This window comes from Nuphar pumila, chromosome 14 (assembly GCF_984573655.1).
Source record: "Nuphar pumila chromosome 14, dmNupPumi1.hap1.1, whole genome shotgun sequence".
NCBI classification, from domain to species: domain Eukaryota; kingdom Viridiplantae; phylum Streptophyta; class Magnoliopsida; order Nymphaeales; family Nymphaeaceae; genus Nuphar; species Nuphar pumila.
Window position 1 is genome coordinate 83,412,958 of NC_143262.1, and position 131,007 is coordinate 83,543,964.

A 131,007-nucleotide genomic window follows, 5' to 3' on the forward strand; every position below is an offset into this window, starting at 1 on the left:
CCAAGCCGAGGTCGTCGTTGAGTACCGACGGACTTGCGATGGAATTCGTCGTTCGTTATTCCGTCGCCATTAGCGACGAAACTGATGACAGATTTATTCTGTTGCCAGTTAGCGTCGAAAAATTCGCGACGTAAGCTATCTGTCGCTAAGCCGGTTAGCGACGGAATAGCGACAGAATGAGGTCGTCGCTAATCCACTGCTTTGTTGTAGTGTATGAACTGGATCAATGATCGATACGACCCTTTTCAGGACTGGTTTGGAGCCATTTTTAACCGGTTTCTTTTAGTTTTTCACCAGTTTTGAGATGTAGAGACCCTGTTTTCATGAATCTATGAAAATATAGAGATTTTCTCATTCGGTTATAGAGTTTTATGAGCTTTTGTTCATATTTTGCATAGGTTTATTTAGTTCAGAACTGATTTAGACCCTTGGATGACCGGTTTGGAGCCATTTTAGACCGGTTTGGGGTATTTTCAGACTGGTTCTAACTTGAGGACCCCGGGTTTTACTCATATGAGGTTGCTTTTCATGTTTTATAAGTGTTCATTGTTAAAAAAACATGACTTGTGCATAATAATTCATGTGTTTTATATTGGTTAAGTTATGCATAATATTTTTAAGCATAAATTATGACTAAATTCATGACATTTCATCATCAAAATTAATTTGTGCATATAAATTAAAGCATGAACTTAAATTTTAATGATATAATATATATTTTGTCATGAATATACATGCATTAACATTTGTGCATAGGCATGCTCCATAATACGAATATGTTTTTGGTAAAAGATCTTGATTGACTTATTCATGCAATCACCAAAGTGATTTGAGTTGTGTTGATTGAGGATTCTTTGAACTGTAGTAAGATTCGTTATTATGATTGTGTGTGACTTTATGAAATAATGATTGTTCTCAAATGTAGGTTGTTGTGTTTCAAATTCATATAGGGTGTTATAGTATATGTGTATTTCAGCCCATGAAGCATGTTCGTACCCAAAGGTACAATGTTGAATTGCCTCTAGTTACATGATCTGCTAGTTTTACCAACTAAAGTCAATTCCTTATGAATTGAAGAGACAGAGCAACTATGAGTATTATCGTTTCCACCAAAGTAGAACGATAATGGCTCAACTATAAGGGCCTTACATTTTACCTTTTCATTACAAGTCTCATCTGAGCAATAATAAAGTTTTATTTTTCGTTCCTTGTTATATCAGGTTATTTCCTTATCGACAGTTCTAGTAACATTCTCCTTTTAGACGAATCTAATTTTTCAGATTGAAAAGAAATAATGTTGTTCACTCTAGGTTATATAAATCTTGACTTGGCCGTTAGAACTAACGAACCTTCCGCTCTTACAGAGTAGAGCACTGCCGAACAGAAGGCTGCCTCTGAGAAGTGAGAGTATTCAAATAGACTTAGCCTATTGCTTTTGCAATCTCGAGTGGCTAAGAATATTCTAGACGTCATTCCTCACTGCAGGATAGTGAAAGAATTTTTGGGAGCCATTGAGGTTCAATTTGTCAGTTCTAATAAGGCAAGGTCTAGTACGCTCATGTCCAAATTGATATCTATGAAATATATTGGCGATAGTCACATGAGAAATATTTTATCTCAGTTGAATGACATGAAGTTCACCATTTTCAATTATTTCTTGGTCCATTTGATTTTGACCTCATTGCCTACTAAATATGGACCCTTCAAAATCTTCTACAACACACATAATGATGAGTGATCTTTTAATGGTCTTTTATCCAAGTTTCTTGAAGAGGATGAGATACTGAAGGGTAAGAGAGTGTTGAATGCAAATATGGCCTCTCATAAGGAAAAACAGAGGCCGGGGTCAAAGAAAAGTTCATTCAAAAGGAAAAACAACAAGAAGGCCTCTAGGGAGAGTTCTAACTCTCAGACAAAAGCCAAATCCCAAGCAGGAGACTTTTCTATAAAGTGTTTCTTCTGCAAAAAGAATAGGCATAAAAAGGTAGATTGCTTGAAGCATAAGAAATTGCTCAAAATAAAGGTAATAAGTCATTTATTTCTCATGAATGCAATTTAATTTATATTTTATTATATAGTTGGTGGACTGATTTTGGTGTCACTATAGACATTGACAACTCTTTGCAGGTATTTTTTAATAGAAAGGAACCAACAAAGCATGAAAGAAGCATCTTCTCAAGAAATAAGATGTGTTTGCATGTCAAGAACGTTCGGACCTGCGGAGTAGTGTCAGAATCAAGATTTATTTTGGATTTGATGGATACATTTTATGTTTCATCCTATAGTCAGAACTTGATTTCAATTTCAAAACTTAATAAGTTTGGTTTTAGTTTTAAATTTAAAAACTTCAAGCTTGTTATTATAAAAAAATTTATTAATGTAGATTCTAAATATGTGTATGATGGTTTATATCGGTTAAAAACTGAATTCTAAATTTAGAAATCTCATTCTATTGAGAACTCATTGATTGGCAATAAACATGGTATAAGGGAAGATCAATCCTACTGGTTTTGGCATCAAAGGTTAAGACATATCCTGAAAGAGAGAGTCCAAAGACTTGTGAAAGAAGGAATCCTTGGATCCCTTGATTTCATAGATATAGAGTCGTGTGTTGACTGCATAAAGGCTAAGCAGTCTAAGATGTATAAGAAAGATGTCAAACACAGCAATAGAAAGTTAGAGATAATGCATACATATGTTTGTGATCATTTTTTTACCATATTATATAGGTGAAAAGTATTTTATCACCTTTATAGATAATTACTCACGATATATGTATCTCTACTTATTATTTGAAAAATCAAAAGTCTTTCAAGTTTTTAAGGACTTCAAGAAAGAAAGAAGTAGAGAAACAAACTGGTAAAGTTATTAAGGTTGTTAGGTCTGGTAGAGGTGGTGAATATTATGGTTGTTTCACTGAGATAAGACAAAAGAAAGGGTCCTTAGCGTGATTTTTAAAAGAGGAAGGCATTGTATCTCAGTATATCATGCCTGATAGTGCTTACCAAAATGGTATAGCTGAAAGAAGAAATTGTATGCTTAAAGAAATGATTCGAGTGATGTTGAATCACTCAAACTTTCCCTTGACCTTGTGGGGTGAAGCTCTTAGAACAACAATGCATATTTTGAATAAGGTTTCGATGAAGGATGTTCAGAAGACTCCTTATGAGTTATAGAACGGTAAAAAATCTTTTTTGTCATATATGTGCATATGAGGATTTTCAGCTGAAATTAAATTGAAAGCCTTTGATTCTAGGACGACTAGTGGATTTTTTATTGGTTATACAAAAAGGTCAAAGGGCTTTAGGTTTTATTATATATTTCATACATCATAGATAGTGAAAACAGATAAAGCGAGATTTTTGAAAAATGGTTCTATTGGGATAGATGTATCTCAAAATATTGATTTTGAGAAAATGCAGGATTCAGGTTCCATACATGCAAAAGAGAAAGACCTAGTTTTTTCTGTCATTGTTCCTTTGGATAATTTCAGGAAAAGTTTGATCAATGAACATCAATACCAAATAGAGTCAGTTGTTGATGAGGATATACAACAACAACAAGATACAAAAGTTTATTTTGAACCACCTGTAGCACCTGTATAGAGGTCTACGATGACCAAGAAATTTGTTATCCATTCAGACTATGTGATGTATTTACAAGAGTCCAATAATTTCATAGATATTGATGATGATCCATTCACCTTTGCAAAAGCTATTGAAAGTGAAAGACCAACACATTGAATCAATGTCATGAAAGAAGAGTTTGATTCTATGACAAAGAATCAAGTGTGGAATCTTGTACCTCGACCTGATGGAGTTAGGCTTGTTGGTTGTAGGTGAGTCTATAAAACCAAAACAGACTCTAAAGTTCAAGTGGAGAGGTACAAGGCTAGGCTTGTTGCAAAAGGTTTCACATAGATAGAAGGCATTGATTATAATGAGACTTTTTCTCATATCTCAACTAAGAAATTATTAAGGATAATCATGACCCTCATAACTCATTTTGATTTAGAGCTACATCAAATGGATATGAAAACTGTCTTTCTGAATGAGGATCTGAAAAATGCGGTATACATACAACAACCTCCTGGTTTCAGTGTAGATGACTTAAATAATTTAGTTTGCAAATTAAAGAAGTCAATTTATAGACTTAAACATGCCTCTCGTCAGTGGTATAAAAAGTTCAATCAGGTAATTATGAACTTTGGATTCACTGAAAACATTGTTGATCAACGGATTTACATTAAGACTAGTGGGAGTAAGTTCATAATTTTGGTTTTATATGTTGGCGATATTCTTCTTGCAACTAATGATTTGAGTCTATTACATGAGACAAAAGATTTTCTTTTCTCTCATTTTGATATGAAGGACATGTGTGAGGCCACATATGTCCTTCGAATCGAAATTCGTCGTGACAGAACTAAGGGTGTTCTTGGTCTCTCTCAAAAATCCTATATCTTTAAGGTTTTTAAAAGATGTGGGATGGAGAATTGTTCTTTTAGTTCAGCACCCATAGTGAAAGGAAATAAATTGAGCTTAAAGGATTATCCTCAAGATGATAATGAAAAGGCTCATATGGCAATTGTCTCATATACTTCAGCAGTTGGGAGTTTGTAGTATGCGCAGACCTACACACAACCTGATATAGCATTTGTTGTAATAATGCTTGGTAGATATCAGTCAAATCCAAGCATTGCGCACTGAAAGACAACGAAGAAGGTCATGCGCTATTTACAATGAACGAAGAATTACGTGTTGACCTACAGAAAAGTTGGCATCCTAGAGGTTATTGGATACTCTGATATGGACTTAGAAGGATGTCTTGACAGTAAAAAATATACTACTAGATACATCTTCCTATTAGCAGATGGTGTCGTCTCATGGAGAAGTGGAAAGCAGTCTACAACTGTTGCTCATACCATAGACGCGAAATTTATTACTCTATACGAAACTTCGTCTCAGGCCATTTAAATAAGAAACTTCATTATGGGTTTTGGTATTGTAGACTCTATTGAGAGACCACTAAAGATCTTTTGTAATAATGAAGCAGTCGTGTCTTTTTTAAATAACAACAAAAGCTCAACTTCGTGTCGACACATGGACTTAAAATATTTCATTGTTAAAGAAAGGACTGAAAATCATCTGATATGTATTGATAAAATTGGTATGAAGGAAATGAATGTAGATCCCCTTACTAAAGGGGTAGCACCGAGATTGTATTCCCAACATGTAAAGGGGATGGTCTTTTTTATTTCTTCTAATATATGACAATACATTATATGTGATCACATTTGTGAAAATGAATTGATTCTCTATGATTTTGTATATTTTTTATTTTACATAAAGGATCTCTCATATGATTAGAGAGAATAGTAGAATAACAATATTAATAAGATTGTGTATTATTGATTTTGCATAAAGTATCTCTCGTTCAGTTAGAGAGAATAACAGAATAACAATATTAAAGGACCAATAGAATGGGTTAGAGACCAACCTATTCATAAAGTTAATCTTAACATGCTAAAACACTAATAATGAATTATATTGTAGTACGTGAAAATATGATATTTCATAAAGAGGTGTTTATCTCCATGACTCATATGATTCATTCTTATGATACAGTATAGCATGTGAACCCACATGAAGAATTAAATATCGATAATGTTATAAACCTTGATTTAGTGCACTTTTAGTATCAATGAGTCAAGTAGAAGAATGCTGGATATTTTGGGTATGAGTCCAACCCATAAGGTAACTCGGTTTGACACAGTTAATGGATTATTCAGAGGAAAGTTAGTGGATAGTTAGTGGGGTGGGAGTTACGTGAATGTGGAGAGACCGCATTCATGTAACCACCCCTTATATCTAATTATATAAAGGGGTTTTGGGCTGTAGTATGATGAGCGACATCAGCCAAATGCCCCCATTGCCTATATTAAGGAAATTCTCCATTGGGTTTAGGATCCTGCTCACCATCGACCTAAGGCCTAGGCTCATCGTGGGTGTCGATAGGCGTATATCACTTCATGGCGTTTACAAGTACGCATTTATATTTGGGCTCTGTATTTTGCAAATAAGCCAACATAGTCCGCAGCAGTGGATCTGTATCTGGCTTGAATTTAAATCTAGCAGTCATATACTCCCAAACCATGATTGTTGTATATGCCTTGGTCGAGACAGATGGGTCATGTGTCTAGGGGACACGACATGACACATGAACACAACATGTGACATGCTATAACACATATTAATATAAATTTATTATAACAATTTAATTTTTATATTTTTATTATTAATAGATACATTTTTATATGTTACACCTATTGAAATTACAGTTTTATATTAAAAATAAAATATAAGTAGCTCTGTGTCCTACTTTTCATAAGAATCATGAAATCACGTCTTGAAAGAACTAGCTGAACAAACCAAATATTCACCTGTAACAGTTTTTTTTTAAAGGCAAGCTGGGGTTAGGCAGACCCCTACCAGTTATACAACTATACCATTGGGTTTTGAACCTGCAACGTCCCAATACAAGGTGACGTGCACTAGCTGCTCCTGCTAGAAACAGTTTAACTATCTCAACAAGGTTAACTCATCGTGTGAGACATCCTAGAGGTTTTATGAGTCTCCAAAGACTTGGAACTCGCCGGTCAACGTATCGGATTTGTGTCGGATAATATGGTTGACCTAACATGGATGACATTGTAACTAAGGCCGTCAACGTATCGGATTTGTGTCGGATACCTGACCCAATCCGAATTTTGTCCCAAGTTAACTTTTTTCTCATTGAAATTCTCATAAGAGAGAGAGAGAGAGAGAGAGAGAGAGAGAGAGAGAGAGACGCTGTAACATGAGAAATAGAGTGTGAACTAAGCATTTTCTATGATTCTTTTGCAAATCAAGTCGGACCCTGAAGAGTGAGAACTGGATATATATATATATATATATATATATATATATATATATATATAGAGAGAGAGAGAGAGAGAGAGAGAGAGAGAGAGACGCTGTAACATGAGAAATAGAGTGTGAACTAAGCATTTTCTATGATTCTTTTGCAAATCAAGTCGGACCCTGAAGAGTGAGAACTGGAGGACAAGTTCAATTATGTGGAGCCCACCACTTTCATTGACACAAGATATCTAGATAATACCAAGTATTTGGTGTCAAGTGGCTTGGCTTCAAGCAGAGAATGATAACCATTAGCATCAACAGCTTCTTTCATTTATAATGAAAGAATTGACAATGTGGGCAAGAGGTTCTGATCCATTATTAGTGGAGATAGTTACAGAAGAGGAGCAATGATACGAACAGGAGCATAGTGGACGTCACCTTGTGTTTGGATAGTATATGGTTGTATAACTCACAGGAGTCTGCCTAACCCCAGCTCTTTAGGTCTAAAAAAAAAAAAGAGGAGCAATGATTGAAGCCTAGCTCTCATAATTGAGCTGCAATTGGGTGAGGCTAAACAACAGATTAAACCGCACTCAGTCTCAACCCATTTTGCCTCTGGTTGGTGCGGTGGTCAAGCACTTTTGGAAAAAATGAACAAGTCAGTGTCACATCCAGAGCAGATCAGGTCATAATGAATATAACGGATTCATTGTTATATTTAACTTACACGTCCCATCTCACTTGATTGGGATGTGTATGTGTTCCGTCTCACGCTTTCCAAGTGAAATGCACAGTTTCCAAGTAAAGATGTGTGGTCAATATCACCTGATCTGAACGATGGGCCAAGCTTTCCATTATCATGAAAAAGATGACAGATGACAAAGCACAACCATACATATACGATGTCCAGCGTTTGACAAACAAAGAACCACAATAGCAAAATGTTGTCAAAATCTGTTTTGGACCTGAATTAATTCAAAGAATCAGTCAATTCACACTCGATTCGAATGAAGCTGAATCGATCAATTTTATTTTGTTAAATTAAAAATAATACAAATAAAAACATAAATATATTAAAGAAAAGAGTTTATTCAATTCGAATCTAGTCGATTCTACCCAATTGATGCAAATCCGGAACAGGATTTGCAGGGGAAAAGCTACCAAACTATGGCTACTGCTATTAATTAACTATGAAAAACTGGCAAAGATGGGAAATAACTAGAAATTGCAAGAAATTTAACAAAAAAACTAAATTAAAGGAAAATAACCGATTCCAAATCTCCAACATAAACTGCTTAACCCAATGGATCGCTCATTTATATATAGATGAGGATTACCTACCTAATCCTAATTAAGCTAAACTATTTAATTAGACAATCTAATCAAGATAGTTTCCTAAATGCACTTAACTTTCTAACTGAATATAGATCATTCATGCAAATCCAATATCCAAATACAAGCGAAAATCCAAAAAAAATATCTAAATGAGAATAGAGTCCAAATGGATCTCATGACCCGGGTCACATGTTTCGCTCCTGCATCACCAATTCAAGGTGAATTGGGCTGAAATGGCTGAGTTCAATTCACAATGATTTTCACAACATTGCACGATAGCACTTCACACTTGGTCATAGTCTCTCTCTCTCTCTCGGTTTTGTCCAGTGTGGTCTTCAAAGGGTTTTCAATGGAGGAAGGTACAGTGAACTCAAATCTGATTTGGACATAATAGACTCATTAGTGTACATCATCTTTGGCGTGTGACATGCACTAAGTTGTCATCTATATTAATGATGGAGGACGAAAGAGATGTTCATACTAATCTGCGGATTGAATAAAAGGAAAGGTGCACTCCTTGACAATGAAATGGAGATAGATTGTCAATACCCAAGGATAATTGGGTACTCAACCTGAGAAAGGCCAGGTTTGGGCTGCCTTGTGCAGGCCGGATCAGATAAGTGTCAGATCCGGCTCCGGATTAACTTAGCACATGGATCAGGTTTCATGTAGGAGTAAAACTTCAATTCAGTGGAGCTCGACCTGGCCCAGTGCATTTGCTAGTCAGGTTTAATGGGCTCAGCATGACCCACTTGAAACCCGACCCGATAAGATATAGGCTCGGCCTAAACCCAACAATAGATGGATCGAGCAGTCAATGGGCCTGAGTCCGGGTCAGGCAGTAACCTAACGGGTGCAGGCTGACCCAACATCCACCCCTCCCAATCCCATCCTTTTGCCCTTCATTTCAAAATGGGTCTCACATTTCTGAATTTTCTGGGTTGTCTAAAACTGACAAGCAACGATCTACAGTTACCATATCAGAAAATTTAGAAGCATCATTGACATTAACCTGAGGTCTCTATTGAACAGTTTCCATGAAAGGTGTGGCTTTACCAGGAAATTCAGAAACATGAGACCCATTTTCCGAATTAAGGATAAAAAATTGGGCTATATATGGAATTCTCTTTTTATTTTTTAATGCCTTGTTTGGTGGGATTTGAAATTAACTCCCACGCATTCCCTTTTGCAATAGGTGCGGGCTGGATGATGTAGTTGAATGATTGTATAGGGATCTTGAGCTTTAGATCAATGTCCCAAAACTTATTTTGGGAAAATCTCAGCAAGGAAAATCTGGCAAAAAATTGAATTTTTCCTGTTTATTTCGGGAAGTGTCAAAAAAGTATCAGCATATGTAAAAACAAAAATAATAAGTAAATAAATAAAGTAATTAATATCATGATAAAAACACAGTATTTAAAAATAGGTGATATCTTAACACTATCACTTTTTTCAGGGAATTATAGCCTTTGAAAAATATCATGATAAAAATGGCGTTGTTTTTAAATTCTTCACCGATATTTGTTAAATAGGTTTTACATGGTTGATGTGTTTTGGACATTGGCAGGGTTTACCTCGCCTGCCATGGTTCCCACTCTAAACAGGCACTCAGCAATTAAGTTAATAGCCAGCTGGCCCTTGTAGTGCTCGTACTATGCTGGATCTGGATCTAGTTTGGGAGTGTCCAAAACAAACAAATTCACAAGACCTGGCTTCATTATGTGAAACTTTTGGGTAAATTTGCATTTACCCAAAAGGTTTGGATATGGTTGGGACCAGATTCAGGCATAGTTAACTATTTGCTTCAAAATCATATATATGTACATATTCAATGAAGACATAATTCACATCCAATCAATCTTTTATATGGATATCAATTCTAGACTCTGATTTAGGTCAAGGGTCAGCCAGACCGAGAGCGGATCCTGTCAAACGCTGGGTGAGATTAGCAATCCCACCCAGCATTTACAACCACAAACCCCACCCATCCAGTCTTGTTCTGAATTTGGATATTGCTTTTCAGTTCAGATCCTATTGGCTTCTGAATGACTTGTTGCCTAATCCTTCTTTTTTTTTGCATAGGATTATCAAGAGAAAACCACCTCGCTCACCAAGTTCATTGGCATAAAACCCCAAATCCTCTTGGACCATCAAGGAGCACACTCAGCTTCAGCCTTGCGGCAAAGGACTCACACCCATGGGTTTTGAATTTGTGATGCCTTGTTAACTTGGTGACATTCACAAGTCGCCCCTACAGATGAGCTGAAAGGCCATCCAATCTATTCCAATATACCCTTGCTCACGGCCTTGATGCTAACATGTAACAAAAAAATGGCAAGACTTTGAACATGACCTGGTTCATGAAAAATCAAGCACAAACATGTCATGGAAATTCTGCATGGTTTGAAAATCTGCATTATTAACATCCAGATGCTTTTGTGATGCCAAATTTTGAAGACATCTTTTTCTCATGTTTTGCAATTGTTTTCTCCTTTTTTAGCATTCACATAACCATGATTCTCTCATGCCTCAAGGAAAACAAATATTTCAAATTCTCAGCTATAAAGTTCCTCGATTCATAAGATCTAAAGAACAAAATCAAAACCAACACACAGCGTGTGCACAGAGAGAGAGAGAGAGAGAGAGTTTATCAAGTCCATATGTTTATCAAATAGTTGTTCAACACCAAACAGTAACAATGCATGACATGATGCCCAATGCATATAGTTGGCTTTGCACTCAGAATTATGAATTGCAATGACGATCTCAGAAGCACAGGGAAAGTTCATGGGCCCACAATAGGAAAGAACAACACCCAGCTGACAGAAATTTATACTGAAGAATAAACGCTGGAAGGATGGAACACCAATTTTCTAAGGAAGACTGTTAAGATAGGAAACATTGTTATATCATAGAAGAATCAAAATCAATATGGCGAAAAAAAAAAAGAATTTCCTTCCAAAAAAGCTATTGAAAATTCTACCTTGATATGTGATAATGATTACACCTTCCAACTGAGAGCAAGAGAGAAGCAGAGGATGGCTGCTTTATGCTTTTCAAATAATAGAGACTCCTATCAGCCCCATCAGCCCCCATAATTTACATGAAAGAATACATTGGGAAATGGTGACAAGCATGCATCTCAGAAGAAAGCCTGCTGATAATCAAATTATATTATTTGACAGTATGTCGCCTCTCCATTTTGTGTCCCCAGGGAAAGAAAAGCAGAAGCTGTGAAAAAACAGTCTCAGTGGAGCATTTGTTGGAGTTGAAGCACTTGTTGCCGCTGCTCAGGTGACAAAGAACTCAGTTGCTCTGGTGTAAGGTTCATTACTTGCTGCAATAGCGCTGATTCAACCTCAGGAGGAAGTTGCAACTGCTATAGAAAAAATGAAAAGAAAAAGGCCTGTCAGACCAAATCAGAAAAAGGCCAAGGGAAAACAAACACCCCCCACACCCCAACCACGACCGACCAACCATTGGCTGGCCTCCAGTCCCTGTGAGTTTTGAACTCGTGACGTCCCGTCAACTTGGTGATGTTCACAAGTCACCCCTACCAGATGACTGAAGCCTTGTGGGCAATTTGAACAAAGAGTTGACCATATCAACTTTCAATCTATTTGCTCTTCTCAGTTTGATGACATGCAAAAGTGGCAGCATAGGGGCAAATCAACTCCTCATAAAGATTTAACACAAGCATAAACATAGCACATGCAGAAGTTTGAAACCAAATGAGAAACTAAACTACAGATGCAAAAATTACCGGCTGGCTGTAAACTGGACTCTCCTACAACACACACACACACACACACACACACTGAAGTCCATGTTGGGTTTCCGCATCCATGTCTAAATAGCTTAAAGAAACAGCCCAATAATTACAACAAATTCAAAACACCAGCAGAAGCCAGAGTTACAAGCTGAAGATATAATGGTAAAGCATTTCAGGATATACAAAATCAGAGCTTAATAAGAATGCATAAGCAACAGTTCTTGTACATAAACATTAGTGCACAACACGAAGTTGTCAATGTTCAAGATGACTCTTTCCGTTACCTGTGGAACCTGCTGCTCAGCATTTGGCATTACATTAGCATTAGATATTTGGTTTGTTGGCATAGAACTGGTTCCAATGACTGAAGCAGGTGCAGGAGAAATCCCAGAAACAGCACTGCTACCCATCACACCAGAAGACCCATCATCAAGCTTAGACAGCTTTGAAGGGCGTGCCAGTACTTCAGATGTATCTGCAGTAAAGCCCGTATGATCCACCAAACCTGAACGGAAATTTGAATGCATCACATTGATGATTGGAACCGATCCCCCTGCATCTCTGAAGCCAGTTGCTTGCCCACTGATCACTGTGGCACTGGACGGCCCAGCCTGTAGATCAAAAGACATCAAGATAAACAATTATTCTTAAGATATACTAATACTAAATTCCACGCTAGGACTGGTGTCCCTCTTAGCTATAAGTTGCAGTCTAAAATATTTGTAAGCAACATAGTTGGAAGAGTATTGTAATATCTCATGAAGTTTTGCCTAATTTAAAATTTAATAAATGTTATCCTTATTAAATAAATATATATTTTATTATTAAATTGATTAATATATAATATATATGTGGTTAATGAGATATGGATCCTAATATTGGATCTTGGACCCTTTGGGTCGAGATCCAAGATCCATATGAGGTAGGATGGATCCAGATATGGATCTTGGACCCTTTGAGTCAAGATCCAATATCCAATTGTAGTGGAACAGATAAGTTTTTAAAAAAAAAGTTTATAACCAGATATTATATATAATAATACATATAGATATTTGAGAGTTCTAGTATAGAAAGGCTTCTATTTCCATGAAGAAATAGAAGCCTTTCTATTTCTAGAACACATGGGACATCCCTCGTAGAGGAGTCCCATGTGCTTTATAAAAGCATGGTAGTAGCCCTCTCTCTATGCTGATTTTAAGAGAGAGAGAGAGAGAGGAAGAGAGAGAGGGCTGTAACACAGAAAAAAAAAGAGAGAGAAACAGGGAGAGAGAGGCTGCAACAACGAGTGCTTCTTCCTCCTTTTCTTCACGAAATAGTTAAGGTACAGGATTCTCTCCATTTTTTCAATAGATGAGAATAGAAGCATGGATCAAATCCAACATGGGTTTATGGAAATACAGATTCAAAATCCAAACCTGTAGATCGTGTGGAAAAGAGGCCAAGCAAATCGAAATTTCTATATTGGTTCTCGGTTAATCCATGCATATTTTATTTTCTTTCGATTGAATAACCTGTACAGATCTATGTGACGTGATCTAAGTACTCGGTATGGTGAATTCAGACCTGTTAACCTGTGCAGAATTTGTTTTTGAGAAAGGATTATGTTTAGATAATGTTGATGGCGAGTTCAGATGTTGGTTAACCTGCCGCGTTTGTTTTTTTGATGTATTATATGTATCGGTTCTATTGAAGTATGCGGGTGTGAAAATCTCTACAAAAAGAGATTGTGTGTAACACCACAATACAAGAAATACAAAGAGTGCACAAAGGCACAAAGGAGAACACTCACAAGTGCACAAAGGCACGGATACACATGCACAACAGCATGAAACAAAATGAACTTCAATTCATAAGTTCCCAAGAGGGGCTTTACAATATTGCATATGCACTCACAAAAAAGAATATCTTTACAAGGGCCACTAAGGCCTATTTATAATGCAAAAAGAAGCCACATTTTGTGACTGTTGGGTGCATCCCTTTCACAACAGTCAAAAAGAAAAAAAAGTGTAAAAAGCAAAAGTAAATAAAAAAGAAAAAGTAAAAATGTTAGCTCATTAGGGTGGCTGACACCTATTGAGTAAAAAGACTGAAATACCCCTGATGGGTATTTCAGTTTACAGTTAAAAGAGACATAATATTTTAACACTCCCCCTCAAACTTAGGGTGTCACGACCGAAAGTTTGCCAAGAAGGAAGTTAAATCTTGGATAACACAACGCCTTAGTGAAGAAGTCTGTCAGTTGATATTCTGATGTAACATAAGGAAGGTCAATGGTTTTTCTTAAATATTCTTCACGAACATAGTGGCAGTCCATCTCGATATGCTTCGTGCGCTCATGAAATGTGTGATTTTTGGCAATGTAGATTGCATTTTTATTATCACAACATAATTTTGTGGGCCCTTGAACTTGAATATTCATATCTTCCAACAAGTTGCGAATCCAAACAATCTCCATGGTAGTAGATGTCATGGCTCTATACTCAGCTTCGGTGAATGAAAGCGATACTTTTTGTTGCTTCTTGCATCTCCAAGAGATTAATGATTCACCTAAAAAAATACATAAACCAGTGGTGGAGTGACGGTTATTTGTGTCACCTCCCCAATCAGAGTCAGTATAAGCAATTAAACTTAATTCAGACGTAGACGATAGAAATACTCTCTTGTTTACTGTACCCTTTATGTATCTGATGATGCGAAGGATGGCGCTCATATGGACTGTAGTAGGTGCATGTTGAAATTGACTAGCAATATGTACTGCATGAGAAATATCAGGCCTGGTAATGCTGAGATACGTTAGGGATCCAACCAGTTGCCGGTATGGTGTGGGATCTTTTAAGAGAATCCCATCATCAATCTTCATCTTCGAACCTACTATTTCAGGAGTTTCGCAGACCTTGTCATCTGTGATTCCTGATCTATCAAGAATCTCACAAGCAAGTTTAGTTTGAGACAAAAAATAGCCTTTCTGAGAATAGGCAACCTCAATTCCCAAAAAATATGTCAGAAATCCTAAGTCTGACATTTCAAATTTTGAAGTCAAAATAGATTTAATGCTCTTGATTCCTTTGATATCATCACCTGTTATTAACATATCATCAACATATAACAATAATATAACAATCCCTGCATCAGATTTCTTAACAAACAATGCAGTGTCAGTATAGCATGAAGTGAAACTATTTTCAGTCATTACATTGTTAAACCTATCGTGCCAAGCCTTGGGTGCTTGTTTCAGTCCATAAAGAGCTTTACGAAGACGAAGAACTTTATTTTTAGGGATTTCCATACCAGGTGGAGCATCCATGTAAACTTCTTCATTAAGATCTCCATTTAAAAAGGCATTTTTGACATCCATTTGGTAAATATTCCATTTTCGAATTGAAGCAATGGTGATAAGACATCTAACAGTAATCATACGAGCTACTGGAGCAAATGTCTCTTCATAGTCAATCTCATATTCTTGACTGTACCCTTTAGCTACAAGACGAGCCTTATACCTTTCAAGAGAACCATCACTCTTAGTCTTGACCTTGAACACCCATCGACATCCTATAGTTTTCTTGCCATTGGGAAGAGATTGAAATTCCCAAGTGTTAGCTTTCTTAAGAGCTTTGAGTTCACTCTCCATGGCTTCTCTCCATTCAGTACATTGTTTGGCTTCTCCAAAAAATTTTGGTTCAAAATAAGAGTGAATGGCACTCAAACAAGCTCGATATTTAGGAGAGAAAGAATCAAAAGATACGAATCTAGAGGGAGTCCTTCTAGTTCTTTCAGTTCTCCTAGGATGAGAATCATGAGTGGAAATGGTCTCACTAGGTTCACTATATAGTTCAATAGCACTCCTAAAGGTGCTTCTATCTCTATGCGAATAAGTGATGGGTTCTCTAGATACATTTTCTTCTTGAGGGGTAGAAGGGTTAGAGTTATTGTTGATCACAACCATTTCATTTTCACTATTATATATTGATTCATCATCACTAGAGATATCATCATCCTTAGATAAAAGGTCAAAAAGAAAGGAGTAATCGGCATTTTCTAAATGAGATTCATTTTTTTCAAAACCACTATCATTTTCCAAAAAAGTTACATTCCTTGAAACATATAATTTATCATTCTTAGAGTCATAACATCGAAATCCTTTTTGAGTTTCCGAATAGCCAAGGAAAGCACAAGGAATGGCTTTTGGTGAGAGTTTATCATTTTTATCGGTAAGAACAAAGCACTTACAACCAAAAACTCTCAACCTATTATAATCAGGTTCTTTTTCATATAGAATCTCAAAGGGAGAAATTTTATCTAAATTTTTGAATGGAAGTCGGTTGATAAGATAGACCGAAGCAAGAGCCGCTTCGGCCCAAAAATTTTTAGGAATATTTTGGGAAATGAGAAGGGTTCTAGTGGTTTCAATGATATGCCTATGATTTCTTTCGGCCAAACCATTTTGTTGTGGGTCTTAGGACACGATCTTTGATGGACAATGCCACAATCCTCAAGATATTTCTTACACTCATTAGAGAGATATTCACCTCCGGAATCGGTCCTAAATATCTTTAAATTACTATTAAATTGATTTTTAATCATCATATGATATGTTTTAAAACATGAAAAAACTTCATGCTTTTGTTTGAGAAAATGTATCCAACAATATCGTGAGAAATCATCTATAAAAATCACATAGTAAGCAAAACCACCTTTGGATATGACAGGTGTCGGTCCCCAAACATCCGAGTGAATAATTTCAAAAGGTTTAGTACTAAACATAGTTCTTGGTTCAAAAGGTATACTTCTCATTTTTCCAAGAATACAATCATTACAAGATAAAGTATTTTTACAAAGATCTTTAACAAAATGTAGATAGGATAACTTGGTAATGTTGGGATGACCAAGTCTCTTATGCCAAACATTTATGTCTTTATATTGGGCCACATTACAAAAGGTGTTTTTAGGAATTTGAAGAAAGTCCACATAGTACAAGTCTCCTTTCCTAGAGCCTTCCCCAATCAATCTCCCGGACCAGTGATCCTGTATTAAACATTTATTAGATGAGAATTGAATGTTACACCCAAGGTCCGTGAGTTGAGAAACGGAAAGCAAGTTTAAATTTAATTTTGGTATAAGTCTAATTTTTGGAATAAAGAAGTTTTGGGTTTTAAAATTTCCAATTCCCTTAATTTCTAGAGAAGTACCATCCGCGGTCGAAACAAAAGAAGGTGACACATTTTTAGAATACTCGGAAAGAGATGAAATGTTTGGGGCATGGTTGCCAGTTGAGGAAGCGGGAGCGGGAAGCGATACGGGAAGCGGGAGCGGGAAGCGAGGCACTTTCAAAATTTTAGGAAGCGGGGAAGCGTGGGACCACTTAGGAGCGATTCGGGAAGCGTCTCGGAAGCGACCTAGGAAGCGTCTCGGAAGCGACCCAGGAAGCGTCTCGGAAGCGAGGGGGAAGCGAAAAAAATAAAAATAAAAAATAAAAAATACAAAAAATTTGAAAAAACAGGGGAAGCGAGGGGGAAGCGTGGGGGAAGCGAGGGGGAAGCGTGGGGGAAGCGTTGGGGAAGCGTGGGGGAAGCGCGCTTCCCATTAAAGGGAAGCGCGTCCCCCATTAAAGGGAAACGCGTCCCCCATTAAAGGGAAGCGCGCTTCCCAAAAAAGGAGGACGCTTCCCCCCACGCTTCGGAAGCGCGACGTTTCGCGCTTCCGAAGCGCGCTTCGGGGAAGCGCGCTTCCCCTTTTAGCTAGGCGCTTCCGGTAACTCTGGTTTGGGGTCATATGAAAGGATGCACCCGAATCTAAGAGCCAAGAAGTTTTACCTGGAGGAGAAGAGGTGGATACGGCAGCACCGGAAATAGCTCCCTTTAGAAGAGGTTGAAGAGCCTCCACAATTTGATTGAGAGATAGAGCTTCTTTTGAAGATTCCTCTTTGGATGGTTGAGATGTAGTTGCCATTGCTAGAAGTTTCTTCCATTTTGGGCAAACCGGTTTGATATGACCCGGTTCTTTGCAAAAGTGACACGAGATTTTGCTATAATCTCTTCTTCCTCCTTGATTTTGATTCTTAAAATGAGGAGGTCTATATGTTCTTAAATTGTTACCGGGTCTAGAAACGGCATTAACACCATCACATTCTTCTTGATTTATGGACATTGCAAGCACACTAGGATTTTGCTTGCTAATGCCCATACGGGTTTCCTCTCCACTTAATTTAGTTAAGACATCTTCAAGAGAAGGAAAGGTAAAAGAGGATAGGAGAGAAGATCTTATTTGCTCAAACTCGGGCCTTAGCCCATTCAAAAAATTGAAGAATCGGTCTTCTTCTAATTGCTTATGACGAAGCTCTATGGCTTCTCCACTCCACTTGGGTTCAAGCATGGCAAGCTCATCCCAAATTGAAGAGAGTTCCGCAAAATACTCTCTTATAGACATATCACCTTGAACAAGAGTTAACGCTCTCTTTTGAAGATAATACTTATGGGACAAGTCCCTAGAAGTATACATCTTCTCAAGATACTCCCACGCTTGAGAAGCCTTTTTAAACTTGATAATGTTGGCATTAATCCTTGTCTCAACGGAAGAGAAAATCCAAGACAAGATCTTAAAATTCTTCATTTCCCATTGCTCATGTTTCCTACTATATTCCTCAAGAGCATTAGTTCTTTCATCTCCCTCAAGGATTTTGATTTCTCCTTCTTTAACCAAAGTAATTTTAGGCTCGGGTTCCGGAATCGAGCCTTGAATGTAACCCCAAAGCCCTTTCCCTTTGATGTGAGCTTCCATATTTCCGGCCCACACATGATAATTTGAGCCATTTAGCTTGAAACCAAGAGAAAAATGGGAGTCTTTCTCACCCATTAGAGAGGAAAGAAGAAAGAAAAGAATACGTACCACAATAAGATTTTAAATCTTTCTTGTTGTAGTAATCTTCTAAAATATTGAATGAAGAAGAGCCTCCACTCCAATCACCAAAAAATTGAAAGCACGTTTTTCGAGGCACTTGATATTGAGAAAAATCACACCAATTTCTTTCTCCAAACAACCTTGCTCTGATACCATGTGAAAATCTCTATAAAAAGAGATTGTGTGTAACACCACAATACAAGAAATACAAAGAGTGCACAAAGGCACAAAGGAGAACACTCACAAGTGCACAAAGGCACGGATACACATGCACAACAGCATGAAACAAAATGAACTTCAATTCATAAGTTCCCAAGAGGGGCTTTACAATATTGCATATGCACTCACAAAAAAGAATATCTTTACAAGGGCCACTAAGGCCTATTTATAATGCAAAAAGAAGCCACAGGTGCAGCTCAATATGACTGTTGGAGCTGCACCCAACGGTCACATTTGTGACTGTTGGGGCAGCTCCAACAGCTATATGGAGTTGTCCCTTTCACAACAGTCAAAAAGAAAAAAAAGTGTAAAAAGCAAAAGTAAATAAAAAAGAAAAAGTAAAAATGTTAGCTCATTAGGGTGGCTGACACCTATTGAGTAAAAAGACTGAAATACCCCTGATGGGTATTTCAGTTTACAGTTAAAAGAGACATAATATTTTAACAGCGTGAACAGATTTCTAGAATTTGATGTTATTGATGTAGCATGTGATGATCAGACATAAATTCTGGTATTGAGTCCCTGCCATATGTATGTTTTGTGAGATAATAAAAAAGAAAACAATCGAGGTCTAAATCAGTCAGATGATGATGGTGTTTGCACTGAATCCTGGATCTAACCCATACCCAGATTATGCAAGGTTTATGCAAAAAACAGAAATTTGTGGAATCTGTTTTGGTTTTTGCTGGTTCAAATCAGATTTCTGGATCAAACCCAAAAATCTTATTTGTCTCAATTCCCTGTAAGTATTATATATATATATACAACAATAACAACAACAACAACAACTACTACGCCTTCATCCCAAAACAATTGGGGTCGGCGATATGAACCAAAAAAGAAAATCATTCTGGGTCTTTCACATGAATCCTTCTCCTCCAATCATTTCTATCCAATGTCATGTCCTCGGTGAGGTTCAAAGCATTTATATCCTTTCCTATCACCTCCATCCATGTCTTCCTAGGCCTACCCCGACCTCTTTTAACTAATATATTTTCCCATTTCTCCATCCTTCTAATTGGAGCATCATTAGGCCTTCGCCGAATATGTCCAAACCACCGTAAATGATTCTCTCTCATCTTATTTTCAATGGATGCAACGCCTACCTTCTTATGTATCTCCTCATTTTGAATCTTATCTTTTATTGTATTTCCACACATCCATCTAAGCATACACATCTCAACTACACTCATTTTTTGAATATGATGTCTCTTGGCAGCCCAACATTCCGTACCATATAGTAAAGCGGGCCTAATATGCGGAAAAGAAATGTATGTCCTACAATGGACATTCACACATAGAAATCAAAGAACAAGTCCAAAAGAGGACATACACAAAAGCCAATAATGGCTAGAAAGCATAAAATCTTATAAAGGCACTAAAGGGCTTGAAGAAGCCACACATTACAAAGGGGGAGACCCCACTTATTTATAGGCAAGAGAGGAGTGAGGGAGAGTTAGAGAAAAGCAAGAGAGAGGGACCATTGGGAGTCCCAACAAGGAGTCGTTGGGCTCCCAACGGTCACAATTGTGACCGTTGGGGGCCCAACGACTCTTTGTTGGGGCCCCCAATGGCTGTACATTAAATGCACAAAAAGTACAATAAAAAACAGAAAAAAGAAATAAGGAAAAGAGAAAAAGAAAAAGGAAAAATAGAAGAAAAAGAAAAAAACTAAAATGCCCCTATTGGGCGAGTTTACAGAACTACCCCTTATCGGGTAGTGTATGATAAATATATTTATATATATATATAGATATATATATATAAATATATATATTACATATATTTTAACACCCTCCCTCAAGCTTTACGGGGATACAACGGAAAGCTTGTTGAGAATAAACATGAATCGAGGAGCAGCAAGAGCTTTGGTGAAGAAATCCGTCAACTGGTACTCGGATGTGACGTAGGGCAGTGCTATGGTTCCTTTTAGGTATTCATCGCGAACATAGTGGCAATCCATCTCAATGTGTTTAGTACGCTCATGAAAGGTGTGGTTGCTTGCAATATAGATAGCACTCTTGTTATCGCAACACATCTTCGAAGGATTTGAGATGATGATGCCCATATCACAAAGGAGACTTCTAAGCCACACAAGCTCCATGGTTGTAGTGGACATTGCACGATATTCCGCTTCAGTTGAGGATAATGATACTTTATGTTGCTTCTTGCATCTCCAAGAAATCATAGAGTCACCTAAGAAAACACAAAAACCAGTAGTTGAGACTCTATCATTGGGATTTTCTCCCCAATCAGCATCTGTATAAGCAATTAAATCAAGGGATGATGAAGAGGAAAGAAAAACTCCCTTAGTTATGGTGTTTTTAATATATCTGACAATCCTTAAGACTGCACTCATGTGCACAGTTGTAGGTGCATGTTGAAACTGACTGACGGAGTGAACTGCATGAGCTATGTCTGGCCGAGTGATGGATAAGTATGTCAGAGACCCAACGAGTTGACGGTAGGGAGTAGGGTTCTCGAGAAGTGTCCCATCTTCCAGCCTTAGCTTTGCATTGATAACCTCAGGGGTTTCTGTTTTCTTATCATCCGAAATTCCAGACTTGGAGCAAATGTCAGCAGCAAGTTTCATCTGTGAGAGAATATATCCTCGGGGAGAATATGCAACTTCAATACCTAGAAAATATCTTAAGAAACCAAGGTCAGACATGTCAAAATTTTCTTTTAAAACTTTATTAATATCATGGATTCCTTGCTCATCACTTCCAGTGATGATCATATCATCAACATATAGTAGTAGAATAACTACAGAAGACCCTGCACTTTTCACAAATAACGCAGTGTCAGTATAACATGAACGAAAATTTAAGCTAGTCATTACATTGCTAAATCTGTCATGCCAAGCCTTTGGAGCTTGTTTTAACCCATATAGAGCCTTTTTTAGTTTAAGAATTTTGTTTTCTCCAATAGATACTCCTGGTGGAGGATCCATATAGACCTCTTCACTTAGTTCGCCATTAAGAAATGCGTTCTTAACATCCAATTGATAGATAGGCCATTTTTTAACAGATGCAACCGCAATAAGAGTCCTAACACTAGTCATTCTAGCTACGGGAGCAAAGGTTTCTTCATAGTCTATTCCGTACTCTTGAGCATATCCTTTGGCTACCAACCTAGCTTTATAACGTTCTAATGACCCATCACTTTTAGTTTTAATCTTGAAGACCCATCTACATCCAATAGACTTCTTCCCAGTGGGTAATGAAGTTATTTCTCAAGTTTTAGCCTTTTCAAGGGCACTAAGTTCTAGTTTCATGGCCTCAACCCATTGAGGAATGTTTTTGGCTTCATTATAGTGTGATGGTTCATGATAAGAGTGTAATGCAATTAGGCATGCCCTATATTCAGGTGTTAGTGACTCATAGGAAACAAACCTATTAGGAGGATTGGAGATTCGGCTAGATCTCCTTAAAGAGGTTTCTTCTATGTTGGAAATTTGAGAATATTTTTCTAAAGCGCTTATGGGAGTTTCTTGACCACGCCTAGCATAGGTTTGAATTGACCTATTTTCAAAAACATTACTTCCATTTTCAACATTACGAAGAGGAGTATCCTCTAAATCATTAGGAACATCCTCTACGTGAGGAGTCACATCTTCTTGAGATAGAAGATCAAATAAGAAAGCATATTCGCTTTCATCAATATCTTTATTTTTCTCAAAACCATTCTCATTTTCTAAAAAGGTAACATCTTTGGATACATATAGTTTGTTGCTTTTGGGGTCGAAGCACCTAAAACCTTTTTTATTTTCTCCGTATCCTAAAAATACACATTCGATAGCTTTGGGAGACAACTTATCTCTTTTATGTGTGAGGACAAAACACTTACACCCAAAAAATCTTAATCTATTAAAATCGGGTGTTCTTTCAAAGAGTTTTTCATATGGAGATATATTTTGTAAGGATGAGGATATCATTCTATTTATCAAATAAGTGAAAGTTAAGGCGGCTTCGGCCCAATAGCATTTGGGAATTTCTTTGGAAATGAGAAGAGTCCTAGTGGTTTCCAAGATGTGTCTATGCTTCCTTTCGGCTAGACCGTTTTGTTGGGGAGTCTTAGGACATGACCTTTGATGACAAATGCCATTGGTTTCTAAGTATTCTTGAAATTCATTTGATAGATATTCTCCACCGGAATCGGATCGAAGAATGGAAATATTAGTTGAAAATTGATTTTTGACAATCATATGAAATTTCTTAAAGAAATTAAAAACTTCGGATTTTAGATTGAGAAAATAGATCCACACATATCGAGTGAAATCATCAATGAAAGTAACATAGTAAGAATATCCTCCTTTTGATATGACCGGAGAAGGACCCCAAACATCCGAATGAACTAATTCAAAGGGTCTTTTGGACACAAATGTTCTCTTTGGAAAAGGGGTGGATTTCATTTTTCCAAAAATACAACTCTTGCAAACAAAATGTTTCTCATTACAAAATTTCTTTCCAAAAGGAAAGGAGTACATTTTTGAGAAGCTTGGATGTCCAAGTCTTTGATGCCAAGTTTCTATATTTTTATCTTGGACATGATTACAAAATGAGTTGATGGGAAGTTTCAAATGGTTCATGTAGTAGAGATCTCCCCTCCTATGGCCTTACCCAATCCGCTTCCCGGACTGGAGATCCTGTATAGAGCAACCCTTGGTTGAGAAGGAGATTTCACATCCATGATCACATATTTGAGAGACGGATAAAAGATTTAAATTAAGTTGAGGTACTACTCTTACATTTGGCACAAAAAAATCTTTTGAAAAGTCTAAGGTTCCAAAACTTTTAACTTGTAAAGAGGTACCATCGGCGGTTGAAACAAAAGAATTTTTGGAGTTGCTACATACATTGGATAGTCCATTTTCAATAAGGGTCATATGAAAAGATGCTCCAGAATCAAGAATCCAAGAGGTCGTACCTGGAGAAGAAGAAGAGGCAATGGCGGCTCCTGAAGTTGATGGCGATTTGAGTAGAATTTGAAGTGCTTCGGATAGTTGAGCAAGGGAAAAAGACTCTTTCCCTTTCATTGGCTCCTCCTTCTTTTGTGGGATTTCTTCAATAATAGCAACTTTCCCTTTTGGAGGTTCATTTATCTTTGGACAATTAGGTCTTATATGACCCGGTTCTTGACAATGATGGCAAATGGCTTTCCTATAATTGCCATTATAGTTGTTTTGCCTCCCAAAGTGTGGAGGCTTATATGCTTTCATATGATTGCCGGGTTTAGATACGGCAAGAACTTCATCTCCTCCTTTAATCATGCCAAGACGCGTTTCTTCTTGGCATATTTCGGCTATGCCATCTTCCAATGGAAGCAGTTTTGACATATGAAGAAGGGAGGACCTAACTTGTTCATATTCGGGCCTAAGCCCATGTAAAAATTGGAAAAAGTGTTATTTTCCCATTTGTTCTATTCGCATCTCCACATCTTCACTAGATACCCATTTGGGTTCAAGAAAGGATAGCTCATCCCATAAAGGTCCAAGAGTGCTATAGTAATCTCTTACACTCATTTCACCTTGCTTAATGGTACGGATTTTTTCTTGGATAAAGAATTGACGAGCAAGGTCTTTTTGAGTATACATACCTTTCATAAAGAACCATGCTTCATTTGCTAGGCGGAATTTAGCAATGTTGGCGCAAATCTTTAGCTCCACGTTGTTCATGAACCATGCCAGAATTTTTGCATGCTTACTTTCCCAATCTTCTACCTTAGATTGGTGATCTTCAATAGCCTTCATGCGAGCATTTCCTTCAAGAGCTTTTTCTTGATCACCATCTATTTTTGTAAGTTGAAGTTGAGGTTCCCTAATGGTGCCCATAACATATCCCCAAAGCTTTTTACCTTTGAGGTTGTTCTCCATGGCGGCGGCCCACATCATGTAGTTAGTACCATTAAGCTTGAAGGAGAGATCAATCTTTTGTTCTCCTTCCATCCTATAATCAAGAATGAAGGACAAGCCAAGAGAGAGATAAAACAAGAAAACTAGCTATGTATGAATCAAGAGCACAACCAAGGCTCTGATACCATGTAATGAAATATGCGGAAAAGAAATGTATGTCCTACAATGGACATTCACACATAGAAATCAAAGAACAAGTCCAAAAGAGGACATACACAAAAGCCAATAATGGCTAGAAAGCATGAAATCTTATAAAGGCACTAAAGGGCTTGAAGAAGCCACACATTACAAAGGGGGAGACCCCACTTATTTATAGGCAAGAGAGGAGTGAGGGAGAGTTAGATAAAAGCAAGAGAGAGGGACCATTGGGAGTCCCAACAAGGAGTCGTTGGGCTCCCAACGGTCACAATTGTGACCGTTGGGGGCCCAACGACTCTTTGTTGGGGCCCCCAATGGTTGTGCATTAAATGCACAAAAAGTAGAATAAAAAACAGAAAAAAGAAATAAGGAAAAGAGAAAAAGAAAATGGAAAAATAGAAGAAAAAGACTAAAATGCCCCTATTGGGCGAGTTTACAGAACTACCCCTTATCGGGTAGTGTATGATAAATATATTTATATATATATATATAGATATAGATATATAAATATATATATTACATATATTTTAACATAGTCATCCTATAAAACTTTCCCTTCAACCGCAATGGCATTCTACGATCGCACAACACTCCAGTTGCACTCTTCCATTTCATCAACCCAACCTTTATCCTATGATTTACATCTCCATCAATTTCTCCATACTTTTGAATGATAGATCCCAAATATTTGAAACAATCATCCACCGGTATTTCTTGCTCAACAAGCTTCACTACACTCCCATCACTACTTTGTTGCTTACTAAACCGACATTCCATGTATTCTGTCTTACTCTTACTCAACTTAAAACATCTTGCTTCCAATGTCTGTCTCCATAATTCTAACTTAGCATTAACCCCAACTTTAGACTCATCAATCAAAACAATATCATCAGCAAACAACATACACCACAGCACATTTTCTTGAATTGATCTCGTAAGCCCATCCATCACTATAGCAAATAGGAAAGGGCTTAAAGCAGATCCTTGATGTAACCCAACCGTTATAGGAAAATTGGTTGTCACCCCTCCACAAGTGCAGACATTGGTTACTGCTCCTTCATACATATCTCTAATTATACTAATGTACTTGAGAGAAACACCTTTCTTCATCATTGTCCACCAGAGAACGTCCCTAGGTACTCTATCGTATGCCTTCTCCAAATCAATAAAAACCATATGCAAATCTTTGTTCCTCTCTCATTTCTCTCAATAAGTTGTCTAAGAAGATGTATAGCTTACATAGTTGATCTTCCAGGCATAAAACCAAATTGATTCTCCGATATCATGACAATCTTCCTCAACCTAGACTCAATCACCCTCTCCCAAAGTTTCATAGTATGACTCATGAGTTTTATACCACGATAGTTTGTGCAATCTTGTATATCACCCTTATTCTTATATAGAGGCACCAAAGTATTATTCCTCCACTCATTAGGCATCTTATTTGTCCGCCAAATCTTGTTAAAAAGATTTGTCAACCATTCTAAACCTTTTTCTCCCAAGCATTTCCAAGCCTCGATAGGTATACCATCTGGGCCAACTGCCCTTCCTGATTTCATTTTTTTCAAAGCCTCTGCAATTTCTTTCTTTTGAATCTTGCGCATGAAATCACGATTCATCTCATGAAAATGAATGGAGAAGTCTCCAAGATCCTGAGCATGACTTTCATTAAATAGCTTATCAAAATAATCTTTCCATCTCTCCTTAATCTCCTCATCTTTGACTAAAACCCTTTGCGTTTCATCTTTGATACATCTAACCATACTCAGATCCCTCGATTTTCTATCTCTCATCTTTACAAGTCTATAAATATCCTTCTCGCCCTCTTTGGTATCCAACTTGTCATAAACCTCCTTATAAACCTTATCCCTCGCGTTCTGAACTACTTTTTTAGCTTCCTTCTTTGCTATCATATACTTCTCCAAATTCTCATATATATATATATATATATATATATATATATAATAGAACTTATACCTACTAAAAAACTGAGTTATGTAAAACATGCTTATTCTTATCATAATGCACACATGCTGATTTCTTTTGTCATGTCATGTCAAGAAACCTGTTCTTTTTGGGCGCACAGATTCAAGATAGATTCTTGAATCAGCCAACATATATATATAGACATATGAGTATAAAGTTATAAACACTAGACAGATTTTGATAGAGGTTTGAACACATTGGAATTTAATTATGTTGTCCTAAACGTTCAACTTCTTTTGGAACCACAAAATTAACCGGTCTTGAATAATCAACTAAATCTGAACCAAATGATTGTTGCTATTTGGTTTGTTGTGGATATTTAATTAAATTTGATTCCAAAAAGTAAGTTTGGCATGTTATAAAATTTGATTTCTAGCATGTCTGATATGCTTGGTTCAATGTGCATTCATTTATTTGTTGTGAATATGTATTAATGTCGTATCGTGAACACCAACTTGAACATTTGTGTGTGAGTTATGTTCACCAAAATTTGCAATGTTATTGTATTATGGTAACGTGTGAACCTATGATGGGCCTTTGAAGACCAGGAGCATCTGTTGCCCGTGAGACAGTAAACTGTAAATGCATTGCAAAACGAACTTGAAAATTTGTTTTTGAAATAGTTACACTGTTGATTTGATAGGGCTATGAAAATCTCTCTAAAAAGAGATTTTGTGCATAAACACAATGCTAAAAACACGAAGTGTGCACAAAGGCACAAAGGAGAACTCTCACAAGTGCACAAAGGCATGGATACAAATGCACAAGAGCATAAAAAATAACAACTTCAATATATTGGGTCCCAAGAGGGGCTTTACAAAAGCATAGAGAAACCTAAAGGGGTTCACCCCTACTTATAAGACCTTGGAGTCATGGGGGGCTCCAATACATACGTTGGAGCCCCTCCAACAGTTAGAAATCTAACCGTTGGAGGGGGGCTCCATCCTATGTATTTGGGGTCGCCCCATATCACATCATATTTAAAAAAGAAAAAGAGCAAAAAAGAGAAAAAATACAAGGAAATAAAATAATAGAAAAACAAAATACAACATATTCTCAAATGAGAATATGCGTAAAATATGTGAATTTACATAAATACCCTTATCAGGTTTTGAGATATATTTATATATATATATATATATATATATATATATATATATATATATACGATATATATATATAGAAAGATACATATACATATATATATATATATGTATCTTTCTCTATATATATATATATATAGATATAAAAGAGACACTACTTTTTAACACACACCCTCAAACTTAGGGTGACACAACCGAGAGTTTGCCAAGAAGGAAGTTAAATCTTGGAGAGCACAGCGCCTTGGTGAAGAAGTCTGTCAATTGATATTCTGATGTAATGTAAGGAAGGTCAATGGTTCTTCTTAAATATTCTTCACGAACATAGTGGCAGTCCATCTCGATATGCTTCGTGTGCTCATGAAATGTGTGATTTTTGACAACGTAGATTGCACTTTTATTATCACAACATAATTTTGTGGACCCTTGAACTTCAATATTCATATCTTCCAACAAGTTGTGAATCCAAACAATCTTCATGATGGTAGATGTCATGGCTCTATACTCAGCTTCGGTGGATGAAAGCGATACTTTATGTTGCTTCTTGCATCTCCAAGAAATTAATGATTCACCTAAAAAATACAAAAACCAGTGGTGGAGTGACGGTTATTTGGGTCACCTCGCCAATCAGAGTCAGTGTAAGCAATTAAACTTAATTCAGAAGAAGAAGATAGAAATACTTCATTGTTTATTGTACCCTTTATGTATATGATGATGCGAGGAATGGCGCTCATATGGACTGAAGTAGGTGCATGTTGAAATTGACTAGCAACATGTACTGCATGAGAAATATCAGGCCTAGTAATGCTAACATACGTTAGGGATCCAACCAATTGCTTGTAAGGTGTAGGATAAGAATGTCGTCATCAATTTTCGTCTTTGAACCCACTATTTCAGGAGTTTCACAGACCTTGTCATCTGTGATTCCTGATCTGTCAAGAATCTCACAAGTTTAGTTTGAGACAGAAAGTAACCTCTGTGAGAATAAGCAACCTCAATTCCCAAAAAATATGTCAAAAAACCTATGTCTAACATCTCAAATTTTGAATTCAAGATAGATTTAATACTTTTGATTCCTTTAGTATCATCTCCTGTTATCAACATATAGTAGTAATATAACAATTCCTACATCAGATTTCTTAAAAAACAATGCGGTGTCAGTATAACATGAAGAAAATCCATTTTCAGTCATTATATTGTTAAACCTATCGTGCCAAGCTTTGGGAGCTTGTTTCAGGTTATAAAGAGCTTTACGAAGACGAAAAACTTTATTTTTAGGAATTTTCATACCAAGTGGAGCATCTATGTATACTTCTTCATTAAGGTCACCATTTAAAAAGGCATTTTTGACATCCATTTGATAAATATTTCATTTTCTAATGGAAGCAATGGTGATGAGACATCTGACAGTAACCATACAAGCTACTGAAGCAAATGTCTCTTCATGGTCAATCCCGTATTGTTGACTATACCCTTTAGCTACTATGTGAGCTTTATATCTCTCAAGAGATCCATCGCTCTTGGTTTTGACTTTGAACACCCATCGGCATCCTATAGTTTTCTTACCACTAGGAAGCGTTTGAAATTCCCAAGTGTTGGTTTTCCTAAGTGCTTTGAGTTCACTCTTCATGGCTTCTCTCCATTCAATACATCGTTTGACATCTTCAAAATTATTTGGTTCAAAATATGAGTGAATGGCACTTGAGCAAGCCTGATATTTAGGAGAGAATGAATCAAAGGATACAAATCTAGAAGGAGTTCTTCTAGTTCTTTCAGTTCTTCTAGGATTTGAATCACGTGTGGAGATAGATTTGCTAGGTTCACTATATTGCTCAACAGCACTTCTAAAGGTGCTTCTATCTCTACGTGAATAGGTGATAGGATCTCTAGTTATATTTTATTCTTGAGAGGTAGTAGGGTTATAACTATTGTTGATTTCAACCACTTCATTATCACTATTATATGTTGATTCATCATCACTAGAGATATCATCATCCTTAGATAATAGATCAAAAAGAAAGGAATAGTCGATATTTTCTAAATGAGATTTATTCTTTTCAAAACCATTATCATTTTCCAAAAACGTTACATTCCTTGAGACATATAACTTATCATTCTTAGCATCATAACATCGAAATCCTTTTTGGGTTTCGGAATAGCCAAGAAAAGCACAAGGAATGGCTTTTTGTGAAAGTTTATCATTTTTATCTGTAAGGACAAAGCACTTACAACCAAAAACTCTTAACCTATTGTAATCGGGTTCTATTTCATATAGAGTCTCAAAAAGAGATATTTTATCTAAATTTTTAGATGGAAGACGGTTAATAAGATAAACGAAAGCAAGAGCCGCCTCGACCCAAAAAAAATTTGAAATACTTTGGGAAATAAGAAGGGTTCCAGTGGTTTCAATCATATGTCTTTGCTTTCTTTCAGCCAAACCATTTTGTTGTAGTGTTTTAGGACAAGATCTTTGATGAACTATATCATAGTCTTCAAGATATTTTTTAAACTCATTAGAGAGGTACTTGTTAAAATATGAAATCTCATATCTCATATGTAATCTCATAGGCAGCTCATGTATTTCCTTGTAATATTTTTTACTTTTTCTAGTTAGTTTTTAGTTTGATTAGTTCTAGTTTAAACCCAACTAGAACTAACTTAAATCCTCTTTTTTGGACCCATATAGGCTTCACCTTTTTGACTAGTCAAAAAGGTCTTTTTGACCAAATCAAAAAGGTTTTGCCCCAAAGGGAGCCGTTGGGAGTCCAATGACTCCCTTGAGGCTCCTCTCCTCTTCCCTATATATATTCCCACTATTCTCCCTTGTATACTTCTTGTATGGGATTTTATCCATATTCATTAAAGTCATTTATTTTATATTTTTATACCCCTTTTCGGGTAGTTTATATTTGAGAGTTCTCTTTGTGAACCTTAGTGGTTCTTATGGTGCATTTGTGAGAGCTTGTTGAGAGATATCTTTGTGGTGTTTTTTCACTTTCTTACATTACTCGCCTCCAGAATCGGTCCTAAATATTTTTAAATTACTATTAAATTGATTTTTGATCATTATATGATATGATTTAAAACATGAAAAGACTCCATGCTTATGTTTGAGAAAATATATCCAACAATACCGTGAAAAATCATCTACAAAAATCATATAATCGGCAAAACCTCCCTTTGATATGACGGGTGTCGGTCCCCAAACATCTGAATGAATAATTTCAAAAGGTTTAGTGGTAAACATAGATCTTTGTTTAAAAGGCATACTTCTCATTTTTTCAAGAATGCAATCATTACAAGATAAAGTATTTTTACAAAGATTTTTAACAAAATGCAAATAGGAAAACTTGGTAATGTTGGGATGACCAAGTCTCTTATGCCAAACATTTATGTCTTTATGTTGAGCCACGTTACAAAAGGTGGTTTTAGGAATTTTAAGAGAATCCACATAGTACAAGTCTCCTTTTCTAGAGCCTTCCCCAATCAACCTCCCGGACCGGTGATCCTGTATTAAACATTTATTAGATGAGAATTGAATGTCACACCCGAGGTCCGAGAGTTGAGAGACGGAAAGTCAATTTAAATTCAATTTTGGTATAAATCTAATTTTAGGAATAAAAAAGTTTTGGGTTTCAAAATTTTCAATTCCCTTAATTTCAAGAGAAGTACCATTCGTAGTTGAAACAAAAGATGGTGACGAACTTTTAGAATATTCGGAAAGAGAAAAATGTTTGGGGTCATATGAAATGATGCACCCGAATCTAAAAGCCAAGAGGTTTTACCTGGACGGGAAGGAGTGGACACGACGACACCGGAAATAGCTCCCTTAAGAAGAGGTTGAAGAGCTTCCATAATTTGATTTAAAGAGAGAGCTCCATTTGTAGATTCCTCTTTTTGTGGTTGAGACGTGGTTGTCATTGCTAGTAATTTCTTCCATTTGGGACAAACCGGTTTGATATGACCCGGTTCCTTACAAAAGTGACACACAATTTTGCTATAGTCCCTTCTTCCGCCTTGACTCTCATTGGATCCTTGATTTTGGTTTTTGAAGTGAGGAGGTTTATATGTCCTCAAGTTGTTACCGGACCTAGAAACGGCATTAGCACCATCACACTCCTCTTGATTTGTGGGCATTGCAAGAACACTTGAATTTTGTTTGCTAATGCCAATATGAGTTTCCTCTCCACTTAATTTAGTAATGGCATCTTCAGGAGAGGGAGAAGTGAAGGAGAATAGGAGAGAAGATCTTATTTGCTCAAACTTGGGCCTTAGCCCATTCAAAAAGTTAAAAAACCGGTCTTCTTCTAGTTGTTTATGTCGAAGCTCTATGGCTTCTCCACTCCACTTGGGTTCGAGCATAGCAAGCTCATCCCAAATGGATGAGAGTTCGACAAAGTACTCCCTTATAGTCATCTCTCCTTGAAGAAGGGTTAGTGCCCTCTTTTGGAGATAATATTTGTGAGACAAGTCCCTAGAAGTATACATCTTCTCAAGGTACTCCCACGCTTGAGAAGCCTTTTTAAACTTTATGATATTGGTGTTGACTCTAATCTCAACGGATGAGAAAATCCATGACAAAATCTTGAAGTTTTTCATATCACACTCATGTTTTTTGCTATATTCTTTAAGGGCCTTCGTTCTTTCATCTCCCTCATGAATCTTGATTTCTCCTCTTTCAACCAAAGTAATTTTTTGCTCCGGTTCCGGAATCGCGCCTTGAACATAACCCCAAAGCCCTTTTTCTTTAATATGGGCTTTCATATTACCGGCTCATACGTGATAATTGGAACCATTGAGCTTAAAGCCAAGAGAGAAATGGGAGTCTTTTTCACCCATTAGAGAGATAAGATGAAGGAGAAAAATGTGTACCACAAAGAGATTTTAACTCTTACTTGATGTAGTAATCTTCTAAAATATTTGATGAAGAGAAGTCTTCACGCCAATCTTGAAAATTTTGAAGGCACGCTTTTCGAGGCACTCAATATTGTGAAGAATCACACAATTTTCCTTCCCAAGCAACCTGGATCTGATACCATGTGAAAATCTCTCTAAAAAGAGATTTTGTGCATAAACACAATGTTAAAAACACGAATTGTGCATTAAAGCACAAAGGAGAACTCTCACAAGTGCACAAAGGCACGGATACAAATGCACAATAGTATAAAAAATAACAACTTCAATATATTGGGTCCCAAGAGGGGCTTTACAAAAGCATAAAGAAACCTAAAGGGGTTCACCCCTATTTAGAAGACTTTGGAGTCATGGGGGGCTCGAATACATAGGTTGGAGCCCCTCCAACGGTTACAAATCTAACCGTTGGAGGGGCTTCATCCTTTGTATTGGGGTCCCCCCATGTCACATCATATTTAAAAAAGAAAGAGAAAAAAAGAAAAAAATACAAGGAAATAAAAGAATAGAAAAACAAAATACAACATATTCTTAAATGAGAATATGCGTAAAATATATGAATTTACATAAATACCCTTATCAGGTTTTGAGATATATATTTATATATATACTTAGATAGATACATATACATGTATATATATATACTGTAATGCCCCAAAATTTTAACCCAAATTTTTAGAGAATTTTTTTTATAACAGCGGAAACAATCATTTCATTGAGTTAAGCATTCGGGCGCATTATAGAAGTGATCAAGCAACAACATTAATTTTATTCCAAATAAATACTGATATTAGAGTTTCAAAATAACAGGAATAATAATAAATTAGAATTTAATGAGATTGTCCCGAGAACACAATAAATCAACATCTCGATCGAAGTTTCATCCCACAGTCGCTCGTAAACTCTATTCTTCACCTGAAAAATGGTAAATTGATTGGAATTAGACTACAACTGCCTAAGTAGAAAATACTGTAATTTTTCTTGCAGGTACATCATGTGTCAAGTATGTGATGTGGGTGTCGTGTGTGATTTTTAGTATATACAAGAATAAATAAAGATCTACGCTACGACAGTCAATAATTTATCAAAAGCTAATTTGCAGGTACATCATTAGCAGCATTTAAATATCTCATAACCACAAATTTCATTGAATGCTAAAAGTAAATGATCACATTTCAAAAATAACTGTGTGTGGGTACAATTGTAAATTTGTCACTACCTACTCAGATGTGATACATAAGATGATCTAATTTAAATGTTTATCTTTAATTATCTCGCGAGTACACGCAGGCCAAGGCAACCATTTCAGAAAAGAACATTCGGGGGTTTATTATTCATTGGTGTTTTATTAACCCGAATATTCTAACTGAAACTGTAAATCCTAAGGGAGCGGCCAATGACCGAGAGAACCCCTCAAAGGCCCAAAACTAAAACAGGATGCATCCCTAACTTCTGCAGTAAAACAAAGAGCTACCACCTAAGACACATTGGTAGTCCGGGTCCCCCAACTCCGAGAACTGGGGACCAACGAGCTAATTTTGCTCGAAACACAAAACATATGTCCCCGAAGTTTTATATCACCTACCCTCTCCAAGGTAAGCCCGAATCTGAGTTGGTTAATCTTTTCATTTATTTAAATTACTCAAAGTACAAGTCATTTCCTCAAACTACCTCTTATTATCATAGTAGTAGGTCCCCAACCTTAGTCATTTTACTCGGGCATACACATCCCAATTTTTTTTCATATTGATTGCACAAACCCACTGAAAGTGCTCCAGTACCTTTAAACCAGTCAAGCACACAAGTACTGGTACCTTTAAACTAGTCAGGCTCACAAATTTTAAATTTAAGTTTCTCACCGGTGTTATTGACATTGAGTGCAAGCTCATCAACCCAAGTACCTGCATCAAGTAATCAACTCATATTACTCATTAGGCAGGTTTTCCCAAGCGACACTATTTGTAGTTCATTCAGTCCATTCTTGGTTCTATTTCAGTATAATATGTCAGTTGCAGTTAACATGATTGAGCATCGTTCATATCCACACAAACAGATAGTGAAACATTACAGAAAACGAACACGACAGTCTAACTAGAGCCTGCTAATTTTGAACCCAACATATGCATGAAATAAGTCTTCACATGTGCATCAAACAAGTCTAGGAAATTCAGAATAATAAAAAGAACACAGTACCAGCTACAATAGTTGGAGCTGATAGTGGAATTACAATTTATGTCACAAGTGTTTAGAAATATCAAAAGGAAATGGTTGCAGTGAAACAATAAAACTTTATCATCAGCTGACGGAATGCAAAGGTCTCCCAAGTCCAATCTGTTTTATTATCCTATGTAGGACCCGCAAGCTTGACATTAAATAAAATGTAACTACAGATTAATATACCTACTGGACACGAAATAAAATGTAACTGGCGATCTATATACATGTTGGTCATGAAATAAACTATATTCAGAGACATATACCTATGAATTACAATGTAACCAGAACTCTCTCTCTCTCTCTCTCTCTCTCTCTCTCTCTCTCTATATATATATATATATATATATATATATATACATATAAAATTTTACTTATTAATTCTTACTATGTACTCGAATCCCCTTAAATGATTTTACTGTATATCTAGATTCAACACACATGTACATAGATAAAAGCAGTTTTATTTTTTTTATTTTTTTTGTATGCCCGAATCAGCCCATAGATAGTACAACAATTTTCTCTATGACTGAATTCCACGCATTATAATCAATCGAATTCTAAGTACATGCAGGTAGTATAGCATAGTGAATTTTAGCCAAGTCCATGTGCACTTGCATTCAGCACACACCCAGGAGATTTAAAACCAGTCCCTGTCCACTGACATTCAACACATGCCTTCACTTAAGCCAAAACACAGATTTGTTCATTCCAGAGAGTACACTAATCAAAATATTATGAAAAACTAAGTTTATTTAGTCTTTCCCCAAATCAGAACATGCAACACAGTTGCTCGGGTTAGAGAACACCTGCAGAACCAAGCGTTTGCACAATCCTAACTCCATACCAATGGATTATGATGTAGGACTCGCATGCTTGAAACCAGTAACCCCCCCCCCCCCCAATGAATAAAATAATGTTGAATCCAAGGGAAATCCCTTCAACCCCCCCTTTATCTTAAGTTTTTTTTTCCTTTTCAAATTGGGGTTTCACAGCACCTAATCCCAAAATTTTCGATTTGGGTTTCCTTTCACAGTAGCCGAAATCCCCAATTTTCTGTTCAATTAGGGTTTCCTTTCATGACAGCCGAAATCCTCAATTTTCTGTTCAATTAGGGTTTCCTTTCACGACAGCCGAAATCACCAAATCGATGGATTTGGGATTTTCGGACAACCCACATAGCATGTGTGACTCCATGCTATACCCAAACAAGGAGAAGCACAGTAAACCCTACCTTTTTCCGACGTTTGGTGGCTGCTGCCGCTAGTGGAAGGGTCTGTCGGCCTCAACCGCACCGAAACCAGAGGAGGTGCTCGAAAAAGGGGGAACTGTCACTGGGCTGTTGGCAGTAGGTGGCCGGACGTAGGGCGAGTTGAGGGAGCGACAGAGCCGACCAGGGCTGCGTCGGGGACGTCGGTCGAGGCTAGCAGAGTGGGAGGCAGAGAGGAGGAAAGAGAGAGTTCAGGAGGAAGACGGTGAGGAGAGGGGAGTAATATAGGGAGGGTGGCCCCCGAAAAGGAAGGAGAAGATGGGTATCCCCCCTTCCACTCCGACGGCTGCGCACCGCCCCCTCCCATCGCTTTGGGTTTTCGTTAGGTTTCCTTCATAACCCTATCAGACCCCCCCCCCCTTATCGGCCTGCACAGTGCCCACTAAAAAAATCACTTACCATGTGTACGCAGGGCGCGGTCCTGGTCCAAACCCAAAACTGAGGCAACGGAACCAGACTCGGTTTGGATTCGCGACAGTGTTGCGGAGTGGATCCGAAGGTCGAATCCATCCATGGGTCCGAATTCGAGACTCGGGATCCAAGCCCAAGTTGGATCCGTGACTCGCCTGGGATATGGATCCGCAAGTTGGATCCAACTACGGATCCCAGTGTTACATTTATTATTTTTTTTATAATATTATTATTATCTATTTTTCTTTTTTTTCTAATAGGTTTATATATATATATGATATTATAAGTATATACCTACGTCACATGGGTGCGGGTGCGGATGCGGGCGCGGGTGCGGGTGCGGGGATTCGGCACTTCCAAAAAACCCTGGTGCGGGGGTGCGGCAGGGGCAAAAATGTAAATATATATATAAAGGGGGTCGGCGGGTTTTTTTCAAATTTCAAAGCTGTCAGTTGCTGACAGAACAGCTGCTGTCAGCAACTGTGTGTCAGCTGCTGTCAGCATATTTTTTTTTTTTTAAAAAATCGCAGCCCATTTGGGTAAATTTTAAAAAAAAAAATCCAAAAAATAAAATGGACCTAAATGATCCTGGGTGCGGTCAACGCACCCAGGATCGGGTTGACCGCACTCGCACCCGCGTCGAGTCGCGTCGACGCGGGTGCGGCACCCTGCTAGCCGAATCCCTGTGACATAGGTATATACCCTTTATGGATCCTGGATCCGAAATGTGGATCCCAAGTGATCTTATTTTGGATAAAAGTAGAGTTTTAACTGGACCCAAATATTACCGATGTAAAATTGACATTGAAAATTAAGGATCCGATATCCAAGATCCAAATAAAGTAATATGGATCCAAACATTGCCTAGGCTATTACGGATTCCCAATAAAGTGTTATAGGTCCTATATAGAAATTTTCTCATTAACATTTGATTTAAACTTCGCGGACCCGCTGAATTCATCCTGAATCCAATATCCAATATAACCATGATATTGAGGATCCAATATCAAAGATCTGATCCATTTGCCTAAAATCCACTAATGGTTATCCAATTAAAAATGTTCGTGATTCGATATCTAAGATCCAAACATGATATCGAAGGTTCGAGCTAGATATTAGGGACCTAATCATTGAAGATCCAAATAGGATTCCTGAGATCCAAATACGAATAACAATTATAAAAATAGCTTTGGAGATAAATTGCGAGTTTATTTACCTAATAAAATTCACGGGTATTACATATACGATATATATATATATATATATATATATATATATATATATATATATATATATATATATATATATATATATATATATATATATATGTATCTTTCTATATATATATAAAAGAGACACTACATTTTAACAATTGCAAGGGATCGAATATGTTATTGCATGATGATTTGTATAACTAAAAAATTAATTGAGATTGGTAAAAGAGATTAAACAGTGTAATAACTTCGTGTTCCCATAGAAAACTTTCACTTTGCTTGGGGTGATGTTAACTCAACTGTAGTTATTGGTATACTAAGAAAGTGGCGCCAATAGATGTTAATTTTTTTGTCGTCTCGGCATTAGGTGATGATTCCTAGTATTTTGATTTGTAATATCGTGTGTATTTTCATGATTTATAAATTCAAAAATTATGAAATTTTGGCAAAGTATATAATGAATATAATTATAGGTGATGTCAGTTGGGTCTGAGCATGGCCCAGAGAGCCTACTAACAAGACTTAAATGGGACAATTAATATTTGAAAAAAAATTGTTTTTAACCTTTAAATTAGAGCAAAAATTGGGCAAAATTCATGTTAACTTAAGGAGAAATTCGAAGGTGAAAATCATGTAGGTATATCGTTAGATGTACCTCATAATTCTGAGAACGTTGGTGCTTTGTTTTTTAGAAATTGGTTTACAGTTGGCTCGAAAATTGCGTTTTTCAAAAATAACCCGCATCTATTTTTACCATTCTCTAGATTGGATCGAACTAGATCAGCTCCATTTGATCCAAGTTGAGATAGATCTAGACCCAGTTCAAGACCCATATTGACTAGGATCTTGTCCACGTTGGATCCATATGAATTTGGATCTTGAATCCACATGAATTTGGATCTTGAATCCAAATCTAGATTTGAAATCCTTCCATGACAATTTTAAAACTACTTTGAATTTTAAGTTTAAAACAACTTTAAAATAGAATAAGGATGAGGCAGAGTTCTACTTGAAATAGAACTCTAACCCATATGGGATTCCAGAACCCTTTTAAGAATATTAATTTAAATAAAATAAAAGAGATAAGATCTAGATGGATAAGGAAGGTAGAAGGTAGAGTTCTACATATGGTAGAACTCTACCCATATGAGAGGCTTCTAGAGGAGACGTCACCCCCTCTCTAGAAGACCCAAAAAAAAAATTATAAGGGGTCTAACTCGTCTCTCTCTCTCGATCTTGTTTTCTAGAGAGAGAGAGAAGGAAAAAGGGAAAAGAAAGAAAGAGAAAGGAAAGAAAGAAGAAGAAGAAATGAGGAAAAATACATCATTCTCATCCAACATCCAACAATTTTCGATCTCTCCACATTTGAACTAAGGTACGGGTTTCTCTCTAGATTCGTACGAAAAGAAAGAGTTTAAAGTCAGATCCATGTAAAATTTTAGATGAGAAAATAAAATTTGATTCCAAAAACATGTTTAAACCTATGTGATTCACGATTTCGTGTATTCTTGCTTTGATGTAACCATGCCAATGGTTTTTCATGCTTAAAGTATGTGTTTGACATCTATAGATTCTCATATTATAGAAATACATGCTGCCGATTTTCTGCATCTAATCTACTTGTGTTGAATATATATATATATATAGAGAGAGAGAGAGAGAGATTTTGGCCCTGTCGATTTTGAGCATATAAAGATTCTTTTTTTTTTTATTCATATTCAAAAGAATATCAGTATTTTTGTTTAGGAATCAGTTTTAGTCATGCTTGAGACTTGTTGATTCCATCATTATGGCACTTTAACGAGGTCTGCCCTGTGTGCCTTATGGACAGACTGATCAGGCCTGTCCATCTGTCCATAAGTGATTTCTTATTGGGTTGATCAGGTCGGCACTGTTGCCGTGTGCATAACCTGATCAGACCTGCTGTAAATCTTTTTTTTATGATGATATTACATCTGTTTACAGGCTGGTTTTGATTGGCTGTGATCAACATGCATTTTTGTTAATTGTACACTGTTTTGATGACCTGTTGTAGATATTCAAACTCGAAAACATGTTTTTGGATGCTAATCAGACCTGAACATATATGATGCTTCTGGGTGCTGGTCAGACATGAAAACAGGTTGTTTTGGGTGCTGATCAGACCTAAAAATATATGTTGATTTAGGTGTTGATAGACCTGAAAATATGTGATGTTTTCGGGTGCTAGTCAGACTCGAAAACATGTTGTTTTAGGTGTTGATCAGACCTTAAAATACATGTTTTGGGGGGTGCTGATCAAACTTGAATATGCACGGTTTCTGGGTGTTGATCAGATCTGTTTATGTACTGTTTTAGGTGTTGATTTTACTAGAAACTAGAATACATGTGATTCAGGATGTTGATCAAACCTGAAATTATACTGTTATATTGTCTACCATCGTAACTGAGTTTTTGTTGACATGTAAACTATCATAAATGCTGAATTTATGCTACGATGTTGATTGTCATCAAAGTTGACTTGTCAGATGATAATTATATACATGTTTTTGGCTGTCCGCAAAATCTGATTTCTTTGTCAAGTTGTAGACTGATTATCAGCTGCATATATACCTGTTTTGTGAACTGTTTGAGTAGCACAGTGCACCGACTCGCTGTTCACAGCATGTTGTTGTGTTTCTGCAGCAATAACATGTTGACGACAGGACAGCATGCTGCTGCTCAGTGATACCATGCTGCAGTGCATGTTTTGTAGCAGCGACATGCTGCTGACAGCATGTCATTGAGCTGGCTTATGCTTTGAAAAATTAAGTTGTTGCCGAGTTGGGTGAGGTGTACAGATCAGAAATTGTGCATTATTGGTGCACATGCAATCTGATCGGATTTGACATTGATTGCATCAGATTATCGTGTGGTACGTTTTGTGCATTCTGATCAGATTTGATAGGGTGCGTGCTTGTGCATCCTGATCAGGTTTACAATGTGTTGGATATTATTTTTGAATGGTGTTGTTATGTTCAGCCATGCATTTATGTGGACTGCAGGGTGTTATATATGTTTTGGATTTGATTGTGCATGTTTATGCATTCAAATATTATGTTGCAAATGTGCATATCATAAGCATAAAAATTTTTGAAGTTATTTTGATGTTTTCATAAATATTATCATATGCATGAGATGGATCATAATAATGTGTTGCAAGCAGTGTTGTTAAAAACGCGCCTCAAGGCGCAAAAAACGCGCCTCGCCTCAAGGCGAGGGCCTTTGTGCCTTGAGGCGCAGGCTTGAAACGCAATACTCTTGAGGCGTGTGCCTCATAGGCCTTGAGGCGAGGCGCGCCTCGGACTCAGGCGTACCCGCCTCGATTTATTTGGTCAAATGAGGGTCAAAACCCTCATTCGACCAAAAAAATAAGGCTTAAACAAAGCCCTACCTACTCCTTTTATGTGTGTTGATTTTTTTTTCTCACAACCTTCTCTCCCTCACGGCTCTCACAGGCTCACAACATTCTCTCTCGCGTGGTGGAGCCCCGAAACAGGTATGGATTTTTTTTGCTCTCTCATTCTCCTCTTCTTCTTATCTCTTCTCTCGTCTCTCGCGTGATACAAAAAAATGCACAGATGCACATATTTTGTCTCTCTTTTTGCCGTAGTTCATGCACAGAAATGCATTCAACTATTCTAATTTATTCTTTTTGTTTTCAGTTAATGTGTTCTGCGTTTTCAATACACCTCTGAATGTGCTCTGCGTTTTCAAGATGCTTTCGAGTATGTTTTGTGTTTTCAATACACATCCAAAGGTGTTCTGCGTTTTCAATACACCTCTGAATGTGCTCTGCATTCTCAATATGCATATGAAAATAAAAGAAAAACAAAAGATTAGAAACCTGCGCACTTTGCTATGAGGCGTGATTTTATTTATTTTTGTCCAGATGATTCTGTGCCAAATACATTCTGTCGTGTTTCTGCTAGGGGTCCTGCGTTTTCTTTTATGTACAGAAACCTGGTGTTACATTAAAAAATGTTTGTGTTTTATGTTTCATTAGATGGTTAATTTTTTTGTATGTTAATGGATACGATCACTACAGCTGCGTGTTTTTGCTTTTGCTGGAAATCTGCAAATACACCTGATATGCATTTCCAGCATTGGTGAAAATTTTGATACGCGTGTTTGACAGTGAAAAAGATATAATATGTTGAAATCGTGGTATCTACGTGTTTTTGTTTTTAATGAAAATCTGCAAATACACCTAATATGCATTTCCAGCATTGGGGAAAATTTTGATACGCGTGTTTGACAGTGAAAAAGATATAATATGTTGAAATTGCGGTATCTACGTGTTTTTGTCGTTAATGAAAATCTGCAAATACACCTGATATGCATTACCAGCCTAGAGAAAAATTTTGATATGCGGATTTGACATTGAGGAAAAAAATATATAATAAGTTGAAATCCCTACATCTGTGTGTTTTGCTTCTGATGATAATCTGCAAGTCTATCTGATATAACTTTCCAGCATTAAAAAAATTTTTATAGACTTAATAATCTGATACGTGTGTTTGATAAAAAGAATAATTACGTAGAAATCCCTACTTTGCATGTTTTTGGTTTTGATGAATTTTTGTATTAAGCAAGGTTTTAAAACCCATGACTCGGAACTCGACTCGTTCTTTATTGACTCGTGACTCGGCGGGTCAACTCGGTGACTCGGACCGGGTTTTGTTAACTTTTGATTTTAAAAGAAAAACAATATATAATTTGTCTGAAACCATGTTTTTGAGTAAACATAATCTCCAAATGTCTGTAAGAATATAAAAACAACTGCAAAGAGCTATAGAGGTTTGCTTGAATAATTGAATTTGATATCTATACAAGCACTTTGACAGTCAATTTGTCATGTGCCACAGAAATCTGGGAATTTAAAGATTAAAAGTTTATTAGATGTAGAACAGTTGGTCACGACAAGCAAAAATTCATTAATTTTGCTAGTTTAAGTCCAGACTCCCAAACCATTTCATCAGCTTGCAGAAAGTACTAGACTCTTTTAGCCTTACTCAAGACCTGGTTCTCCATTTCAACAGTTTATCTGATTTTTCATATCAATCCCAATTTTGAGGTAAACAAGGTCTGAAACTGCAAAATAGACCATTTTTTATTTGACAAAAGCAAATGCATACAAAAATCTCCTGGTTTTGCCAATAGAGTAAGTTTTTCAATGTATGTTTTTACACAGTCAATTGTACATACAATCTATTAGAACACAATTTTTTTTTTCAAATAGTTTGTCAACATGTAAGCAAGTTTCTCAAGGGCTTCACAAATCAATGGCCTACAATATGCCAAAATTTCATGACTCAAAAAAACATATTTTTACATAAAAAAATATGATAAAGGTGTGATTCCTAGCAAATAAACCATGTTGAACACATATATGAGGTCAGATTGCTTAGATACAACTTGCACCTATGATTTTTCAACTAGATTGTACAGACAGTAAACAGTAGACTGCATATATGTATATATATCATTACCATTTGAAACTCAAAAAACAAATTTCAAACATCCCAGAACTCGCCCGAGTCAGGCCGAGTCAGGCCGAGTCAAGCCGAGTTAGGCCCAGTCAAGCCCGTGTTTTGGCAAACCGAGTTTGCCTTGCCGGGTTGACTCGCTGGAGGGCCGAGCCGAGCCGAGTCAGCCGAGTCAACGAGTTGACTCGGCGAGTTTTAAAACACTGGTATTAAGGATATTGACAGAAATTTATTTATGTTAAGTTCCATAACAGGATATAGATGTATTAAGCCTAATGACAGTTTTGAATTTCTGTATTAAGCACATTGACAGAAAGTGATATGTGTTAAGTTCCAGAGCAGTTTTGATTCTTTTTAGAAAAGAATAATTCGTTTGTTTTTTGTCCACAAGGATGCTTACTGATATTCTATGTTGCAGTTCATATTTTTTCCATATTTATTTGAGATTTTTTATTTTTTGTTGGTTGTTGCTTCATCAATAAAGCATTTCTTATTTATTTATAATTTTAGATAATTTTTAGAGTCTTTTTTAAGTTTTAATAAATAAAAAAATTAGGCTTACTCTTTTCGCCTCGAGGCTTACGCCTCGCCTCAGATTTTGGTGGAGCGCCTCGCTACGCTTCAACGCTTTTCACAACACTGGTTGCAAGCATTTATTTGCATGCGTATGCAATTGGCTTTATGTGCATTTATGTTGTGTGATTGAATGTGCATTGTGGACATGTTGGTGAAACAAGTGTCTTGCATCTTTACTAAAATTTTGCAAAAAGATATATAAATCGCTTTGAGATGTTTTTATAGTCTGATGTGAACCACTACGGCCATGTGGGCCAGGAGCAAGTATTACTCTAATGTTGTTGATTTTAATTTATGCATTGCAAAATTTATTTTTGGAAATTAATGGTTTTTCAAAATTAATTACATTGTTATATTATGCGGGCAAGGACTCGAAATTTATTTTGCATGTTGATTTGCAAAATGATTATTGTGTAAAGAACCTGAATTTGTTTAAAAAGGTAAAAGAGACCAAACTGTGTAATTAATCTCTTCCTCGATCTTCCTTCCACAGTGAAATTTTTGAATGACGGTTTTTGAGAAACCGTGAAGATACTAAAACTCTGTATACGATTGTGTCCCTGAACCCGATATAGTAGTTTGTCTCCCTACCACGGTTTTAGGGAGATTCAACCACTTTACTTGGGGTGGTGTTGTCGACTTAGTTGTAATTATTGGTATACCAAAAATATGGTGATGCAAATTTTCCTGATGTCTCGGCATTAGATGTTGATTTATAATGTTCTGATGAATGATGTTGATTCCTAATATTGGTCGAGGAACAGGTGTGGAACCCAATAATAAAATACAAATTGTGTGTTAAGTTATAACTAAGAACTTAACTTGAACTCCAGGAACTTGTGCTTTTTCTAAGTATCCGCGAGTTTAAGAAAAAGTAAAAACTAAAATTATCTGCATTTAATAGATACATGCATGCAAAAGCAACTCTGATAAATAATTTATGCATATGCATCGAATCATGCATCTTATTGTTCTGTGTTAGTTCATATACTCATTCTTATTTTGTTTCGCATGATAATTGTCAGTGCATGATACTTGTTTAAATGGTTGAATAGTAAGTTGATTATGAAAATTGTTATTGTGATATTCCTCTGAAATTATGCATGAATTTGGTTTATGTTATTTCCTTATTGTTTGGATTTTTAAAACAAAAATCGTACAAAGGACTTTGCTTCTTACCCATTTTCAAAAATTGTTTTATAGGATCGATAGCTCAATGATGGGTTGACTTGCTATCTGGAGACCGCGAGCCTTGCGTGACTTGTTCTGGGTTCTTGACAGAGTGGCTCCTTGTGATAGACGATTTTATTATTTCAGCTTTTTTTGACATTTATTCAATTGATTAATAAAATTGATTATTCTTCGTTGATTCAATGCATTGTTTAATGTGGTTTGGTTTATTAGATCTGTGAGACCCCGGATCCTTGGGTTTTGTTTTTGCAATTGTTTAAAAAAAATCCATTATTTTTACGATGATTAGTTGGGGTCGTTACACGATTAATGGTGATGATTCCTGATATCGATCGAAGAACAAGTGTAGGACCCAGTAAATAAAATACAAATTGTATGTTAAGCTACCACCGAGAAATGACTTGAACCTCAAAAATTTTGCTCATTTTTTAGTATTCATGGGTTTTTAAGAAAGTGGAAAGTAAATTTTATGCGCATTAAATAGCGACATGCATGCAAAAGAAATATTGATAATTTAACTTAAAAAGTTATTTATGTATGTTTGCATTGATTCATGCAACCTTAAATGTTTAATTTAGCATGAGATTGTTGATTATTTTGTTTAAACTGTTTATATTGCAAATATGTTCTAAATGTATGATGGTTGTTGAGCCCTCTTAAACTTGTTTTATTTGATCTATGTTAAATTCTTTAGTGTTGGATTTTGAGAGGGTCTCGTACGAGAATTTTGATTCTTATCAAGGTCTTTTAAAAAAAATAGGTACTGAGACACCGTGATGGAGAGACCAACTGGCTTGAGGACACGAGAGTTATGATCTGGTGGCCAGGGTTCTGACATATATGAGATATTTTGTTTTTGTTTTAGGTAAACTATGTGAACCCACAGTGGGAATTATTTGATTTGAATAAATTCAATTTCAATTCATATTTTGATTTATATTATGTCTGGAATGATTATTGGGTTGTGTAAATTAAATCTATAATGTGCCCTAAGTCCTTAGGATATTTTCCGCAATGTTAAAAAAAAGAATTCTGCATTTTTTTCGAAAGTTAGTTTGGGGTCGTTACAGAGTTGGTATTTGAGCTAGTCAGAACCATCAGCATAAAGATCATAAACTCGCACTCCAGAAGCAGTCCCCACATCACTGGTAAGAGGTATCTTGTGAATTTTTGTTTCCTTACTGTCGTGTAATTATAAAAAAAAAATATTTTTTACTGCACGGACAGTTATAATTAAATCAGTGTATGAAGATTTAATTTGCATGCTTGATATGATTATGTCTTTAGCGAGATTAATTCTAAAGGGGTAAGCTTGATCTAGGGGTATAAATTTAATGAAAATTATTCTTGAGATATTTTTTAGGAATTGAAGTGGCTTACTCTTCTCGGGGATACATTCTATCTCAAATGAAATTAGCAGTAGACATTTGTACTAAGTCAGGAGTATCCGATGAAAAGAAAGTTGAGACTCCCGAAGTTATCAATGCAAAACTGAGACTTGAGGATGGTGTTCTACTTGAGGATCCAACCCCCTATCGTCAATTAATTGGATCTCTCACCTATTTATCCACCACCCGTCTAGATATAGCTCATGTGGTTCATGCTGCAAGCCAGTTTCGGCATGCACTTACTTCAGTTCATATGGCGGACGTGATGTGAATTGTACGATACATCAAAAATACCATCTCCAAAGGGTTCTTCTTATCCTCTTCCTCATCTCTTGAATTAACTGTTTTTATTGATGTTGACTGAGGAGAAAATCCCAATGATCGTATCTCAACCACTGGTCTTTGCATTTTTTTAGGTGAATCTCTCATTTCGTGGAGATGCAAGAAGCAGCAAAAGGTCTCACTATCATCCACTGAAGCTGAATATCGGGTCATGGCAATGACAACTATGGAAATCGTATGGCATAGAAGTCTCCTTGGTGACATGGGCGTCCTCATTTCCTCTCCCACCAAGCTCTGCTGTGATAACAAAAGTGCGATCTACATTGCAAGCAATCATACTTTTCACGAGCGGACAAAGCATATCGAAATGGATTGCTATTATGTTCGAGACGAATACCTCAGAGGAACTATCACATTACCATATGTTACTTCAGAATATCAACTGGCTGACTTCTTCACCAAAGCGCTCCCAACTCCACGATTTATGTTTCTTCTTAGCAAACTTTCGGTCTTCTCCCCGCAAAGTTTGAAGGGGCGTGTTAAAGTATATATATACATATTTCCTTTTTTTTGTTTTCTTTTTCTCCAAATACTCGATAGGGGTATTTTGGTAAATCCCCATGTAATCCTTCCCCCTTTTCCTTTTCTCTTCTTTTTTACTTTTTCTTTTTCTTTTTTTCTTTTTTGTCTTGCATATTGTAAGACTACAAGGGGCCCCACTCATCTTGTCGTTGGGGCCCCAACGGTCATATTTATGACCGTTGGGGCTCCCAACGACTAGATGGGAGCCCCCTTGTGGTCCCTCCTCTTTGGTTTCCTCCTCTATAAATAGAGGAGGCTTTCTCTTGTATTTGCAAGGGTTTTTCACCCTCTTCTTTCTTTCTTCAATAATATCCAACTTATAACTTTTAGTCATTTTTCCCTTTAATGGGTTTTGTATACACTTTTAGTGTTTGTGTTCTTGGCTCTTGAGAGCACTCTTCAAGAGTGGTTTGCTTTATTGGTGCTTCCGCCCTTTTTCATTACACTATGTACACGACATGTACATGAATCGGTCCTAATGATGTGAATTTATTTTCAGATTTCAGCGGTCATGTTTTTACATTCGGCAATCGATATTATGAGTGGTTGATTCATGTACATGAATTTAATCATGTACATAAATCTGATATGTGAAGTGCATATCTTTTGATATGTTCAATATATGTACATAATTCTGATTATGTACATGAATCGAACCAGCTTTGGATAGCTTTCTCATGGTCGATACATGTACATGGATCTGATCATGTACACGAACTTGACCCGCACATGGATATTTTTTGTTTTACCGATTTTTGCAAATGATTTGAGTATATACGTAAATCTGATCGGCACTTGAAAAAATTTTGCATAGTCGATTTACGTGCATGAAGATGGTCATGTACATGATTATGATTGAAACATGTATTTTCTAAATTGATACATAAATTTGATCTTAAATTAATCAATTTGCAATTGTACATATCATACGCATGGATCTGAAAATTATTTGATGTTTGCATAATTATGATCATATAAATGTTTGGTGTATTATATGCATAAAATTGATCATGAATGGCGTGGTCTGCAAACATTGTATTTGCATGCGTATGCACTTTGCTTAAGTGCATTCATTTTGTTTTTTGAATGTGCATTGTGAACATATTTGAAAACTCTTTTATGTTCACTAAAACTTTGCAATTTGCATAAATCACGTTTGAGATATTTTGATGGTCAGATGTGAACCACTGAAGGCCATGTAGGCCAGGAGTATGTGTTGCTCCAATATTATTGCTTTGTTTATGCATTTGCAAAATGACTTATGAAAATTGTTGGTTTTTCAAATTTAATTACATTGTTAAATTGTTAGAAACAGGACCTGAAATTGTTTTTGCGTCTGAATTTGCAAAACAGTTCTTGCGTAAAGAACTTGAAATTGATTTGAAATGGTAAAAAAGACCAAACAGTATAATTAATTTCTTCCTTGATATCCTTTCCACAGTGTAGGAATCTTGGATGGCGCTTATGGAAGACCATGAGGATACTAAAACTCTATGTACGATTGTGCCTCAGAACCCGATGTGATGGTTCACCTCCCGACCACGGTTTTAGGAAGATTTCAGCCCCTTTGCTTAGGAGTAGTGGTGTTGACTCAGTTGTAGTTATTGGTATACCAAGAAAGTGGCGTCAATGGTTGAGGATTATCATTGATGTCCCGACATTAGGTGAGGATTATTAATGTTTCGATGGAAGGTGAGGATTCCTAATATCGGTCGATGAACAAGTAAAGAACCCAGTAATAAAATATAAATTGTGTGTTAAGCTACGACTGAGAACCTAACTTGAAATTCGAAAATTTGTGTCAGTTTTGAGTATCCGCGGATTTCGAGAAAAGTAAAAATTAAATTTATGTGTATTTAATAGGGACATGCATGCAAAATCTAAAGTTATTCATGCATGTGCATTGAATCATGAATATTTTACTGTTCAGCATTAGTTCATGCATCTATGCATATTTGGCTTTGCATGATAGTTGGTTTTGCATGATAGTTGGTTAAATGCTTGAACGGTAAAATGACTGTGTTAAGTTATTACATATGACATCTTCTCTAAAATTTATGCATGAATTTGTTTAGGTTATTTCCTTATTGTTTGGACTTTTAGAGAAATTCGTACGAGGACTTTGGTTCTTACTTGTTTTCTTAAAACTGTTTTACAGGCACAGATGCTCAGTGATGCCTTGGACTGGCTAGCTGAAGTATGTGAGGCTTGCAATTGGTGTTCGGGTTCTGACAGAGCATGATTTTGATATAGTCGATTTTTATGTTCTTAGACTTTTTGACTTTATGGTTTAATTACTGAAGTTCACTTATTGCTTCAAGTTGATTCAATACACAAAATGGTTTGTGGTTTGGTATATTAAATTTGTGATGTACCCCGGGTCTTTGGGATGTTTTCTGCAAATGTTTAAAAAAAAATTGTAATATTTTTATCGAAGGTCAGTTGGGGTCGTTACATATGTATATATATCACACGAAATATATATTGTACCAGCCAAAACATGTGATGATCAAGATACACATCGATCAGTAGGGATATACATAAACTGATCTGAAAACAATATATATATATATATATATAATTTATATGTTGGGAGGGCAGCATATGTATACACTTTGGTCAGGTTATGAATATATATACATACATCAACCAAGGTATATACATATATTTATGTGTAACAGTCAATGTGGATACACCAGTTAGCATATATATATATATATATATATATATATGAGTATAAACACTAGACAGATTTTGATAGAGGTTTGAACACATTGGAATTTATTTATGCTTTCCTAAATGTTCAACTCCATTTGAAATACAAAATTAACCGGTCTTGGATAATCAACTAAATCTGAACCAAATGATTGTTGCCATTTGGTTTGTTGTGGATATTTAATAAAATCTTATTCTAAAAAGTAAATTTGGCATGTTATAAAAATTTGATTTTTTGGCATGTCATAAAAATCTGATTTCATGCATGTAAAAGGAATCTAGTTGGAAATCAAATTGGAATCCGATTATTTTTAGTTGCCTAAAACTCTGATATGCTTTGTTATGTGCATTTATTTATTTGTTGTGAATATACATTAATGTTGTATCGTGAACACAAACTTAAATATTTGTGTGTGGGTTATGTTCATCAAAATTTTCAATGTTATCTTATTGTATTGTGGTAATGTGTGAACCACTGATGGGCCTTTAAATGCCAGGAGTATTGTTGCTCATGAGATAGTAAATTGTAAATGCATTGCAAAAGGAATTTGATTTGATAGGGCAAGGACCCAAATATGTTATTGCGTGATGATTTGCATAACTAAAAAATTAATTAAAACTGATAAAAGAGACCAAACAGTGTAATAACTTTTCTTCCTTGATGTCCCTCTGAAATGGTATAAACCATAGATGGCGGTCATTGAGGATCGTGAGGATATTAAACACCGTGTATGTTTGTTGTCCTTAATAACCCGATGCGGTTCATGTTTTCGGCCACGGTTGTTGGGAACTTCTGTCACTATGCCCGAGGGTGGTGGTGTTGACTCAGCTGTAGTTATTGGTATACCAAGAAAGTAACGTCAATGGATGTTGATTTTCTTGTCATCCTGACAGTAGGTGATGTTCCAAATGATGGTGATGACTCCTAATATTGGTCGAAGAACAAGTGTAGGACCAAGTAAATAAAATACAAATTGTGTGTTAAGCTATCACTGGGAATTGCCTTTAACCTCAGGAATTTTACTCATTTTTTAGTATATGTGGGTTTTTAAAAAAGAGAAAATTAAAATTTGTTTGCATTAAATAGGGACATGCATGTAAAAGAAATATTGATAATTTAACTTAAAAAGTTATTAATGCATGTTGCATTGATTCATGCATCCCTAAATGTTTAATTTAGCATGAGATTGTTGATAGTTTTGTTTGAACTGCTTATATTGCAAGTCCGTTCCAAATGTGTGAAGGTTGTTAAGCCCTCTTATTGAATAGATCTATGTTAAATTTTTTATTGATGGATTTCGAAAGGGTCTCATACGAGAACTTCGGTTCCTACCAATGTTTTTTTAAAATCTTTTTAAAGTATTAAGACACTGTGATGAAGAGACCAGCTGGCGGAAGGACACGAGGGTTATGATCTGGTGGCCAGGGTTCTAACGTATATAAGATATTTTGTTTTTGTTTTAAGGAAACCATGTGAACCCTTAGTGGGGATTATTTGATTTGAATAAATTCAATTTCAGTTCATAATTTGATTTATATTATGTCTGGAATGATTATTGGGTTGTGTAAATTAAATCTGTAATGTGCCCTAGGTCCCTGAGATATTTTTCGCAATGTTAAAAGAAAAATCTGCATTTTTTTCGAGGGTCAGTTTGGGGTCGTTACAAGTATGGTGAAGAAATAGCCTTCGAATAGAGCTATCATGTAGTGAATGTTTATGTTTCTCAAAACCACAAAGGGATGCTAGTGGTGGACCTTTTGGGCAGCATCAAGCTTTCAAACTTAACTGAACAGGCTCTTTCACACACCTATGTATTTTTTCATAACCTACTGCATAGTTCCATTGTCTTCAACATTAAATACCATTCAAAAAACAAAAACAAAAACGCTTAACAAACCCTCCCATGATTTACACTCAGTGCCTGGGTAAGATGAAAACAGAGGAGAAGAAAGCTAATATAAACATATGCACGCACACTTGCGTACACACACATACACACAGACATGGAGAGAGAGAGAGCACCTTAAAGGTAGTCTGATTTGAAACAGGTTGGGGTGGAAGCGGCTGTAGGAGAGATGGATTCTGAATTGTAGACTGCATGTTCCCTAGCACAGCATAATTAACTGGCCTAGGGTGCTGTGGCAAAGGTGGTTGCACTTGCTGCTGTAAAGATTTGGAAGTTGTCACAGGAGTTTGTGACCGTAGGACTGGCAAACCAGTCAAAGGTTGAACTTGTGCTGTTAAACCTGAGGTTCCTCCAGATAGCCCCAGCTGTAGTGGAACCTGATTTTGTGTTTGCGACACAACTTGAAGCCTGGGCTGCCCAGATATATTCTGAAGTAAAGCAGAGGAATGCACAACAGAAGAGTTCTGAGGTACAGCAGGCAACTTCCCCTCTGGCAATCTCTTAAGCACTCCAAACTGCAGGCTAGTCTGCGACGGAGGTTGGATCTGCTGTGATGGCAAAAGTTGACCATCCTGCAAAGATGGTGGCATAAGCGAGGCTGGTGTCTGCTGAATGTTTGGTAACTGTAACTGCATACATAGGTAATATGAGTATTTGCATTCAATCTGAATGTGAAAAATAACAAAAGGGGGAAAGGAAGGCATACCACTTGTGCTGGCACCATTCCAAGGATTATCAGTGCCTGCACGTATATTAACATAATTCTCAAGAAACAATTTTATGATATAATAACTGAAAGATAAGTATCAGAAACACCTATAAAGATGGATGGATAGACGCCTAATAGGCACAAATAGATGCCACTCATACAAAAAGAAAGGTGCAAACGTTGTTTGTGCCAAAACAACCATGGAAACTACAAAAGAGTAAATTCCTTCCTAATCATATGTCAAGATAGAAGAAATGTACTAGACAATGAATGTCATCAATTAGGTTTCAACTTTCAACTCCTATCCAAAATTCCCATTTAAAAATGGTTTCCTTCGCCATGAAGAAGAATCAAGTTTTTTTATTTCTAATCTCAAGATTCTCTTATAATAATCAATGCAATTTGGATGATGATATGCCATCCCACTTTTGAATAACCCATACAGACCTATTTATCTAAAAATATGTTGCTTCTGAAAAGAAGCAGATGACATTGCAACTACTTAAAAGTTCATATAGGAGGCCTCTACATATGAAATATATCAATATTTCTATGCATGTCATGAACCACATGAATATCTAGTGTCTGAAAAATCCATTTTGTGATGTTCAAGCAGTAGAAAATGGTAAAAGTAACAATGAGATACACATATCAACATTTCCACAAATATAATTAGAATTCAGAAAGTGATGTAGGAAGAAAAACAAGAATTAAGGGACTTTAAGGTCCATGTGAAGTAGAATGCGAAAATCGATCAGAAGCATTTCAAAAACTTTTCTAGAATTCAATAAAAAAAGAGTCAAAATTGTAATACTATATGGTATTACCATCACAGCTAAGATGAACTGAATCTTCATCTCAGATTATATGCCAATATGATTCCCCAAATCTAAAAGAACTTTCTTATTTTTCTGACTATTCAACAACAAAATTGGCCTACTATGCATGCATAATACAAAGAAGAAAATTGATATGAACATCTTAATCCAGCCAAATATCGTTATTCAATAATACCATCCTGTAAGTAGCAAATAGCAAATGAATGTTGACATAAAGAACTATAAATTGTACATAATGTTCTACATCTTTTTCTTATCATGTGACTAAAATTCTGAAAAAAAATTCCTTCATTTCATTTCTTTTAAAGAAATTACTCAAAAGAGTTCATTTATCACTCAAACCTAATAAAAACAGGGCAAATACAGTTCGCATTCTACAGGAATTATAATTCCTTCTTTGATGATCATGTTCACTTTCAAAGGAGGCATGATTTCTTATTCACAGAAATTATAATTCTTACATCCATAGAAGTGTGCATCCCATGACACAGGGAACAAGCTTCAGCAATGCCAGACTTCCAACTTCTGGAGCCACTTCCAAGGATATTTGGCGCCGTTTGGGAGTTTATTTGGCACTGAAATGTCCAATCCTGAATTTGCCAAATCCAGGATATGGAAGCCTTGGGATTTGCCAACACCCACTGTTGATTGGGAGCTGATATTTGGCAACTGGCTGTAGTTGACATCTCCTTGCCAACTACCAGCTCCCAAACAACCAATGTAAACTAGAAGGAAGTTGAGAAGTGAGATGACAAAGGCCGTGCAATATTCTTCATCTGACTATCTGATATAACTTGCAACAATGTGTAATGAACTATGAGGAATTACAAAAGCAAAGTGCAAAAGCCCATTCCAAGAGTGGACAATTACAAAGAAGATAGAGATGCACACAAAAAGTCCACTAAGGGACAATACAAAGAGCCAATTAAAAATAGAATATTATTGAAAATGTGCTTTGAAAGCAATGAGAAATATAGGGAGAACTCTCCCCTATTTATATACAAAATACAAGAGGGAGACTATTGGGAGCTCCCCTTCGTAGAGACGTTGGGGAGCTCCCAACGGTCATATTTATGACCGTTGGGGCCCCCAACAACTCTACGAAGTGGGGCCCCAATGACAAGATAAAAAGAAAATAAGAAAATAAAAAATAGTTGTTTCTAATAAACAACTATAAGTATATACAAAAAGACAAAAATGCTCATATTAGGAAAACTTCCGCTCAAACTTTACGAGGAAATGACTGAAAGTTTACTAAGGAAAAAGAGAAATCGAGGAGCATGAAGATCTTTGGTGAAGAAATCCACCAATTGGTACTTCGATGTGACATACGGCAACGTAATAGTTCCTCTCAGATATTCATCGTGAACATAGTCACAATTCATCTGAATATGTTTGGTTCACACATGAAAGGTGTGGTTGCTCGCAATGTAGATTGCACTCTTATTGTCACAGCAGATCTTTGAAGATGTTCAGATGATGATTCTCATATCACTGAGAAGACTTTTAAGCCACACAATCTCCATCGTTGTTGTAGCTATTGCACGATATTCGGCTTCAATTGAGGATAAAGATATATTTTGTTATTTATTACACCTTCAAGAGATCAACAAATCTCTTAAAAAAATACAAAAATCAGTAGTTGAGATTTTATCATTTGGGTTACCACCCCAGTCAGCATCAGTATAATCAATTAGATCTAAAGATAATGAAGAAGATAAGAAAAGCCATTTTGAAATGGTGTTATTAATATATTGCACAATCCTCATAAGTGCCTCCATGTGCACTGTAGTAGGGGCATGTTGAAACTTATTTGTTGCATGAACAGCATGAGCGATATCAGGTCGATGATGGAGAGATAAGTAAGAAATTCAATCAATTAACAATATGGAGTAGGATCTTCAAGCAATACGTCATTTTTGAGTCTTAATTTTGCATTTATGACTTATGAGATCTCCACCTTCTTTTCATCTAAAACTCCTGACCTAGCACATATGTCATCAGCTAATTTCATGAAATAAATTATAAATTAATCAAAACATTATTAAATTTATCATATCAAGCCTTAGTCGCTTGTTTAAGACCATACAAAGCATTTTTAAGTTTTAAATTTTTTTCATTTAAACTAACCCATGAAAGGGGTTTCACACCAAGTTCTTCATTTAAAAAGGCATTCTTAACATCTAATTAAAAAATATGTCATTTTTTAAGAGAGGCAATGGCAATGAGAGCTCAAACACTAGTCATTTTTGTCATAGGAGCAAAGGTTTTCTCATAATTTATTCTATATTCTTGAGCATACCCTTTGGCGACTTATCTTGCTTTATCTCTCTAATGATCTGTCACTTTTGGTTTTGACTTTAAACACTCATCTACATCTTGTAAGTTCCTTGCCTAAAAGAGGATCAACTATTTTCCATGTATTGGCTTTTCTAAGAGCATTAAGTTCTATTTCCATTGCTTAATTTCAATGAGGGTACTGTTATAAGATTTTGTGTGGGGTTCAGCCTTCACAAGAAATAAAGAAAAAGGGAGATAGGGAGATGCACAATGGTTGGGGCGGCGCACGCTAACATGACCTCCAAGCCCTAAGCCTTATAAATACAAGCAAATATACAATCTATGTCACATGGGTGCGGGTGCGGGTGCGGGTGCGGGTGCGGGTGCGGGTGCGGGTGCGGGTGCGGGTGCGGGGATTCGGCACTTCAAAAAAACCCGGGTGTGGGAGTGTGGCAGGGGCAAAAATGTAAAATATATATAAGGGGGGTCCGGGGGTTCGCCCCTGCACGGGTCCCGCTTTCATAGGGCAATTTTTTTTTTAAATCCAAAAAAAATGGACCGAAATGACCCTGGGTGCGGTCAACGCACCCAGAGTCGGGTTGACCGCACCCGCGTCAAGTCGCTTTGACGCGGGTGCAGCACCCTGCTAGCTGAATCCCTATGACATAGTATACAATAGGACGATGTTACAGAAATATTACAGGAATGCCAATAATGAAACAGCATTGTGCATGTGTTTTATTTAACGTGCGTATGGAGCTGGATCCAGATCCATACGATACTATATTTTAACACCCTCCCTCAAGATGTACGTGGTTTTGGAGCATGTACAACTTGCTCTTCAATAGCCAAAATTGACGTCCTGTTAACCCCTTGGTAAACATGTTTGTCACTTTATCTTCTGTTCGAACATGACGTAGTTCTATCTCCTTCATCTCGACTTTCTGTCGTATAAAATGTAGATCAATCTCAATGTGCTTCATTCTGCTATGCTGAATAGGATTACATGCAATGTTTATTGCGCTTTGATTGTCACATAGAAGAAATGATCGAATAATTGTCTCCCCAAGATCACTCAATAAGTGTCTAATCCATGTAGCTTTTGTCGTGCCTGCAGCCATCGACCTGTATTCAACCTCTGTATTCGATCGTGCCACTGCCTTTTGTTTTCTGCTGCTCCAGGACACTAAATTGTGTCCAATGTATACACAATATCCAGAGACAGATCGTCTCTCATCTGGATCCCCTGCCCAATCTGCGTTTGTATAAGTGATGAGTTCATGCCCTCTATGCAAGTTATCGTTCTTGCGATAAACAAGTTTGTCTCCTATAGTTCCTTTTAAATGGTGTATAATGCGCTTCACAGCTTCCATATGACCTTCCGTTGGAGCATGCATAAACTGGGATACCTGATTGACAGCATAAACTATATCAGGTCTGGTAAAGGTCAAGTATTGTAGCATCCCCACGAGGCTTCTATACGTTGTTGGGTTGACACAAAATGGTCGTCTTCAGAGCTCAACCTTTGATGTAATACACTCGGAGTGCTGACTGGTTTGCAATTCGTCATCCCGGCTCTTTCCAGAAGATCAAGAGTGTATTTTTGTTGCATGAGTGTTAATGTGTCTTGTTGTCTGTCAACTTTCACACCAAAGAAGTACCTCAACTCCCCTAAATCTTTCATCTTGAAAGTTTTCATTAAAAATTGTTTCACGTCTTGCATATGATTATCTGAACACCCAGTGATCACAATGTCATCAACATATACAAGTATAACGATGTTTGTCTTTTGATAAATAAAGAGCGAGTGATCTAGAAAGCATCTTCTAAAACCATAGCTTTGAATTTGCATAGAGAAACTTTCAAACCAAGAACGGGATGCCTGTTTCAACCCATACAGAGATTTCCTTAGTTTGCACACCCAAGCAGTAGGATCCTTCTCGGCATAACCAGGAGGTTGCTCCATATACACTTCCTCCTTTAAAGTTCAATGCAAGAATGCATTTTTAACATCCATCTGGCTAAGCCTCCATCCTTGGTCGACTGCTAGAGATATGATGACACGGATTGTACCCATTTTGACTACCGGACTAAAAGTATCATCGTAATCTTCACCATATTGGTGTGTGAATCCTCGAGCAACAAGTCGCGCTTTATATCTGTCAATACTTCCTTCGGGCTTATACTTTGTTTTATAAACCCATTTTGAGCCAACTACATTCTTTCCTTCTAGCCGAGGTACTATTTCCCAAGTCTGACACTCATGAAGTGCTTCCATTTGTTCATTCATAGCTTCAGTCCAATGACGAGATTGAAGAGCTTGATTAAAACAAGTGGGTTCATCCTGTTTTGTGAGCTGAGACATAAACAACTGAAAATCAAGAGAAAAGGTCTCATAACTCACCCATCGTTGAATAGGATGCCTAATGCGTGACGGCCTTTGAGTCGAATCATTAGCAATGCTTTCCACATTCCTCGGCTCTGTATTTTTGTCCCGTCTAGTGCATATCTGTTCAGAGAAGCGTTCTACTAGGGGTGGCTCAACTTGAGATGGTTCAACATGCATCTGTGAGTCATCCAACTCCCTACTCAAGCCGAAGGAAGGACAATTTGTCTGACATGTCTCTCCTGTATTAGCAAAAAGATATGTGCTCATCCATGGATCATATACCTCTACTTCTCGAGATGGCAACTCTTCAAAGTCATTGACTTGAAAATTTTGTTCATCAAAAACAACATTCCTGGAGGTCCTAATACGTTTTGTAGTAGGGTCATAGCATCGATAACCATTGTATTCATCCGCATACCCAACAAATTTGCACTTAACAACCTTGTCCTGAAACTTATTTCGCAGAGATGAATCAATATGTACATAACATACACAACCAAAAACACGCAGCTCATCATAAGAGGGATGTTGCCCAAATAAAATATAATAGGGAGATTTCTAATCTAGAAGTGTCATAGGAAGACGATTTATGATATGAACAGATGTGTGAAAAACTTCGGTCCAGAGACTAACGGGCACATTGCTATCATGTAACATGCTCATCGCACTCTCGACAATATGCATGTGTTTCCTCTCCGCAACCCCAGTTTTTTGAGGAGTATGAGGGCAAGAAACCTGTCGACTTATTCCTTTACCCCGAAGAAAGGCAATAAACTCGTTCGATGAATACTCTCCCCCACCATCACATTGTAAATGCACAATATCACATGAAAACTTTGTTTTGACCATCGAATGGAATTCTCGACATATTTGGAAAACTTCATGCTTATGTTTCAATAAATATATCTAAGTATAACGGGAATAAGAATCAATAAAGATAACATAGTAACGACTACCAGAAAGAAAAGGAATAGGTGCGGGCCCCCAAACATCGGAACAAATAATCTCGAATGGCTTTGAAGCCCTTTTATTAATAATATGAAACGAAAGAATATGGCTTTTGCAGAGTTCGCATGAGGAACATTTATTATTATCTAAAAAGGAACATAAACTAGACTCTCGAAGAAGACCATCAGATACAAGACTTTCAACGAAGCCCCGACTACAATGTCCCAAACGACTGTGCCAAATATCAGGCTTATTACAATAAGATGAATTAAAAACTTCCAATGAAGGGAAAAACAAATACTCTGAAGGCGAAGACACTGAAGAATGCTTGGACGACTTCAACTGGAGGACTGGGACTCAAGGCGAAGACACTGAAAGAATCTCCTTGAAGACGTACATGTTTTCTTGTCGCTCCCCCTTAGCGAACGTCTCATTCGTTCGTAGATCCTTAACATAAACAGAAGAGGGAGTAAATTCGACAGAAGAATTCATATCGTCAACAAGTTTAGCTACAGAAACAATGTTCTTTTTAATATTAGGAGCAAGAAGGACATTGGACAAGTGAAGTGAGGACTTTGACATAGGGATATGTGCATTGCCAGTATGACTAATGGAGTGATAAGTTCTATCTCCCGTAACTATACTACCTTTTTCAAAATAAGGCAATAAGTGAGATAACTTACCCGCATTACCCGTAACATGGGTGGCAGCACCAGAATCAACATACCACTCGCCTTGTTCATTTTGCTTGATCGTCATCTGTGACAATGCTGATAACAAAAGTTGTTGCACATTTGTAGATGGTGTTTTCGTGTCCACAGAAGTAGCTGACTTATTTTCAATTTTGTTTATTTTTCCTCTATTCTGTAGATTAAACCAACAATCGGCTTTCACATGTCCTCTTTTGTTACATAAGAAACAAGTGGCCACTCTCCTCTGATTCCCTGTATTAAAAACACCTGAAATATTAGGTGTAGGCAAGATACCACGTCCTCCCTGCCCAAAACGTTTGCGGGCCTCTGCCTCCTTGATGCCCTTCATTCCCTCGTCCAAAACCTACAGAAGTGTCCATGGCCAAAACTGAATGAGAACAAGCTGATTCATTTCCTTCTGCCCTTTGTTTCATAATCATCTCATGCTGGAGAAGTTTTGCTTGAAGGTCGTCAAAGGTGGGCAAGTGAGAAAGGCATGACAAAGTTGTGGTAAACATGTCAAAATCAGGGCCCAATCCATTGAGGAGTTGTTGAACTTTATCTTTATCTGAAATAACACTTCCAATAACCGTCAATTGGTCAGTAATACTCTCCAAGCGACCTATATATTCCATGACTGTCATGGAGCCTTTCTTCAAACTTTGAAACTCATTTTTTAAGTACATAACTCGGGCTTCTGATATCTGAGAGTATGTTTAAGACAGCTTACTCCACAGATCCGCCGCAGTGCAATCATATGAAAGAGTAACCAATACTTCTTGAGAGAGTGTGGACGTAATATAAGCAACCAAAGACTGATCCCGCTTCCTCCAAGTTGTATACTCTGGATTCTTAATAGAAATAGTAATTGTGTCACCATTCTCATCCTTGGTTTCCTACAAAATAAGTCGTGGTGGTGTAGGAACCAAACCATCCAGTTGTTCATCGAGATCCTGACTCCGTATAAAAGGAAGTATTTGTCTCTTACAGGTTAAAAAATTAGAATGAGTAAGTTTTTTTGTAACAAGCTGACTCAAGAAATTTGCAAAGGGACCGGATGACGAGGAGTAATCCATATCAATGGGACAACGAATAAGCAAACAAGACGAATGAAAAGAAACAAACAGATTTGAAATTACTTAATCAATCAATAGAACTTCAATAAAGCATGCACCTGTGCTACCAATACCTTGAAAGGAAATTCCTTTTTTTTTGCAGATTCAGAATCGAGATTGTAAACTGTTATAATCTGCCTATAGACGTTGCACAAAGAACACTAAAACAGCAATAAAAAGAAAACTTTTATAATGTGGAAAACAATCAAAGAGAAAAAAAACTGCAGTCGATTTGTTTGGGAGACTGCAATCAAAGAGAGAAAACACGAATCAAAGAGATTGCAATCAAAGAGGGATCAAAGAGACTGCAATCAAAGAGGAGAACACTTAGATCGAGATTGAGAACACTTTGATTTGTTTGCAGTCGTTGATGTCAAAGAAGGACGTTAATGGTGAAATGGTTGTTGCAGTCGTTAATGATGAAGAAGAGAGATAGATGATGATGATAACGAGTACTATGAAGAAGAATGAACGAGAATCAGAAAAATGAACGAGTAGCAGAAGTTAAAGGGAAAGAGGAAGAATAAACGAAGAGATGTATCAAAACCTGTTTCTTCAGATCTCACTGAACACGCTTCTGGTAGGGTTCCGCAACCTCAGCTTTGATGCCATATAAGATTCTGTGTGGGGTTCAGCCTTCACAGGAAATAAAGAAAAAGGGAGATAGGGAGATGCACAATGGTTGGGGCAGCGCACGCTAACACGACCTCCAAGCCCTAAGCCTTATAAATATAAGCAAATATACAATGGGACGATGTTACAGAAATATTACAGGAATGCCATTAATGAAAGAGCATTGTGCATGTGTTTTATTTAATGTGTGTATGGATCTGGATCCATATCCATACGCATACTATATTTTAACAATTGTTTGGTATCATTATAATGAAATGGTTTATAATAAGAGTGAAAAGTTATTAAACATGCTCTAAAATTTGGAGAAAATGAGTTATATGATACAAATCTACTTGGAGCACTAGAGATTTGATTTGATCTCCTAAGTTAAGGTTAAGGTATGTATTGAGAGAACTTGTCAAGGGCACATGGGTGATTACCTTCACTCCGTCTAGTATACACATGTATATCATTCGATACATTTTCATTCAAACTTTCATGTTGATGACTATCAACAATCGGATGCTCAAGACTAGAGTTATTATCAAAAGAATCAAACACCTCAATAGAGTTTGACTTATCATGTCTTGGCAATAAATCAAATAGAAATGAGTAATCAATTTCTTCTTTAGGCTCTTTGCTATCAAACCCATTTTCATTTTCAGGAAAGGTGAAATCTTAATATCTTCTCCATTTTTGCTTGCTTCTTTTTTCTTAGATATGATTTCTCTGACGAAAGCGATTTTACCTTTAAGCTTTGGGCATACCTGTCTAATGTGTTCTGGTTCATTACAATGGTGGCAAATAGCACCCTTCCTATATCCACTATTATAGTTGGACCCATCATCATCGTTATTTTGTTTTACAAAGTGGGAGAGCTTATAGGCCCTTACATTAGAACTCAACCTAGTAATGGCCAAAACATCATCATTTTTATTGGTCATGCTAAAACGAGTTTCTTTTTGACATACTTCGACAAGAGCGTTTTCGAGAGGCATAGCTTTGGCTCTATGAAGAAGAGAAGACCTCACTTGTTCAAATTCTAGTCTTAGACCATAAAGGAATTGAAAAAAGTACTCATTCTCAATTTGCTCTCTTCTAATCTCAACATCTTCGAGAGCCACCCATTTAGGCTCAAGAAGTGCTAATTCATCCCAAAGAGGAGACAAAATACTAAAATAATTTCGAACACACATGTCCTGTTACTTAGTGGATCTAATCTTATCTTGACAAAAATATTGTCTAATAAGATCCTTTTGGGTAAACATACCCTTAAGAAAGAACCAAGCTTCGTTGGCTCTTCTAAATTTAGCAATGTTGGCACATATTTTTATGTCAACATTGTTCATAAACTGTTTTTCCAATCCTCTGCCTTTATTTGATGTTCATTGATGGCTTTAACACAATCACCTCCAAGAAGAGCTTTCTCAACACCTTCTTCGACCTTGGTGAGCTTTAACGATGGTTCAAGAGAAGTTTTCATTACAAAGCCCCAAAGTTTCTTTCCTCTAAGATGATTTTTCATAGCCGAAGTCCACATCAAGTAGTTTGATCCATTGAGTTTGAAAGAGAGTTTCACTCTTGATTCATACTCCATGATGCAAAACAGATATATAAAGAAGAAGAGAAGGATATATAAAGAAGAAGAAAGGGATATGCGCCTTTGTTACGATCTTCATTCACCACAAGTAAGACCTCCAAGATCAAGAGAACCCAATGAGCTCTAATACCATGTAACGAAGTATGAGGAATTACAAAAGCAAAGTGCAAAAGCCCATAATAAGTCCAAGAGTGGACAATTACAAAGAAGATAGACAAGCACAAAGGTGCATAGATAAAAAGTCCACTAAGAGACAATACAAAGAGCAAATTAAAAAATAGAATATTACTGAAAATGTGCTTGGAAAGCAATGAGAAATATAGAGGAAACACTCCCCTATTTATATACAAAGTACAAGAGGGAGACCATTGAAACTCTGTAAAGTGGGGCCCCAATGACATGATAAAAATAAAAGAAAATGAAAAATAGTTGTTTTTAATAAACAACTATAATTATATATAAAAAGACAAAAATACCCCTATTGGGCAAACTGTTACAATATATATATATATATATTTTAACACAATGTTTCACAATGCAATGTATGACTAATTGTTCCTTGATAAAGTCCATTTGTTTACAAGGGACTAAGAGTTGAATTACCATACAAGAGAAATAAAGCAAAGGCAGAATAAAGAATGTTAATGTAAAACCTATGTCACAGGGATTCGGCTAGCAGGGTGCCGCACCCACGTCGACGCGACTCGACGTGGGTGCGGGTGCGGCACCGGGTGCGGTCAACCCGATCCTGGGTGTGTTGACCGCACCCAGGGTCATTTCGTTCCATTTTTGTTTGGATTTTTTTTCTTTTTTAAAAAATCTGCCCTACAAAATGGGCTGCAGAATTTTAAAAAAAAAATCTGAACAGCTGCTTGCTGCTGCTGCTCTTGTTTTATAAAGGGGCACTTGTGTCCACAACATCCGACGAGTTTTGTTGGCATCCCATGATATTCCTGCCTCCAAACAATTAATTCACAGCGTTGGAAAACATACTGTTAACTTGGAAATGATGATCCATCTTCCTCAAAAATTAAAACCAAAATTCAAGAGCCTTTTGAAGTCTTTATGCTTCAACCAACCAAATCCTTTTTCGTCAAGGATTTTCTCTCTCCATAATAAATGATAATGGTGGTGGTAGAGTAGAGCCTTGGTGGCTATTATTATTCACTTTTCTCCTGACGAGATGGGTGCTCTAGCCGTAGCCTTGTATAGACCTCGTTTTTCCACATGTCAAATCCAATAAATTTCTTTTAGCTGTCATCTATGTGCAACTGTATATAAAATGAAATTTGAAGAACCCTAGGCAGTGGCGTGGCAGTGGCGTCGTAGGCCTCGTGAAGACTCTCTCCAACAAACCACGTCAAACCTTTCGCTTATATTTTTTTTCGTGAAGACCAAGGAGTTTCAGACATGATTGAATCATGACAGTCAACAGAACGCAGCAGGCTGGGTCGATTAGATTGCCAATCCTTTCGGTTCATCAATTTTGTCCCGTTGAGCTAAAGTACACAACAAGTAGAACGTGGGTAACAAGTCTTCAAACAAACACACCAGCAAAAAAAACTGAACCCCGACCCGTGTCGGGGAACCCCCTTCTCTCTCTCTCTCTCTCTCTCTCTCTCTCTCTCTCTCTCTATATATATATATATATATATATATATATATATATTTACATTTTTGCCCCTGCCGCACCCCCGCACCCGGATTTTTTGGAAGTGTCGAATCCCCGCACCCGCACCCATGTGACATAGTGTAAAACTTGTTCCCACACCCTTATTTTCTTAAAATGAAAACTCCGTACAAATTAAAAGTTCGTCAAAGATATAGTGATTTGAACTAGAGGAAACTTAGCATCTTGCCTCAGCAGCCAACCTAGGATAATTTAGACTACAGTTTGCAAGGGTTGTAATGCAGCTCGCACAATCATTATCAACCAAGATTAACTACAAAAGAAGTAACATTCACTAAGAGGGAACAATAAAAGGCAAATCAGTCTAAAACCGGACCATGAACATTGCTAACCTGGAAAATTGCTTTGTTAAACTGTGGACTTGCTAACAACATTTGCCGAGCTAGTGGTTGATTGCGCTTTGTAAGTGCCTGTTACCAAAATAACCAAATCTCAATAATTTCAGACTGGCAATTAACAAGAAACCATGGCAAAAGCAAGTTCCATAAGCAGACCTGCATCTCTGATAGGATCTCATACAACTGGTTTCTGGACATTTTAGCCAGATAAAGGGTTATAGGATCACTTCCAACTCCAGGCTGACTCTGGAAACCATTTCTTGTAGAGGAAATGCCACTAGCTTGTGTATCATTCAAAGCCACAGCAATGGCAGATGCTGCATTGGCAGCCAGAGGCAAACCAATAGGTTGATGAAGAGCTGCATCTCCAAGGATTGCTGGCCCACCAAATGATTTTTGGGCATCTGTTACATGGGCATTTAAGATAAAACCAAAGTTACTAGTAAGAAACTGCAAAAAACATGAAGAGCAACAGTCAATGACAAAGGGAAGGTCCGCATACCAAGGTTTGCAATCAACCCTGGTCCACCACGACCCTGCGATATCCATTAGAAACCAAAAAGTTTATAACAAATTCAATGCATTACTTTGCTCTTAAGGTGCATGGAATATCCTGCAAACGAATACATCCTACTAGCAATGGAAATAGGAAGAGATAACTTAAAGCACATTCCAAACATCATGTTCTACAAAATGACTTCATATATATATATATATATATATGTGTGTGTGTGTGTGTGTGTGTGTGTGTGTGTGTGTGTGTGCGGGATAATATTTGGTCATGGCTCCAGGAAATTTCAACCTAGCTTGAAATCATGAGTGTGAGCTGTATCAAGCCAATCAGGCCTCACAACTGCATTCAGCATGGTTTGTTTGCTACGGATCTCGCACCATCAACTGTGTTTTTTACATTAAAAATGAATTTTTGAGAAGTGAAATTTTTTAATATTGTGGGCATTGAAATCCCTGCTTCCCCATCATAATCGCACAACCTGACATGTTTCCTAGTAAACAAACCTTGCAGATCACACCCATAAAGTCTCATCAATACACACACACATACATCTGTGCGTATGTATAATTGCAGATGCTGTCTATTTAGTGGGACCTGCAGAATTGGGACGATAACTAATTAGATAGGAGTTATCCTGCAGCATAAACCGGTCCATTATCATTTGATGTACTTTACCATGGAACTTCCAAATAAAAAGCGCTATAGACAAAGAACAGGTAAACCACAAGGTATCAATAGATCACTACATGGTGGCAATAAATAATTCACTGTAAATGGCAACTGAAATTGTATGCATCAAAGGATAATCTCCCATGTATCATGGAAAAACTAACTGTATATAGCCCAGTCAAGACAAAGAAAGAACGGAAATGATGAAGCCCATGTCATAAACCAGGAAACCAGGCTGGAAAACAAATGTTATAGTTAACTCGATATGATGGCACAAAGTAACTAACAATTGTAAGTTTGATGATCCATTATCTGTGTTTTACCTGTTCTCTGTTTCTATCAGCCCCCTTGTCATTTTCAGCAAAGTCAACGCGTAACTGCCGTCCATTGATCGCATAGCCCTGGAGATTGCGACGAGCACTCAGAGCAGTCTCCTCATCTTTGTACTCGCAGAACCCATAACCTTTTGGTTTCCCTGTTTCTCTATCAAGCACCAATCTGAAATACAAGTTTGACAATCAGTGCAAAGCATATCACATTTCTGCTATATTTTATAACTTATATTTAATCTGATTTTTATCCTTCTTGCAAAATAAGGATAAAGAAAGAAATGGGAAGGATGGATGCCATTTTTCCAACATAAGATTCATTTTTAACATATGATCTATTCCTTGACTAGTTTCATGGCCTCTTTTACATGTAACATAACAGGTGCTTATGTGTGTGTGTGTGTGAGAGAGAGAGAGAGAGCACATGAAATAAAAACCAGGGTATAGTGAGTGTTTTTCCCGTTAACCCTTTCAGCCCATCAACCCGTCAAACTAATAGATATATGTACACACATATATATATATATATATGTATTATTCTTTTGAGCTCCTTTCCCTTTGCTGAAGCTGGATCCAGAATATTGTCCAACAGTACAAGCCTGAGCTTTTTATCATTTTGCTTGAGAGGACTGGGTTTTCAAAAGCACAAGGAAATAATGTATTCAAAATGTTTGTTGAGAAGCCGCCACCGTTGCATATGGGTAGTTAAGTAACTACTCAAGAGGTCAGGGGCATTATTGTAAATAAGGTGTTTTAGTCTAATCTCTCTATTTAAGTGAGATTAGACCTAATTAGCAGAATATGATTCTTCTCTTCGTCTCTCTCTTTCTCTCTCTCTCTCTTTCTCTTTTTCTTTTTCTTTTTCTGTTTTCAAGAAGTCACCCTAGCCGACTTCAACATGGTATCAGAGCCACCCAACCTGGGTGACTAACATCGTCGGCGACGACGCTGCTCAACCTCCGTCGCGAGACGTTGTTGCCTAAAGACGCCTCTGCAGTATCGCTGGGGTCGCCTCCGTGCGCAGGTGACGCGAACGACACTGCTCAGCCGCCTCCACGAGACGTCGCTGCTGAAAAGATTATCACGACTGGGTCTGGATCTCAGGATCCAGACCCAATTTGTTTTAGTTGTATGTAAACACATGCTCATTAATGGCATGTTGTAAATTCGATACTTTGTGTAAAGGGTGTTTTTGTACCCTAATAAAAGTGTACGTGTATATATCTAATAGAGAAAACAGCAAACCCTAATTGAGTGGGTTTTCTGCAGCCACCGATATCTCTCTCCCTCTCTACTTCTCTTTCTCTTGTGTTGAAGGTGGGATACCATTTCTAACATGGTATCAGAGCAACAGATCCCTTGAAGATCGTGTCCAGCCTCCTTGCTATTCTCTAAGGTATTTTTCTTTTGATTCCCATCGTCTCTTCCTTTCTTCCCAATCCAACGATTTTTTTCTTATCTTGTTTGTTTCCTCTTTCTCTATTCCTTCATACAGCATATTCTTTTCTGATTTCACCCATAAAATAATCTTTTCTAACCCCACAAATCTGAATTCATGTTTGCGTGATTTCAAAGTTTGAAATCACGTCAAACCCGTTCCTTATCTTTCCTCATAATCAACGTCAGAACTGAATCTGACCTGTCTACTTCTGTAAGTTCGTTGTACTTCCTTGATTGATTAATATCATTCTGTCTACCTCTCAACTTTGGAATTTTCCCTTTTAAAAAGAAAATACGATTAAATAAAACATGTTATTTTCATATTAACGTGCCTTCTTACTGATTGATCCATATTTCCTTTAGAGCAGGTTCTTTTCTTTCTTACTGTATATTTTATTTTTTGTCTCGGGTCTGCAGGTTAAAAAAAACAGCAGCTGAGTTCTAAGTTTACTTTGTTTGCTCCAAAAGTGATTTCTCTTTCCGGTCTCTTAATCCTTCTTGTTTTTCACCCATTGACTATAGACTCATTCCCTTCTTCGCACTATGGCCTATCTTTCAACTTTCTCAGTCAGCTTGTGTCTGAGAAATTGAACAATTCCAACTTTTTAACCTGGAAGAAACAAATCATCTCATTCATAAGGAGTCAGGATCTTTCTGGACATCTAGATGGCTCTGTTCTTATCCCTCCAGAGTTCTTATCACAAGAAGGCAAGAATGGAGAGGGTGAAACTTCAATTACATTTGTTAGAAATCCAGAGTATGTATCCTGAATGAAGCGAGATCAGGCTTTGGTTGCCTACATCACTTCCACTATGTCACAGGAGGTGCTTGTGGCAATCTCAGATGACTGCTCAACTATGCAGTTATGGCATCGTCTTGTTCAGACATATGCTCAAGTTTCTCAGGCTAGAATTTTATTTTTAAACAAAGTTTCAAATGGTGAGGAAAGACTCCATGACGGTCATGGAGTACTTAAACAAAATGAAGACTATCACAGATCAGTTGACCATCGTGGATTGCGCGGTCAGTGACAAAGATACGGTGCAACAGACTTTGAGCGGGCTGGGACCCGATTATCACATGATGGTTACTTCTTTACTGTGTTTGCCAGACTTACCTACTTTTGAAGACCTTCGTGCTAAGCTCTTACAATATGAGATGACCTTGAAGGGATTCGCCGAAGGTATTCACAATCCCATTGGAGCACATGAGGTCCTTGCCACAGGTGTTACTTATGGTCGAGGACGTGGCAGGTGTGAATCTCGGGAAATGGGAGGTCAAGAGAAGAATAGACAAGGAGCCCATAGAATTTTACCTACTCCCAGTATGTCTCCTAATCTGCAAAGGCAAAGGACGATACTTACCTGCTTTCTCTGCAACAAAAGGGGGCACATCAAAGCAAATTGTTGGTATAACCCGCAAAATCGAGGGAAACAATTGGAGACAAGAAAGGGAACAGATACATTGAAGAATACTGAGGAAGTCAAGGAGTTGTTATCTGCCTTGGCTGAATTGAACATCAAACAGAATTATCACGGTACTTGATATGTTGATTCTGGTGCAGCCACCCATGTTACTGGTGATGCTGGTAAGCTCCTAAATCTTGCTCCTTATGTTGGTAGAAATAGTATTGACACTGGGGATGGGTCTCATCACCATATTTTGCACATTGGAAATTCTGTAATTCCTATGTTCAACTCTTCTCTTGCTCTTTCAAATGTCATTTATGCTCTTAATATCAAGAAAAATATTGTTTCAGTCTCTAAACTTGTTGATGACATTAATGCTTCAGTCGAGTTTACCCCTTTTTCTGTTCATGTTAAGGACCTTCACACGAGGGAAACGTTCGCTGAAGGAAAACGGCAAGGGAATATGTATGTGTTCCAAGAGAATCCTTTCTCTCGTGTTCAACCTGTTGATTCCTTCTTGAAGCTCACATCATCATCTTCAGCTTCTCCTGAGAGTGTTTTTAATCTTTCTGAATGTATTGAGTCGAATCTTTGGCATGGTCGTCTGGGTCATTGTAGTAGTCGTTTTATTGATAAGCTTGTTTCAAGCAGTCTTATTCCCAAGTCAAGTCTGAATTTAAGTGTCGATAATAAAAAATGTTTCAGTTGTCTTCAGTGTAAGAGTCATGTTCTCTCATTTCATTTCATTAATAAAAGAGATTCAAGACCATTTGAAATTATATGTTCTGATGTTGGGGGTTCCACTCCAGTTCCTTCCATGTCTGGCACTAGATATTATCTTATTTTTGTTGATAGCTATTCTCGATATACATGGATCTTCTTCATGAAAAGTAAATCTGAAACCTTCAAATTGTTCTTCAAATTGTTTCGGAATTTTCATACATTTGTTCAAAATAAATTCTCTGAGAATATTACGTGTTTCTAATGTGATTGAGGGGTGAGTTCTCTTCAAATGACTTTATTAATTTCCTCCAGACAAATGAAATAAGTAGGCAGGTGTCTTGCCCTCATACACCTCAACAGAATGGGATTGCTAAACGGAAGCATTGCCATATTGTCGAAAGTGCAATGAGCATGATGCATGATAGTAATATTTCAGCTACCTTGTGGGCATAGGCCTTTCATACAGCAGTCTATGTCATAAATCGATTGCCCATGAATATCTTGGAAAATAAATCACCTCATTTTTCTTTGCATGGTATGCATCCAAATTATCACGATTTGCGTGTATTTAGGTGTGTATGTTATGTTCATGTTGACAGTTCAATGCGACACAAGTTTCAGAATAAAGCCTTACAGTGCAGATTTGTGAGATATGTTGATGATTACAAAGGATATAGATGTTATGATCCCATGAGCAAACGCATCGAGATATCCAGAAATGTTGTGTTTGATTAATCAAATTTTGGTCATAATGTTGACACTCTTGAAATTGAAACTTACCACCCTTAGCTGAATTGAGATCTCTTTTCTAGTATTGACGATGTTTGCTCTACAGATTGCAATCAAAGAGATGAGGAAAACGTGTCTATTGTTGTGCAAAGAACTCAAGAAAGTGTGATCTCTGAATCATCATTAGCTCCCGAAAGGTATAAAGGCATTGTTTACTCTCGACGTGAGAAGGAGATCTTCCCCAACCCTAATCAGGAGCTGAATTCTCCATTTGCTTCCATTCAATCACCTGTACACAGAAGGTCTACCCGGCCTCAGCATCCTATTGATAGGTGGGTCAGTTATGAGAATTTCACAATGGATTTTCAACTTTTCTTAACCGCCTTGGGCAAAGAAGATCAACCCACCACGTTTTATTAAGCAGTAAATTCTAAAAGATGGATTGAAGCTATGAACGAAGAAATGGAGGCTCTTCATGAGTGTGGCACTTGGGATATAGTTCCCAGATCATACAATCGAAATGTGGTTGGTTCAAAGTGGGTGTATAAGATAAAGTATAAGCCGAATGGTACTATCGAGCAATACAAAGCTCGACTGGTTGCCAAAGGCTTCACACAGGAGCCAGGACAATACTATGATGAGACCTTCAGTCCAGTCATGAAAATGGGCACTATCCGCATTATATTGTCATTGACTATTGAGCACCAATAGACTCTCAGTCAATTGGATGTAAAAAATGTTTTTCTCCATGGAACTCTGAAAGAGGAAGTATATATGGAGCAACCCACTGGGTATGCTGAAGGGAACTCCAAAGAATACGTGTGCAAATTAAAGAGAGCTATATATGGTCTGAAACAGGCATTTCGATCTTGGTTTGATAGTTTCTCTCTTGAAGTAGAAAATGGTTTTAGTCGGTCTCTTCTTGACCATTCACTTTTCATATTCAAATGCAAAGATATAGTTACCCTGTTATTGATATATGTTGATGACATTATTATTACAGGTAACTCTAATAAACATATTGAACAGGCCAAAGAACTTTTGAACCATAGATTTAAGATGAAAGATCTTGGTAAACTGTGATACTTTCTTAGAGTAGAAGTTGATAGGACTCCTGAAAGCATGACACTTACTCAACATAAGTATATTGTTGATGTTCTTAGCAAGGCAGGTATGATAGATTACAAGCCTCTAAGCACACCCAGTGTACTTCATCAGAAACTAAATTCTTAAGATGGAGATTTGTATGAGGACCCTACAGGATATCGCAGGGTAGTCAGAATGCTTCAGTATCTTACCTTCACTCGACCTGACATTGTCTATTCGGTCAATCAGGTATCTCAGTTCATGCATGAACCACATATTGGACATATGGAAGTTGTTAAACCCATTCTTCGATATTTGAAAGGAACTATCGGCGATGGTCTTCTGTACAGAAAGAGTATATGCATGACCATCACATTCATGAACTTCTTACTTACATAGATGCAGATTGGGCAGGAGATCCAGATGAGCGTAGATCAGTCTCAGGATATTGTGTTTCATTGGCCTAAATCTTGTCTCCTGGAGCAATAGAAAACAAAAGGCTATTGCCAGGTCGAGCACAGAAGCCAAATACAGATCAATGGCAGCTGCTATAGCCGAAGTGATATGGATGAGACACCTGTTGGCAAAAGTAAGAGAATCGATTTCTAAAAGCATTCTCTTGTGTGACAATCAAAGTGCTATCAACATGCCATTCAATCTCATCTACCACAGTCGTGCCAAGCATATTGAAATTGATCAGCATTTTGTAAGACAAAAGGTCGAAGAGAAGGAAATTGAACCAGAATACGTTCGAACTGTTGATCAAGTTGCTAACTTGTTTATAAAAGGACTTATCAAGGACAGATTTTGGATGTTAAAATGCAAGTTGGTCATGGTTCAAAACCATGTACAACTTGAGGGAGGGTGAAAAGATTATCACGACTGGGTTTGGATCTCAGGATCCAGACCCAATCGGTTTTAGTTGTATTTAAACACATGCTCATTAATGGCATGTTGTAAATTCCATACTTTGTGTAAAGGGTGTTTTTGTACCCTAATAAAAGTGTAAGTGTATATATCTAATAGAGAAAACAGCAGACCCTAATTGAGTGGGTTTTCTGCAGCCACCGATATCTCTCTCCCTCTCTACTTCTCTTTCTCTTGTGTTGAAGGTGGGATACCATTTCTAACAGCTGCCTGAAGACGCCTCTGCAGTATCGTTGGGGTCGCCTCCGTGCGCAGGTGACGCGACTGTGTGAAAGTCATTGTCGTTGTCGTCGCTGCTATCGCTGGGGTCGCCGCTGCTTCTACCGTGACTGGACCGTCGTGTGGAAGACAGATCTGGGTTTCACAGCAACCTCATGACCACTATCGAGGTCTGGAAAAAAAAAGGTCAATTGATGGTGATGCAGCCAGTACTCAATACGGCTGAAGTTGTAGTCGATGGAGCAGGTATGTGCACACAGCAACACGGAGACCCTGACTGTGTCAATGGTGCGTAGCAACAGGTATGGCTGTTGATGGTTGCATCGATGTCGAAAATGCCTGAAGATGCAGTCGTGGTATGCAGGTTGTCGAATAATATTTTTTTGGTCGTGGTATGCATCTTGTGGCAGTTTTTTAAGATTTTATCAGTATGATTAAAATCTGGTAGAGTCGGCTTCTCAGACTGGTAGTTGGTGTACACGTCAGACCCGAGTTTTCAGCAGTTTGTAGTTGCGTGTAGTTGTATTTCCATGGCTGAAATGCAGAGGGCAGACATGAAGACTGGATTTGTGTCTGATTATAAAGCCTTTGCAAATCCATTTTCATATGGATCATTTGTAAAGTTGGATGAGACTAACTATGCTAGATGGTCGTGTACGTTCATGATGTCAGTTTCAGGACATCGTAGAAAACATATTTTGTTGGAAAATGACAAAACTGGAAAGCATGCTACATGGGAAGAGGACAACGATATTGTTATGTCTTGGATTATGAATAGTGTGCAACCTCACATAGCCGACGGGCTTATTTATTACACCTCTGCAAAACAAATGTGGGATAATTTGCAAGATACTTATTCTCAAGAAACTAATGTTAGTCGTATTCTTCAAGTAGAACAGGAGATCTATAAATTGCAGCAAGGAGAACAAACTCTAGCCCAGTATTATGCCTCCGTGAAGGCAGTTTTTTAGAGACTGAATGCTCATAAACCATTATGTTGTGACAAACAAAAACTACACCAGGAGCATACCATGGTCGCACGGTTCCTAACTGAATTGTCAACTGAATTCTCAGGAGCATACCAATTGTCAAAGTTCAAATGTTGACAAGCTCAGATGTTCCCACTCTTGCTGAGGCATATAATCGACTGAGCAGGCTTGCCATGTCCCTTCCTTCATCTCAATCGAAATCACAAACCTCTGCTCTGTCTGTTTCTTATGGTCGAGGCTGAGGTTTTCTTCCTAATTCTCGAGGTCGTGGACGTGGTCGAGACCCGAGAGGACGAGGCAAGCTCCAGTGTACCTACTGCGGAAGATTTGAACATTTAGAAGATAGATGTTTTGACAAGAATGGTCGACCTCCCGCATCTTCAGCTAAAGTTGTTCCTACAACACAAGTGGCCAAACCCGAGTCCCCCACTGTTCCTCCTAGTGATTCGGTTACACTCACTCGTGTTGAGTATGATGATTTGTTGGCACATATTCCGTCTAGTTCCCCCGTGGCTGATATTGCATGCTCTGCAGGTGATGAATTATCTTGCCAAGGTAGTAGGTGGATTATATATTATGGGGAATCTAGCCATTTGTGCGGAAATGAATGTGATTTTTCAAAGTTGAATAGTGTTGCTAATCATAAAAAGATTGTTCTTGCTAATGGGAGTTCCTCTCCCATTGTTGGCCAGGGAAATATCTCCATCTCCCCTACTTTTCAGTTATCAAATGTTCTTCATGCCCCTTCATTCCCTCAAAATTTGTTATCTGTTAGTCGTGTTGCAAAGGAATTGAATTGTCGAGTAATATTTGATCCTGCATGTTGCACTTTTTAGGACTTGCTAACGGAGAAGACGATTGGTGGAGGCTATGAGGAAGGTGGAGTCTATTATCTACACCAACCAATTGGCTTTGTTCATTCCGCAGTTGAGTCCTCATCTAGTCCGTTGCTTTGACATCATCGTCTTGGTCATCTTTCGTTGCTTAAATTATGTAGAGTTATTCCTCACATCTCGTCGTCCACTACTCTGTTGTGTGAAGCATGTCACCTTGGGAAGCATCATTGGAGTTCATTTCCGTCCAGTCAGAATCCTTCAAGTCAAAATTTGTTTGATCTTCTTCATGTTGATGTTTGGGGTCCAAGTAGAATTCCTAGTCGTTATTATTTAGTCATTGTAGATGATTTTTTTAGATTATCTTGGGTATTCTTGTTAAAAGATAAGGCTGAAGCCCCATTATTCTTAAATCCTTGATTATTGAAATAAAAACTCGGTTTAATTCTTGCGTTAAAGTTGTTCACACTGACAATGCTCTTAAATTCAAATCCTGTGAATTATTACAATTTTACAAAAATCTTGGGATTCAACCTCAGACTTCTTGTCCTCATACCTCGCAACAGAATGGAGTAGCGGAACGCAGGCATAAACACATTCTAAATGTTGCCTGTTGCCTTATGATTCAGTCTAATATGCCTGCGTCTTCTCAGACCTGAAGCTCCTCTTTTCCCTATCACACCAAAGGTGTTTTGTTGTGTGTGCTTTATGTGTAAACTTGGTCCCAACCGAGATAAATTGTCACCCCAATCTATAAAATGTGTTTTTGTTGGGTATCCCAAGCACCAAAAAGGATATCGTTGTTATGATCCCATATCCGAGAGAGAGTATGTCAGTGCAGATGTTTCCTTTATTGAGTCTATCCCATATTTTTCTAGTACTTTTCCGAGGATACATGCTAGTCACGGTGATTCATTCCCTCTTCTTGTTCCTCTTTTCCATTAGAGTATGTTAGTCTTGAGCCTCTTGTTCCTCCTTTTCCATTAGGGTCTGTTAGTCTTGAGCATCTTGTTCCCAGTCTGACTCCGTCTCGTTACAAAAATCCTCCTGTGGTGTACACACATCGAGCTCCACCCAACTCTATGCTTGTGCCATCATCTTCTCCAGAGGTGAGTGTTCCTGACCCTATTGACGATTCTCTTGTTGATGGTGATTTACCTATTGCTCTTCGGAAAGGAAAAAAGCAATGTACACTTCATCCTATTTCTCAGTTTGTTTTCGAGGCAAGACTTGGTGAAAATATGAAGAATTTTGTATTAGCATTATCTGCTACCTCAGTTCCTCTTAATCATCATCACGCTCTTCTGGACCCCAAATGGGTGAAGGCCATGCAGGATGAAATGGATGCACTACTTTCTCGGAGAACATGGGACTTAGTTGATCCTCCACCTGAGGCTGATATTGTTGGTTGTAAATGGGTCTATACTATTAAGTATAACTCAGATGGATTGATTGAAAGGCTTAAAGCTTACCTGGTTGCGAAAGGCTACACTCAAACTTATGGGATGGACTTCTTTGAAACATTCTCTCATGTTGCTCGTCTTGGGACTATTCGTCTTGTTTTGTCAGTCATAGTGCACCATGGTTGGTCTCTATGTCAGCTTGATGTGAAAAATGTCTTTCTGTATGGAGACTTGGAGGAGACAGTTTACATGCAGCAAGCTCTGGGGTTTGAAGTTCCGAGGGAGTGTCAGAAGGTGTGCAAGTTGAACAAGGCAATCTATGGTTTCAAACAGAGTCCCCATGCATGGTTCTCCAAGTTGGCTGAGGTCATGTCAGCATTTGGGTTTGTCCGCTCTGCCTCATATCACTCTTTTTTTATTAAAAAGACCTGCACAGGGATTGTGCTCATGATAGTATATGTTGATGACATTATAGTTACAGGGAGCAGTGAAAAAGACATTTTTGACACAAAGTCCCATCTTCAGAAACACTTTGTGACTAAGGATCTGTGACCACTCAGATATTTCTTCGGCATAGAGGTTGCAAGGAGTAAAGACGGACCGGTTCTGTCACAGCGGAAATATGTCTTGGACTTGTTGAAGGAGACAGGGATGTTAGGTGCCAAACCTGCAAGGATTCCTATGGATCCCAAGTCTTATCTGTTTGATGAAAAATCCGAGTATATGGACTCTAGTTGTTATCGCTCCTTGGTTGGCAAGCTATTATATGTGACTGTGACCAGACCTAACATATCTTTAGCCGTGAGCAAGATAAGTCAATTTATAGACAAACCTACAAAGACTTATAGACAAACCTGCAAAGACTCATTGGGATGCTGCAATGATGATTCTCAAATATCTAAAGTTCTCCCCTGGTAAAGGACTATGGTTTAAACAAAACCCGTCTTTAGATGTTATTGCCTATTCAGATGCAGATTATGCAGGGTCGGTTGTTGACAGAAAGTCCACAATTGTTATTGCCTGTGTGTTTGTTGGAGGGAATCTGGTTACTTGGAGAAGAAACAAATTGTTGTTGCCAGGTCGAGCGCTGAGTCAAAATATTGGGCTATGGCTCAAACTGTTGCTAAGATGATGTGGGTTAAATCTGTGTTGACTAATCTTCAAGTGAAAGTCTCATTACCTATGGAGATGATATGTGATAATAGAGATGCTACTTATATTGCTAATAACTCAGTATTTCATGAACAGACAAAGCATATTGAGGTGGATTGTCACTATGTACGTGACCTAGTCCAGTCCAGACTGGGTACATTTGCACCAAGCACATATCTTCAAGAAACCAAATTGTTGATATCTTCACAAAACCCTTAGCGAGTTCAAATTTTTCAAAATGTTGTGACAAGTTGATCATTATTGATATATATGCTCCAGCTCGAGGGGGAGTGTTGAGAAGCAGCCACCGTTGCATATGGGTAGTTTAGTAACTACTCAAGATGTAAGAACCGCAATTTTTTAGGCATTTATTTAGATATATTATAATACAAATTTCATAATATTGTAATTTGGGCCTGGGATCCAAGTCTCGGATCCGGGACCCATAAAGGGATCTTTACGTATACTTATCTCCTATAAACTTATATGTATATATAAGTGCAATAATTTAAATTAATTAAATTATTCAAGTGATAACTATTTAAAATAGTGCGTAGATGGGTCTGGGATCCACCTTCCGGATCCATATATCCATATACATATATTACAATATATATAAAATCATAATAAAACAAAGAAAATCATTATTTTTTTTATTATTGGGTTTAATCCACAATTGGACCCAATTGGATCCAACTCGTGGATCCACCGTTATTTGTGTAACCGGATCCACATTCCTTTAGCCCGGATCCAAATCCCGAGTTGGATCCCGGGTTGCGGGGTTCGGACCCGGGCTGTGCCTTATAAAGCAAAGAAAACAAGAATCGTGCCTAGGGCACGATTCTTACAAAGATCAAAAGGGGAGGAGGGGGCAGTTACAGAAGGTGTAACCGACCCCACGTTTCTCGGAGAAGAGGGGAGGGGGGGTTCGGTGTGATAAAAGGGGGTGGAGAGGGTCTCGCCCTCTTCACTCGGCCTTCTTTTTCTCCCTCTCTCGTGTGTTCCCTGCTTTGTAGCAGCCGACGACACCGATCGATACAGAGCCATCGTCGCCGACGACCTCCCACCTGGACATCTGCTCCACTCTCGACGAGTGAAGCCCCCTTTTCCCACCTCCTTGTTGTTTCCCCCTCTACCCGAGCTCGACAATGGAGAGATTTGACCTCAGCCAACCCTGCTCTCACGACTGCAGCCTCCGATCGCCGGAAAAACCATCGAAAGGGGTACGGTGCTCCTCTTGAATCTAGATGAGGGATCGAATATCGGTTCGATTCTGTGTAGTGTTTGGAGATGGGAATCCATGGGAAAAAACCTATATGGTTGTGTGCCCTAAGAGACGTGGAGGGCGAACCGTGGGTCGCTCTCCATGGTTCGATTGATGGCTTTCCGTCTACTTTCCCCTTTCTTTTTAAGAAAAAGAAGAAAAAACTGATTTCCTTTTTGTTGAGATTTTAGTTTTTGGTTTAAATTAATTTCATTCTTGGTTTGGATACGTGTTCTTGGACTGGATTCACGTTCTTGGAGTGGCTTCATGTTCTTGAATTAGATTCGAATCAAGGGCGTAAATCTTTAGTCATGTTTCCTTACCGAAAAAGGGGTTCACACTAATTTTTGGTTCCACCAACGGGTGAGTGGATATGCACCTGAGTCGAACTCCCTTTTTCACAGTCCCACTCGTTTTCTGTGTAAAATGTAAATTGGGCACATTTGTCATATTGGCCTACGTGCTTCTTTTGTTTTCTGGGATTGAGTTCTCGTTGAACTAATAGCCTATAGTCTGTGTCCCTACCTGAATGAGGTTTCACGCTGAGTGAAGCCAGATTCGGGGGGGGGGGGAATCATAGTCGTACCTGTGTTTTATGGGGCCTGAGGCGGAGGGAAAAAATGGGCCCCCTATTAATAGTAGGAGTTCGGGTGCAGCACCTCTGAATTTTTTTTAAAGAATCAAAATAACAATAAAATTTGCATTCACATTAAACAAATATAATATTCCAAATATTTATATTATATTAAATAAAATTGTATAAAATATTTATATAAACTACCTAAACAATGGGCCCCTAAAATTTTTTTGGGCCCAGGGGCCCTGAGGCCCAAGCCTCATTAGCCTCTTTACAGGTCCGGCTCTTGAGGGAATAATCGCCTCTATGATCACCACAAGCATGTTTTTACACCTTCAGAAGTGACATTAAGGTTGGAATTAAACTTGTGTATCTATTTAGAAAAAAAGAAAAAAATCGGCTTCCCTTGCCAGATTTTCGAAAAAAAAAAAAGGGAAATCTGAATAGCCCTTAACAAAATCTTGCCTGGGAATGGACTTGTTAGGTACCCACTTTCTTTAGGATGTTTCAATGCTGAACATGGATAAAATTTTTTATAAAAACTGGTAGGTGCGGGGGTTGCGCTGATGTTGTAACAGGCATAACAGCAGCCCGATGTGTGTTGGTACAAGCGCATTAAGCTACCTATGTTCGTCATGGTCAGTGTTGTTCGTAATGCTAGTACTGTCCATTCATGACAGGTTGATAGATGTGTTCAGGGGTGAAATTTATTAGTGTTGTTCCTATAGTATATATATATGGTTGGTTCTGTTAAAGAGATGTAGTATACGAATTATGTGTAGGCCTCATATGAATGCTACCTGAAATCATGAATTCTGAATAAAAGTCTACTCATGAGTTGGTTCTTATGTGTTCCCCACCTGTTTTCCGTTTTTGTATAGATCCTCAGCAGTATGCGAACCAATTTTTTTTTATGAAAGCTTATGCATTTTTAGCATAGTCAGTGGATTTGCTGGACGGCCAACTCCAACTGATCCAGTCGGTTGGGTTGGTTGACAGGCTCAGTCAGCTGGATTGAATTGATTATTTAGCTAGGAGGATGGCGGGTCCGGGATTGATAAGCCCAACCAACTTCTCTAGAAAATGCAGAAACTTACACTTTTGACAGGTGGAGATGCAAAATGTTACCTTGGTACTGCATCGTCCTGATTATGTAATCATTAATGCGATCATGTATTGGTTATTGATATTTTTGTGAGCATGTATGCTTGATGAGTATGTGTAATTTATTTGCACACTCACACACTCAAAGGAGATATGCATTGGTGAATACACGTATGTGATGTAGGTAACACACATAATAAGGATGCATATGATTGAGAAATGACATGCTTATGATTGGGTTTATTTTTGCATGAGCACACATGCATTTGGCACTTTAGCCTAGTGTTATGAATAAAACACTACTTTGGTTTTGGTTATGTGATGCATTAATGGCCTAAATGGACCATCACCGGACTGGAGAGTCGTGGGTTTGATTTCTGTTCATATATATATTTTTTTTATTTGCATCATTTAAACCACACTAGTTGGTATGGCACGCTACTACATTGTTCTAGTTGTCCTCACAGGCTAGAGTCCCGTAAGGGTCTCCGCAAGAGAGGATGCAGGTTTTCACTTTACTTTTGCATATGGTGTTGCAAACTTAAAGAATTGACTTTAATAAAAATATAATAAATAAGAACAGTGTAATACATGTTCTTGGATCTCTCAAATGGAGAATGGGGATCTTAGAGGTCCGATCTTGGGGAGACTGTGAGGATACAAAAACTCTGTGTGCTTTATTTTGTCACCTGAACCCGATATTGAGGTTCCTTTTCCTGATCACGGTTTTAGGGAGAGTCCAGCACTTTACCTGGGGGTAGTGTGTTTGTCACAGCTGTGAATGTTTTGGTACCAAGGAAGTGGCACATGTGGGCGTGGAGTGTCCCTTGTGTCCCTGACATTAGATGTGGAGGTCTAATGTTCCGAAGGTGATTCGGTCGAGGGCTAAGTTTGGAACCTAGTAATAAAATACAAATTGTGTGCTAAGTTACCCTGGGAACCTAACTTGACATCGGGATTGTACCCGTTTGGTGTATCCGCGGGCAACGATAAATAAAAAGAGAAAACTTAAAGTTGTATGCATTTAATAGGGCATGCATATGGAAACAGGGAACCTTAACTGAAAGATAATAAAAGGGATTCATGCATTTTTCTGTTATGCATTAGATCATGCATATTTTAATTGTTTCCTCAATCCTTACATGATGGTGAGTGTATAATGGTTACTTCTTATTGTTTGTTGGAGTTTTGTTACTTGTTACGGCTTTAATGTTCCTGCATGCTAGCACTTATAACTGTTGCATGGAAAATTTCTTAAATGTTATATCTGCACTCACTCAAACTATTACATGAAATTTTATCTATATTCCTTGTCTCACCTGATTTCACTAGAAGTAATTGTACTCAGAATTTCGGTTCTAACACCCTACTTTATTGGTTTTTCGCAGGAACAGGTGATCAGTGAAGTCTACAGCTACTGGAAGGCACGAGAGTCACACTTAGCCCTTGACAGTTTCACTAGTAACGAGCGTGGTTTTTTTCGCTTGTCTTTTAGTTCTATTTTTTTTTCAGTTCTTTTGTTTCAGTAAGTTCTTTTGTGGTGTTCTATCCAGTTGGAATTGGAACTGTGAGGACCCCGGGTTTCTGGGAAGTTTCCGCTCTGTTAAAAAAAATCCGCATTTTCAAGGGGTATCAGTTGAGGTCGTTACACAAAAGGCCAAGGGCATTATTATAAATAAGATGTTTTAGTCTAATCTCTCTATTTAAGTGAGATTAGACCTAATTAGCATAATATGATTCTTCTCTTCCTCTCTCACTCTCTCTTTTTCTGTTTTCAGGCAGTCACCTTAGCTGACTTCAAAAATGTTATTTCTTTGGCATTGGCTAGTGGAAGTATTAACATTAAAATGAGAAGAATATTCTCTCTCTACAAGAATGTGCACCAGGGAGACCTCCTCTCCCCATTATATTGCAAGTGAGAGATTTAATTTGTCAATGAAAAGGATGGTGGAGGTTGGATTTTATAAGGGGTCCAATCTCCCAAGTATTCCTTCCTCACTTATTTGCAAGTTGCAGATGATATTGTTTTAGAGAATGCAGAGAGCAGATGTGTACCTGGCTGATTGTCAAGTGTTTTTCTTTAGCAACACGGTTGAAGATAAACACAAAGAAATGCAACCTCATAAAGTATAACTTGAACAAGTCCACTGAATAAGTTGGCACATACAATTATCTCAAGAGAATCACATTAGGCAGCATGTGAGGATAGTACCAACAAGAGTACTCAATTTTGGACTACCAGATATCTCTCACAGGTAGGCAAAACAGTCCTTATAAAGCATGACCACTTCAGCATTTTCTTTATGTGTCACTTTCTTGTTCAATATTCTAAAGAAGACTGAAAAGAGGTTGGTGAAAACATTTTTAGCTTTTCTTTGCTACAAAGGGTGAAAAAAAGTAAATGGTTACATAGTTACATCCATCTTATCATGTGGAACCAGGTGGCATTTCATAAAATTCTTGGCAGTTTAGGGATAAGAAGAATTGATGTCATCATGGCATGAATAGAGTGTTCTTGATAAAATAGTGGTGGCCATTATTCAAATAAAATAAACAGTGCGCATCTGTTTTCAATTGTAAATATGGTTTGGCTGTTATTCTCTAACAATCAAACCCCTTCTTCAAGATGAAAAATGGGCTCGAGGTTTTGGAATGGTTGGATGAGAGTGTTGGAAGAATTCAAATATAGGATTGGCATATGTATACGTAATGGCATCAAATATTAGACAGATATTTGGTTAGGAAAAGAAATAACAGCTAATAAGTAATAATTCACTATGATTTTCAAACTTGCAGTGGAGAGAAGTTCTCATGTGATAGATGTATGGCACAGAAATGAAGTATGGGATATTGTCTTGAGAAAAAACTGAGCCTAGTTGAGTTAGCACATTGGAGGATTATTAAAGATTCTGGGCGTAATTACTCTATCATTTAGTATAACTCCCATGGAGGTTTTCCTTAGAAGTTATTGCATAGCAAGTCATGTCATTTTTTTTCTTGCTTTGGCCTGGATCCAGCTAAGAATCTTTTGAAAATGCTACAGAAGAACATCATGTGATAAAAGTATGTAAAACCTCATTTCCCCTCTGTGATGAAGAAAGAAACTACCAATGTGTATCATTTTCCATATGTCACTCGCCATGAAGACATCCACTGGTCATGATCGTGACACTCTTATCAACCAATATGCAATTTTTCTGTGACTGAGCGTAAAAAGTTATTGAATGGAAACCAGTTAGTGCAAGGTAATAAGTGAGGAAGACGTGCATGAAACTACTTACTGACCAGATTCAGTGATGGATCAATTACATGAAACCCATCCAACGTCAATGGAATCTGGGAATGAACAGATTCAACAGATAATCAGACAACTAGCTTATGTACATTATGGAGTTGCTGGAGTTATTTTATTTTCTTTTTCTTTTTCTTTTTCTTACTTTTAAGGACAAACATGGAGTTGATGGATTACATACACTTGGTCATATAACAGTATAAAAATCCGCTTCAAGAGTAAGGCAATCCCATGCACCTTTATGTAGATTCGCATCAAACAATGCTAAAAAAGTACTAAAATCATGCGGAACGGACACGAATTGGTCGCTAAAACCCCGCAACCAATGACAGTGGATGCAAGTTTATTCTTCTGGGAAACTGGCATAAGTTGGGATATTCATGGAGCATGTTACAATATCCGAATTTGTTTTCGGATTTCTGAATTAGTAGGTGAAACCACCACCACCCCAACTGTTACAAACAAATAAACAACATAGAAAGGGCAACTAAAAAATAGAGGGACTTGAACAATCATCAGCAGTAATATACATGAATTCAATCCATATCCACAACAATTCAATCCGAGACCACTCCTTCCCATAAGAAAGAACCGAAACAGGATAATCACAAACGGACGACGGGCAGATTCGAGCTCACCGGAATGAAACCACGGGGCCGACCTCCTCGCAGATTTGAATCAGCTGCTCCTCCGTTGCATCGTACGGTATGTTCCCAACTGCAGAACCGATCGCAAAGCAACAAGGATTCGCGAAAGATATTAGAGGAAACAACCGATAAGCAAAACAAAAAAGGGATTCTAATCTCCGAATCACAACCTATTCCAATAGAATCGAAATCGCTTCAGCAGAGAAAACGTGCAAGGAGGGGAATTGGTTACCGAAGACGCATCGGTGTTGAGAGCTGGCCATCACCATCGCTCTGTCTTATTCTTCATTGTGGGGAGTCGTAATTATTGAAGAGAATCTAGTTTCGCACCTCTGAGTTCAGTTCACAGCATATAGATAGATAGATAGATAGATAGATAGATAGATAGATAGATAGATAGATAGATAGATATAGAGAGAGAGAGAGAGAGAAAGAGACAATCGAGGGCCCTAAATTTCAGATGGGTGTACGAGAGAGAGAGACAGAGAGACGCTCTGCAACTGCTGCGCTCTATAATGGGTCTCTCTTCCCTCTCCTGCTCTCTAATCTATCGTTCCTCCCTTCTCTCTTGGCTGATTTGATTCAGGTTTGATCAAGTAGATCCAGACCCGGTATCTGCAGGGTCCTAATGGGTCTGGATAAGTGGGTTCAAATGGATATGGATAGGAATGTAAGCGGTTGTAAAACCGGATCTGAATGCTAATCAGAGATAGGGTCTCAATGGGTCGTGTTTGACCTGGACCTGCCCCATACCAAACCCTATAGGGTCAGGGTTTGGTGATAAATAAGAAGGTCTGAATAAAATATGGGTCGGACCTAATGGGTTTGATTAATATATGGAGCCAGGTATAGTTTACAAATTTCATACTGGTTTTAGGCTTGACCCGAGTTTGGAATAAGATCCGGTGTGGTCCAGGATTCATATAATCTTTATAGGATCCAGGTATGGTTTCTCTTATTGTGGGTCTAATTGGTCTCTGAACCTAATACCATCATCTCAAATCAACCAAACTCGACCCGTTGGCACCTTTATTCAGAGATAAGTTAGGAGACTAGCAACTTGGTTCAGTATCTTGCATTGCAGTTTTTTTTTAAATGACGAGAAACCATCACTGAAGCTAGAAAAACCTAGGTGGGTTCCCACAACCACTCTACCTTACGTGGTCCACCTCTAAAAGCTAGAGACACACCCTTGCACTATCGGGGTTTGATCTAGTGCCTTTATCACAGCACCCCCCATAGTGTTGCAGAAAGTTGGTGCAATTGGAGTTGGACTTGTTCCCCTTAATCATATATCCACGTCTTAAACCAAAGGGAGGTTTAGTGTGGTTAGTAGAAGCTGTCATTGCATGTCTCCTTGTGGTAGGATGTTGCAGGTTCAAAACCCAAGTAGTACGATTAAATAATAACCAGTGGGGGTCTTCCTAACCCCAGCTTGCCTTTAAATATATTTATTTATTTATTTATTTTTATTTTTATTTATATTTATATATACATGTCTTCCATTGAAGCTTGGGATCAAAGTCCATGCACTACAAGGCATTGTTACGAATAGGGGTGGGCAATCAGCCCGCATCCCAATGGGCCAAGCAGACCTGGCCTGCCATGAGCCAGGTTTGGGCCATGATTTTAGGCTCGGGCCCGTTAGGTACTGGGACGAAACCCAGCCCGTTATATACATGAGTCGGGCTTGGGCCAGCCTGATGGGCTTGAGTTATTTATTGATTTTGTAATAATATACAAATTTTAAAAATTAATTATTACATAGTAACTTGGATAACTATTATTATTTACCTAATTATTTGCATGAGAACTTTCTATTTGTTAATTATTACTATTTACCTAATTAGTTGCACTAATTGGAAATTAGTTGCATGGAAACTTGGTATTCTCTCATTAACCAAAAATTTTGGTCAAGCATTTAATAATTTTAAAATTGGGTCGGGGCTGGCCCAATGTCCACCCCTAGTTACGAACATAAGTTGCTATATTCAAAATATTGTGGCCCACAAAAGGTTTAGCACATGACTAGTGGGTCAGCATAAGACCTTCAAGTTGAAGGACATTGCGAGTTCGATACCTTGTGTGTGCATCATCTCTTGCCCCAAGGTTAAAGCCAACAAGAATCTACGTTCGATAGGCAAAGGGAGTACTTATGGAGTTTTATATCGGGGACAAGGAAACATGACCACCCTCGTAACGATAGTGGTTTCTTCGTATTATTGAAAATATTGTGATCTTTCTTATCACTGCATATTCAGAAAATTACAGAAAAAAATCACAATATTAGAAGCATATTATTGCAATATTAATACTTTTTTTATTTATTTTTTTCTGGATTTGACCCCTACCCAATGTTGTCATTATTGATCGGTATCGGCCCTGAATCGTTGGGCCACTTCATTCAGCTGTTTCGGCTGATACCGATGTTGAACTAAATAATTCTATATCGGCCCAAAAATAATTAAAAATTATAATATGTCAATCAGAATGTGACACATGTTAAAACAATTAAAATAATATTTAAAAGTATTTTTGATATTTTTTAGAATTATAAAAAATAGCCAATTCAGGCATGCAAAGTATCAAAATTCTACCAATATATAGGCCCATACACACCGATACTGATAACATTGCCCCGACCAGTTACAAAAAATCAATTGCACTCATATGACATCACTATAAGGAAACCAATAGAGAGGTTTGTCCTTCCACCCTCTATCAAACTCCACACCCTCTATCAAACTCTAGGACTCCCATCATAGCAAAATTTTTAGGCATAGTGATACATTTAGGGCTGGTAAATGAGCCCAACAAACCGAACAATGCATGTTCAAGCTCGACTTGTTTACTAGTGGATTGGGCTCGTGGCTCGGCTCGTGTTCGTGTTTAGCTGATCAGAGCTCGGCTTGTACCACCTGAATGAGACAGAAAAACATTCCATATTATTTATGCATAGTATATATATCTTTATATATTATACTTGAAAATATGTATAACTTTTTATAAATTACCCATACTAGTTCATATTTTATGTATATATTTTTCACTCTCTCTCTCTCTATATATATATATATGTGCATTTTTCCTTTATATATTACACAAAATATATTATCAATTTTTTTTGAAAGAAACAAAATATATTATTCATAAAAATAAATATGTATATTGCCTATACGAGCACTATCAAGCCAACCCGAGCCGAACACATCGTTTACCGTACCAGCCGTGGTTACACTCCTTTGGAATCCTTATGCAGCGACGCATTGTGATGTCGACGAATGAGCACATGCCACATGTGATGTCGCTCTTCAGAAACTTGGATATAAAAAAAACTGAAATAACATGGACGGGAAGAGTTAAAAAAAAGGATTTGAGTGGGTAGAAATGGAGATGCGGGGTATCGAACCCCGTGCCTCTCGCATGCAAAGCGAGCGCTCTACCGTTTGAGCTACATCCCCGTTTGTTGTCGTCTGATTGTACGAAATATATAAATGCTTTGTCGTAGTGGTTGATTATTCTTTCCCGGCACTTTGTTCTGATGCAATTGTCCTCTTCGCTGGCGTGCCTAAGCACTGTGTAAGCCTCTTTCTCTCACACAGAGGCTTTATATATGTATATTACAATTGGTTATGTCGCCATTTCTTACAAATGAGTTTTTTTTTCATTTTTTGTTGTTTTTATGAAACTAACCTTACAGATGTGATCTACATGTTTATGTTAGTGGGGATCCGATCTTAGATCATCCTATTATGATACATAAGTAGGTTTTTACAAGGCTTCAAAAATCAATGGCCTACAATGTGCTATACTTTCTTGGGTCATAAGATCATGTTTTTTCATAGACAAAACATGATCCATCCATGAAGTCGGATTGGATAAAAAAAAACACACCAAGGAGATCCAGAGGTGTTTGTACATAATGGCACCATTATCAAATGTTATAGGGCATCTCTCTCTCTCTCTCTCTCTCTCTCTCTCTCTCTATATATATATATATATATATATATATATATATATATATATATATATATATTGTCTTCTTTCTTATATAGAAGCCCAGTCTGCCTCCTTTGTTAAATGTCCTCAATACTCCTGTTAACTATTCATATTTCATAAAATAATTTCAAAATCAAAGATGAACCATCTTGAACTAGGAAGAATTAGATTGATCTCATTTCGCACCTCAGACCAATGAAGTAAAAGAGAATTGGACTATACCATAATTACAGCCTTATGTATCTCTTTGCATGAACATCATTGTCTTCAAATTTCTTGCATCTTGAGTTATCAATTAGAGAACAGAACAGACGAGACATAACACCTAAAACTTCTATAATACTGAAATCAAAGAACAAAATCCTCATGCATACATTCAACTTGACAAAGGAAGTTATCAACCAGCTGTTGGAGATTGGTAGATGTCAATAGGAAAAGTCATGGGCCAACTGTGACCAATTTACAAGAAATTTAGTACCTTGGGAGGACAAGCATAAAACCTAGTTTTCAGAGACTCAATAGGGTTAAGTCAGACTTGAATGATTGGCAAGGATCCCAAGTCAAGAATCAGTTACAGTTGCTGAAAATTGTTTTTGACTAAGGTAAATCAGGTAACTTGTCATGGACTTCTTCCACAGTAGAGAGTGTATGAGAATCTGCCCAAGTTCCACCCTGGAACGAATAGACTCTGACTGACATGTCTGAGAGTATCCAGGTGAACTAAGACCAGGCCCAATCAGGTTTTTGTGCAAGGGTACAAGAAAATAAGCCAAATTTAGGTCAACTATATTATTGTAACCTCTATACCAAGACAACAAATCTTATTGACTATAAATCTTTCTTGATGCCAAAAAATGAAGAGTATACAACACCCTTATCAAGACTACAACGTGTCAATACTTTCAAAAGATATAGAACCATTTTTGTATATCTTTAACAAAAACAAGAACAAATAAAATAAAGAAAACTAATTCAGATAACATCCATATTATCTAAACAGTGGTCAAATAATGAAGACACATTTACTGGAAATGTAGGATTGTGGAAGTCATTTGCAAAGACATCATCAAGATTGCGGACCATAGTTACTAACCACAAAATTTTGGCCTACCATTGTGCCACAGATCCAATTACTAGCCAGGTTAGGCCTAGGCTACAAGCAATCGGCCTTGGTCTGAGGAATTGGGCAGAAGCCAAGTGCTTACATGAAATAACTGGGCTAGGTCCAACGGCCACCTCCACATTTGTAGTTTTTACTTGAAACAGAAGACTTCTGCTGGGAAACAATAACAGGAACCTCAACAAAAATTACCAATAATCTTTGCAAGAACAAAGGCCACCCTTGAAATGGTGAAAACGTATACAATCTCTTAAGATAATCGCTCTATCCTCAATTTTAGATACATATTTCATAAACAGTGACAATCACCACATACCCTCAGATTCTTCATGACCCTTAATGCAACATTTCTGGGCATACTCACCAACCCAAAAGCCACAGCCAATTTCTCACTATGTTAATTCACAGAGCTTCCATCTTGATCAGTCTCCGCATGCAAGAACAGCAATCCCTGATTATCAACATAGCCCAGCTCTTTAATTCTCTTAATAACAACCTCTAGCTTTCGGTAAATCAATTTTGTTTGAGGATGTAATTTATCACGAGACGAATGAATCCATCTCCTTTCCAGTATCGATCCAACTCAAGCCTGGCTCTTTCTTAACCCCTCTAAGCATCATTAGTTTCCGTATCTCCATTGCCTGTGCCAATTTTCTGTTGGAGATGTACATGTTATATAGCAGTACGTATGCAGTTGAGGCATGCGGTTCAAGCTCAATTACTCGTTTGGCTGTCTGTTTTCCAGCTACAACGACTCCAAGATCCCGGCAAACATCTAGTAGTGATCGCCATATAGTAGGATCATTCTCAAACCCGGATCTGTTGATGAACTGCTCAGCCTCGGCTAGTTTTCCAGCACGATCGAGCAAGTCAACAATGCAAGCAGAATGTTTAACGTTCGGATTAATGTTGTGATCTCTAATCATGCTTTCATAGTACTTGAAGCCTTCACGCACCAACCCTGCATGGCTGCAAGCGGTTAGTACAGAAAGGAATGTGATTTCGTTTGGAACAATGCCTGATTCCTTCATTTGATGGAAAATTTTGAATGCTTCAATTGCCAAACCCTGATGGGCATGCATGGAGATCAATGCATACCAAGTAATTACGTCTTTGCTCGTTGTCTCCTGAAATAGCTGCTCGGATTTCTCAACTTCACCGGACTTTGAATACATGCATATAAGAGCATTCGAAGTTCTGCTACTGCCAAGATAGCGATAAAAAAATAGAATTGGGGAAGACGGTTCCCCCAAATTCAAGAACCGCCTTCCCCTATATCGCGTAGGGGGGGGGGGGTCTGTGGATAAACCTCAGACCCCACGATCGATGGGTGGAGGTGAGGTTTACCTTCACTCACCGTGAGGGCTCTATAAAAAACCCTCATAGTGTGTCTCCTCCACCCATGGATCAACCAAGAGAGCTACAAAGCGAAAGAGGGTGAGAGGAAGATCGAGAAAGTTGTATAGGAAGAGAAAAACTTACCGGAACCTCCGCCGGTGACACCAGGTCTCCTTCTTCTCCTTGTTTTTCGATCAAGCAGAGGGCTAGCAGCCATGGATGCCGGTGAGTTGCAGAAAAAAAATTCGGCAACACTGAGTGAGAGAGAGAGAGAGGGCTGGCTCCAACTGCCGGCCCCTCTGCATCTGAAAAAAAATGAAAAAACTAAAGGGGGTTGTGCCCCTTCCGCCGTTCCTTTTATACAAGACGACCAGACCGAGCCTCTGTCTGGGTGCTACCCAGACCGAAGTAAAAAAAAAATGTATCGGGTTGTTGAATTGGTTCAAACCAAATGAGTCTGGGTGTGAATCAGATCGAGTCGGGTTTAACTGAGTTCGGTTTTTTATTTGGATCTGGTTTGATCTAGATCAGATTAAATTTGAGTCCAATTCGATCTAGTCTGATTAGACCAATTCAAATAAAATCGAATCTAGATAAATTTGAGTTTTGGATTCTATCTCACAGATTTGAATCCAGATTAAAACTGAATCTAATTCGAATCAGTGTTAGATCCAGAACAAAACAAGATCTAGTTTGGATCTGTGTTGGATCTAGATTTAACTGAATGAATCAGTTCTGGATTCAGATCAGAACTGGGTCTAGATCTAGTCTGACAATTCTAGATTTAGATAAAAAATGGATATGGATCTAGTTTATGATTTATTTTGAATTTTGAAAATTTAATTGAGTTTTTGAACAAAACCTAAATGGGTTCAGACTAGGATCAGTAAACCTAGTACTCTAAGCTCAGGCCAAATCTATTTTAGCATAAGACGAGTCAGGTCAAATCATAAGAGTTAAAATGACCAAATTACCCTTGTATATACCCAAGATCCGATTAAGTAAAATAGACATAACTTTGTCCTCAGAACTCAGAATTTAATAAGGTTTGGTAAGTTAAACTCGTATCGTAGAGAGAAATCTTTTTGTCTTTTGGTCCTAGTCAAATCAAGGGTACAAAAATTGAGGTCTGATGAGTCAATTCGAATGAGGTATTTTAGTAATTTTGTCAAAATATAAGAAGTTATGTATATTAATCTGAATATGCTTATGTGTAGGGGTGGCAATCGGGTCGGGTTGGCGGGTTGGGTCGGCTGGTTGGCGGGTCAGCATACCTCAACACGAACCCGACCTGCTTATTAAACGGGTCGGCTGTGGCAAACACGAACCCGACCCATTTATTAAACGAGTAACCCGACACGACACGGTTAACCCAATTAATAAACGGGTTGGGTCGGGTAAACAGGTTGGCGGGTTAGCGGGCAGGTCGGGTTCGGGTAAACGGGTTGGCGGGCGGGTCGGGGTCGGATAAATGGGTTGGCGGGTCGGGGTCGGGTAAACGGGTTGACCCGCCTGCCTAACCCTTTTATTAAATGGGTCAGTCGGGTTGGTGGGTTGTCATACCCCTAACACGAACCCGATCCGTTTAATAAACGAGTTAGGCGGGTCGACCCGTTTACGACACGAACCTGGCTAAAAAGCGTGTTGGTGGGTCGTGTCAGATTTTTCCACCCCTATTTGTGTGATAATCAAATCCTACTATTGGAGCCTTTTGAGACTCAATTGTGACCAGAGCACAACATTTGTATTAGAGGTAACAGATATTATAAGTAATTTTGGCTGTGAATAAACCATATTGTGTTGCATGTTATTGTTGATGTTGTGTATTAGCATGATTAGAAAGATAACTCTTGAGTGTGAACATGATATGTATAAAGTGATCATGCATAAAATCATTGCAATAAGATGATTACATACACGTGTTAGTCGTGATATGTCATGCATATTAGAAAGAGATTTTTTTTGTGATAGCATATCTATGTTATAATTTGCAAATAACATGCATTATGATGACATTGTGGTTAAACTTGAGTCACTTTATTCTAATCATGTCATGTAACTTTTACATTGAGATTAGCATGAATAACCCCTTAAATCTCGAAAGTGATGACCTGTGAAAAAGGCTACCTAATTCGCAAAAAGGGTGCAGCCACCATGGAGAGTGGGTCATCGGTAATTTAACGTTGTAAAAATTTTATATCGTTACGTACTTAGTATAAGATAAGTGTGAACCGTAATTCCATTCTGAGATTAAGAGAGAAACTTATTATGATCATTTTACAATATCACTCATGAGAGAATGAGCAAAACACGAGCTTGAGAATATAGTTTAATGTAATGAAATTAAAATATGGTTTAGGGTTATGTTCACACAATATTTGGGACTCTAGACAGCCATGAATGGTTGAAAGCCATCATGGTTAGGATGTAGCATGAACCATGCCAAGTTTGAGTTTGAGTTTAAGTCTGACCTTCCGGCTAGCTACCGCTGGGGTCCTCTTTTTGTTTCACTACAGTGCCTAGTGATCCGGTGATCACTGAGAGTGTATGGTTCATAGTCTAGCCAACATTATAGAATTGAAGTATTCTATACGGGTTGCTATGCCCATAGACGGCTATAATCGGTATAACCGACCTAGTATTTTAGTTTGGTGTGAGTGAGTGTTTGAGAGAGTTTAAACGGAGAAAATTAAAATATACAAACCTTGATTGGTGTGTCAAAAACTAAACTCAAACTAGGGGCTTAGTGCCTACTACAGTTGTAAGTTAAATTTATTATTTGCTTATAATTATTCCTTGCTTGGTTGTAGACTCACCACCTATATAATTCTAATTGTATGTTCCAGGCACACTAGCGCAGACATGACATGATCAACTACTTTAGCAAAGTACTTGGTAGTTTTTATTTCTTTGTCAGTGAACACTCATGTATTTGTGATTTTCTTTTATTATGAATGATGAACTTTGTAAAAGAAAGTGAATTATTGGAAAAAGAATAAAAAGTTTTTTAGCGATGTTTTCTTTGTGTGAACTTCATATACTTTTCCTTTGGGAAGTAATACAAACCAGACTCAGGCTCTCGAGGTCCCAGATCGAGGTATTACAAAATTGTATCAGAGCTAGGTTTATACAAAAAGGTTCATCATTCATAACCAGTTCAATGACATAAAATATGATATAAGTTTCTGCTCGTTAAAAATACGTTAATGATTAGGTTGTTTTATGATTAGGAATGTGATGCAGCACCGGATACGCACAATGGAAAGATGTTAAAAGACGTGAATGATGGTGTGTAAAGAACAGATCACTGAAAGGAAAATGCACTCAGAAGTTTATTAAAAGGAAAGAAAAACAACAAAGAACGAAATGAATCCTCTGCACTCATTCATCTCTATATCCCTTACGTAACCCTAGTCTATTATTTATATGTAGCATGCTGGATCTAGATCCCAGATCCAGGACAAGATCCAAATATCAAAGTTTAAAAAAAAAACCCAAATAGTAGTGTAAGCAAGTTCACCAATCACGCGTCTCGCCTCCCTCGAACTTTTGTCTGTCTTGAGTACGTACGCAGAGGAGCTTCCCCTTGTCTCGGTGCCATGCTCGATGTCGCATCCACCGCCATAATCTGTCCATCTATCCCAGTGGAGCATGGGACCTGCATTGCCAATCCTAGATCTGGTAGAATTTGGACTTCTCCCTGTTCCTGCACTGTATCATTCTCCCTTGGTTGGAAAGAAGTCGCCTCTGACGACTTATTGTCACCACAGTGGGTGTACAAATCAGACACATTGAAGACGGGCGAAATGCGCCAATCTTCAGGCAAATCAAGCAAATAGGCATTCGTACCCAATCGTTGGAGGATTTTGAAGGGACCATGTTTCTTGGGGCTCAACTTAGCATAGGTACTGACTGGGAAACACTGAGGACGAAGGTAGACCCATACTAATTGACCAACTTCGAGCTGGACATCACGATGACCTTGCTCCACGAAAGCCTTGTAAGCCCCATAGCTCTCAACCAATTTTGCCCAAACCTGCAGATAAATATCGCGCATGTATTCAACAGCATCAAGAGCATCTAGGGCGGAGTCACGAACACTCTCTACGGGTGCTGGGTCAACCACATGTGTAGGTGAACGACCATAGACAACTTGGAAAGGGGTTTTGCCTGTAGACCTATTAACTGAATTATTGTAGGCAAACTTGGCTTGAGGCAAGACGAAGTCCCAAGTTTTGACATTTTGCCCCACAAGACTCTGAAGTAAGTTCCCTAGGGTACAATTCACGACTCTAGTTTCACCATCCGTTTGCAGGTGATATACACTACTGAATTGAAGCTTGGTTTTCAATAAAGCCCATAATGATTTTCAAAAGTGACTTATGAAGTCAGTATCACGATCTGACATGATAGAGTGTTGCAGCCCATGGAAACGTGCAACATCCTTAAAGTAGTAAGAGGCTACTAGAGAGGCGTATGTAGTGCGCTTACACAGGACAAAAATAGCCATTTTGGAAAACCGATCAACCACAACCAAAATAGATTCAAACCCCCACGCGATTTTGGGAAGGCTGACAATGAAATCCATAGAAACGTGCTCCCAAGGATGCTCAGGAATGGGCAGCGGTGTGTACAAACCACTATTCTGGTGAGGATCTTTAGACGCTTGACACACATGACAACACTGAACAAATTTAACGACATCCTTACGCAGTTTGGGTTAAAAATAGCGCCCATCCAACAATGTAAAAGTCTTGTCATGTCCAAAATGCCCAACTAATCCCCTTTCATGCAATTCTGAAATCAACTGTAGCCTAAGAGAGAATGCCGGAATACACAACTTATTGCCACGAAAAAGGTAACCATTATGTATCGAAATTTGCAAATTTGATAATCCTTTTAAAGAGAGGCATTCTTTCCAGACTTGTTGAAAATCAGAATCAGTCGGATACAACACTTTACATTGTTCAAAACCAATCACTTGCACCGACATAGTCAACAAAAGACTGTTCTTCCTACTAAGGGCATTAGCTACCTTATTGAGAGTACCAGACTGATGACGAATAGTAAAAGTGTACTCTTGCAAGAAATTGACCCACTTAGCATGTCTAGCACTTAACTTCTTTTGACTGTTTAAATATTTTAGTGCCTCGTGATCCATGTACAAACCAAATTCTCTATAAATAAGATAATGCCTCCTGTAACGAAAGGCTTGTACAACGACATAAAATTCAACATCATAAGTAGAATATTGTCCCTTTGCCTGAGTCAATTTTTTACTAAAAAAAGCAACAGGTTTACGATTTTGACTCAGGACAACGCCAATCCCTACTTTAGAGGCACCACATTCCACTTCAAAAACCAAGTTAAAATCTGGAAGTGCTAGAATAGGGGTGCTAGTCATTTTGTTCTTAATGAGAATGAAAGCCTTATCGACCGCCGAGGTCCACTGGAATTTAGCTCCCTTAAGGCACTCCGTGATGGGGGCCATAATGGTGCTAAAATTCCTAATGAAACGATGATAGAAGGTATTCAACCCATGAAAACTATGAATCTCACCCATAGTCTGTGGGGTCGTTCAGTCTACAATTGCTTGGATTTTGGCCGGATCGACTTTAACACCATCAGATGGTACTATAAAGCCCAAGAAAATCACACTAGAAAAAAAATTCACACTTTTTGGCATTTATAAAAAGCTTTTCTCTTCTCAAAATTTCCAAATCTCGACGTAAATGCACTAAATGGTCAAACAAAGAAGAACTGTAAATCAAAATATCATCAAAGTACAAAACTATAAATTGTCCTAAACAAAGGTATAACACTTGGGTCATCATGTTCATAAAGGTACTAGGGGCATTAGACAAACCAAAAGGCATAACTAACCACTCATACAACCCATCACGTGTCTTTAATGTCATTTTTCATTCATCCCCTTCTCGAATACGAATTTGGTGGTACCCACTTTTTAAATCAATTTTTGAAAAGACAATGGTACCCGCCAACATGTCAAACATGTCATCCAACCGAGGAATAGGAAAACAGTATTTAACAGTGATGTGATTGATGGCCCTACTATCAATACACATTCACATGGACCCATCCTTTTTTAGAGTGAGTAGGTCAGGTACTGTGCAAGGACTAACACTCTCATGAATGAATCCCTTTTGTAGTAACTCCCATACTTGTTTCTGCAATTCAACATGCTTAAACGGATTCATGCGATAAGCTGACAAGTTAGGTAGACTGGACCCAGAGATAAAATCTATTGCATGTTGCATAATCCTCATTGGAGGTAACCTATCAGAAAGGTCTTCAGGCATGATATCCTTAAACTCTTCCACAAGAGGGGCAACCTCAGCAGGGATGGACAACAAAGTACTCAAAACAGGTTTGGCCACCAGAGCATAGCAATAACCCTCATCACTACATTGATTCAAAACGGTTCTGTAGGATAGGCTTGCAAGTCTAGGGACTTGCTCAAGTTTATCTATAGTAGGAAAACTTGTTTCTTTTATAGGGAGTAAGATTATTTTATGTCCCCTGAATGTAAAAGAGTACATGTTTTTACGACCATCATGCGTAGTCTTATGATCAAACTGCCAACGTCGCCCTAAAAGAATATGGCATGCACTCATAGGAGCCACATCACACCAAACCTCATCTTGGTAATGCTCCACCATTGAAAACTTGACTAGACAACGTTGGGTGATGGGAACTTCATTGCCCTTTTAAACCAAGCCATGTTGTAGGGATAAACAAGTTCTTTCGTTTTTAAATTGAGGGTTGACACAACACTTTCAGAAACAATATTTTTTGCAAGCTCCAGTATCAATAATGACATCACACACATGACCTTCATAGTTACACCTGGTTCTAAAAATATTGTTTCGCAACCACTTGGATGGGGTTGACTCATGGGTGTCATTAAACATGGCAAATGGATAGCAGGTTTTTGATGTTACCATCAAACTCGATGAACTCCCTTTCGACCTCTCCCTCAACACGTGACTCACTCCCACTCTCACTAGATGACTCGGTCTCAGTTGCAGGCTCAATGAAATGGGTGCCCTTGGTCATGGCGGGACACTTTGAGGCCACATGTCCTAACTCTTGACACCTAAAACAACGAATGATGGGTTCAATAGGCTTGGACTTGGACCGAGTATGGCAGGCTGGTTCGGAATGGTCAGCCTTGTGGGGATCAACTTTAGGGGAAAACTTTGAGTCCTCATTTCTTGGGGAGCTTTCTCCCCTGGTTAGGAAGCTCGACTTAGGCCAACCGGACTGGTCACTTCTGGAAACCCTGTACTCTTGTCTCCTTTTTAATTTTTCCTTCACATTCATGGCATAACTGCTTGCCTGATCTAGTGACTCTACTGTGACACAACTAAAATCGCCAGAAATAGCAGAGCGAAGGCCAGAAATATACCGTGTAACCTGTTGTCGGGCGGTCTCCACAATCTACATTCGTAAGGATAGACGGTGGAACTCGGTAGTGTATTCCGCCATGGTACGAGTCCCTTGACGCAGTGTCAGGTACTCCTTGTAGGCTCTCTTCGCATAGTCTGAAGGCACGAACTTAGCCTGCATCAGCCTCTTCATCTCATCTCAGGACTGCACTTGTCCCTGTCTCTGTCTCTCCCTCGATCTCTAGAACTCGACCCACCAAGTCTGTGCTAGGCCTCTCAGTCATGTGGATGCCAAGGAGACGCGTCGATGCTCTGCCACAGAGTGATAGTAAAAAAAGACCTGTACTACGTAGGCCCAATCAACGAACTGCTCTGCGTCAAATTTGCCCACGAACTCCGGAAGGTCCAACTTCACTTCATAAGTGGTGGAGTGCTTTTGTACCTTATGCTAACGACGATTTATAATCCCTAGAGGGCGCTCATGCCAGAAGGTGTCATCTTCCAAGTCAAGAAAATCCTCTTTATCGCTGTCTCGATTGACATGCTGCTGAGGCCATCGATCTCTGTCACCCTCTGGCAGGCGCTCAGGGCATGCCTGCTCATGTTGTACCTGTACTGGTGCTGCTGGAGGCGGTCTCAGTCGGTCCCGAGCAGGAGGAGGAACTGGTTGAAATCACCACTGAGGATCTGGTGGATGAGGTGGTCCCAACAAAGGTGGAGGGACTGGATGTGTAATAGAGTTAGGGTTTGGATAATGGGTTTGGTTTGGGTTAGGATTCGGGTTTGGATAATAGTTTGGGGTTGGATTTGGATTGGATTTTGGGTTAGATAAGAAGTATGGATTTGGGTAGAATAATGGGTTTGGATTTGAGTTGGATTTGGGTTTGGGCAGAGGGTTTGGATTTGGTTTTGATTGTAATCTGAATTTGAACCCGATTGGATTTGCACCGGGTTTGAACCTAAATTAATCGTCGAACCCAAATTTGGATAGGTTGGATCTTGGATCGAGTTGTGGGGGTAAAAGGCTTGGTTTGAACTCGATCCACGGTCCATATTATTATGGGTCTGGTTCTGACCCGGCCCAAAATGAAACAGAGGTTCCGTCCAGGTTCGATTAAGGTCTGGGTTGGTTTCGGATCATGAATTTGGACCAAAAATACTTTGTCGAACCTGATTTAGGCGTGGTCGTAAATCAAATCCAACTGAATTAGCTGAGAAAAGGGTCTTGGACCCTGAACCTGGCCTCAGGGACCCAAAAATTGGTCTTTGGGGTCTGAATTCGGCCCCATAAGCTCAATGGACCAGTTTAGATCCAATTGGATCCGGGTCGGCCCAAGGGGGTGTGGGTTCTCCTGCCCGCTGACCCGCGGTGGGGAACCCCACCTGGACGGGTTCCAGAAAGAGGGAGGGCCGACACCGCTGTCCCTTATAGGGACGATGGTGGGGGTTGACCCACCATCTGGGGCAGTTCCCGCCGACCATCTCTGAACGACAGGACCTTCCCCACTTGTTGGAGACCCGCGGGTGGCGCTTTAGTAAACTCAGCCCCCATGGGACTTGGCCCGTCAGAAAACTCTGGCCGACGATGAAAATTCCATCGTCAGTCGTTCCTTGCGGTAGGTGGCCACCACCAGAAATATCTGGTGCCGAAAAGTAGGGTTGACCGCTCATCGTGGAGGCGACTAATTTTGGAAAGACAGACCGGTCTGCGTCCCTACGCAGACCCACTTTAGTGTGTTCCGGGTACGTGGTCGGAAGGCTGAGAGTCACTTGAAAGGGGTCGACCACCACAGTGCCTGTGAGGCCAACAACATCCGATGACGACACATATCTCAGCTGGTTGAAGGCAGTCGAACTTGAATCTGGGTTGTCGTCCAACCAGGTGTTCTTTTTTTTGCATTGTCGCCTTGTGCGCCTCCATCGATGACTCAAGGGTTGATATTCTGCCCTCTATCCCATCCAGTCGCTTCGACATACCGGCCATGTCCTTGCTCATGTGCAACATGTTTTCTTAGATCTTCGTCATCATGTCGAACATATGCATCATGTGATCATCGTTTCGCGTTTCCAGCTCATCTCGTTCCTTTCCGCTCACAGGATCGTCTCTTGCTTCCTGCACCATGTCACTAAGCAAGGAGAGCAAGGCTTCAGCTCTGATACCACTTTGATGCAACACCGGATGCGCATAACGGGAAGATGCTGAAAAACGTGAATGATGGTGTGTAAAGAACAAGCCACTAAAAGGAAAATGCGCTCAAAAGTTTATTAAAAGGAAAGAAAAACAATAAAGAATGAAATGAATCCTCTATTCTCAATCATTTCTATCTCCCCTACGTAACCCTAATCTATTATTTATACACAACATGTTGGATCTAGATCCTAGATCGAGGACAAGATCCAAATCTCAAAGTTCAAAAAAATAACCCAAATAGTAGTGCAAGCAAGTTCACTAATCCTGTGTCTCGCCTCCCTCAAACTTTTGCCTGTCTTGAGTACATACGCAGAGGTGCTTCTTCTTGTCTTGGTCTCCCACAATCTGTTCGTCTATCCCAGTGGAGCATGGCACCTGCGTTGCCGATCCTGGATCCGGTAGAATTCGAGCTTCTCTTTGTTCCTGCACTGCATCAGAATGGCTAGCGAGCGAGATAGTCACAGAGATCCTAGGACACAAGGGCCTTCTAAGTCGCCGATCATATGAAGAGAAGAGTTGAAATCAAAACATAAACTAAGAGTTATTGATTTTCAATCTTTGATCCATTAGATCGGATCAAAGAGTAAAAATATAAACTACAACAACTAAACTAATATCTAACTAATCTAATTACAAAGATTGAATCAAAGAAGCAAAAATTAACATGAAAGAATTGAAACCTATGATATAAAATAGATTGATCTCATGCTATAATTGAATTGAAATCAATTAAGCATAGATCACTTATCTTCTTTTTATGTTTTTCAATAAAAAAGAAGAACAATAATGAAAACTCAGATTAGATATAGATCAATTGATTGGATCTAATCTAATTTGATCTAATCATAATTCAGAAACAAAATTGTTCTGAAATTAAAAAAAATAAAATAATAGATAACAATTATCTACTTCAAGAGGGTCGATCGGTCCATTGAATTGCACGAGAGGCAATTCAATAGGGCCAATTAGTCTCTTGAATCTACTTTGATCTAACTTCAATGCTACAACAAACAATGGAATTGCAGAAATTAAAATTTTCAGAATGATAAAAAATAAACTAAGGAAGAAAAGAAAATTTTGAAATTACACAAATTTATGCATTTTCATGCATGAATCAAAGAGAGAGGCAAAGAGAACTCACCAAATCGCAAGATCCAAATGAATTCGAGAAATGGGGGTGAAGAAGAATGACCTTCAATGAGTTGCATATGTCCAAATCTCTTCTGAATTGGCTTCCAATCAGATCTACCTTGATGGGAAAAAATAGAAGAAGAAGGAGGAAAAGGAGAAGAAGGGAAAGGAGCAAGAAAGAGTGCTAATTTGAATCAACTAGAAGGGGTAAAGAGGAGGAAGAGAAAATGGCGTGAAAGGGGCTGAAGACCCCTCTCACGCCCCCCTATTATGAGTATTTATAGTCTAATATAGGTTAGAAACAAAATTGCTAATTAACTACTCTAATATTTTTTTTTATTTTCAAAAAGCTACTAAACCAACTAAAAATTGCAAAAAGAGGTTTGTTGCCAATTCAAAGAGGTTTTCTAAAAAGTTATGAAGTGAAATGGGTATTTGCATTTGTTGAACATGTTTGAATTGGATCCATGATCCAATTAACATGTTTTGGATTGGATTAAGGTTCGAATTGCCTCGAGATTCACTTCAAAACCGTAAAATGACTGTAACTTTCTCGTTTTAACTTCGAATCACACAAAATTTGAACCATGACTTCTTTAACCCTGAAACATTATAAACATGAAATGAAAACCAACAAAAGATGCTAAAATGCATGATTTTATGTATTAAGAATGAATGCATTATCAAGACACTAGAAAAATCAACATACATTTATGTTATTTTCTTGGTATACCAATAACAACAGTCGTGTTCACACACTACCCCCAGGAAAACTGGTGAAAACTCCCTAAAACCGTGGTCGGGAAGTAAACCACCTAGTTGGGTTCAGGGGTACAATCATACACAGAGTTTTAATATCCTCACTGTTTTCCAAAACCGCTATAAAGGATTCTCACGCTATAGAAGGGGCATCCAGGAAGAAACATTAATTATACTATTTTGTTTTTTTTTTATCTTTTTTATCAAAAGACAAGTTCTATACACATTATTCAATTTGCAAATCAACATGCAAAACATGATACGGGACCTTGGCCACTTATAATATTTAACTGTGTAATTAGTTTAGAAAACCAATAAATTTTTTTATAGATTTTGCAATGCATTCACCAAACAGTTAGAGCAACACCTGCTCGTGGCCCACATAGCCTACTGTGGTTCACAGGCCACTAATGCATTTTTATGCAAAAACCACAAGGAGCAGACCACTTATGCAATCATTCAACATGCTCTCAAATGCACATTCATACTCACCAAATAAGAATGTACATGAATAACAAATTTCATAAGTATATAAACACATCATGTTTTATCATATGCAAGTCATTCAAGTATGCACATGATTATATTGAATATAACATAAGCAACTTTCAAAAGTTCAAGTGTTCATAATATGCACATCTATGCCATGATATTTTATGCATGTATGTGGTGTCTCTTTATGACACTCAATCATGTAAAAACACATGAATAATCATGCCAAAGTATGCATAATAGTTGTATAAAACCATTCATATCAGTCCAATCATGTGAAATATACATAACATGGACATAGGTAGACACATAAGTCTGAATATTCAACATACACAAATTTGTACATTAATCTTGCATGAATTTGAGCACTTATCATGTAAAAATATGAATAGGTAACATGTGTAAAATCTGAACATCTAAACATGTAAAAATCTGCAAATTTGCATATGTATACACCTAAGAGGTTAACATGTAAAAGTTTGCATATTAACATATATAACTTAAGCATTTAGTATGTAATATATATATATATATATATATATATATATATATATATATATATATATATATATATATATATATATATATATAGTTTGAGTCCACCCCCAGTTGACTGTAGTCGGTTGAGTGCAACACACGAGTTCTGCCCAGCTGACTGTAGTCAGTTGGGCTTGACATGGTAGTACTCTGCTCAACATCAATGAGTTCTGCCCAGTTGACTACAGTCAGCTGGGCTTGACATAATAATATGTTGCTCATGATTCATTTCTTAGATGTATTTTTTTTTGAAGAGTCACAGAACATGTGTGAATACATATTTTATTCATATAAAAGAACATGTCTAAGTACTGCATACTTATCTCTGAAAAAGTCACAGATCATGAATATATATATATATATATATATATATATTCTTACACCTAGTTGAATACATGATAGATTCCTGGAAAATAATGTCTAGTGATTTTATGTTTAACCATGTTAATGTCGCAGAAATGTATGTATCCTTATACCTATTTTGATGTTGTATGTTAGTTTTTTGAATAAGCAGTATGTGATCCCTTGATTCCCTAGTTTTGAAATTTGTTAAGATCCTGCAGAAAAATAAAAATCCTGTGCATGGGTTTTTTTATTGTTTCCTTTTAGCATGCTATGTACCTCTATGCTATACCAGAATTGTGTTAATCTGGCCTCACACACGCATAAATACCACTGTTTACCAACATTTTGAGGTAGGCGTAGTGTTGTAACCCTGCATTTGAATATATTTTGAATTTGTGGCAGCATACACTGAATGAGTACATTCATCAATAAATGCTTAGCCATGTTGTTTCCTTTCTACACACACACACACATATATTGAATTGAAGCCACATGGATAAATGTGCTATTTTAAAGCACTTTCAGGTATTGTTTTATGTACTATTATATGCAGTGTGACACCACATAAGGGTGATGTTTTCATGCACCTTTATGTGCTGTTATGAGACCCACTTAGGTACTGCATTTGCAGAACGTGGATACATATAATCTAGAACCACATAACTATGCTGAGGTGAATCACATAGTTTGTTGAATTTTTTTTTGGACTCACCTTTAAAATCTGTTTTGAAACACATAGCCATGTCATTTTTGAGCCCCTTACGGGGTCATACTATATATATATATATAGAAAGAGAGAGAGAGAGAGAGAGAGAGAAATTTTTATTCAAAACCATATTTAATCATGTTTATCATAAAAAGAATGCAGATCTATAATCGAAACCCGATTACAACATGTTTTGCTATGAAATCAAATTCTAAATCTAAAATACACATAAATAACTATGCATGAATTGATTTTTTTTGTAAGTTGAACATGAAAAAACAAATCTGATTCATGGATTTCTTCAAAAGATTTACCTAAATCTGATTGAGGCCCCTCTTTCCCATTCGAATCAAAAGAAAAACCGGTACCTTGTTTGAAAATCAGAAAAGATCAAAAAAATTGTCGTATGCCCATAGAAGGTAATGGATCTTATCCTTCTTTTTCTTCCTTTTCTTCCTTTTCTTTCTTTTCTTTCTTTTCTTCTTTTCCTTTCCTCCTCTCACTTTCTCTCTCCCACAAGTTCTCTCTTTTCTCTCTTTCTTTCTCTCTTTTCCTTCTTTCTTTCTTCCTTTTTTTTTTGAGGTTTTATAATGAGGAGCCTCTAGAGGGTGATGCCCCCCTCTAGGGTTTTCTCAAATGTAGGCTGGAGATGGAGCTTTCCATATGGGAGTCTATCTTCAACTCCTTTCCTAATCCCATAAGATTTCCTTGTTGACTTTTTTCAACTTTTTTTTTCTTTATTATCTTCTTTGTTTATTTTATTTTCTTTCTAAATTATCTATTGGGTCCTTCTAGAGGGTGATGCCCCTCTAGAAACCCTAATCAGTAATATGTGAAAAAAAAATTGAAATGTATAAATTTTTAATAATAAAATAATAAAATTTTAATTATTTATTACTTAATAAATTTTTAATTATTTATTACTTAATAAATTTCTAAAAAATTCTAGAAGGTACTTTATCACTCCTTACATATCTTCAAATTAAATCTTTATACTGATTTTACAACTTTAATTTCGTTGAATCTAGATTTTGGATATGGATCCAAATCTAAGATCTAAATCCATATAAAAAATCTTTATGGATCGTAAGCTGGATCAAATCCTAATTAATATGGGTTTTGGACTAGGTTCAAACCCATATTAACTTGGATCATATGGATTAGATATAGTCAAATCCAATCCAGACCAGTCCCACTGAAGCAGGCCTTTTTTTTAAAAATTATGATTTTTAGGCCAACCGTAACCTGAATTCAAACAAATCAAATACCGTTAAACTCAGAATTTTGAGGTGCATCTAAAGATATATAATTCAATTATTGTCTCTGAATTTTACCTGAATTTAACTTAAATTTTGCCTGAATTTAACTTGAGTTTTACCTGAATTTTGCTTGATTTTAAAGTTTAAAAATAAAAGTTTTTATCACCTTTTAATTTGCTCATTTAGGTTTTGTTGATGAAACCTGGGCCAAGCTCAGACTCTATTGACGCCACTTAATATCGAGTATTTATCGATTTTTTTCAACACTTAGCCAAATTTTCAAAAAAAATTAAGTCTAACACAGTATAAAAATACACAATATTAAAGATTAAAGAGCATCCATATACACAATATATATAAACTATAAACATAGTAAACCCTAAACGGTAAATACAAAGAAACACACAAAAAAGATCCACAACAACCAAATACAAATAAATATATACATATAACCATCCACAATATTGAATAAAACATATGAATCGTGTTTTAGCCGTTAAATTGTGATTCAAAAAAAAAATGGTTCAATCGTTAAATATGTGCTTACCAAAAAAAACCATCATCGATGATTTCATAATATTTGAGGATGAAGTTTCACCGAAATAGTTGATAGAATAGTTGCCAAAAGCACTGTCAAAAAATTCATCGTCGAGAAGCAGGTTGGGGACCACAAAGAACCCTAAAAATTTATGTGAAAAGATTTCGGAGTGTGGTGTTTCGGTTTTTATACTCACGAAGTTTGCACATAATTTTATGTGAACTTTGTGACATATGTGAACTTCATTAGGTATGTGCGATATTCCAAAGTTTAAGAGTAAAATGAGGTTAACATAAAATTATGTGCAAACTTCTTGACATATGTGCAATGTTCCAAAATTCAAGATTATGATGAAGTTCAAACATAAATTTTATGTGACTTTCATGATGTCTGCAAAAAAAACATGCATAACTCCTTTTAAGTGGGAATTTGCGAGAAACAGAGTGATATATCACACAAACTTCGCGAGTTCTGCACATGAGAGGGTTATAGCGAAGTTGGGTATTTGTGATTTTGGACAACGGGAGAATACCAAAAATTTTGGGGGCATTTTGAGAAATGGATCATATTTGTCCTACAGTACAATTATTTTTCAAATTAAAAAAATAAAGATGCATTATTTATATACTATTAATGAATAATTAGATATTAAGTGGATAATCTAAACTAAATTATGAAATGAATTTCAAGCAACGACTACATTGCAATAATTTAACTAATCCAACAAAGAATATTGATTATTTAACCAAGGAACAAGAAATAATTAGTATAAATAGAACATAAAAAAATAAATGTGTGAATTGTAAAGTAAAAAGTAATAAAATATCAACAACTAGAGTTATTAAACATAACATTTAATGCACTTTTACAAATTCAAAGTGCAACAAAATTCACGAGGTTTAAGTTACTAGTGATATACAATCAATATCCATATGAGAAATAAAACTAAAAAAATTAAAAACTTCAATAAAAGTTTTTAAGTTTTTCTTGTTGTTGGAGTGTAGAGCTCGAAGCAAAAAAAAATTGGAGGATAGTTTTGTGATTTTACTCAAAATAGGTTGATGTAGACTTCTTGTATCTAAAGAGGGCAATCTGTCTTTTGTAATTGGGTACATTTCAATCTTGATAGTGAAACTCAGTGCCGTTGTAGAGGTAGGCATATATAGCTGAATCTTGTAAAATTCTTGTTCTTTGTGTGATTGATTTTTTCTTCTTCTCATTTTTGTTTTTTCGATCTATCAATAGTGTGATCTATGGATAGTGTGTTGAGTCATTTTTCCCAACACTTGTATCTCATCATCATCAATCTCCACATCATTATCATGATCGTCATCATATAAGGATGAAGAATATTGGCAGAGAAAGAAGAAGAAGAATATGGAGAGTTGTATAACTGGTGGGGGTTCTACCTAACTCCAGCTTTCTTCGTAAAAAAAAATACATATCTCTGTTATGGGCACGAATGGTTGTTAGTGTGGGCCCCACTTGGGAATATGGTATCACCATGATTGTTGGACTCCCATCCATGTTCAAACGACCATTGCTGGACAACAGGAACAGCTCGTGCATGTCACCATGTGATTGGGCCTTGCAAGTTCGAAACCCACTGGTACATAGGTGGTTGGACAAGTATTGTAATAAGAAGGGGCCTTAATTCCACCAGCTCTATTATGGGAAAAAAAAGGGAAGGGTGCCTAAGGGGTGCCCTTGGTTTGCTCTGCACTCATGACTCAACTAAGGAACTTAAAAGGTAGGGGGCATAGTTGCTAGAAACAGGTAGGGATACTGGTACGGGTACAAGGTACCCATATGGGTATGGGTATGGGTATGTGAGGACTTAAAAAGTTTGAGTACGTTTTTATTTGAAATGCACATGGATAGAGTTTCTAGCAAACATTGATGTGGTTTTTAAAAAGTTGATACAAAATAATATTTTTATAAAGATATCGACAAATTAGAATAGCTAAGCATAATATGTAATTCAATCATTATTGTATAATATTTTTTTATAAATATTATAATTTTATAAATAATAATAAAATAATGTCATTATAAAATGAAATTGTTGACAAACTTGATACTCATTTATAATATAATAGAAATATGTTTCTTGAATATTTAGTACCTTTGTCTATTGCTTCATAGATGAGTTTACTGGTATCTGGTATTAGTAAGCCTTAGGGGTGTCAACGGGTCAAGTTTTTCCAGACCCGACCCATACCAAACCCTGTAAGGTCCAAGTATGGTGATAAATAAGAAGACCTGATTAAGAACTGTCTAGACCCGAAAGTCCGATTAATACATGGAACTGGGTATAGTTTGTGAAATTTTATAACAGACCTGGACCTGACCCGAGTTCCAATTAAGACTCATAAATTTTTAATGTAAAAATGATAAAAAATTATTATTTTACCAGATATGGCCCAGGTCTGGTTCATATAGTTCTTATTAGGTCTGAATATGGTTTCTCATGTGGTGGGTCCGATTAGACCCAGGTCTGGAACCGATACCATACCCAAAAATCAAGACCAAGTCTGGTTCCACTTGGGTCTGAACCAAACCCGACCCGTTGACACCCTAGTATGCCTGATACGTTGTACCCTAGTATATCGAGTACCAATGCAATTATGGCATGTCTCCCAATGTCTATACATCCCCAAAAACATTTGTGCTTCTGAGGGCCACCAGAAGCCATAATTGGAAGATTTGGTTCAAAACCTCACAATAAGCACCTTGAGGGAACTTATTAATAAAAGATAAATTCCCATATTTATGTCAATCTTTAATTTTCCAAACCAGGTCCATAACTTGTGGTGATAAATAGCAATTACATCCACTCAATTTTGATGCCATGACTTACACATAACATCTCAAAATCAATGCCTATACACATGGTTACTGCCACGTGAACAGACAGGGCCATCAATGAAATTAACAGAACGAAAAATGAAAAACAAACCCTAACTTTGCAAATGGCAGCAGAAACGGTAAAATCCATTTTCCAACCTGACAAGACAGTCATGGGATAACGGCCTAATTTGATATGTTCTGTCAACATGTTATATCCACCAAATAACCACCATAGCTGCACAGCAAGGAGAAAAAAGATGGCTTCACATTATATGAAGCGTCGCTGCATGGTGGGCATGCAGCCACCTGCCTGACAGCCATCCATCTTGGCATTTCTCGAGAATGGTGCAGTGTGCATCTTGACAAATGTTGCGATTGATGGTCAGAAGCAGTAGATTTGCATGCTAGGCATGCAGAGCCGCTGCATAAAAAATGACCTCAAAAAAGATTTTGGCTTACATTGGATGTGGTTTGGAAGCTTTCTAAAACAAACCAAATAGAGATCATGTACTTAACTAAAACAAAAGAAAACTGAGGAAGCAATTTGCACTCCCTGGGCATCATCTCTTCCATTGGGGGTTGAATCCATTCAAGTGTAAGAGAGAGAGAGAGAGAGAGAGAGAGAGAGAGAGAGAGTCCGCCTAAAAGGAAAGCCAATATAAACAACTCCCCAATGACCTGATTCTGCTTTGGAGTGGCTTTGCACCACCCCAAAAGCTTGAAAGACAAAAAACACGCAACATTGTTCTACTATACAGCAACTGGAGCAGCAGCAGGCGCATCTTGGTAACCAGTGATGCCAGTTATCTTTATGCGTGTGTTTGGCTGCACAACAATGTTCATATCAGAGATAATAATAACCTAGCAAAAACGCATGTGATTTAAAATAATGGGAAACTGTGTATGCATGTGTGTGTGAGTATGTGCACGTGCACATGTGCATGACTCAATTTTCATTACTAGGCAAGCTTGACTCCAACTGAAGCATCCTAATTTTGACCATCAGAAAAATTAAACCTGGTTTCATGCAATGGTCCTGAACCATTGTTCAGGATAGAAACACAAGTACATACAGGGGAGTATTTTGGAATTAATGTGGTGAAATTCTGCAGATGCTTGAGATTTCAATATTTTGCTCTTTCAGATAAGGATACGTTTGGTTGCATCTCATGTGAGATGGAATCAAATGTGATTTGAAGTAGTATAATTTAAAATCATATATTCCACCATGTGATTTGGAATCACACGAGAGTCACTTCAAATGTGATTTCAAATCACATTCCTTTTCTTATTTGCGTGAGATTCCAAATCACATGTTTGGTTATCTTCGCAAATGAGGTTCATTCTCTCATTTGCATGAGATTTTAAATCACATTTGAATGCAACCGCACATACCCTAAGTGACAAGCCAGAAGTTCAATGACATGGAAATTGTCTCCGTGCCAGTAATAGCATAGATCATGTAACACTGTTGTCAAATATCCTCACATAAAATGCCAAAACACAAAACAGTGTAGCAGCAAGAGCCATATCTCATCAATTCAGCACCACACACACATACACGCATGCAAACAGACTGATAGTTTCACGATAGATTGAAGTGGGCCACTGCAACACTTGAATTTTTACATTTTTTTGACCAGCACCCATAAATTGATTCATGGCAAAATCAAGGATCAGAAATTAAGAACATGAATCTGTAGTGTCCACAAACTAGTTGGCCACTCCAAAAGGATCAGTCTGACAAACCAAATTTCTGCAGTTTCTATTTTCACTTGTGGATATCTTTTCCTGATAAGGCGGGGATATACAATGGGCATATTCAGCTTAGGCATGCCAAAGGCTGGCATGCAAAGTAGTAAGTTTGATATGGACTGATGCAAGAAGTGGTGATAGGGTCCTACCTTCTCAAAATTATGGGCTTCTGATACCCTTAAAACATTTTATCTCACAAAGGCTTCGCAAACTCATGAATACAAGTTCAATAAAGTCTTGCATTGATCAGACCCACTTTGCATATGCTCTAGAGATATTTTAGTCTAATCTCCAAAAAGATTCGACTTTGAATCAGTGTGTTTGATAAATAACACTAAAAGTCTATAAAGGTTATGGAAGTACCTGGCGATGTCCAATATTCCTTCGATAATTCTTTTTCTTCTTGTACTTGAAAACAATCACTTTGCGGTTCAATCCCTAGATAGCATTGAAAAAACAATACTTATTAAAAAGTTCCCCAGGAGAGTATAAGAAAAACAAATATTACAATTTCATCTTGAATAGCTTCCAAAATCTTGTGCCTTACATTATCTTCAACCACTGCATGTACAGCAGCATTAGGTACAACAGGTTTGCCAATATAAGTATTTGACTTGGTTGACACAAGCAAAACCTTGTTTAGGATAATCTGCAATATTGGAGGAAAATCGAGTTACAAGAAAGATAACCACTAAGATATTAACATGTTTGGCAAAAAATGCAAAAATTCATATAACATGAGAGAACCATTTTACTTATTACAACCATGCATACAGAAACAAAAGGCGTTATAAAATGCAGATAAGAGCTAAACAGTTCTAACCCAACCAAGCCAGAACTAGTAAAAAAGGTGCATACAGCCTAATCAACCAAGGGTATACATCTGGATTCTTTAGATATTTTTCTTCTCCAAATGTGGAGTTTCTAGATGGTTTCCTTCTCAATGCCTTAGTATATGATACAAGTCACCAAGATTAAAGAGTGAAACTCCAACCGACATACGCAAATCTGTGTCAGTGGATCCATGGGATGTTGATTATCAGATAATACTGCAGAGTTCTCTTTTGTAGCAATGAACCTATGGATTACCAGGTACAATAATCCGGGAAAACAATAACTTGTGGATAACTGTATCGTGAACAAAACATTATAACCAAAACTGTTGAAAATGTCAAAAAATCAACCTCAAAGAAGTGCACTGAGAAAAGATATACTTGACCTAAAATAATGAATGACTAGAATATATATGGCATCCAATAAATCAAAAGCTGGAAACATGATAAAGGAACTCCATGGAATATAAAATCATGAGATGCAAAAGGTTAGATACTGTACAAAAAAAAAATTACATGGAGTAGGATTTCAGGCGTACTGTTCAATAATCTGAGAGGCACTCTGGCCCAGTAACCAAAAAGGAAAGATCACAATGGCAAAAAATGTTTAAAAAAAAACAACAACAACAAATGCAACAAAAATGCTGCAAAAGGATTTAGTGTGCCACACTGTTTAGATTCACAAACCAACAAGAAAGGCCCTCCAGAGAGTAGCAGAAAAATCACAATAACCAAAAACAAAATTAAATCAACATTTATACCACAAACAAAGAACCACATCCCCATTTCTACACTAATACACAATGAAGAACAGAAACACCACACAGTTGGAACGACAACAACAAGCAATAAGCAATCAAAATTTCTTACCTTATCGTTCACATTAGAGCCTTTCAACCTCTGTACATACAGGAACCGTCCCGGGAAGACTATGTATTGCCGAGACCCCACCTTTAGAAGAAGAAGAAGAATTCAAACCTTGCAGAAATTGTGAAATTTTAAACACCCTTATAAAGAAAAAAAGAGGAAAATGGCGGCAATGGGAAACGCAAACCATGACTACAGCGAACACTTCTTCCCCTTTGGGGATATCTAGGGGTTTGGCGACTTGGGTCGCCTCTGATTCGAGTTCTGTGTCGATGGTGCCTTCTATTTCGGAAAATTCAGCAGTGGAGGAGAATACGGGAGGTAAAAATCCGGGCCTTTTGAGGGAAGGAGGAGGAGAAAGGGTGATGGTGGTCGACAGATGAGAAGAAGAAGAAGGAAAGGGGAGTCGGGTCTTGTGGGGAAGAAATGATTGAGAGGCTCTTGCAGATATCCTAGAGAACGGAGGTGCTGCTGAGAGGCTCAGAGGGGATGCCATCTCTCTCTCTCTCCCTCTCTTTGTGTTACTGTAGAAGCAGAAGTAGCGTTAGCTGCGTATCCTATCCGGAAGCTGAAAGCCAAATAACATCAAGTGCAACAGGATCTGGAGCTATATATGGATCGGATCTGAGCTGAGATAGGCATGGTTAGAAGAAATCTAGTTGATTGTTGATTTATACATGTATCGACCCGGTTCAGACCCACGATGGTTCGGACACTGACTCTCTGCGGTGATTCTTGGATTTTTTGAAGATTTTGCAATTGTAAGCCCAGAGTTTTATGCTGCAGGACAGTTTTCATAAGCAGGGGTGTCAACGGGTCGGGTTTGGTTCGGACCCAGGTAGAACACCAGACTTTTGGGTATGGTATTGGGTCTGGACTCAGGTCTAATCAGGTCTACTATAAGAGAAACTATACTCAGACCTGATAAGAACTACATCAATCCAGCCCAGACCATACCCGATAAAATAATAGTTTTTTTATCATTTTTATATTAAAAATTTGCAAGTCTTAATCGAAACTCAGGTCTGGTACAAAATTTCGCAAACTATACCCAGATCCATGTATTAATCGAACCTTCGGGTCTGCACTCTTATTGGATCATTTTCAAAATCATATGATTGTAAATCACAATAGAAGGTTAGTGCAACATGAGAAAAGTACAAGTTGTGATTTTAATTACAGGATGCGTTTGATTTTGCTTTGAATCTTGTGAAAGTTGGTCATTGATCTTGTGACTTTTACTTTCCCATTTGTGACCAAAGCAAACATGCTTTTAGTGTTAACAACCAAAGTAGATGACAAAATTTACCTTGTGACTAACAATCATAACTTTTACTTTCTCAGCTCTAATTGTTCATCCCCATCTGAAACCAAATAGAACATGCTTACAAACACATTTTTTTACTTTCTTAGTTGTGGTTGTCCATTCTCACCTGTGACCAAAGAAAACAAAACCCCATTTGTTTTTTGGCAAGAAAAAATCTCTCAACAAAATAAATTTTTCTTTAAATAAGCGTTCCATATAAACATACTGAAGAAAGTTTTCAATTAATTTTTTCATGCAGAAAAATTAACTTTAAACTGAACACTGCCCTCGAGAAAAGACCTTTTTCTTATGACGAAGAAAAACTCTCACCGAGAACCAGGTCACTTAATGGGCCCCGCCCACTGCGAGGTAAATTTGCTTACATAGTAACACTCTTCTTTGTGAATATAAACGGGTCGGATTTGGTTTGGGTGTAGCCATTTTGGAACTCTGTATCGTAATAGCTCTCCTCGGCGATTCATCGCCCAAATCGCCGAGAAAACACTAGTGAGAGTCTAGCCGAGGAAAATTAGCGTTTTACAACAGAAATCTCCTGAGTGTCGACTCGGCGATAAAATTGAGTGCAAAAAATCTTGATTTTTCGCTATTGTCTCCAAAAAAGTATGGTTTTCTAAAAAAAGGTAAGAAAATCATGAAAAAAGGTAGAAATTTGCTTGAAAAATCAGGTTTTAAAGGTTTTCTTTTTAATCTTTGAATGGGCATGGAAACAATCATTTTTTCTTAAAATAATCTGATTTTGGTTTGGAGCTTTTGGAAAATACCATCTCTCTAAAGAAAATATCGGTGTGCTTTTCATTGCTCTGTTCTCCATCGAAGTGTTTGCAGACCTCTTCCATCAAAGCCTTTGTAGATCTTGCAGCTGTTGCACTGCGGTAGGGTCATCTTCTTTATGTCAAATAGTTATTATATATTGGTTTTCTACCAAAACTACATACAGTCAAAATTGGATAAGTGAATGCTTATATGGGATGTGCTTTTAGATTCTAACATGTAGATGTGTGTCTTCTTATCTTTATTTAATCTTCCAAAAATGAGCACGACAAAAATATTTTATTTTTAAAAATGCTTTATAAATTATCAAATTCGTCAAATGGACAACTTCGTAGGTTCCTAAATTTTTTTAGATGCTTTTACCCCTTACAACTGCAAATTTTCAATTTTGGCGGGTCACAACGCTGAAAGTGGATGGACCCACAAAACTCGTCAATAAAATTACATCTAAGATTGCGATATTCCAAAAAAGATTGTGAAATTTCAAAACACTTGCGAAAATCGTGACGAGTATCGCAAATTGCGTTGCAAAAATCCTTTAAGTGTTGTGAAAGTCCGCACATTGCGAAATTCCAAGTGTTTCGCATGGGTATTGCGAAACCTATGTTTACAACCCTAGGATTCTTTTGGTCTTCAACCAGTGATTTCCAATCCTTTTGTCGATCTTTTAATAACATTTTGACGACATTTTGAAGATATTCAGGCTTTGCCAAAAAAAATTATCAGTGTCGGTTTATCGGCAACAGTTTATCGATAGTGGTAAACCCCAAAAGGGTGGGCGACACTTTATCGACAATGAGTCTTTTGGTAAAAGCATATGCGATACTTCATCGACGGTGAGTTTTTCTGGTAAAAGCATGGGCGACACTTCATCGGCGTTGAGTTTTTCTGGTAAAAGCATAAGTGGTGAGATGATTGATAGCACTTTATTGACAGTCAATTTTTTCAATAAAAGCATCAGAGGTGAAAAGATCAATGATACTTCATTGATGGTAAGTTTTTTCGGTAAAAGCATCGGTGGTGAGATTTATGATATGAGTGAGATAGAAAACTAAAAGTCTACAAGTTGTTCGTGAGAGTTTCATTCTCATCATAAAGAACATGTAGGATGATGATATAGAAGGCATCTGTTCTAACGAACTGTAATAGCTGAAGAGATGTGTTGGATGATGATGATGATATAAAGTCGACGTATCTCACAATAAATGTTTATTTGATAACCTGGTATGGGTGGGATAGGAAAAATCAGGAGAATAACACAGATGTAGAATCAACGATGGTATAATGTGTTTTCTCTCTATTGAAGATATGGTGATATATATCATTCTTTAGGCCCAAGAGATATAGGTAGCTCTGCGTATACTTTGTTTTCTCCTCATCAAGGAGGCAGTAAAAAGTAACATTATTGTGAAATAATGGAATAAATGCAATGTATAAGCGACTTTAATTTGTAAAAGAATGAAATGAATGCAATGTATGAGCGACTTCATTTTATGAAAGAAATATAATAAATACAATGTATAAGTGACATCACTTAGTGAAAGAATAGAATGAATGCAATGTATGAGAATCTTCATTTTGCGAAAGAATGAAATGAATACAATGTATGAGAAACTTTATTTTGTAAAAGAAATGATGCTTTGTTTCTCAACTACTTTTGCTGCATCTGGATGCCCTATTTTTGCAAACCCCGAATTTTGGTGCTCCTCCAATGAATTTTGCAACCCCAATGCAAATTTCATGGGGAATTTTGCAACACTTGTGCAAAATTATGAATTTTTGCATCTATAGTACAAAAATCATGACACTACTTATGAAGTTCGTCAAGAGTTTTGTGTTGTTGGTTGCAAAATTCTTAAAATTTTTGTAGAATTCACAAAGTTTTGCATGCTGCATGCGGTGATGTAAAATTTCTTTTCAACGTGCATAATTACTACCATATTAAATTTATTTTCAACGTGCAGTATGACCTTCACAAATCATGTTTGTAAATGTCACCCAAAATGTATGAACCACCTTTAATTAAACACTCCTAACATACGTCTGAAAATATGGTACGACCTTCGCAAATCATGTTTGTGATTGTCACTCAAAATGTGCAAGCCACTTTTAACTATATTTTCCAATGTGTGTTCACAAATATAGTATGACCTGCACAAATCATGTTTGTTAATGTCCCTAAAATGTAGGAACATTTTTTAACTAAATATTCTCAACATACGTTCGCAAATATAGTATGACTTATGCAAATCATTCTTAATGTCCTTTTGTAAATGTTTTTATCATCACATGCTTTCTGATTCATATATAAAGTCATTCAGTCCATTTTTTTTTGCTTCTTCTTTATGGCGATTTCTATACAATTCATCTTGCAACATTTTGGTGAAGTTGTGGCATCCTTTTGGTCAACTTCTTTGTCTTTCGATCAACTCTAGTAACTTAGGTCAAAAGGTGAGTTTTTCATATATTTTCTTGCATGCTTGAGTTTTCTTTTAAATATATATTTAATAGACTTTTAGTATTTGTGTTTGGTTGTTGTCGTGGATGATTTATGTTCGTTTCTTTGTATTTTATTTAATACTTGACTTCAAATTGTATATTTAGGGTTGTTTTATATAGATATATATTTGTTAGTCTTGTAGTATTTATGTTTGGTTGTTGATGATTTTTATTTGTTTGCTTATCTTTTATTTAATATTTAATTATTTTATTATTGGGTAATGGGTTAGGGTTGAGAGTGTATAAACATTCAATTAGTATACTGGAGTTGGGGTTAGGGTTGATTGTGCACATGCATTCAATATAGGTAATGTGGTTATGTTTGAAGTGGTTGGTTTTTAGAGTGGTTGTTGTAGGCAGTTGTGTTAAATGAATATATAAACACTATATGAATGGTCTATTCATAAATGTTATTTTCATTTGATGAATGATATGTTGTATGGTTTATGTAGGCAGTTAATGATAGCTTTAAAAAGGGTTAAAGTATGTTACCGTCTTATTGATTACCCTCGTTGGAAATCTATGATAGTGGTAAAATTAGTAACTTTAAAAAAATTATTGTTTTAATGTCTCATAAAACCGAATATGTGAAAGAGTTATTGAGCCTTCAGTATAGTTATTCTCCAATATTTACTTAATTGTTTTTATCGTACAAGATGATAATATTAAACAAGAAGCAATTGAAATGCGCATCTATCTTACGAACTATCAGTTGAACGAAATATACACCAAAGAAGCAATGATGAGAATGATGAGAATTGTGTAGAAAAATATGCATCTATCTCAAACACTAACAATTGAGCTCAGTCCTAAGGCGAACATCCAACTCTTCCAAACAGTTAACAATATTGATGTTTGTAATATGCACACGGAGGGCATGCAATTGTCCCAACCAATTAGGGATATAGATGTCATACGTGCAAACAATGAACAACTTGCACCAAAAATTAATGTTATACATGATCGAGGGATGTTTTAAGAGGAACTCAATTTCACGTAGGTACACTGTCATATGTTTTATTTTGTTGGGTGTTTAAAATGTAAGCAAATTAGTTGGTTGCTAATCTTTTTTCAAGATGATGCAACACACATAAGGGAGTGCATGGTCAAATACTATGAGAAATTGAAGAATACATATATACAAAAAGAGCAAACCCTACAAAATGTAGAGATAAGGAACATAAAAGATTCACATTTTAAAACAAAGGTAAGGAAAACAAATTCAACCATGACAAAAGGTCCATAGGCCAAACAAAAGGCACAGGAGGAGAAGTCAACCCTGACAATAGATCCAAAAGTCAAAAAGAAAGTAGAGGAAGAGATGCTAGAGGCATGTGATAAGGAAGTTGATTTTAAAGAGAGGTGAAAATTTTTGAATTCTCATTAATATTTGTAAATTTTATAAATAAGATGTTTTATAAATTTTACATTGTCATTGATATGTATGACTTATACATTACCTTCTATATTTTGTAACTAATATATGAATTTATTGAAAGATATTGTAAATTTTACACAAACATGAGTTTTCTTGTAAAATAACATGTTTTGAATTCTCGATAATAACAAGTGTTGTAATTAATATATATGAATGATGTTTGCCCCATAAATTCATGACATTCATGACCTCATAATGACGTTCACATATCGTCGTATGCAAAACAAAGGACATTCACAAATATGGGTCATAGTTCTCATACAAAGGACATTCACTTAAGTTGAACAGTGACATTATTGGTCAGAGTTTACAATTATGTACTGTGAACTTCCTAACCTTTGCAACTTTGTGATGATTATGAGGTTTGCATATTCGCATCGTATATTTATGAAATTTAGAACCTTCGCACATTCATTGCATGCATACCTCCTTTAAGTATACATTCACATAAGTTGAGCACTAACATCCACAAATACAAGCCAGAGTTTACAAATATATGTTGTGAACGTCCCAACCTTCTCAACTTTGTGATGATTATAAGGTTTGTATGTTTGCATCACATATTTACTGAACTAAGGACCTTCACACATTCATTTCATGTGGACCTCCTTTAAGTATACATTCGTAAATACATGCCAGAGTTCACAACTATGTGCTACGAACGTTCCCAACTTTGCAACTCTGGGATGATTACTAGGTCTGCATGTTCGCATCAAATATTTGTGGAACTGAGAAACTTAGAAATCACAAATGTGTATTGATTGTATGTGAACTTCCTTTAGGTTCAAGGCTGACTTCTGCAAATATCTTTCTAAACTTCACAAACATATATTGTGAGTGTCCTTACCTTCGCATATTTGATTAACTTTATGATTAGATGATGTTCGCAGGTCAGTGTGTACGAATGTCCTGATGTTCACACACTCTTATGTGTAAATATAAATTATACTATAGTATATGAATGTCCTCATGTTCACACACTATGATGTGTAAATGTCAATTAATACCAAACTATGTGAATGTCTTTGTGTTCGCACACTCTGATATGTAAATGTCGTCTTATTGATAAGGTTAATATTGGTGTGTGAATAACATACATACATTCGCAAACCCAGATGTGTGAATATCGTTCAATTGATAAGGTTAATATTAAAGTGTGTTAATGTCCTCATGTTCGCACACTCTGATGTTAAATGATTCAAATATAGTTTAAATACAAGTCATCAATATATAAAATTTGTTATAAATTATATATGTATCTATAAATTATACATATATTCATACACACAAACTTGTCAATGCATTTATACACAAAATATACAATATATATATTCACAATATAACAAACCTGTTATAAATTATATATACATTCATACACAAAAACTTGTCAAGACATTCATACACAAAAAACATATTATATACATCCATACATTCACAATATATAAATTCAAACATTGAAACAAAAATATATATAAATAAATATACAAGTTTAATATAATTTAAATTTGTCATTCAATTATAATTAATTGCAATAAAAGTATATACAAATTATAAGAGTATCTATACAACAGATAAATGTTTGTGAATCTGATCAAAACTGTGAGAAATTCAGGGCTTGCTACTATTATGGATGTTGCATATTTCGCTCTCATGCTCTTAGCTCCTCAAGCTCCGTATGCTTGATAGCGAAAAGTTTTCTCTGAGTTCACAAAAGCTCTTTATGATTATTTTGAAGGATATCCTTTGTTTGAACCAAATCCTGCAACCTATAGATTTTAGCCTTTTCAAGAGTTAACTCTACCATGACATCCACTCCACTAGAAGTCCTTTTAAGCTTCGGACTCTTAACCCCAATTTAGTGTCCCTTTGCATTTGTAATCATATATATATATATATGAGGTAATAAAAGTAAATTTGTAAACATAATTAATTTGTAATCAAAGTATAATCAAATTATGAATATCAAAGTATATGTGTATAAGTGAATTGTAATCTCACTGCCCCTCTTGGTGTTGGAACTACTTGAAAACTATTAGTTATGAGCATCTATGTTCTCTTGGCAGACACGTACCATAAAATAGAATTTGATGTCATCATCATTGTCACATCAATTTTCAAGTTTGACAATGAACATGTTATGGTAATCGTTCAACCTATCCTTCAAACAGTATGAGACACTTCTACTAACATAGGGAGGATAACGGTGTTGCAACTGAGCATATTCAAACTGCTTGACCACTCAGTTGAACATTTGGCATTCAACTTTATTCATGTTGTGCAACCAAATGTCCTCCATGAGCTTCATGGCATGGACAACCACATCCTCCTCTTCATCTACATCTTCTCCATAGGGGCACCACATTGCATAAAAAATGAAGTTTCATTCATAGTAAGAGTACTATATTGCATTATTTATAAAAATAGAATCACTTCTTTTACATATACTTACATGTGTTTTCGTCAATACATGTAACTTTGTAGTGCAAAGAGCCCTTCCTATCCCTCTTTCAACATTCTGCTCTTACTCTTTCTTTTTGTTTAAGTGTTTTCTCTTATGTGATATAGTCAATAAGAAATACATGAAAACCTAGATAATTGGACACGTCTAAGGGTGCTTCCAATGGATATGTGTTTTCATATCCAAACCTACAAGGATCAATACACGGATTAATACATAAAATTAACAAAATTTTGTTTTCATAAATCAAATCAATGAATCAATATTCGTACCTCTAACAAAAACCAATATACCAGCGAAGTATTTTTTTCACACTTCACTTGACTCAAACTTGCGTACACATATGCAAGTAAAGCTTCTCCCCATGCATATTCATCGACATGATCTAGGTCTTTCACCAGTTACATATATGATGCATATATCAACTTCTCACTTATGTCGATGAACACATATACTAAAGAAGTATAGCAAAAATGCCATCAACTCCTTATCTACCCTAGCACCAACATTCTTTCTAATACATGGTATTTTCTCCTTCATTCTCCTCATCTTATTGTTGTCATATATCTTCCTCAACCATGCCAACTTCAACCTTTTACCTTTGAATGTATTATCAGGTGTATTCAATAAAACTTGACATTGATATTTTAAATCTCCAAACTGAAGTGCATTCATTGGTTCCATGTAGCACTTTAATTCTGTGATGCATGTCACGTCTTTCAAGGTAATGGTCATCTTAAAATTAGAGAACTGAAATATGTTCATTGTCAGATTCGATAATTGTACTATGAAATCTATGAGACTATGACTAATGTTTCATGGTAAAACCTCAAAGAATCATCAAATGTGCATTCGATCTAGCTAGTCTTTCACATCCTCTGATAGTATTAAGAACCACTCGTGTGCTTAAAACCAGTAAAATTGATGCATATAATTTATCATATCCTGTAATCACAATAGAATTTGCATGAAATCAGTCACATATCATAGTTTAATAATTATTACATATAACATTCAAATTTATTTATTTTAGTAGACTACATAGAACTACACACAATAATAGATAATTGATTCACTATTACATTGAATTCATAATCATGAATTGCATTATTCAAATTATAAACATGCTTAACAAACACACATACTCATTTTATAATTTAATCATTGAATTATAATATTTAAATAGGTTATTTTACAAATATACTCCACAGATATACACATTTTACAAGTTAATCATTGAATTACAATATTCTAATTAGTTACCATACGAACGTACTTCACATATATACACACCTATCACTATTGAATCATAATTTTTAAACTAGTTATGTTACAAATATGCTTCACACACATATATGAAAATTCAATCAATAATTGAATGTAACACTGAGATTGATTGCAACATCTTACAAACATATTGCATATGAAATCTATGGATTCAATAATTGCACTATAGAATCTATGAGACTGACTAATGTTTCATGATAAAACCTCAAAGAATTGTCGAAAGTGCATTTGATCCAGCCAGTCTTTCACATCCTCCGATAGTATTAAGAATCAATTGTATGCTTGAAACCAGTAGAATCGATGCATATAACTTATCAGATCCTGCAATCACAATAGAATTTTCATGAAATCAGTCACATATCATAATTTAATTATTAAATATAATACTCAAATTTATTTATTTTAGTAGATTACATAGAACTATACACAATAACAGATAATCGTTTCACTATTGTATTTAATTCAGAATCTTGAATTGCATTATTCAAATTATAAACATGCTTAACAAACACACATATTCATTTTATAATTTAATCATTGAATTATAATATTTAAATAGATTATTTTACAAATATACTCCATAGATATACATATATTATAATTTATTGAATTACAATATTCTAATTAGTTACCTTAAAAACATGCTTCACAAACACACACATATTATAATTGAATCATAATTTTCAAACTAATTATCTTACAAACATGCTTCACACATATATATGAAAATTCAATTAATAATTGAATATAACATTGAGATTGATTGCAACATCTTAGAAACATATTGCATATACTAACAAATTAAGAAAACACATGTCCACGAGCACTAGACCTTTGCTACTGCGACCTCTTTGCCACACTCACTCTCCAATTCACCCATCGACTTTTCCATTTGATAAGGTTTCTTGTTTTTCCTCTCATCAACCTCTTTGTTTGTTAGAGACAATTCTTATCTTTTCTTCACAGTCTCCTCCACTTGCGCCTTGTCACCCTCTCTTTGTTGAGGTTTCTTTTTCACCCTTTTTCTTCTCACAATGTCTATATTCTCTCTCTCAATCTCACCGCTGTCAGTAGTTACATCTTTTGCTTCCTCCAATCGAGCATGCAAGTTAGCAACTACTGAAGACTTAGATGTCAATGGCTCCTGGCACTTCACCATTCGTTGCTCTCCCTCCTTAGATGTTGCATGGATAAGAGACAAGATTTTAAACATTACCTCCTCAACTTTTCATGCAACAACTTTTATTATTCTTGCTTAATATGTTTGTTTCTTCTTATTTGTCTGCAACATTTTTGGCCTACCTACTTAATGTTTTATTTTTTGTGAAATATGCCAGCTATCCATACTTTTAGCCACAGATCTAGTTTCCTTTTTATCTATGTGTTAGGCCTCTTTCGCACTCTATAGTTGCTGAATCACTCACTAAATATATATTTTTATTTTGCTATGTTCTTTGTTGCCTCAATGACTAACTTTTTATAATAAACAAATGAACAATTTTTTACAAAATCAAATTCAATGATGAGGTATTGAAATAAGCTATTTCACATGAAATCAAATTACAAGAAACAAATAACATAAGTTAATGAAAATACAAAAATAACTTAAAACCATATAAATAACCAAATTGGAAGATAAAAACAAGTAAAAAAAGTGGGCCTTATACAAGAAAATGAATTAAACAGACAAACAAAATAAGCTACGAACTTTCGAAATAACTTGACATTGCTTAATGGCAGCCTACCAAATCCGCGATCCGCGGTCGTCCTCCTGCCTAGGCGAGCAGATTAGGTCACATTTTATATAACGACTCAATCTCCACTGCACATCTCTGTGAGAGTGACCCGCAAAAAGTGAGATGTGCGGTGAGGATTGTACAACACAACGATTTGATTTCCTAATTTTCTAACATCAAACATTGTGTTATACAATTACAAACACAATTTTAGGTTCCAAACAAAAGGGAGGTGGAGGTCTGCGTTTGGTTCCAAACGAAAACAAGGTCTCTCTCTCTCTCGCGCTCTCTCCATGAAGAGACCAAAACCAGTAAAGCCAGCCCACCGGTTCTCTTCCACCCCTTCTCCAGCACCCCACACCACCAAATTCTGCTCTCAACCAAAGCCCGGAAGCAGCAAACCCTCCCCCCCAACAATCACCTTAACCAAACTCAGAACCAGGAAATCCTTAGCTCCCCACTACTCCTCTCCTCATGCCCACCAACAACCCACCCAGAAACTTGCGTCCCCAAATGTCTCCTTGGCCTCCTCTGACTGGAAATGGACGCCCCTCAACATCAAATGCTCCGAGCTCTCCCTCCCCCTCACCCTCCTCACCGGCCAGACCTTCAGATGGAAGCAAACGGGGCCTTCCCAGTACACGGGCGTCGTGAAATCGCACCTCTTCTCCCTCAAACAACTCGAAAACAATGTTGAGTACTTCTTACATTGCTCGAAAACCGATCCATTTGACGCAAAAAATGCTCTGGTAGATTACCTTAACCTTGGGATATCTCTGGAAGAGATGCGGGCAGGCTTCGTCGAGGCGGATTCGAGGTTCGCGGCCTTGGCGCCGCACGTCGGCGGCGTCCGCGTGCTCCGGCAGGACCCCGTTGAGTGCCTGTTTCAGTTCATCTGCTCTTCCAATAACAACATTGGGAGGATCACCAAGATGGTCGATCACCTCTCCTCTGTTGGTACTCTTCTGGGCTCGGTTGGCGGGTTTGATTTCTACGAGTTTCCTTCTTTGGAGCAGTTGGCGGATGTCTCGGAAGAGAAATTTCGGAGTGCTGGATTCGGTTACCGGTAAGTGGTTGGTATGTTTTGAGATTATGATTCTTGTTAGTTTGATAAGTTGGAACCATGATGGTGATTCAGAGAGTTCATGTTACTAAAACAAATCATCATTCTCTTTGAAATTATCTGTGTATTTGATTAAATTGGAAAGGTGGTGATTGAGGCTCTTTCTTAGTCTGTGCATGATTATGTGCAACGACAAAGTGATGCTTGTTTATTCGCCTACCACTCTAGATTTGAGTTTTCAGGCAAATGGTTGATCTGTAAATTGAGATTTACTCATATATGGGCGAACCAATATGCTTTCCCAAACAATTTGGTTATTGTAGTTTGCATCAATGTGGGAGTTGGTTGTTGCTTGCTGTGGATAGGAGCTTTGAGAATCCGAATTTATATTTGCCTCAGCGTATTCACATGCAGGCTTGCTTGCTTTCTTTCTTAAGAGGCATTGGAATAGTTAATGATGTATTTGGAATAAACACATTCTTAGGTAAATGGTTTCCACTTTGTTGTTCAAAGAGACAAGATGCACAATTGCATTCATTTCAAGTTATATACATGAAATTGCTACTTTGTTGGTTCCAAGAAAAAGGTTGCATTTGTTTGCTTTGATTTTCAAAGACGGCAGTGGCCAAAGCGGAAAAGCCACAGTGATTGACTAACACTGAAGGTATGAATTTAGATCCATTGTTTATGTGCATCACCTGCATATAATCAGATACAAAAGCCAAGGCAGCCGAAAAGCTGCATCATTATCTTTTGAAATCTTGACATCCTCCCATTGAATATCTTGGTTATTCCAAGTAGGGATAAGAAGTCCATGCACGATTCCCTTTCTTATTAGTCTTAGATTTGATGAGATATCACACTCAGGATTTCACATTTAATTCTCCAAAAATTGTCGCTTATCGTTAAACTTATCTGTTTTTTTAATTTACGAATACTTCTTATGCACATTTCTATTTTTTACATATAATTTCCAATTGATGTGATGAAAAGATTGTGAATAGCAAGAAATTTTGAGAAATTTCAGTTGATTTCTTTAGATTTATGCCTCTTTTTTTTTAATGGATAATAAGACTGTCATTGCATGTTGGAACTTTATTCGGCAGACCTATAGGCACAGTGATTTGGAGTGCCTAAACTAATTGACTCGTCCCAGGCAAGTCATGTTACCACGGGGGTCTTTGGAGCCTCTAAAGGGGCATTTGCATGTCACAGAGAAGGGCCCTTTCTGTGGTAAAGTCTGCTTTTTCCATGGGCCCCACACCTGACGCTGTGAGGCTCACAAACACAGAAGAGCCTCCCGCACAGAAAGCCCCTGGGTCCCCTTTATTTCCCCTCTTAGGCTGCATTTACTGCAGAAACAGAGTCCAATGGGGATGGTCGTACTCTGTTTCCATGGTGTCACTCAACATGCAGAGAGGGTTACTTTGGGACATGTCTCCTAAGGTTTTCCCATAACTTTGACACCCAAGACAACTAGATCTATGAAGCTTAATCTATACCATGAGTGGTTTCTGGTTACAGATGCCAATGAAATGCAAGTTTGTAAAAAATCCGTGCTTCAACATTGAAATAAGGAGAAATGTTCTATAACTGTCCTTGTTTTACAAAATAATAGCTATCAGACCGATGGGCTCATCAAGGTGAAAGTCCGTAAATAAAAGAAAGAATTGCAGTTGGAATACGTGTTTTATACCATTTGGTAAGCTTTTCTCATGGTACTGCCATGAGAATTTATGCTTCAAGCTCTTGATTTGACGAAGTAAATTGTGTTTCTGCATCTGCATTGGCTTATAAATTCCATTATGTTAATGTCCTTATAGTTGTCTAGGTTCCATTTTCTAATACGTGTGCTTTGCATTGTCTTTCTCTAGTAGTTGTGCGTTGCTACTCTTCTTTGCCTTCCTTTTTTTTTCTTGGTTAAAGATCAGATTCTGTACTCACAGGGCCAAGTACATAATTGGCACAGTTATGGCTTTGTTATCAAAACCTGGTGGTGGTGTAGAGTGGCTGGAGTCACTTCGTAATTTGGAACTCCAAGAGGTGACAGCGAGCCTGTGCACGTTGCCTGGAATAGGTCCTAAGGTGGCTGCTTGTGTTGCTCTCTTCTCTCTTGACCAACACCAAGCTGTTCCTGTTGATACACATGTTTGGCAGGTAAGCATTAGAACTTTGACTTTTTAGCTCCTTCCTCTATAGTCTATGGGCAATATGCTGAGCCTGCGTCTATAAGTAAATACTAAATACATCTTAATGCTGTTTCAGATTTGTAATAAGCTTTGAAGTAAGATCAGTAAAATGCTAGTGGCCCTAATTCCTGTCATTGATTTCCTGTAGCTGATCATTGACCAGTATCATGTTCTCGTGGTTGGACCTGTACTTAGTATTGGCCAATTACTAGATAATCTTTGGACCACTTAATCTCTTCAATTCATTTAATCCTGGTCTGCTCCTTCTATTTGATCTCCTCTAATTACCACTGAGAGAGATCCTATCAAATTGGCTTCTTTTAGTTTTTAAGCAAACTTAAGGAAGCTTTATTTTTTTTTTAAGGTTTAGCTGGCCCCTTCTAACTTCCATGTGAAATGAAAGCATCTCCTACTTGTGACCGGTCCTTGCCCAGGCCATATCTAGTTGTTTGGAAACTGTAGTAGGACTGTTGCACTTGACATGTCACCTAATTCATCTACAACCCAAGGGAAGTCTAGAAGCGGCATTATAGAGATCCTTTTGTATTCCTATTTCTGGGCGATAGACACCATGTCCTATTTATATTCTAAAAAAAAAACACAAAAAAGGTAAAGATTTTCAGATCAAACCCTGGTATTAATGAATTTAACAAAATTTCTTTTTTTTAAGACTTAATTTTGTCATGATATCCTCTCACTTTCTTGTACAATTATTAGTTTGCTTGTTCTTACATGCTAATCTGCACCTATCAGGTCTTTGTTACAAGTTATTGTGCTCATGTAAATCTTAAGTGTCATGTTATTAGATGTTGGTTGAGGATTTTAGCATTTCATTTTGATTTTTTATTTGATCATTAATTGTACAAACTTTCTTATGTTATTTTTCTCTAATATTTGAAAATCTCAATTGGAAAAGCCTAATAATGTCTTCCACTCCATTTTCATTATAAAGATGTATCATGTCAGAATATGTTACTAAAACTGAATCATGCCAATATTATGGAAGATGTTCTTCAACTATTTGAAGGAAATAAACAACATTTGTAGTTCAAAGAGTGGTCGCCTAAGCCTATCATCTTTCTTCTTGCAACTGTTTAGCGGCATTTATGTATGCCATCAGGCAGCTGATATATTTGTGATGACCCCCAATTTGCGCAACTTGATCCTTGCGCTGACGAATCCAGTGCTACTATGCTTGAATGCTAAGCACTTGAGACCTCAAATTGAGTCCTCAATCTCAAGATTTAGTGGAACATAATGGCCTGGTATTGATCTTGGTCATATTCTGTCTTTAGAACTATGACATTCCTCCACAAACTTATGCTTGTTGGATCATCAGACTCAGAGCCATTGTGTTAGTTTTGCAATTCCCTCTTCTTATTAGGAAGGTGCTTCCGTGGGACCATATGACTGTATTCTTCTTGAAAGATCTGAAGATGCTGAAATCACCTTTTGGGTCAGATAAGCTTCCCCAGCTGTTGTTTGCTCATGAGGCTCTTTCCATAGGTTATTAACTGTCAACAGGTGGCTCAGATTGCATGAAATGCAGCCTGTGGGGCTGATAAGCTCCCTGGTTTGGGTATGTAGGATATGAATCCATGTAAAATTGGATACATTTGGGTATTTCCTATCTGCACCCGATTACATGTAAATTTTAATCAGAAAAAGAGAAGAGAAGCATGGTCTATTGAGTTGCCCGGATATAATGCCTGATCAAATTGGCATCCTGACCTGATCAAGATCCTCCTATGAATGATCTGGCAAAGGCCAATGAAGTTGGGAGCCTACCATCCATACTAGTGTTTTTCACTTCTGTGCTTGACATGGTGGAATTTTATATAGCTGGTCACTAAGATGCAGTTAGAAGGGATAATGAATTAATTAATATGGACTATGGATTCTGAGTAATAGACAATTTGAGAACCACTGCTTTCAGTGCTTCTTACTAGCAGACAAGAAAAGTGTATTATGCTTATTGCAACTCTCTCCCTCTCTCTCTCTCTCGTGCATGTGCTCACACACACAAACACGCATGCACACAGACTCACATATGCGTTCACATTCATATGCTTGGATTTTGGGTGCTTGATAGGATACATTGACAATGCTGTTTAGAAAAGTCCAGTGGTGGTGGTGGTATGCCCCAGCAAGTGCATCCAGATTACTTTTTATAATGTTGTTAACTTAATTTGCATGAAATTTTAGTTCCCAACTTATCATTTGATTGAAATGCACCAGATTGCAACTAGATATTTGCTACCAGAGCTTGAGGGTGCACAACTGACACCCAAGTTGCACCAACGTGTATCCGAGGCCTTTGTGAGTAAATTTGGCAAATATGCTGGTTGGGCACAGACTGTACTTTTTGTAAGTGAATTGCCGATGCAGCAGGCCTTATTGCCCTCGGATTTGTGCTCTATCAAGAAATCGCCACAAAGAAAGCCATATAACAAAAAAACAGAAAGCTATGCATGAGATTTGGTGCAGAGTGGAATTCTTAGCTGGACAGAAGCTGGTCTTGTCTATTGCAGTTCACAAATGCCAAATTGAAAGCAACAATTGCTCAACAGCCTTTACGAATCTATGACCCATCTTTTTATTTGTCAACGTCCACTTTAAGAGTTTGAGCAACCACTGCATCAACTGACATTCTGGGACTTTGGATCTGTGCACTTCCCTAGTTGATGCTTGCTTTTTGGCCTTTTATTTCTCCATTTTTTTAATCAAGCTGAGGGGTTAAGGCCCCTCCTTTTTTTTCCTCATTAGGTACAAGAAATGTATTCTTCGAACATGTTTTCCTGTATTTGTATCATTTTGTAACACATGCAGACGCTATTTGTGTAATCATACATCTAATGGAATCATCTGCCATTTGAAACCAGGAATTGATTTCTAACAGGTGTTTTGTTGTTCTTGCTCGGTACATGATTGCAAGCAAGAGTATGCATGTATCTTGTCATTGTGGAATTTCCCCAGCTAGTTGCTTGTTTGGCATTTCTAAAGGCCAGATGCATCACTGTGCAGGATTACCAATATTGTGCATGCACATTTTTAGATATTTTGGGCGCATGAAGAACCAAATTATGGCCAACTACTTCACAGTATTGTGGGCAGTTCAGAAGTGAACAAGGACGTGCTCAAAATCTGTAGCCTCTAAGGCTTTT

At 37.3% G+C, this 131,007-nt stretch overlaps 3 protein-coding genes and 1 non-coding gene across 6 annotated transcripts; 1 reads left to right on the forward strand and 3 right to left on the reverse strand.

Moving 5' to 3' along the window:
- Positions 1–10,825: 10,825 nt before the first annotated feature.
- On the reverse strand, positions 10,826–85,476 carry LOC149817152 (cleavage stimulating factor 64-like). 3 transcript variants are annotated; one of them, XR_016427558.1, is made up of 11 exons: positions 85,179–85,476; positions 84,938–85,016; positions 67,147–67,321; positions 66,143–66,176; positions 65,797–66,044; positions 65,635–65,712; positions 53,132–53,167; positions 52,542–53,054; positions 12,291–12,617; positions 11,218–11,613; positions 10,826–11,117 (listed from the first exon to the last, which is right to left on the reverse strand). XR_016427558.1 is itself a non-coding variant. In XM_089986628.1 (10 exons), exons 1-10 carry the CDS (start codon positions 85,213–85,215, stop codon positions 11,482–11,484), a joined length of 1,656 nt encoding a protein of 551 aa, XP_089842754.1. In that variant the 5' UTR covers positions 85,216–85,476; the 3' UTR covers positions 11,187–11,481. The 3 variants fall into 3 exon arrangements, 2 of the variants coding, with proteins under 2 accessions (XP_089842754.1, XP_089842753.1); XM_089986628.1 differs by lacking the exon at positions 10,826–11,117 and having other exon boundaries at positions 11,187–11,610; XM_089986627.1 differs by lacking the exon at positions 10,826–11,117 and having other exon boundaries at positions 11,187–11,613.
- Positions 85,477–88,334: 2,858 nt separating this feature from the next.
- TRNAA-UGC (transfer RNA alanine (anticodon UGC)) lies at positions 88,335–88,407 on the reverse strand. The gene has a single exon. It is a non-coding gene; the product is annotated as a tRNA-Ala (tRNA).
- Positions 88,408–109,869: 21,462 nt separating this feature from the next.
- On the reverse strand, positions 109,870–113,662 carry LOC149817154 (large ribosomal subunit protein bL21c-like). The gene is made up of 5 exons (XM_089988019.1): positions 113,263–113,662; positions 113,079–113,159; positions 111,923–112,024; positions 111,739–111,813; positions 109,870–110,445 (listed from the first exon to the last, which is right to left on the reverse strand). Exons 1-5 carry the CDS (start codon positions 113,569–113,571, stop codon positions 110,371–110,373), a joined length of 642 nt encoding a protein of 213 aa, XP_089844145.1. The 5' UTR covers positions 113,572–113,662; the 3' UTR covers positions 109,870–110,370.
- Positions 113,663–124,851: 11,189 nt separating this feature from the next.
- Positions 124,852–130,723, forward strand: LOC149817155 (N-glycosylase/DNA lyase OGG1-like). Its single transcript, XM_089987588.1, has 3 exons — positions 124,852–125,657; positions 127,601–127,811; positions 130,082–130,723. The coding sequence occupies exons 1-3, from the start codon at positions 124,885–124,887 to the stop codon at positions 130,316–130,318; spliced, it is 1,221 nt and encodes a 406-aa protein (XP_089843714.1). The 5' UTR covers positions 124,852–124,884; the 3' UTR covers positions 130,319–130,723.
- Positions 130,724–131,007: the final 284 nt, after the last annotated feature.

Excerpts from the sequence above, each read along its gene's own strand:
- LOC149817152 (XM_089986627.1), bottom strand. The coding sequence starts at position 85,215 with ATGGTGATGGCCAGCTCTCAACACCGATGCGTCTTCG. Across the intron at positions 66,045-66,142 it reads AGGGTTGATTGCAAACCTTG|ATGCCCAAAAATCATTTGGT; the intron begins GTATGCGGACCT and ends CCCATGTAACAG. Across the intron at positions 53,168-65,634 it reads TTAACAAAGCAATTTTCCAG|GCACTGATAATCCTTGGAAT; the intron begins GTTAGCAATGTT and ends ATATACGTGCAG.
- LOC149817154 (XM_089988019.1), bottom strand. The coding sequence starts at position 113,571 with ATGGCATCCCCTCTGAGCCTCTCAGCAGCACCTCCGTTCTCTAGGATA. Across the intron at positions 113,160-113,262 it reads AAGTGTTCGCTGTAGTCATG|GTGGGGTCTCGGCAATACAT; the intron begins GTTTGCGTTTCC and ends CTTCTTCTAAAG. Across the intron at positions 111,814-111,922 it reads ATGCAGTGGTTGAAGATAAT|GGATTGAACCGCAAAGTGAT; the intron begins GTAAGGCACAAG and ends AATGCTATCTAG.
- LOC149817155 (XM_089987588.1), top strand. The coding sequence starts at position 124,885 with ATGAAGAGACCAAAACCAGTAAAGCCAGCCCACCGGTTCTCTTCCACC. Across the intron at positions 125,658-127,600 it reads AGTGCTGGATTCGGTTACCG|GGCCAAGTACATAATTGGCA; the intron begins GTAAGTGGTTGG and ends CTGTACTCACAG. Across the intron at positions 127,812-130,081 it reads TTGATACACATGTTTGGCAG|ATTGCAACTAGATATTTGCT; the intron begins GTAAGCATTAGA and ends GAAATGCACCAG.